The 144179-nt window shown below is 45.4% G+C and overlaps 1 protein-coding gene and 1 long non-coding RNA gene across 15 annotated transcripts; one reads left to right on the forward strand and one right to left on the reverse strand.

Annotated features, from left to right (window-relative positions):
* Positions 1-459: 459 nt before the first annotated feature.
* On the reverse strand, positions 460-96445 carry TNRC6C (trinucleotide repeat containing adaptor 6C). 14 transcript variants are annotated; one of them, XM_064395841.1, is made up of 24 exons: positions 95037-96445; positions 76104-76203; positions 75284-75305; positions 54702-55049; positions 36136-38721; positions 28951-29160; positions 27515-27681; positions 26767-26871; positions 26244-26324; positions 25555-25624; positions 25214-25359; positions 19847-20020; positions 18476-18622; positions 17948-18070; positions 16625-16708; positions 16089-16320; positions 13710-13877; positions 12500-12691; positions 11938-12081; positions 9103-9219; positions 6651-6845; positions 5311-5381; positions 3794-3933; positions 460-2442 (listed from the first exon to the last, which is right to left on the reverse strand). In XM_064395841.1, exons 2-24 carry the CDS (start codon positions 76164-76166, stop codon positions 2082-2084), a joined length of 5946 nt encoding a protein of 1981 aa, XP_064251911.1. In that variant the 5' UTR covers positions 76167-76203; positions 95037-96445; the 3' UTR covers positions 460-2081. The 14 variants fall into 14 exon arrangements, with proteins under 14 accessions (XP_064251911.1, XP_064251910.1, XP_064251904.1 ...); XM_064395840.1 differs by lacking the exons at positions 75284-75305; positions 76104-76203; positions 95037-96445 and adding an exon at positions 70270-70287 and having other exon boundaries at positions 19847-19996; XM_064395834.1 differs by lacking the exons at positions 75284-75305; positions 76104-76203; positions 95037-96445 and adding an exon at positions 70270-70286.
* A 395-nt stretch (positions 96446-96840) lies between these two features.
* On the forward strand, positions 96841-104798 carry LOC135284383 (uncharacterized). Its single transcript, XR_010349787.1, has 3 exons — positions 96841-97032; positions 97781-101955; positions 104069-104798. It is a non-coding gene; the product is annotated as an uncharacterized LOC135284383 (long non-coding RNA).
* The last annotated feature ends 39381 nt before the right edge of the window (positions 104799-144179 follow it).

Raw genomic sequence — 144179 nt, forward strand, 5'->3', positions numbered from 1 at the left:
TGATCTTTTTTTAAACATAAAGCGATTTTTTAATATATAAAGCACTCTTCAAACATCTATTTCTTTTGAGTCCATTATTTGGTAAATATGTAACTGCTACACATTAGATTAGGTATTTTTCTTCTTTCTTACTGTCTTTTTTTTTTATTTTATTTTGTTTTTTAATAATATCTTCAGTGCTAGGAGTTGGGTTTTAAAAATACATGAAATGGTGTGGAGTTGCTCCTCGGGAAACCCGGCTTTCCTGAGACATCTTCCACCATGTGCAAGATAGTGATCACAAAGTTTTCGCCACTTTGACGAAGAGGAGGAAAACAACAACAAAAATAGTACACAGCAATGGCCAAAGAAAAGGATAATACAACAACACTGTTCAATCCCAGAGCTCTGAAGTAGCATATCTTCATTCTGAAAATAGTTTTCTTTACGATGGAAGTCTTTTTTTTTTGTTTGTTTTGCTTTTTCTCTTTTTTTTTTTTTTTTAATTCCTTTTTTTATTTTAAAGTTTGAAGGAGAAAAAAAGGTCTGTAAACAGGTGGGAGCCAAAACTCCTGGCTCCTCCAAAAGCAGTCAAAACTTATGTCCAAGTGCTTGTTTCTGTTCCTGCTTGCAAGGGAACTATCAACTCTTTACAATTATCTATGGCCACAGTTCAACAAGAGTATTTTTTTTTTTAAACTTTATATTCCGAATGGAAAAATGGTGCAATACTCCGGTAATAATTTTCTTGCATTAGTCCACAATAAAAAGCCGCTAAAGGTAGATATACATATTATTCTCCAGAGATACACACTGTAATTTTAAAATGCAATAAGAGTCCTTGAGTAAACATTTACACGTGAATTGTCGCCGGCCCCTTCTATCAGTTTCTTTCCTTTTTTTTTCTCTTTTTCCTTTTTTTTTTTCTTTTTTTGTTTTTTTTTTTGTGTGTTTTTACCATTACAGGATTAGCTACAAGAAGGGCTGCGGACACTCAGTGCAAAGTTAGAAGCTAATAACAATTAAACATTTGACCAATGAGCAAATAAAAAGCATATACTGAACCAAAGGAAAAAACTTCACACGTTGAGTTAAACCACACGTGGGCACACGCACACACAGGCACACACACACACACACACTCACATCTGTCCCAACAAAAACATAGAGTCTGAACTTTTAAAAAACAAAATTCTTAGAGCCTGTTTTTTGTGTACTGATGCTGACCTGGAAGTGTAATAATTCAACTCAGAAAGTGTTCACATTTTGTTATTGGCCTGCTGGATTCAAGTATTTGCATGTTGATATGGTTTGTTGCTTTTTTTTTTAAGTATTTTTTTTCTTTCTTTGTTGATTTTTTTATTCTTTTTTTTTTTTTTTACTTTTTCTATTTTTTGGGATTAAAAAAATGACATGAAAAAGTAATGAAACAAGGGTAATGTGCATAGGCAGATCCATGGGAGTAGTGGACACAGAGATACCCCAACCCTGCCCTCCCTCCCCCCCTCTCAACCTGTACAGTCCAGAGTTGCCACTCGGAATCGTCACTTTTCTGTACCAATGGTAAAATATCACACTTCACCCTTTCTGATTATTGGGTCCGCCTCTGTAATGTGCATAATAGTCACAGGCTCATTTAAATAGGCTTTCATTTCCCCTTCCCACCCCCCCAGTTGATAAAATAACCCTTTCCAGCCCAAATTCTGAAAAGTGCCCTTCATGATAGACCTATTCTAAGCAGCTTTTATACTTGGTTTTGAAAAATCACCATACAAACATAAAAAGACGACATAAAACAAAAACAAAAACAAAAAAAAAAAGCCATGAAAAAAGTGAAACCTGTCATTAGCATGTGACACTGACCAAAGGAGCCCATACTGTTTCAGGAACAGTTCACAAGGACTTCTGCAGTTTCAGATTCAATATTGGACAGAGGTACTAAGGAGGGCTGCCAGTCTCATGGGTTAAAGCTGGATTCTTCATCACGCCCGGGACTGGAAAGGGTTACCATTTCTTTTTTTTTTTTTAATTTTTTTTTAATTTTTTTTTTTAAATTCTCCGTTATCCTTTAGTGCTGATGATTGTTCCTTCCACCGTGTCTCCTAGATGGACTCCCCGCTGAGCAGATCCCCTGGCAGGAGGGTGTTGAGGGGCGTGGGGCTCCCGATCACTCTGCCGTCGTCGGCGCTGGGGGGTCCCCAAAGGCTGCTGGAGTACTGGGGCACCCCTCCCCACAGCAGGTCGCTGCTGCCCTTGCCCCCCAGGCACGGGGGGTTCCAGTGGCCGGCGTCGGGGCGCACCAGCCCGTGGGAGCTGCCCGAGGAGCCCAGGCGGCCGGGCGTGGATCCAGTGTTGGACTGCCAGCTGGAGGTGGGCGGCAGCGCCTGCCCCTGCGCCAGGAACCGGTTCACCTCCTCCTCGCCTGCAAACTCCGCCAGGATGGTGGTGTTGCCCAGGACACACCTGAGATGGGGGTGCAAAGGGTGCTTTCTGTCAGGAATGGCTGAGGGAGCTGGGATCAACCAGCCTGAGCTAACTGACTGAAGGAGCTCCAGGGAACATGGACAAAGGGGAATGGCTTCAGCCTGGCAGAGAGCAGCGTTAGATGGGCTGTGAGGGTGGGGAGGCCCTGGCACAGGGTGCCCAGAGAAGCTGCCCTGGATCACTGGAGGGTCCAAGGCCAGGTTGGACAGGGCTTGGAGCAACCTCAGGAAAGGCTGAGGGAGCTGGGATCCACCAGCCTGACCTAACTGCCTGAAGGAGCTCCAGGGAAAACGGACAAAGGGGAATGGCTTCAGCCTGACAGAGAGCACGGTTAGATGGGCTATGAGGAAAATATTCTTCCCTGTGAGGGTGGGCAGGCCCTGGCATAGATGCCCAGAAAAGCTACCCCCAGAACCCTGGAAGGTCCAAGGCCAGGTTGGACAGGGCTTGGAGCAGCCTGGGACAGTGGAAGGTGTCCCTGCCATGGGGAGGTGGCACGGGGTGAGCTCTAGCATCCCTCCCAACCCAAGCAATTCTGTGACAGGGATCCACCTCCCCCCAAGCTGAAATTAAGGTGAAAATTTCCACCACATCCACTGTGAGCAACCCCTGTCTCTTCAACCCAGCCTGCTCTGTCCTGTTTTCTATCCACCTTTCTACATCCACAAACATCCAAATCCACACAGGTGGAGACCACATCCTCTTAACTCCACATCCTGGAGCCTCAGTCCTCTTCAGGAATAAGGACAGAAGCTCTCCAGCCAAATGATGCTCCCACTGCCTCAGTACTTTCTATAACCTGATGATAAAGGGAATTGCTTTCCAACTCTAAATACCCAAGTAATTCTCCTGAAACATCACTCTCTGTATTCTTCATCCTGCCCATTGGCCCTGATTTTACCCTTATGCCAATCAGTCCCACTGATTTTAAAACTCCTAAAAAGATTTTGTTGTCTTACACTTCTCTCATAACTCCTTTTAAAAAAGGTGACCGCCATGAACACATTGTTTATTTAGCATTGTTTTACCCTCTCTGTTTCTCTCTAAAGCTAAAATCTTGTCCTGTGCTTCCTTTCAGCTTCCTTTGGAATCCTCATCACACCTTACAACTTATTTGTGGCCTTACAGGTGCCAAGTCCTAACTGAGGATATTATTTAGGCTGAATAAAGTTTTCTAACACCCTCTTATTCAGTATCTACCCCCAGTTAACTTTTTTCCATCTCATTAGGTAATCTTAAAAATTAAATTGCAGTAACTAGTGATCGGTTACACCTAAGAAATCTTTGCTGAGCTAGAACTGGCTTTGTACAAAAGAAAGAGGGAACGTACATGTGCAGAGACTTCTGGGCCTTGGCTGCCTCCTCCTTGGAGCTGTATCGGACCACGGCGTTGCCTTGGGTCAGGTTCAGGTGGAATGTGATGAGAGGGCCGTGCTGCAGGCACAGCGTGCGCAGCGTGGAGCCATCGATCTGCGAGGGGAGGGAGGGGAGGGAGGGGAGGGGAGGGAAGGGAAGGGAAGGGAAGGGAAGGGAAGGGAAGGGAAGGGAAGGGAAGGGAAGGGAAGGGAAGGGAAGGGAAGGGAAGGGAAGGGAAGGGAAGAGCAGCCACGTTACTGCTGGTTCCTGGCCTCCTTTGCTTCTCTTAAGGTTGGGGTTGAAGGGTTTGAGGATGGTGTTTTGTGTTCAGACTTAGGTGTTTGATGGTTTTTATCCATATTGTAAGTTGTGAGTGCTATAGTGTTTTACTAGTAACTTGCAAAATGGTTAATTATTTTTCTAGATAAGGTTTTTTAAGGTTAAATTATCTCATTAAGAAATGATATTTAAATTATTTTTACTTTTAACTCAATAACTAATCCTTCAAAGTCCGCAATGCAGACTTTTCTGTCTAATTACCCAAACCTATGGAGAAGGTGAAGAAGAAGGATTAGTTATTATCCTAAAACTTGTATTTTGTTTTATATATATTGCTATATTTTAAAACTTTATGGTTTTTATCCTGTGATATTACACACTTCTAATTAAACTACACATCCATAATCCCAGTACAATTAATTAATTTTGGAGGCTTTTTTTATGGCCTCAGGTCAAATATAGTATTTTCTTGTGGGTTTGTGCCTTTTAGTACAGAAAGTTTAAAATTCTTAGCATCCAGGGTTCCAACAGGTGACCTGTGGTATTGTCATCTTACTTTAAATGCTTAATTAACAAGTGCTTAAAAGCTAAAGAGTGAGTACAAGTGAAAGGAAAGTATGTTATTACACACTTATTGCTCTCTTCATTGAGGGAGATATCCTGTCTTTTTAAGAATTTCCTACAGTCCAGAGCATGAATTTTCTCAATTTAGGTTCTACAAATTATATTTATCATTAGACGTCGACAGAAATCCAGAAATAAGTTAAAGGGAAAACACACTTCATAAATGTAATTAAATTTTCCCAAAGCTTAATTTGGATGTCTGCATCCAAGGCTTTGTGACTTATGTTCTGCCTTTGGAATGACACCGTGAAGGACAAGTAGAGGATGTGACAGACATGTGAGAGGAACCCAAAAAACCCATAGGAAAATCAGATTTTACATCTCTGTCTGTGCTTTACAACATCATTCACCTCCAAACTTGAAATGGTGCCCACTGAATGACTAATTACAGGCTTGAAAGTTCACTCTTGATTTGACAGCACTTTGAACACTTAACAAATTCCCTGCAGAAGACAGATAGTTGTAATAAATGCAGAATAATTATTCTTCTTTCAAATGAATCAAATGGCCAAGGCTGCTAAGTGTTGTTCTCATCATCTCTTAAGTTCAGGTGTTTTTTCCTGGGCAGTTTTGTACAGTTGCAGTTACCTGGGGGGTGAGGTTCCGAAGAACCAGCCAGCTGCTTGTTCTCCCTGAGCTGTCAGTACTCCATGCAGAACCTGCAACACAAATCCCACAACAAAACATTTGAGCACAGTCTCTGGAGAGCACCTTACAGGCAAATTTATCTGGAATCACAACACACTAACAAGCCTCAGTGCTGCTGAAAACAAATCCTGCAGCAGTTTCCTCACATCTTGATTTACTGCCTCTCTTGGAAGGAGAGGTTGCAGAATGAAAAGCTGCTCGTGTTACATTTCCCAGATCTGTGGCATTTTTCATACTCCCACAGTAACTATTAGGGAGCTAACAGATGCAGGTATGGCACTGCCACAAACTGCATCCTCAGGATGCATTAGAATTAATCTGGAAGACACATTTTAAAAGCAGTTCTGATGTCCAAGCTCAGATTGCTGCCTGCTAATAAAGATTTTTATAGCACTGCAGCACTCTGCTCTCTTGCCAATGACAGATTAATGTGTATGACTTATTCAAAACAGGTATTTCTGCACTGACAATGTTCTGATTGAAGATACAAGGACATAACAAAAAAAAAACAAACCTGCCCTAACAACCTCAGCCTGGTGCTTTACAGGAAGAAGCTGTACAAGCTTGATATTTAGGAGTGGCATTTGAGAATCACAGTGCATCCTGTGGGTGCTCCAGAGAGAATCCTGGGAGCAGCTTTATCTGCCCTTCCAGGTGGTGAAGGAACATTCAAAATAAATGGCAGGAAAAGGGAAGAACATTTAATTCTCAACTTAGTGTAAGCAGATTATTAAAACAGCTTTATAAAACAGAAGTAATATCTGCACATACATCTATGTTTATATCAATACAGATATCTAAATACAGATATATATATTTAGCCAGATCCATGGCTTCTCATATTTGTATTAAAGCAAATAAAGGCATATTAAAAAAGGGGCCAGCATGAAAAAATTCAGCCATTCCCTGAGGGCCCTGCAATGCCATCAGGTCCTACATGCTTCACATCCATGTGTTCCATATTAAATTCCACAGGCTCCTCTTGGAGTCTTAGATCACACCACAGAACAGGACACATGTTTGAAAGACATTTTTAGAAATTAAGGGAAAAAATCCTAGTTAGGAGTTAAAGAAATTGGGCAATTCCTATGTGAAATCACTACCATGACCAGCTGAAAGATGCTTCATTTACAACTTGTTCAAAGTGAAATAAAGAGCCAGGAGATGCACCCCCAGCACAGAACACTCCAGCTGTGTTAAAGCTCTGCTTTCTGGAGCCCCACAGGCAGAGGAGGAGCAAACAATGCTGAAAAGAAGGCAGAAAAGAGAGCTGTGAGTACCAGAGGAGTAAGAGCTGGTCCAGCCCAGGGGACTGGCACCCCACGTGGAGGATGGCTTGGTGTTGGTTAAGCCTGGAGGAGGTCTGGTTGGAGCTGTAGTGTTTCTGGGTACCTTCCAGAGTTCGTGGGACAGAGAGGCTTGGGTGTGAGAGATTGGGCCAGAGGACCACGTGGACTTGATGTCTGACAGTTTACCTGCAAGAGAAAAACAGTACAGTTGGGTTCTTCACTAATGGGCATCGTGGGCTACACCCTCCCAGCTTCTCAGGAGGAAAAGAACAACTTTCTGTACCATCCAGTGCTATAAATCCTGTATTAAATATACTGAAATAATCCTATATTTGAACCTGCTTAAACCACTGTCCACATTTTCAGTACTTTTGTGTTTAGTGAACCTCACACTACCTGCTACATGCAAGTTCCCTTTTGAAAATCTATTGTTTTGTTTTCTTGTAAAAGATGATACATGGAAAGAAGTCCAGAAAATGGACGTAGGTATTTGAAATTTGATTTCACCCAAATTATAATGAAACACTTCAAGACTGTCTCGCTCAAAGGTTTAACAGGACTTAAACACTTTTTCTTGCACAACTCATTTTACCTAATATAAAGAATTCAGTATATCCATATGTTCTTCTGATGCATTATTAAAATTCTAAAGATCAAAGACCCACAAAAACTTTATTTCTGAATATTTGAAGTAACCTCTACTATTTTCCCAAGTAGCTTTGAGAAAAACTAAGTCTTCAGAAGATCAGATCACACCACAACCCTTCAGTCTTTATAATGTCTGCTGTTGCTTGTTCTTTCCCTGATCAGTTTTCAAACTCTTACTGCCGTAACAGCCAACTCAAAGTTTTATAAAATAACACAAACCCAAGAACAGCAGACACATTGCAGCATTCAGAGGGGCAGACTGGATTGATTTAAATAATGGATAAGAAAACAAATCTTTATTCACCTTTAGCCTTTCCTCTGATACCAACATGTGCTGTGCAATCAGAGCCCAATTTCCCTGTCACAGCCCAGTCCTGCTGTTCCCAGCCCTGGCACATGGAGGGCTGGAATGGGCTGAAAGGGACACAATCCTGCATCTCCTGCCCCAGCAAATGTTGCTGTGACTGTGCTGCCCTAATGTTTTAATGCTGATTGCAGAGAATAAGAAAATATTTGGTCTGATAAAGTCCAAGATGCAAAGAGCTTGTGAATTTTTATAAAACTAGAACTGGCAGATTTAAGTTTCAGTGCTTTAAGACTTCAGGCAGGCAATGAGTAATTCTATGAGTCCCAAAGCCAAATTTACCAGTTGCAAAATCCCAGACTCAGTTACATGCACACACATTCCCCAAATTGCCTCCATTTATCTAAATCGTTTAATTAAATTATTTCATATTGAATCATAACAATTTAAGTGAAAGGGCAACCACTCTCCCATCTTCTGGCAAACTGTAGCAACAAAAACATTTTGACAATGACAATGAGGACATTAATGAGTGTAAAATGGTGAGAGGGGAGGAGGAAGTCTGAGTTTGAGAGCTCAGAGCAGCCCAGCTTGTGATGGGCACCCAAGACAGGCACAGCACCACAGGCCAGGTGTTGCCATGTCACTGCTTCTCATGGGGTAACACAAACATTAAATGACACTGCAAAAACAACAAAAAAAAGGCAGCAAATAAAGCAGAAATGCATGGCAGATAAAGAAAAGCAAGCCACTCCTTTCTTTTCCTTTCACTGGAGGAAAATATCCCAAATTATTCCTTTTTGTTTTGCATTCTGCAGCCTGACCCAGAGGCTGCACCCTCAAAGAAGTGGGGGGTTTCAGTGGATCAGCATTTTCTTATCTAATCCATCTATACAGCCCAACACAATTTTAGAATGGGACAACCTGCATATTTAGGTAGCTAGTTTGCATGCAAAGCTTCCATGTTTTGCAAAAAGAAGCTCCAGAATTTAGAGCTCAGTAAAGTAAATGGGGTCATGATTTAGCTCAGCCATATAGGGGAGCATCAGGCTTTGGCTTGATTATTAAAATACACTAAAGAGCCCCAACCCAAGCCCCCAGAGCCATGCAAAAAGCACCCCTTGGAGGCACTACTGAAGCCTTTTCTGAGCTGAAGGTGTTTCACTGTTTTAACAGTGAGTTCTTTTACACAAATTCACATCAGCTCTTCCTGGAAGGGTTTATTCCTGCTGAGGCCCTGGGCAGTGTTCCTCCCCCTCAAAGATCTCGATGCCAGAGTGACACCAAGTGGAATAAATCCATTTTTTCCTCAGCACAATCCCAGGCTCACCATCCACCACTCCCCACTGCAGAGCTGCCAGGAGAGCTGCCACCTAGCACAGGGCTCCAGGGACACTTCTGCCTGGGGCAGCACTCCTGCAAGCACGGGCAGAGCACTCCCTAGGGCCTTTTCCTGGGAATGCAGAAGCTGTGGAAGCAGAAAGGCCGTACCTGCAATGCTAGGTGCAGATGCAATGCTGCTGAAAGAGCTACTGTAGCCGGAGGCACTAAGCGGCCAGGCACTCGATGAAGGCAGCGTGGCATTCTGAGATGATGTTGGGGATGACCCTGCAGAACCAGCAGAGAAGCAACTAAGAAAGATGGGCATAATGATGTTTGGTGTGACATAAGCAAATCTGTTATGTGCAAATACAAACCATGCAAGGCATTCTCCTTAATTAGCCTGGTCTCTTAAGTCTAGAATGAAATGTTGCTGGAAGCGCGATAAAGTGAGGCAGAAGTCTTTAGGAGGAAAGAAAAGAAAGCTGGCACAGGAACAATTCTAGTGCAGAAGGTAAATTCTGCATTTCCTTTAAGATACATGACTCAGAAAGTCAGTGTTAAAGTGTTTAGTCTCAGAGGAACAGGCTTCATTTATAAATGTCCTCTGCCAGCTGACTTAGGCAATGGCAACTGTAGATGAGCAGAGATGTGTGTGATAAACTGACCTCTTACCACGGGTGATCTATCCTAAATTACTCAAAGTAAACACTTCCCCTACATCCTAATGCCCACAAGTATCTTTAAATTTTTGCAGACTTTCAGTAAAAGCAGAGATATATTTCAGCAATCTCCTCTCAAACTGATAATATAAATGAAATAGCACAAAACCACCTCAGTAAATCATTTACAATCTGAGCATCTATCTAAGCACACATACAATTTCCTTACTGGCAGCAAATGAAAGAAACTGAACATAAAATCAAAAATCTTCATTGCAAAGATCAGGGGAGCTGGAAGTATTCTCTCTAGCCACCAACAAAATCAAGTGTGTATCCTGGGTGACTTATCATTCCTGACACACAGAGATGGGCTGTGATACTGAACCATCTTTAACTGACTAATAAAAATAGGTGAGCTCTGTAGCAAAGAGCACTGTGTTCAGGTAGAAGGGAGAAAGCAAAAGGACAATCTCATCCCTCACAGCTCAATAAAAACACAGGCTTTGTTTTCAGTTGGAACAGCAACCAACCAAACTTCACCTTAACCAGACTCCCTGTGCTCCAAGGGACACTGACACAGACATCAGTTTAAGGCAACAGAACTCTCTATCAGGCCCTGTCTGGAAATAATCTATTCCCCAGGCAGGAACTATGGAATTACAGCAGATTCAAAGGCCCACAGAGCTGAAAATGGTCCTGATTCCTTGTGGCTACAACTCTCAGCTCATAGGAGCTGACTCTCCAAAGCTTCATTAGCAAACAGGGCAAAGCAAAAATGGACCCAAAAGCTTAAGTCTGACCTGCTTTTAAGTGCAGAGGGTAAGGACAGCACACCCCACAGCCTGACCCTTTACCTGGGGAGCAGCTCTGTCTGTCAGCACAAGCTCTGTGCTTCAGGCTGCACTTATACAAGCATAGAGAAACAGATTCTGCAACTACAGTTTTTTATTAAAATTCTATTATTACCAAGCTAAAAAGCTAATGAGGAAAAGAAGCACACACTGACCCCCACAGGCACTGCTTTTCAGAAGGTCTGACCTCTTGAGGGCCTGTTTACTTCTGTTAAGACCATCTCTGCTGACCTTTCTAAGGAGAGGAGTTATTTCTTTATTCCCCAGGCAGATTATGCACCAACAGAGCTCATGTTCTTTCTCTACAGCAGCAAGACCTGTAGTGGATATCATCTGATTTTACAGGTAGAGCTCTGTAGGTTCAGGCTTCTGGCCTGAGCAGTATTTCCTGGGTGCACTCTATTTGAAGTGTCACTGAATTAAACATTTTACAGCTTTTCTTTTTATAACTTCAAACCTGCCCATCCCCTTGGAAGCACTTTGGAGTCATTCAAGTTAATTCAACCTTACTCATTACCCAAATGCTTCATGTTTGAGCTGAAAGAAAGGCTGCTTCTTGCTAAGAGACAACCAAAATCACTGCAGGCAATCAACACTCTGCATTCCTCTCCCTCATGTTTCACATCCCTTACCTGAGGTAACAATCCCAGAGCTGCACCCCCACTTCAAGAGGGTCACAATCTGTGCTGGTATCACAGATGTAACTGTTAAAACAAACCCCATATTTTATTCCTGACAGGTCCTTCAGGACAGCCTGGTTATATTATTCCTGTGCCAATTGCAGTGCTCTGACAGAGTGCAGATAACTTTGCTATTTTGGCACTCAGATCACAATTAACCAAGCCACCTTTCCCTTGATCAACTTCCAGCACATGTAGCTAATAAGTAGCACAGTCCCAATGCTTTCTTGTTTTATAGAATTCCCTTTTTATTCTGAAGTAAGCACTGCCAAGACAAAAGGAATGGAAATAGCACTGGGAAATACTAGTTTACTAGTCAATTCTCAATTTTTTTTCTTTTATGGTTTTGGAGATAAACCAGTTCTAATTCATTTTGCTTATTGATCTTCTAACAAAGCTACAGTTAATTAGTGTAGCAGAAGCCTGCTGTCTCAGCAACAACTGTGGAACTTTGTATTGAGTCTTCTGAGAATTTCACAAAGTATGGAGGAGGGTGGGCAGTGTGGAGAGCAAAATATTGTTCAAAACCTTGTGATACAGGTCAGAAAAACTTCCAGTGACCACAGAAGTTTAAATTACATCTCACAGCCTTTTCCAATATAAAAGTATTTACGTTCCCATGGAAAACAAGAAATTTCTTAATCCCTTCTTTTTAAACAATTATTTCTGGATATTCAGTGACAGTACTGAGCAGAAGCATTATTACATTAGGATCACATGCAAAAAATATGTTATATCTGTAACAAAAGAGGCCAACCCTTTTTTGGAAGGGAAAAGAAATTACGCAGAGATGTGGAAGCAGTTTGTGTTTACCTCCACTCTTGAGCAGATAGCGATTCACATCCTGTATGGTGGTGTTTATGGTGGGCCCAGTTGGAACACTGCCAGGAGTAACATCGGGGTCATTTTCAGGATCAATGTTCTGCAGTCCTTTCCATGGCACTCCTGGGTGAAACTCTGTTTCCAACACAATAAAAGGGAAGTGTGGGAGGTTGGAATTCTCCACAGCTCCTGAGCATCAAGATTCAAGAATGTTTTTGAGGGACACCAGCCCAACAGCAAGCCTTTGTGTCACTACAGGACATAAAATAACACGATGTGGACATGCAGCTCTCCCAAGGCAAAAAGGCACTTTTCATTTCTGACTCCAACATTTACAGATTTCCAGAAGTGACACTGGATTGGAAGGTGACAGTGCCACCTCTCTGACACTGGACAAACCAACAGTCCATCCAATTTCTTTTCGTCCATAAAAGAATACAAAACAATAAGTTATTTACAGAAAGTGCATGAGAAAGTTCGTTACAAGAATGTAAACATCAGAAGGCTTAGAAAAACTTTAAAAATCAGGGTGACAGGCTTTGGATGGAGTTACCTGGTGGCCAGTTGATGCTGGAGCCATTGGAAATCTTATCACTATCGGATTTGGCACGTGACCAGCTGTGAGGAACAGCTACGGGTGGGCTGGCAGGAGACTCACTGTTCTGCATCAGATCATAGCGGCCGTAGGAGTCATCGAGGGAGGACTTTCCCGGAGGACCAATGCTCAAACCTCCAGGGATAGCACCTGCAAGGAGTCACAGGGGTTGTGGGCTTGGAATTTCAGCAGGATATATTTTGTTATTATTTGATTTTTTTTTTCTTTCTGTATTACAAAGGTAAAACGAAAACCAAAATGTACAGAAAGCCAAGCTTAATGGCATCTGAGGCCTTAGCAGGGACTACAGCTGAGAGACACATTGCTGGTACAATCTAGACACTCAAGTAAAAGAACTCTGCATTAAATTCCTTCCAAAAAGAGACTAAGTAATTCAAATCATCACACTGTTGGGAAATAGGAACTTGCTGAGGCAGCATACCAAGGAATATCCCTCAGCTCATCCTTCCCTAGGCATTCAGTGCTGACAGGGTGGATGATGTGAAATGGCTGTTCTCATGTTCCTACAAACTATCAAACAACAATTTGGCATCAGCAGTGCAGCTACTTGCAGAATAAAAAACTGATGTAAAAGAAGTAATTCATGCTGCTCAGAATAAAATCCAGGATATAATAAAGTTAACAGAACCCCACGTTCTAACAGAATAAATTTGAGACAGGAAATAAAGGGATAACTGGCTCAGGATACTGGAGGCATTAGATAAAGGTCACTTCTAGAAAAGGAAGAAGTTTTTGCCCCTAACTCTAGGCTGAGTAACTATGTAATCCATCATATACTTTTTATACAGGGAAAGGTTGACGATACTGGAGAAATTGTGGGAGAAAGCCAATGTAAAGTTTTTTTGGATTGAAAGTATGCAGGTCTGGAAGAAGGGGAAGATTGTGGGACTTGTTTTGCCAACACTAAAAGCTTGTTTTACTTGAACTCCATGTTCTCAGCAACAAAATTCAACACATGAAAAATACATTCCTACCCTGCATCAGGGAGTGACAGCTGCAAGCCCTTCATTGCAGAAATCTATAAAATCTCATGGGCTCAGAGGTGCTCAGTACCAACCATTTGTGAGCACTTACACAAAAAAAGGAACACAAGATAAATCTGGAATCACCAAAAGCCAGGCTGGCAGGGGGTGCCAGGGGACATTACCGTGCTTGCTGGAGTTCTGGTCAAGAGAAGAAGCAGCACTAGACAGATTATCCATTGAGTTGGGGTGTGTCCACTGAGGAAGGCGAGACTGGGACTGAGAAGTGTCCTTCACTGACAAACCACCAGTAATGTCCATGTTATTTACATTCATGTTCGGGTTCAGTCCAGCTGGAGAAGGAGAGAGATCCTTAGATATCCATCATACACCGAGGGATTCAAAAGCTGGGTTTGAAATCCAGCCACAGGAATTACTCAATATTGATTTTCAGGTATCTGTATGCATGTGTGGCATTTTAAATTCACATTTTCAAGAATTTTTGTTTTATGGAACACCAACAAAACTCCCATGAATTCAGAAAAAGTTAAAGCCTTGCTAAAAAGGGTGGGAAACAGGATGTAGGGATAATATTTTAAAGCTGTCAGTGTTTCTATGGCAGTCACTTCACTTGTCCTGGAAGAACGCACTGGAATGTTGCATTTAAATCAGTTTGCACCATTCCATGGCTAAGCCAAAATCTTCCTAATGTCTCCCCAGCACCCACCACGATGTCTGCCACTTTGTTTTGCTAAAAATCCCCCAAAAAGGAACCAATTAAAGATCAGACAAACAGCTGCTGTTTTTCATAGCAGGTTCTGCACTAACTGGTTTCTATTTTGTATACACAGAACAGAATTGCTCACTGTTATTAAGGGAATAATTTTGAAATGCTTCTGTGACATGAATCTGGGTATTTCTTGATATATAATCCTTAGCAGATCACAGAAAGCTGAGCTATCATAAGAACCTCTCAGACTTAGGCCTTTAATTCACAAATTTTTTTTGCCTTCTGATGCTGCCAGCCACAACAGCTCACCAGAGCAGTCAGAATTACCTTCTTAACTGCTGCATGGCAGATAAAGCTTGGCAATACTATTGTATTCAGCATAAAGAGAGTCACAAAGAGATTAAATTAATTCCTTTATGTCAGAAAGGAAGTCTGTAGCATACATCAAACAATCACACAGCAAACAGGTCTGAAAGGTTGCTCTGTTCCCTCTGTATCCAGGCCCAATCAATCATTTTGACTTCAATCATACTGACAGATCTCTGTCTAACCTACCACAAAATGCTGGTGAAGATTTCAGGAACTTCCTAGATAATTTTTTCCAGTACTCTACTCTGCTTAAGTGATCCTTAATGTCTAATTAGATCTTCTTTTATGCAACTAAAGTTTATTATCTCTTGCATTTGGAAATGCAAGAAAACGTCTTCCTAGATCTCCTTTACATTTTTGAAGATTCTTGCATGTCTCTTAAATCTTCTCTTTAGACTACTGAGCAGAGGATTCCACTTTTTCCTTACCACTTGTGTTTTTGGAATGTTTAATCACTTCCACTACAATCTTTCTGCATTCCTTCAAACTGATCCACGTATTTCTTGAAATACATTGACCAAAACTGATGCCTCACCAGTGCTGATTACAGCACAAAGATGACTTTGCACAACTTTCTCCCAGATGATATTCCTGTTTATCAATACCACATTTGTGTATTTTACAACACGACGCTGTTTATATTTAGTTCATAAACAGCAACATACATAAGCAGTTAATAATAATACTACTAATACTACTACTACTACTACTACTAATAATAATAATAAATAGAAGAAGAAGAAGGCAAATTTGTTCTGATATTTGTAGGCAGAATAAAGGTGAGTAGGTAGAGCTACCACATAGGCATGATTTTGTATATATATATATATATATATATTTATATATATATTTCTCTCCCTCTCTGGATATATCTATATCTAGTTATATTTATATCTATCTATCTATATCTCTAGCTCTATATATCAATATCTATGTATCTATATCTACATATCAATATATCTATATATACTATATGTATATCTACATATATATCTATCTATATCTATCTACCTAGATAGATAGATAATAGATATATATATATAGATATATATGTATCTATATCCATATCTATCTATCTATCTATCTATCTATATGTATTGGTTACAGTGTGGAGCAAAATATTGAGCTGTGAATTGAGGAGATCTATCTATCTATCTATCTATCTATCTATCATTATATCTATCTATCTATCTATCTATCTATCTATCTATCTATCTATCTATCATTATATCTATCTATCTATCTATCTATCCATCTATCTATCATTATATCTATCTATCTATCTATCTATCTATCTATCTATCTATCTATCTATCATTATATCTATCTATCTATCTATCTATCTATCTATCTATCTATCTATCATTATATCTATCTGTGTATTTGTTACAGTGTGGAGCAGAACACTGAGCTGTGAGTGGAGGAGATGGGCTCCTGTGTGGAGCTGCTGCAGGAGCCCACTCACCAAGAGGGTAAGGAGCAAAGGTGTTCGGTGAAGACTGTTGCTCTTTGGTCTGCAGGTCAGGAAGGCCGGGAGCCTGGGGATGGGGTGAAAAGCTATCCATGGCTGATTTGCCTGCAGAGGGGTGCAAAGATAGATGTGGAGGGGGAGGCTGCTGCTTCATGAGCAGGGCCTGGGCCAGCTGGCGCTGGTGCTGCTGGATCTGCTGCTGCATGTTATTGATTGTACGTGCAACCTGCAGGGAGAGAGCCAACAAACACCTGTCAGTGGGCAATGCACAGAAACACACTGCATTTCTCTGCAGAAAACAACACACTGCATCTCCTTACCAATACAAACTGCCTGTGTAAAGGGCTGAAGAGCTTTCCTCCAGCAAGGCTGTGCATCAGCTTTATTTTTTATTTTATTTTTACTCAGCACCTTCCCAGCCCAGCACTGATTTAAGGATGCTTTAGCTGCTTTGCTGTAATGCCACTGAGCCTCTCCAAGCTACTGAAACCAACCCCTAAAGCAGAGATTGGGCTGGCAGGGACACCTACTTGCTGCTCCTGTTGTCTCATGGGTCCGGAAACGTTACGCTGAGCCTGTAACATCTGCTGCTGGATTTGTAAACGTTGGTACGCCTGTGGGGACAGGGACAGTCAGACACAGCACACTCAGCAAGCTCAGCAGTGCTCTGAAAACACTCCATGCAGTAACGGTAATAATCCTGCATTTTATAATGCATTTATTTAAGTCCCGTGTTCATTTTTCTAAAAAAAACCAACTAATAAGTCCATATGGCAAAAAATGTTCATTAAAGATAGGAACCTACTTTGTTTCTGAAATAACTAACACAAAGCAAAAATTAAAATAGAAGTTTATGATATTATACATAGTATAAATACTGATTGTTGGTTTTGGTTTGGACATTTTGAGTTCTGCCAACACTTTCTAGTTAAATCACTTGTGCTGCTTTATTCCTGGAAAAAATCCACAATTTTCAAGTAGCTGGCTCGGCAGCAAATTCTTTTGTAAGGGAAATTTCTCTGAAACACTTTGATGAATTCATCAACATTTTGATGAATTCAAAATCCAAAGGAATTCTGTACAGGTATTTTTCAAGTAGCTGGGTACTGTTCAATTATTATGAGAATAATGCTATGGTCCTCAAAACTAGAGAAAAATAATCATAAATTAGTAATAGCATCAAACCTTGAATAAAAGAGTTGGACTAGCACACTGAGATCAGCAACTGAACTAATCTGTCATCTCTAATTTTATGTTTAACCCTGGCCAATACTGAGTTCACAATATCCAATTAAGTATTTTCATATGCATTAAAGCCAGAGATGTAACCTTTTCAAACACAGAAAAGCACAAAAGTACACAGAAGTAAGCAGTTCTTATCACATGACATGTTTAATATACACTCCTTTAATTAAAGGAAATTCACCCCACACTTTATTTTTCAGTGAGGCAAGTGAAGAAGTTCTGTAGCTAACTCAGGTGACCAGCACGGCCAAGATTTCTCTTGTTCTGTTGTGACACATGTCCAGTTTAATCTGTCCACTGCCATGTAACACCCAGGCCAGGGCTGTTTGAGAACACACTGTGTTATTCACACCAGTAGGAAGACAGCTGATTTTTAGTTCCACTGATCAGCTGTAAAGGATAATTATTCCACAAATGACTATTTATAAAGCCCGAGGCAAAAAAAAAAAATATTACTGTGTTTCTTTAAAAAGAAACTTTACCAAAGAAATCAGCAGCTGATTGTTTTGAAGATCTGTCATGTCATTTAAAAATTTAGTCATTCTCCTATTTTATCTTCATGCTTTCAATTCTGATTTAGAGCTTATCTGCCATGTCTTTTAACTTACCAGCTGCAGCTGATAGAGCTGGTTCAACATCGTCATATGCTGAGGATTATTAATTGGCGAGGTTAACTGTGCAGGGCTGAGACCAATGTTTTTTGCTGCAAACTGCAAAAGCTGTGCTTGAACCTAAAGGAGAGAAGAGTGTCAAACATTGTACATTTATTTCTAACAGTGGCAATTGTGTGAGCCATTAATAAGAGTCACATCAGCTGGAAAATGTTGTTATCACCATGAACTATCAAAAAATTAGCAAGAGGCTCTAATACAATCATAATAACCGTACTCAAGTGTTCATTTATAAAAAGTGAGATGAGCACAAACGCCTCAGGAACACCACTGTGCAAAAAGGAGCATGAGAACATGCTCATTACATGACATGCATGTGAGAACACCTCAGCCATGCCACATCCTCGTGCCTAGGAAACAAACAAATAACACAGACACAGCCAGGCAGAGAGCCTCAGGAGCATGACAGAGCACATGGGAAGAGTTCCAGGGAAAGGGAAAACACTGAGTGAGGTGTTGTCTGACCTGAGGGGATAGAAACTGAGGCACTTGAGCACGAAGACTAGGCTGGGATGAATTAAGAGGTTGCACTGGCGGTTGCTGCGGCTGTTGCATGGTCCTGGCTTGTGCTGCTCCGCTATTGCCAAACATACCCAGATTGCCACTCGGTATCTGCAGCAGGACAACAGTGACACAGGCACTTAGTGACACCACTCTGCACAGCACCTGGGTGCTACTTGTCTCTGCAGGCTTTGCTCTTGGTGATTGTGACAGGCAGGAATCAAGAGACCGGCACATCCAAAGTTTAGAATTGGGCAAGGCAAAGATTGCCGTGTACCCAACATCCCAAACCCCCAAAACTTTGTGCAGTTGCCTGAACAAAAGGCAGCTGAAGTTGAAGATGGCTTTTATAAGGATGCAGGACTCTAGAGGGTCACAAGATGAACAATCAGAAGTACTTGCCAAAAATGGTTGTATTTGTATAGGAAGGGACAGGAGAATGGAGGCATTAAACTCACAGTAACCCCATCCTCCAGCTGGCTAAGCAGTTTTTTTACTTAGTCATTTTACAAAGCTACTGATAATGGACATGCTATTAGTGGAGACTGCTTTGGAAAGATGTGCTTAATGGGCTGTAAGTGCTGGACAAGTATTGCCTTAAGAAAACTGACTTTAAAAGAATATACATAATAAAGAGCTACGACAGAATGATGAAGTTATTCTGTGTTGTTATTTCATATCTTTGCTGGGACTTCAGTGTGATGGCAAAAATAACCTTGTCATAATCAACAGTACTTAATGGCTTCTCACTCTCATGGTGGTTATCAGTTATCACCCCCTTCATCTCCTCTCCTTTTCTTTCCCTCTCACCTGTTCTACACAGGGGCCAAAACACCCCCTTAACTCAATGCCCTACCTGACCCAGGTGCTGGAAGCCCAGGTTCTTTCTTGCAACCTGTTAAAACTATGAGATGCCTGGATGCTTGCAGCAGGAATAAAAAAGCCCCCATCACATCACAGAATATTTATTCCAGCCAGGAAATATGAATTAGAGCTATCTCACTGCCTTACAGTCTGGGACAATTAGCAATGCCTCAAAAAAAGGCATTTTCCATCAATGAAGGCAGAGCCACACCAGGGTTCAGGGTGTAAATCCACAACACTACAGTCCCTTCTGGATGGATATGTGTCATCAGCAGGCTAATGACAACTACACAGTTTTTGATGTCCTGTAAGGTGAAACATTTACACAGCAGGCAGCTCCTCCTCTGATATTTCACAAAAGCTGTTGCACCTCCAGTTTAAACCCGTTTTTCCTGGGGAAGAGGCTGACAGGCACTAGCAGCTACTCCAAGAGAGCCGAATTCCCCTCAGGATCTCCCCCAACAGCCTTACCTGTCTAGAAGAATTCAAGTTTTGCATGCCCAGCCCTGAGGCAATCCCGCCCAGGGTCTGATTAGGGAGTGCACTGTTTGAAAGGGGGAGCTTCAGGCTTGGTGAAGGCAAAAATGGTGAAGTAGTGGGCTCTTCCACTAGGCCGCCATCCTGATTGGAGAAAGAAAGGGTGAGCTGTGTGCGGTGCCAGGAGCCCACAGCACAAAGCAGAGTCCCATGGAGACAGACAAGGGTGTGGATGAGTAAAAAGAGATATATAAAAAAAAGAGATGAATAACAGGGAATGGAAAGCATGGAGTGAAGGGAGAAGAAAAAGAGAAACAGGGTTAAGGTACTGGTTTTGGTAACTTTGTTGTACTTAATTCAAAAAATGCACAATCACCCTCACCCAGCTTTCCAGAGGAAAGGAAGGATTTTAGCAGCTGATTGCAGAGCTACTATGTGGCCATTGCCTCCTCCCCACTTAGGTTTTCTCCTTTCTTCTCCACCAGACTAAAGGTGGAAGCAGATTTCAGGGAAGCCCTCTGTCTGTCTGGAAAACTCCAAACATAACCCAGCACTTTAACAAACCCAAAACTTGGGAAAGGCCACATCAGCTTGTTTGACACCAGTCTGGATTTGGTTCCACATCATAGCTCTGCTCTTAAAAACGCATTTTTGCATGAATCCCCTTTCCTAAGTGAGACACACGAGCCTCTTTTAACATTCACATAGCACTGAGTTATTAATACCCCACTCTGAAACATTACACTGCAAGGCAGCCAATGAACACAAACCATCAAACCCAGTAATGACAATATCAGCTGGGCAGCCTTCCTGAACATCCCCAGGAGGAGGCAGGTTTCAGCAAGGCAGGAGGAGCCCTCTCTTCTAACTGGGCTGTGAGGAACCACGGCTGAGCGTGGATCTGATGCACAGGAGGCAGCCCCCACGGGGGGCAAACAGCAAGGCAGAAAATAAAATAAATTAGAGAACACCCAATCAAACAGGTAGATCTCTGCTCATGTTTCAGTGGGGCACTGAGTTCTATCTCAAACTGTGCTTTGATGTCTGGGAAGCCTGGGGTAAGCATGATCAAATAACACTGTGTACAAAGTAGGGCTCCAAAAAACCAGGCAGAGAGAAAAAGCTTTAATTTGCAATGTGCTGGGTTGCTGTTTTTCAGGCAGTATGATCATTTGTAAGGAAAGGCTTTTTAAAGAGGTGAGGAGCTTTATTTCAACAAATAAATTCAATGCCCCAGAAGACTGTGAGATACTGGTGAACCCTTTTTGTTGAAAAAGAAGCCCAGTCTGCTTACCACACACCCAAACAGATGAGCTAATGCAGCAAGCATGCTCAGTGAATTATATGTTTTAAGTTAATCCTGAAAAATGCATTTTCTACATCTCTCCTTTGATGCAAAGGAAAAGTTTCTTTACTATCAGGCAAAGCGACACTTGACATCCTATCTGACTATCCTGAGGGGGACACTGACATTTTCTAATGATATCCCCAAGGCCTTTCAGCTTGAGATATTTTACATTCTACTGGACATCAGTCACACTCCACAAACAACTGCAGCTTGCATGACAGTAACAGGTTCAAGGATTTCACTTCAGATCACAGACACATGTTTACAATTCTACCCTTCCCCCTTCAAAGTGAAAATAATTTCAAGCTTGGTGCTCGCTCTCCCCTTCAGATGCCATTGTTCCCTATGTGAACAGACCTACTGACCATGAAAAACCCTCCCCACCCCCCAGATTTATTCAAGTCTTGCCTTACTGACATTATTTTTTCTCAATTTGGAAATAGGCAGTGCCAAGGATGGTGAAGGACAAGCCACACTGGAGACTCAGGCATTGCATTTCCAGACTCCTTCACAAGTGTGTTCCTTGGCTGAATTGCAGCAAATGGCTTTGTGTGAGTTTATAACATTTTATTCAAATTCACCTGGTTCTCTTTTATTTAATTTGAACTTGTTGCACTGTGCTGCACAGATCTGTGCTCTATAACTGAACTAAAATCAATTAATTTAGCATGAAGTATTTTAGTTGGTCAAATTAAAGCAGCCTTTAGCATTTTCAAGCCAGACTAGAGGACAATTTTACTGCTCACAGTGGTTTCTGACCCATTATTTCTCAGGATCCTTTATGTAATAATTGTTTCCTGAAGAACAATCTTTTCTACCTAACCTGTCCTCTTCAGTGATTTTCTTACAAATTTATGTTACACTTCTTCCTCAGGCTACTCAATTAAAAATTGAATCATCACATTAATGCTCAATTCAGCACTGCTTTTAACTTTTTTGAAGGATTTTGGCACATCCATAAAATCCTACTGGTAGCAGTCTTTCCTACTACAGTTATCTAACACAAAGCACCACACTGGAATTTTTTAGGATTTTGGGAAGTCCCTCACAACAGTCTCACATATCAAATGTGACAGAATGCAAGTGGAATTACTCTAAGGTTTTTAGTCCTATGAGATATGGACAATTTAGCAGAGGATGCCTGGACACTTTGGCAGTCACCTGCCAACAACTGGCACTTCATGAATCAAAATGTCTCAACAGGCAGATGAGAGGCTGATCAATCTGCCAGAGGGCTTTGTGTAAAGTCAGTTACAGAAGTAGCTGGCAGAAAATACACACTGACTTCTTAAAAAAAAAAAGATTGAAAAGAAAACCCTTTCCTAAAAGAGGAAGTTAAAGTAATAAAATCTCATCTAAAATGAAGTTATCTTCAAATCAAACAGGAAGTAGGCAAATGAAACCTGGAGGAAATGCAATACTCAAAGAAGAGCTCATCATACAAGGGGTGATGAACATGGTTTCAGTCACTGGATCACAGGTGGCAGAGATAGAGCAAAGAAGAATTTAAAAGAAAACTTTAAAATCCTAGTGATCATTATCTAATTGTGACATCTAAAAAAGTTTCTCCATATTAACACAATATTCTCCTTATTGTCCCAAAGATGAAAACCAATCACAGTCCCCAGAGATTACTGGGCTCAGAATGTGAAGGATGAGGCTGAAAAAAACCCAACAAACACTATGTTCAAATCAGAAACAAGGAAGATTTTTGGATGAACAGGATTGCAGCTAAGAAGCATCAAGGCTTGTAGACCTGGATTTTGCAGCAGTAGAGAAAAGGAGCTCACTGACTATGAGGGTAGGGGAAAAGGACACTTCATTTGCAAGGTGAGAATTTCAGTCCCACGCCAAACTCTATGCTTGGAAAAAAAGATCCCTTTTCTAGGCTTATTTCTGGTATTTTAAGGATGTTTCCAGGAAAATCCGACATGTTTTTCTTACAAATCTGATGGCTCCAGAAGGCACCAGGCTGTATCTTCAGGCAAAGCTGACACCTAAGCACAGCATGCCTGCCACCAAGTGTGACATAATGTGGTTGAGATCACGTATCAGGGCTGCATCTTTATTCCCTCAAGGCCACTGGATATTCTCCCTTGTCCTTTTGTGGTGCTACAGGTCAAGATAACATCCTGAGAAATAATAAATTAACAAAGCACCGAGTGCTGAAGATTGACTTGGTGTGACATGGAATAAAGAGCACCTGCAGCAAGCAGAGAAAGCAAACACTCAAAGGTGATGTTGAATTGCACAGACCACTCCTGATACAGAGAGAGCAGGGAGTTCACTGGGTCCAGAAGAAAATGTCAGGATTGGAAATTTTCCCTCCTCAAATGTAAAAAGTTCAAAAAAAATATTAAGTGCTGGCTTTAGCTGTTTAGAGAAAAATGATGGTGTCTCAATTCAGGTGAGCTGAGAGTGGCAACAAGGAGCACACCACCCCAAACTACAACTTCAGGAAGAGGAACCTTGCAGAACTTATTGAAGACTCAGCAAAGCCAACAAAAGGATGACGAGTTGATAAAGCAGTAAGTAAAACAAGGAATGCTGGCTGGAGTGCTCTGTCCAGCTGTGTGGAGAGCTTGCTACTCACCAAGGATGACCTAAACAGAAACAAAGCTCCAGACTCAGGCCCTGAAACTGTACCTCAAAGGGCAAAAAGGTTTTGGAGGAATTGCTTAACTAGCATGAGCTGTAAATCTGGAAAGAATTTCTTTGGAGGAATAAAAACTCAGTGTTCTTAGAGTAGAAACTATATTTATTTAATTCACTTAGCAAGTTGCTCAACACTGTGATAGCTAACAAATACAGTGTGGGATTATTTCCTTTGTTAGAGCCAAGTCACTGTGACAGATTATGCCTAGACTGATAGATTTTACTTACTGTATGAATATTAATGATTTTAGTGCTCCCTTCTCAATAGTTGTGTTTAACATATGTTTCCAGAATTATGCATCATGCTCCACATAATGCACCTCTCTCTCTGGCAAGAATTTTACTGCTGAAGATATTATCCAAGAAAAGGAAAGGCTAACTGGCATGCATGCATCTTTTGTGGCCTTCAATTAACACATTCATTAAAGCCTGCCATGGCAAAGAATGAGCTTTATATGAGTGGATTTCATTACTGTCTCACACCCTGTACACAGCTCACGTGAAATGAATTGGTTTCAGCACAGTTTGTCAGAAGCACTGATTTCTGTGGTCAGAATCCTCCACCACCATCTGTATGAACCTGTCAATAACCTGTGAAATGCAGAATGATATCTGAGATTCTTCTTTACTTATCAGTAATTTTCAGGGGGATTCTTAGGTGATTTGGTAAGTTTCTACAGGATTTTCTGTCAAGCCTGTAAATCTCATTTCCTACTGAAGATTTGGCTGCACTTTTCCATATATTCTTTTCTTTAGTAACTTTGAATCTTGGACATCACAAACTTCTGACTTTTCCTCAGTTATCAAATAGTGCTGGAAAATTTGTCATATGTGATCACAGAAAGGGAAGCTCGTTGGAGAAGTTATTTATGACTGTGCATGTCTGCTCTGAGACTTAACAAAAATACCTGAACTCCTCCTTTGTATTTAGGTACTGAACTTTCACTGAAATTTCTAAAAAGCTCAAAACCAAAAGAAGATAAATTAAGAGCCTAATTCTTGGAAGATTTTGCCCTTGGTCCTGCCTGATTGTGAATTTGGGCAAGGGTCGCTGACTGCACCCTCACAGATTGCTGTGGTTAATTTTTTTGCTCTTTTTTTTTCCATTTCTAGTTCCTCTGTGTTACTGGTTCCTTATCAAGTTTCCAAGTGTAAAACCGGGGATGATCATTCTTTATTTCTATGTGAGAATCAAATCATTGCTCCTTTCCACAAGGACTGAATCCCCCACAAGACTGAAAAAAATACAAGAAAAGGAACAAAGCCACATTTCTTTCTACGCTTTCTAAGCAGACAGTGAAAATCATCAGCATTTCCACACTGTGCACACTGTGACTTGTTCCTGCTGCTGAACTCACCTTGTCAAGGAAGGTGGGGCGGTCCATGGAAGACTCTTTGGAGATTGGTGGTGGGCGGCAGCCAAGGGGTTTGGTGACCATTCCATTATAGTCGGTCACTCCCATTCCACGCTTGTCCATTTCCACCTTCTTTTCCAGCAGAGCACCTGCACAGAAAAGGAAATATATTGGAAAAGGTGAGGCAGAGGGAGTAAAGTTGCCAACAGCAGTTCAGAGAAATTCATCTTGCTTACAAAAGCAAGGCGAGAAAATAAATATTATCCAATTGGTCTGAGTATAATCAAATGCTTATAATCATGCAGGGTTTCCTGTGTTGCTTTAAAGACAAAAAAGTTACTTACACAGATACTTACTCATGGCCTGATCAAGATTCATACTGTTGCTCTTCAAGGCCTCTTCCGCTGGCTCTCTCTGTCAAAAACAGGAATTTATGTTAAGAGGAAAAGTAATCACATTCATGTGATTTCAAAGTAACCTGAGAAAGCAGACACATATCTTAAATATTGGGCTTAATGTTTACTCAGCAGCCTAAATAATGTCTGTGTGTGGTTTTTTTCTGCTTTCAGCAATTTCCACAATTCAGGTATTTCAGTTTGTCAAGGAAGTACTGGCTCTACAAGGTGAAACACATTGTTCTGTTTAAACATCTTCCTGTTTTCCATGAACAACTCAAATACACAATGATATGACTTTCTGTAAGAAACAACCCGGCTATACTCTCATTTTACCTGTTTAATGAAAAAAGAGGAATGGGAGGTGATTACTGCAGTTCAAAGTAATACCTGTTGTTATAAAAATAGAACTTCAAAATATATAAATACCCTAATGGAAAGAATATTCCAAATTCATCTCAGAGCATTGAATAGGTTTACAACAGATTTCTGAAATCACAGGATGTGTTTAAATGCACATCAGAGCTACTTGCTGGCCTGGAGACTGAAGACCTTGGTGTAGCTACAGTCTGAAACAGCCACAGTCAGAAGTACAAGCTAAAAGCTAAGGCACAGTGTGCTGCCTGAGCACTACTCACAGGGAAGCCCATGTCTGTGAGCTGTTTTATCAGACGGTTCATGATCCAGGCCTCATCCTGCTTGCTAGATGTCTTCATGCCCTTAGTAAATAAATGGGAGATTCCATTAATGGGCTGGTTGCCACGTTCATTGTAGTGAGATGTACATAAAAGAAATGGTAAGTGGTTTTTATTAATAGCACATGCTACTGAAAGATGTATTAGTACATTAATTCAGAAAGTATTGAAGAACCCTCCGAGCAACGCGACTACGATTCTCTTCCCCCAAAAGTGTAAAAATTTATCTCAGCTGAATAGGTGCTCAGTGTACTATTTAGTATTTGATTTGCTGGCCACTGAATTAAAGCCACCTTTGAATTTACGTATTTCATTTTAATCCTTGGCAGAAAAATATAACGAAATAAAGCTGAAATAGTACAACACTTCCTGAAAAACATTCCCAAAAACAAGTTTGCAACCTTGAAGTTAAGAATGTTACTCAGTGTATTTTCTTAAAAACAAACAAGAGCGTCTAGATAAACACCTTTAAAAGATCTTTGTGCAGCTTTTCTATCACAATATCCTTAAGAAGTCTCTTCTTTTCAGTTCTCCAGAAAGTACCAAGGGACAAGCGCGGATTTGTTTTGGGCTGCGGACAGTACAAGAAACAACCATACTTGATCAAATCACCGGCCTAACTCTTGGCTAATGGATTAACAAACAAAGTGGCTAAATGCATTCCCAATTCCTTTAAGTTACAGCCTGGCCTTGTCCTGAAATAAAGACTGTGCAATGGAAAATTTCCTCACACAATTGTCTACGTTCTCGGTTGAGTGCAGCATTAACACAAGTTTGCTTTGTTCTCACACACACACACACTGTCCTCACAAATAGAAAACAGCTTTTTGTGTTAAACAACTCCATCACAAACTACTGTTTGTTTTTCCACCACCATGGGAAGTGTCTGAAAGCCCCCTTAACACCTTCTCCTCTTTCTGTTAATGCATTATCATTTCTTTAGAATACATGGAAGCTTATAAAACTTAAGAGAAAATAAAGGCAACAACGACAAACCTCCCGAAGCATCTGCCATGCCTAATTCAAAGATCTCCCATTTTCCCCTGGAAACAAGGTAGGCTGTACTTGAACCACTGTAGTGGCAAGCTGTGCTTGTGTTCAGCTGTCAGAGGTTTCATTTCAGGTATAATGCACCAGCAAATTTGTGACAACTTATTCTACAAATGTTACATTAATTCCACTCTTGCTGGAGAGTGTCTTTATTTTTGTCTTACCTTTTGAAGTCCTTTCTTCGGGGCATTCCCCCAGGAATTACAGGAGGAGCTGCTCTCTTGTGAAGCAGTATTATTCCACATATCTCCTTCTTCATCTTCCCACTGACTAGTACTGAGATTCACATCATCCCCACCACTGCCCCAGCCTTCTTGCATAGATTTTGAAGCTGGAGGGAAAGTGGGAGAAAAAAAATCTTATTCAGTTTCCTGTAAATTTTTCAGAAATAGCCTTTTGTGCCATATCCAGGTGTGCTAATGTGAGTATTTTCAAGAGATAAAGATGTTCATCAAATAGCTTAATCAGCATTAAAACAGTAAGAATGTCTTCTTTGAAGTTAGTAAAAAAAAGGGGAGTTCTCTAAATACTCAAGAGAAGAAAACATCCAACAACTGCAAGTCCTTCTTTTCCAAGAATCAGTAAGATCTGTGGTCATGGCCACTCCACTCACTCTCCCAGGAACAGGGAATCAAAGTATGAGCACACATTTGTTAAGTGCTATTTTGCTTTCAATGAATCTCACCATTTTACCTACCACATTCTTCCACGAACAAACCAAATTTCAAAGTCATTAACGCTCAGACACTCATTGCCATCTTGAAGAATGGAATGTGAAAGGAGCTTGTGGGCTGCAGGGAACGCTTCATATTCAGTGACAAGGCTGTGTCACCTCAGTCCATTTCATTCTGTTTACTCTCTTTAAAGCTGGGATTACTCATCTTGAGAGCTCTCACCCTTTTACGTTTTCTGGGACTTCTAACTACATCTCACTATGGTATTTTGCAGGAGTGAATCTCTAGGCAACCTCCACAGCCAAGAGGAGAGTAGTCTAAAGCAATCACAGTGGCCCTCAGGACATTCAGAGATGGAGGATATTTATTAAACACCACGAGTGAGGAATCACGAAGCAGGAAATAGTTCAGGATGTTCCTGAACCTGGCAGCAGTTTTAATGTCTGAAGAAAACACCCACTCACTCAACCCCAACACGAGGTTGTTGTGATTAGTGGTTCTCAGGTGTTGCTTTTCCTACCAGGATCAATTCTATCTTGACTGTTCTCCACTGCTTCTCATCCCAATACAGGTTTCTTTTAGACACCAAGGGTTTAAGTCCTAGTCACGTTCTTCTGCAGTTTCACAGCTTCCTGCACCTCTGCTACGCTGCTTTGCAAACACACAAAACTACTCTCCTTTAAATTTCCAGATGGATGCCCTGTACTCATATTTTTGAATTAACCTGGTATTTGGATTAGCGTGGCCTTGTGACAGCTAACATAGTTTTGAGAATGAAATCACCAAGGCCGCCTGTGACCGAAACGCAGAGAAAACAGAAGTGGCAGAAGCAAATTCCCAAATTCCTGTGACTGAAATGCAGAGAAAATCAGAAGTGGCAGAAGCAAAGCTCCTCCCTGCCAGGAGAGTGGCAGCCCTGTGTGTACCTGGTTTGCACAGTGCTGGGGCAGCAGCTGGAGCGTTTGTTCTTCCATAGGTCCCTGCTGGCTCGGCAGGATTCTCTCCCCACCCGGTCCCGCTGCTGGGGGGCTTCCCCCACGCCGAAGTGCCATTGTCAACTGCAGCAGAAGGGGAGGAGGGCTCTCCCCAGGAAGCTTCGCTCTTGGTGTGGACAGCAGGCATCTCTCCCCAGCCTGCTGGAGCAAGGCAAGGAGAACAGCGATGAGAGGAAAGGTTTCTGCATCAAATAATTCCAAAAAACTTTAAATTTTGCTCATGGGTTTCTCTGGAAAGAGCACGAGCCAGTAAGTACAGTGATTGTAGTTAAGTGTGTTTAAAAAAATCCCTTAAATTTGGTTTTAAGAGGTTTTTTTTTAATTCAATGCTAACGTGAAGTTGTCAATACAGAAAGAGGGCTCTTCTCCACAGCCAGCAGCAACCAGGCTGCCAAGTGAGCACCAAGGAACAGCTGCCCAGGGCCAGCATTCCAAAGAGCCCAGTCTGAGTTGGGCCTTGCTTCACTGAAAGATCTTAACCTCTGTTAATTCCTTCTCACTGTTTACAAACTATAAAATCTCTTTTCTCATGTCCTGGCAGTAAGATGCAGTTTGATTGTTCCCACATTGAGTGAAGATTATCTGTGCTGAATGCATTCCTTAAAGCTTTTATTACAGCTCATAGTTACCTACCTATCCTTCATCACTGACCCTCTACATTATAATAAATATTATTTTAAGGGGAGTTAATCAAGACTGCAGTTAGGATCCATAATCAATCCACAGGGAATGGCAGGTGGAAGCCATTGTTTTCCTACAGAGTATTACATGAACTCACTGGAAGACGTAAGCTACTCAAAGAAACAGCCTTAGTCTGGCTGGGCTTGAATGTAATGCTCTTAAATCCATCTGACAGGATTTCAGCCCTGCAGCTGAACGTGGCAGCAACAGCCAAAGGGCTCCTGAGCCTACAGAGCAACCCGAGCAACACAGCAAAAGTGTTGCAAAACTGAATTTACAGCCATTGTTATCAGAGGTTTTCTGGATCACAGATGGAGTTCAAGGTAAAGAAGCACAAAGAGAGGCACAAAAAGCAAGAAAACAAAATTCTTACAGTCACCTGACACTAACCTATTTTTCTACAATTGTAAAAAAAAATTACATCCCATTATACGACTGCTGAAATCTTCACAAATATTGTAGAATTCAGGCTGCTTAAAACTTCCACTGGTAATTAGGCTGCTAAATCAGGAACTTGTTCTCTTTTCACTGGAGACGAATGTTATTAAGGTGAATATTTTGTAAGTGAATGATCAGATGCTGCTTTGCAACAACATTATTTCCCTTTTTTTGCTCCACAATGGTGGAGCAAAATACTGTAAAAATACTCTGGAAAGGTTTCAAAAAGCAGGTGCAACATTTTCTCCACAAATTGATACCCAGAATAGGTAGGCAATGGCAAGGGAGTGTCTAACAATACCTTGAAATACACTGGAATAACCAAACAACAGTGGTTCACTGAGCAACAAGTCCTTGCAGAACTCACTGAATTGCACAGAATTCCCCTATCCTGGACCTGCAGCAGCATCCATTGCCAATAACAACTCAAACACTGCCTGGCAGAGAAAACAATCAAACAGATGGGCCCAGAGCTGTGCACTGCTCCTGTGTTCCTGCATTAAATATTCATTTTAGGCTCCATTCCTCACAGCCACTGCAGCTCTCTCAGACACTGGTGCAAGTGCAGATGGCACAGTGAGTGTCAAACCCTCCACTGCTGTGTTGCAGCTCCAGAAAACTCCTTCTCCACCAGCAAAAGGCACTGAATTTAAAGCAAGCTCCTGAAACAACCCAAAATGTCACTCTTTTATTCAAGTTATTTCCATTTGAAATAAAAATGCCATGGTTTAGGCTCGATCAATGTACCTCACATTTCTGGTTATTTTAAGGTGTGTAAAGAAGATAAAGTGGCAGATCCACAGATGTACCTAAATGAACCTGTGCTTAACATGACAGCTTCCTTGGTGTGGCACCTCAAATGCTTCATTCAAGGTTCCTGCTTGTATTTCCTAGCCAGCTTTATTTAAGGGAGGCTTTATTTGAGTTTCTGCCTCACTACTCAAGAGGCAACTGGCAGACAACTGCGTGTATTAAATCACATTGGCAGCTGAAAAAGATTAACTGCAGGCAAATGAAACAGAAAACAAAACATCTCCACAACACCACCCAGACTGCAAACAGGGACCGTGCAGAGTATTCACATCTCCCTGGCTTCATGCAACCTCTACTGGAAACTCTACCTAATTCAATTTAGGAAATCATCCTTAAAACACAATTTAGACATGAAAAAGCTGAAGTGTGCTATGCTATAGAGTAAAAACCTCAAAAAAACCTCGTTCCTCTGCTGCTCTTAGAAATTCAACAACTTCAGCTAAAGGCCACAGATGTGTCATGTCCAAATTATTTTAAGTGCTTTTAAATGCACTGAGCAGGAAATAATATGGGATTACAAATAATGGGGGAACCAGCCTTTACTAATAGAAAATAGTACAAGTACATAAAAGCAAACAAAATAAATCTACAAAAAGTTTTCCAAACTATCTTAACAGATAACATTAAGTGCAGGAAATTAGTAAATAAAACCTGAAGGCTGCTGGAAAAATAACCTGTGCACTGCAAAAACTACCCTGTCTGTAAATTCTGGAGCATCTCTCAATTGTAAACCTGCTTCCCCTCTGTGTAAATATTCCTGTCCCAGTGCTGCTGTCTCTGTGCTATCGTTCTATGACTCCAAATGATTCTGTTTTAGGAAGTTTAAAGATGAATAAAGTTACATTTTTGAATGAACGATGCAAAACTCCCCATGGCTGTTGGGAAGGCAAACCAAGACCTTTGAGTAGCCTCAAAACCTGAACCTGCCAAACGTTTTCAGAAGCTCTGCTTGGAGAAAACTTAAACTTCCTATTTTCTGATGAAAATGACACAGATTTACGCTCTCCTGGTAAAAAGCTCCTTAAAACCCACCCAGAGCTGCACAAATGTTGTTTCACAACAGAACGTGCTCCATTTAAAGGCTTCTTTGGCATGAAAGTGAGGTTTTAGTACTGAAGTTTTTAAACATTGTTAGAATTGCAAGAAATGAAAAGATCACAGTAAGTAATAAACATGGACACATTGGCAGAGCTTTGTTTTATAGAAATAAAAACATAATTAACATTGGGCCACAGCCAACAGGAAATCCTCAAGGGAAAGTGAAATGTTAACTAAGCTGTGGCAGGATGCAGTTGTTTTCCCTCAAAATAACCCTATAGCTATTTGGAGGGCAGAAATTGTTTTCCTTCAAGTTGTTGGTCCGTGATAAATAGCAGAGCACAATACAGGCAAACCAAAATATTAGATCCTTATATAAATTTAAAAAAAGAAGATATTAGGCAGAAAAGAAGTTGTTTACTAATTACACACTAGTTATTCTGGTTAGTTATTATTTTATATATACATTTAAGAGCTACCTACAATCTTTAATCTTTCAAATTCTCATTTTCTGAAAGGGATTCCAGGTCATCACTGAGCATTCAGAAAGCTCTAATTTGGGTTTCAGCAGTGCCATCAGCCTTGTGTGAAAATCGAGGGCAGCTCTCTCAGCATCACTTGGCTGCCTCCCAAAACCTGGCTATTCATGGGCTGAGCACCCACCAGAGGCTTTTAGGTTTTCACATGAGCACCCTAAAGGAGCCCAAAGCTGAGCTGCTTTCAAATCCATTCTGATGGAAGTTCAAAGTAAGAACAACACTGCCATGTGAGCTGGCACAGGATTATAAAAGGAACAGAGACGTTTGGAGCTTTCAGAACTTAGACCCAGTTCAGGTTTTTAAAACTGAAGCTCCTCACTCTCCAGTAACCACAAAGACTTTAATTTGTGACCTACAATCCCCACAGGGAAGCCTGTGTTATCTTCTGCTGTTTCTTTCCTCAGCTGGAGGATGCTGGAACCCTGCCAGGCTCTCCTGATGTAATGAGCAGGAAAGCATCAAGCCCCCTCCTCAGCACTTGGAGGGAGGATCTGATGCTGTTTGGGATCCAAAAATCTCATTAAATCATTTCTGTTTGCAAAACCTTTTCTCACTTCTTATTCCCCTCATATCAAAGCTGCATGAGTTAGAAATGCTAGGAAGAATTATGCACAAGTAATTTAGATTAAACCCCAATCTAACTTAAATCCACCAGTTTTCTGATCCTTTTTCTAAGTAATTCACCAGTGCCTTGAGAACAAGCTCCTATAACCAGCAAGGACTGTATCTATCACATTATCTATCTCTTTCCCCCTCTTTTTTTCCTCTTCTTTTCCAATGGAAAATGAAACTCCTTAGAGCATTCTTCATTTTCACCAAGTGTTTACCAACATCTGCTTCCCATCAATGGCTTTTAAGTTCTGCCTTCAAAGGGTCTGGAGAACTTCTGGGGATGGGTGACAACTTGAATAACAAGACTGTAACTTGGCCTCTATTTCCAAACTAATAAAGCATACACTTCAATCCCAAAAGGAACTGTTAATCCTTTGTGAACTCCTAACTAGGGCTGTGCAGCAAAATTAAAATCCACTTCTTTGCCTGCAGGACATATGACTGTGACAACTTCCATCTGCACCACTCCTTACACAGGAATGGAATCCAGGATTCCTAATTCATTCTATTCCCTGAAAGTGACTGGCAGACCCACGCAGGTGACAAAATGCCCATGGTAACTACAGAGTTCAAGAGTTGCAGGATTTTAGACAAGCACTTAACTGTGCCCTGTGGCACAGGCTTTAATAACACAATCATGCTTTGCATGGAAAAGAACTGCTGCTGGATGAACTTTGGTTGAGGACTGCACAAGTCTCCTGGTGACAGGATTCTCTGCAGAGGCTGGAAATGCACAGCAAAGTGGAGAGGGAATTGGAGTAGGAAAGAGTTAAACAGCACAACTCCGAAGTGTCTGTGGGGGAGGCAAGACACTCACTACTCGCTTCCCTTGTTTTGGCTGTCCCAGATGGGAGATGATTTGTGGATGCTTCAGGTCTGTGTACATTCCCACCCAGAGCACGAGGATGCTGCTGTGCAGGGAGAAGGGGCCCTCCTGCCCTCCTGCATGAAGGGAAGCCACTGGGATGCATCCCCTGGAACTGCACTGCTGCTCTGTGTGAGACAAGCACAGCTTTGGTCCCTCTCTGGCACGGCCACAAGCAAACACAGCAGAGCTCAAGGCACAAGGGACTGCTCCTCGCTTCCATTTAGACAAAAACCCTTCCAAATATTTCCATGTTTGACCTTTATACTTGTACTATATCAAGAGTTGGTAATATATCTTTATACTTGTACTATACCCAGAATTGCTGTACTATACCAAGTATAAGGTTTAATTTATGCTACATTGCTACAACCTGATCTAAATTTTAATATGAGAACCATATTTTAAATTGTCTTCACTATTACTCATTTCATACTTTCTTGCATGCTGACTTAAATGTATTCTGAGAGCTGGCTTTGCTTATCTTGGAAAATTAAAAAGAAAAAAAGAGAAGATAAAAGATTTGCTTATCTTAAAAGATCTTAGAATCTTTCTAGCTCACATTTTTCAAGAAGCCCAGCACTCACTTGAACCTGGTCAGGGCTGGTTATGTGTTCATAGGCAGTTTCTGAATATGTAAACACACTGCTCCAAAGAAACCCTTCCTCTGCTGCTGTTCATGCTCCAAAGGAATCACTGCAGATTAATGCCAGCTTTTAAATTCCATTTTCAAAATCTGAAAGGCTCAGGACTGTTACGTTTTCCTCTATAAGGTGTTAATTATTTGAATAACATTAACAATGCATTGCTGTGTATGAACAGTTTCACAAGCACCAATGTAATCCTCCAAAAATCACCTTAATGAAAAACAAAATCTCACTCAAACCCAAGCAAAAATCCACCTTCATGATAGTTCCATTACAATTCAGGAATCTGAATTTTTGTTTCATGGGTAAAGTTTTAAATATGGATTAAATAAGCTAGTCACATATGTTGGCTGACCAAATACAAAGCCATTTAAAGATTTTTTCCTTCTGGAGCACGTTATTTCATTAAAATAGGCACCCTCTACTGTTAACATATTTGACTAGAGTGGGAAATGTAAGACTATTTTTATACAGACATTAAAGCAAATTTGAAACATTCCAAAACATCAAAGAGAAAAAGGATGGGAATGAGAGAACAAATCCCACTTGGAGAACAACGTGGTTAAAAAGTCAGTACTTAGCCATGACCACGATGAAACAAAAACTTGGAAACAAAACTCAGGTGTAGAATTTGAAAGAGTACTGCATGATTACATTTATTTTGGAGAGGTCTGTGGTCATGATATAGATATGGGCTGCTAGGGTAACTTTTATTTAAATAGCTCTCTTTTAAGCATTTTTCCCATTTTTTATGCATTTTTATTCCTTGCTGCTTGTCTACAACAGCACCGTGCCTTTGATTAGAAAAATTCCTAAATACCTAAACCTTGTGTTTGAAACACAGGAAACCCTGAATATTAACACCTTAACAGCTATATAAACCTGAACATTCCTGCTTTTTGAGAACCACACAAAATCCAGGATGCTGCCTGTGCCCGACCCCTGAGAAGGGAACCATTTCTTTATAAAAGACAACAAGCTGGACAGAGAAACAGCAGCAGCCTAAATGCATGCAAATTGTTAACAAACATCTGTTGCCAAGAGATGTTTTGCAGAAAAGAAACAGATGCAGACTGTCTAAACACACCGAGCCTGCGCAGTGGGGACAGCAGGCAAATAAATAACAGAAGAAAGGTTTGCCAGAATCCCCCAGCCTCTCAAATGGCTGAATGAAAAGGTGTTAAATAACTGCGGAAGAGATGTTAAAATGAACATGGATCCACAGTCTAAGAACCTACTACACTGTTGACCAAATATTGTTTCAAGGCTTTCTTACATTCATTTAGATTAAGGAAACTTGTGTCAGGTTCCATGGATTCTGTCCTCAAGACAAGACAGATTCAGAGTAAAGGAACAAACACATTCTGGATATAAACACAGGATTTGTACCCAACACAGAACAGACAGCATTCAGCAAGTAGTACTGGTATAAAGTATCTCTTAAACCTGTTTCATGAAGTATTTCACAAAACTGTTGCCATACCTGGGCCAAGCAGCGGGGACCGGTTCAGCTGGGCACTTGACTGGTGCGATGGCTGAGGTTCAACCATGTTGCTGTTGATAATGGTGCTAGTGGTGGTGGTGTTGGTTGTGGTACTGCTCTGAATTATAGGATTATTTCTATCCCACATGTTTACAGTCTTGTTGTTGTTGTAATTTGGGTCGCCCCAAGCTGAGGTACCATCATCGATTTCCATCTTGCGGCGAATGGACGGTGGAGATGGCTCTTCCCAGCCAGTTGCCTCACAGTTCTCTTTTTGTTTGGCTGGCACTGGCCCACCAACCCACCCTGACCCCGTCTGTTTTACAGAAGCAGCTCCTCCCCAGTTACTCACATTGTTGTCCTGGGGTTTATTAGCCCAATTTTGTTGGGGGCCTGGCTTTAAAGATTCCCCCCAACTTGTACCTGTATTAGCCTTGCTGTTTGTGCCATTCCCCCACCCACTGGTCCCAGACTTTGTGGAATCATTCCAGCCAGACCCCGATCTATTGTCAGAATCCCATCCAGATCCATTCTTCTTCCCATCACCCAAGTGTCCAGGAACAGATGATGAATCTGTCCAGTCTCCACCTCCTGAAGTCCAGCTTGGATTTGATTTCTGTCCATCTCCCCAGTTTTGAGATTTGGGTTTCTGAGGTTCACCCCAGGTAGGTGATTTGTCCTCCTGATTTGCGGTCCCACTCCAAGTGTGGCCGCTTTTGGCAGCAGCAGCATTATTAACAGTAGTAGAGCTTGCTGACTCTCCCCACCCCCCTGGGCCATTTGGTGCTTTGTTGTTATTGTCTCCCCAACCTGTATTTGTTGGAACAGCTGCCGGTGGAGAGTTGACCCACCCAGATACTGAAGAGGTATTTGTACTGTTCATGATGGACCCATCGTTCTTCCCCCCTGAGTTTGAAGATTGAGTAGCTGCACAACCCCAGGCCTCAGTTCCATTGTCATTCTTCCGTTCAGACCTTGGGGACTCTTCAAATTCCCAGGCAGTGTTTTGCTTCACAGGGGTCTGTCCCCACCCCGTATTGGACAGGACCCTGGGGTCAAGGTCATTTCTTGGCAACTGAACTTGCCCTTGGTCTATCATCCCTTTGTCTCTCCTCCTGCCCTCTCCAGCCCCCTCCCTCCCAGTACTGCCTTCATTTTGACTCCCACCGCTGTCGTTGCTTCCTTCACTAGCCGTGGTGCCAGATGCTGCAGCTTTGGCCCAAGAGTTCATTTGTTCATTGCCCTGCTGCATGGCAGGATTCGGACTGGTAACACTCGAGCTATCCCACCCTGTTGATCCTTTCCCATTGATGTCGCTATTGGAATGCTGGTTTGGGGGCTTGCCCCACTCCCCGTTGACACCGTTGCTGGCGCCACGGTTGGGGTGGCCCCAGGCTCCAGAATGCACACTGCCAACCCCGCCACCGCCCCTGCCCCAAGCCAGGACCCCGGGGCCAGAGGGAGGCCCCGAGTCCCACGCGTTCGCTCCGTTTCCTTCCTTCTGCACAGCGCTGCTGGATCCGTTTTGTTTAGCACTTAATGCTGAGTTCACAGTGTCTCCATTCCCCTGACTGAACCCAGAATTGCTGTTTCCTGTGGCAGGATTACCCGGGGACATGCCCCATACTGAACTGCCCATTCCTTCACCACTGCCCCCGCTGACTTGAGAAACCGCTGTTCCGTTAGCACCAGGAAGGCCTTGCAGGTGGGGCGGGATGATGGCCCCCATGCCCACGGCCATCCCCCAGTTCGGCAGTCCGTTTGTCTGCATTGCATTGATAGGGTTTGGTGAAGAGTTCATGGGGTTAGTGTTATTTGGTCCATCAGTGTTAAGGTTCTGAGGTTGTACGCTGAAAGACACATTCTGAGAAGTGGACGTTTGTGGTTCTGTGCTCTCTTGCGGCAGCAAGTTTCCCCAAGCACCCAAGGTGCCTGTTGGGTTCCCATTCTGGTTGCCCATGTTCTGACCTATGGCACTGACTGGACTGCAAATACTGGAAGGGTTGCCTGCTCCCACAGTTCCTTCATGTCCAAGTACAGGCCAGGCAGCTGGATTGGCATTAGGGTTAAGGTTAAGATTAATGCCAGCATTCGAGTTGGAAGCACCCCAGCAGTTCTGACTTCTACCGTCTCCCATCATGTTGTCCATCTTTCCATCCCCACCACTGGCAGAGCAGTGAGCTAGGCCAGAGCTGGAGCCTGCAGCCACCCCCCACACCCTGGCCGAGCTGCCGTTGCCGTTGGCTCCACCAGCTCCAAGGGCACTCTGGTTAGAAGTGCTTTGGACGAGTGCTCCGTTGGCGCCATTATTGCCATTAGTTTTCTTTGTATGTCCAGTGAAGTTGCCTTGGGCACTCCCTGTAGCCATGCTACTGTTCTCTGAGCCACAGTTGGAGGCAGAGTCAGTGTCTGTAGTACATTCTGAGGCAGACTCAGTCTCAGCTCCGGTAATGGAAGGCCACGCTTCCTTGTCAGTCCTGTCTATTATCACTTTATCCCAGCTGCAGTTGCCTTCACTCCTGAAAGCGGGCTGCTGTCCCCAGTGGGAATTCTCATAATGGTCTCCCAATCCACTGTGGCTGAGATCTGAAAGGATGCAAGGTTAAAAATGAGTCCACTGTTCAAGCACGGGAAAAGCCCTCTATTAAAAGCACTGTTTTACATCACTAGTTACAACACTACATTCTGCTAAAATTTAGAGTACATTCTCTAACATAATACAGCAATTTTACTCACCACAATGAAGCACGATGCTCATATTAACTTGTTTGGGTTTTTTTTTAATCTGACAAAACTCTCAATTAAAATAACAGAGCAAGTGTTTTGTAGCCCCCAGTGTACCAGTAAAAATAATAAGAAGGCAATAAATAAGAAGAGAGTAAATATACTAATCTCTGTGAAACGTCTAAAGAGCAAATTTGGAAAAAACACAGAAGAGTACCTAGCAGACTCTTACCATTTATTTTGACTCAATTCTCATTCTTCAGAGAAACACAATGAAAGTGCATCCAATAAAAAAATGTAAAATGTCAGCCTGCCTTGAGATATTACATACACACCCACATCACAACACACCAAATTGATACTGCATTTAGGTTTGCAACCCTTCCTGGAAACAAAGAAACAAATACAGACAGCAACCTTTACTGTGAGGTGCCAATTATAAACACCACCCATGTATATTTTAGCAGAGAACTTGGGCATCTCTAAATAACTGATGGTTTTGTCAGGAAACTTACCTCTCACAGGCTTTTCTCGTGCTTTATACATCATTTGGGATTTGTACACACAATCCCCTGTGTCCCCATGCCTATGAAAAGTGATGCTGTGCCTTTTCAGCACTGTCACATCCTCAAACACAGACACTAACCCAAAAAATTAACCAAAAGCTCTTGAGCAGCTGCTTGCTCACCAGGGTGTGACGATAAACTGGAAGGCACAACACGTCTCATGTTAAGAACTCAAGCTTTTGCATTTCTTTTCCATCCCAACTGCTCTGTACAAGATTATTTCTCTTAGTTTCTTTTGACAGGAATTTGATAACAAGTATTTCAGTCTGATCCAAGAGAGCTCTATGGCAGACAATCTGCAGAAGAGCTCCTCTAACTGCTTGCACATATCAAAGTAACCAATTTTGGATGTCAATTATTTTTACTTGCTTTGTATCTGCTGAAACATGGCTTCTACTCTTTTTGTGAATAGAATGAATATTTTTGTGGGGAAGATGGATGCAACAAATCTCCCAAGCAAGTTGTTAACAATGAATGCTTCATATGAATTAATTTAAATCACAAGTATGTTGGTGTGATTAGCTCCTCTAATTAGATGTGCTCTGATTCTGCAGAATTTACTCCCAAGATGAGAAAAGGCCACGCTCTCTCTCTCTCTGACAAAGTCATGTTCACATATTTCACCTGTAGCTTTGTAAGGTGGTTGCTTGGTTGCCTTATGAAGATTTTGCAAGATGAAGAAATAACATGCTAAGCCAACCCAGATTACTTTTTAAAAAAAAAATTAATTGAAGCAGAAGAAAGGATTTTAGAGAAAGGAAAGGAAGAACAGTCTTAGTTCATCACCCATCTTCTCATGATACCAGGAAAAGACCTAAATAATCAGAGAAAATAGAATTGTTTGGATTTGAAGGGATCTTAAAAGTAATCTCATTCCACTCCCATGGGCAGGGACACCTCCCACTGTCCCAGGTTGCTCCAAACCCTGTCCAGCCTGGCCTTGGATGTTCCAGGGATCCAGGGGCAGCCACAGCTTCTCTGTGCCTCACCACCCTCACAGGGAAGAACTTCTTCCGTAATAATTGACAAGCACATGACAAATCTGAAAGAATGTGAACAGAACCACTTGGATTTACCTGGATTCCTTCCTCTACATGCAATGGATAGAAAGGAAGGAAGCATCCTGTTATTCCTGGATACAGCCACTGTTACAGCACAGAGCTGAGGAAGCATGTTGAACATTTACCTGATGATCTAGATTTGCTACACAGGTGTTAAACAGAGAGCAGAATCCCAGATAAGACATGGAAGGGGAAGGCAGGCTGTGCAAAGACTTAAAAAGGGTCAGCAGGGTCAGAGAAATGAGCCGAGAAACATTCTTAGCAGAGCAAGAATGAACAAAGGGAAAAAAGCAGCAGCAGGCCAGGCCAGAAGATAAGAAGTTGAGGCAACCAAGGAATCAGATAAGAGGAGTTATAGGAGGTTTTTTTCAACCCTGTGGGTGGTGCGGCTCAGGGCTGCGTTTGAGCCTCGACAGGATTTCAAAGTGGCTGGGAATGCATTGTTCCAATGAAAGGTCTCCTCAAAGCTGAAAGCTCAGCTCTGTGTGCAGGTGCTGCCCGAGCAGAGCCCTGCAGGGCAGGCTGGGGAAGGATCAGGAGAGCGCCCAGGACGTCTCCACACTCACAGGAACAGCACCATGGCTGATGAGATGAAAGGGAGCTGCTTGTTTAATCAGTTCCTTTCTCCTCTCCCCCAAAGATGGTGGTTAAAGCAGTGCTCAAATTTGAGAGCACTTAGGAGACAAAATAAGGGGAATGGGTGGGATTGAAGATGAAAAAATAGCTTAGAATGACTGCTGAGAGTAGGGAGCAAAACACTGCGTTAAATACGAGACCAGATCTTCAGGAGCAGTAAGAAGAAAAGAATATTGTGATGAGAAGAACTATAAAATCCAACAGATGTCCACATTAAGAGCAGAAAGTGCTCTTGGGCTTGGCCAAGCACAGCTTAGCAGGATCCCACCAGGGACATACAGCTCCAAGCCCTGGGCTTCCCAAGGCTTTGCAAATCCAGGTGCTCCCTTTCCTGTCCCACAGTCACTCTTCCCGAGGTTCAGATGATTCCCTCACCAACACCACGGGCTAATGTGGCAGTGGTGACTCTGGCAGGGGTTACAGTGGTTCTGTGGAGGGGCTCCAGTGATACCTGCTCCAGGCGGTCGCTGTGCCGCGCCTTCCCCGCCCCGCGGGCAGAGGATCCCGCTGGCACCTTCCACAACCACGGTTCAAAAATCAGAGAAAAAACCATGCAATAACCTCGGAGTGTCCAACACCCACTGGAGCAATCGGGTGAAACACCAAGGCTGCTGCCACAAAGCTCGTAGGAAGAAGGGCAGGTGAAGAAAATGGAAAAAAAAATTCACAACACGAACAGAAACCTGCAAAAACTGGGGCTTAGCTGCAGGCAAACCAAGAGTTTGAATACAGATCTTGAATAAAGTTTGATATTCTTGTGTCTAGAAGCAAATAACAAAAAGCCATTTTTCCATTTTCTTTCAACTAGAAGGGGCTTGCTGCTATGAAATAAATAATGAGTAGGACAGTCTCACTTAATCTGTAACGTCCTCAAACATTTGGGAAAAATAATCAATGCAAAATATTTTATATTGTTAAATCCAGAGAACTTTTCTGTTTGTTTGGGGCTCTTTTTTTTTTGAAAATGCATTCAACTTTCTAGGAAACTAACTCTTCACAGAAATTCACAATATTTTCTTTCCTTTTCAGAGTTGTTCAGATTGAAATGTGAAACCCATTTAAAAAATTCTTAAGAATCGGTTCCTCTTTATTTATGCAAAGATGTGAAATAAAAGCACTGAGTCCACCAGAAGCATTTCTATCCCTCCTCTGTGAGCTGAGCAAAGACTGTAAACAAGGCACAAGGAACAGGAACCACAGGTATTCCGTGTTAGCAAATCCTACTGCTGGGACACCACAAAGTGAAAACTATTTTTAAATTAATACTTCGTGTTTCAGTATCTTAATTGTGCATCTTTTATAAAATATTACTCCCCTGATCAACAACATTTCTTCAGCCATCAGGAAGGAAATATTAATTTGAGGATAATGGCTTAAATTTGTTTTAAACAAGCACAGAACTTCTGTCCAACTGCAACCATACACATGACCTGGAAAATACACAGCTTCATCAGTATAACCAACAGCATGAGGGGGTTGTTTTGTTTTGGATTGCTGTTTTTTTTAAATAATATCCTTAATGGGGTGGGAGGAGATTGCTGGTGTTATTACGTACTGTAGCCAACATACTTGACCGGCTTCAATTCAGTACTTATTAAAAACAGAAAACATTTTTGGCTGTGTTGGGTAATGAATAATTAGTTGCAAAATCAGTTTAGTGTTTACATAGATTACAAATGCAAAATATGAGTAGAGTGAAATGGGAGAAGCTGTTGCATGCATTTCTTAGAAAAGTAAAATACTTCGCATGCACAAGCAACTGACCCCAAACATCCCCCCTCCTCGGAAAATTTCATTTACAAACATATTTATTTTTTTTTAATTCAGGTGAGTTAAAAGTAACTGTATCTTCATAGCTTCTGTTGCAATAATTAGTTCAAATGCTGTGCAGCAAAACCCTGTCTCCCCAACTACAACAGAACATTCAGCTGACTTTGGAACCAAAGTACGGACAGGGTACGAAATGGCAAATCCTGGGACAAACTTTTAATGGAACATTATTAATCAATTGTGCTCACCCCATTTTAAATCAGATCTAGCAGTGACTCCTCTCTTATTACTCGTTTTATTTTTCAGCCCACGTTCGTCACGTAACAACAGCCAGACCCCCTGGCTCGCCCTGTGCTGCCCAAAGGACAGATGACAGACGGTGCTCCCTGCTCTGACATGCAGAGCACAGAAAAATCCCAAGGGCCACTGACAGTCCCACTGGGGATTTTCCTTGGCACACACAAAGGTTAGTGATCCTGAGTCAGAATATGAGAAAAAAAGGGCAAAATACTTTCTATCCCCCCATCAAAATATAGTTTTCAATTCAACATGAGCAGATCTTTAAAATACTATAAATGAAGTTTTCCAAATCTGAATTAGATAGAAATTGCCAGAACATTTTAAGTGCTAAATCAAATGTAGCCTAATTTAATAAAGAAAACATGACATAAGCATCTGTTCTGAAGCACAAGATATAATAAAGCAGAGAATTTGGGCATTGTAGTGCTAACATTTCAGGTTACCTGCTGCATCCAGCTCTAGGCATAGAGACAGATTTGAAAACTGGCATCTATCTGAAGCCCCTAAAAAGCTCACTCACAAGTCTCAAGGATTGAGGAAGCTGAAATCTTGCACAGCACACATAACGTGGAAAGGCAGAAAAGAGATGGAAGCATTGAATAAAGCAGCTTTATTTATTTTAAAACTAAACCATAGCTAAGCCCACACGGGGGAAAGCCTGTTATCCCCTTTTCATTTTCTGCACTACGACATTCAAACGTAGTTCCTTCCCTCTGATGCTGAAAGCTTTCAAATGCATTAAGAAAACAAGCAAAAAATAAACAAGATTTTTCATTATTAGTAGAGATTCCACTAAATGCTACCTCTCCGACACAAAAGCAGCAGTAGAAAACACCAAATCATTGCATTTTTCTGCTCAGTGCAACATATCTTTACAGGCAGCTCGCTGCGAAGACGCCATTTTATCAAACCTGAAACGCAGCCAAAAGCTCAGGACGCTGTGCTGCTGCTCTCTCGCTGAAATGTTATGTAATAAATTGATTTAACAGAAGCAGATGCTATTTTCTCAGGGTTAGGGTTACTTTCTCTCTTTTTTTGGCTCTAAAAAGGGCTGATGGGTAATAAAATACCTGAAGAAAGGAGCCGCCCAACCATCCTAGGAGACGCTACATTGTGTGCAGAGCTGTTTCTACTCCTGCCTCTACGTTCTCCAGGGCTCCCGGCTTCAATATGTCGGCTGTGTACAGTGTAAGCCTCATCCTGTAGAGCTGCCAAGAAAATCTCTCTGTGCGAGCGCGCGCCCAGACAACCTGCGAGCTCGGCCGGGCCTCGGCTGCACTGGCTATGGAAATGCCCTTTCCACGCACAGCCCTCCTCCCCCTTCGCCGAGCTCCGCTCCCCGGCTCTAGGTGAAGGTATCAACAGAGCAGGATTTTTAAGCTTTGATTATCTAATTGCAGCTGACACTAAACCGATCTTCCTTCCTCTTTAAATTCTTTCAACTGTCACAAAACATTTTCACTTCGGGACCCGGCTACAATTAGCGCCCGTAGCTGATTTTCTGACGCTTTTGAAAGTCAGCCAAGAGAAGACGCGGGCGCTGCCGAACGCCTGCCCCTGCTCTGAGTCCTCCTCCTGCCTCCTGCCCCTCTCGGAGTCCTCCTCCTGCCTCCTGCCCAGTGCCTCTCTCCCTCTCCCAGCCCCATCTCCTGCCTCCTGCCCAGTGCCTCTCTCCCTCTCCCAGCCCCATCTCCTGCCTCCTTGCCCAGTGTCCTCCTCCTTTTCCCAGCCCCATCCGTGTCTCCTGCCCGGTGTCCTCCTCCTTTTCCCAGCCCCATCTGCACCTCCTGCCCAGTGTCCTCCTCCCTCTCCCAGCCCCATCTCCTGCCCATCGCCCTCCTCCCTGCTCCCAGTACCAGCTCCTGCCTCATCGCTCTCCTCCCTGCCCTGGCTCTTTCCTCTTCCAAGCGTCCTCTCCCCTGCCCCAGCTCCCGCCCGCCGCCCTCCTCCCTGCCCCAGCGGCAGCTCCCAAGTCCCAGATGTACCCTGGACTGCTGCCAAGCCCTTAATGACTTCCCTGCCTCTATCTAAACCAGCTCTAAGTGGCAAATGCGAGCGCATTAATCAGCAGCGCGGTTGTTTATGGAGGCAGGGAAGCGCTGCCCGAACAATGCGGCAGGAGCGGGCGCTGGCTGCGCCTGCACAGCGGGACCGACCATCTTGGAACACCCTGGGCTGGCAGCCTCGGCTCCCCCCAAGGCACAGGAACACTCACAATGGGGTCAGCTTTACATTTTTAGGGCCTAAAGATCATCATAAATGCCAAGATTGCATGTAAAGGGCTTTTATCGGTGCCCACACGCTAATCTCGAAGGCTAATTCACACAAACTTCCAGCATGCCCAATACACTCCTTCACGATTATTTCCCCTCCTACCTGCCCCAAATACATATTAATGGCGTGGTAAATGGGGCATGTTTCACTGTGCTGTTTCAGCTCCTGCCAGGGGCTCATCGGAGCGGTGTTGCCCCTCTGTCCTGGATCTCACCACCACCATGGCCCTTTAAAGCTCTGGCCACACTCCCGGGGTCGCTGCCACTCCAGCACCGAGGCACAATCGCTGCTGCTATTCCTGGCTCGAGAACTGCTCCTCTGAAGGACTCCTGAAAATAGTTGGTTTCCTCCTGAAGACATTTTTTCTCTGTTTTTCCGCAATAGTCTCTGAATACTGGTCGGGTTCAATCTCATTTCAGAAACAACAGATAAATGGAAATCAAATCTGTTTGGTTATTTTTCTATTCAGAAAATTATTTCGAATGCACCCAGGAACTAGGCTTGAGAGTCAATTTTGCAAGAACAGTTTTAAGTGGAACTATTGTTGTGGTACATTACATTCCTTTAAAATTAACTATACATGATGGAAATTTCCATTAGTTAAAATGATTCGTCAAAACTGGGCTCCTTGTATTTTTCCTATAAATAACACAAACTTCCTATAATCAATTTCAACTGATGAATGCAAGTACTTATATAGGGCACGTATTGAAGGGGACTGTTCTTGCCAGTCAGGGTACACAGGCAGGCAAAGAACCCCAAGAAATGAGTCACAGCCCAATAAAAAGCTTGGGAGCAAAATGAAGTGCAGCTTCCAACTAACTGTGCTGGCAGAACACATCTGTTCCCTTCCCATCTTGGACCAACTTTGATGGGGAATGTGTCTCATAAATTTGAAATTTGTAATTATTAATACCCGAAGACTAAAAATGGGGATTTGAAAGGTGATGCAGGATGCTCACCTGGTCAAAGGAGCTATTTCTGACACACACAAGGTGGCATTAGCCCAGCCCAGCAAGGAAGGTCTCCAGCAATGGAGCCTGCACATTCCCAAGTGTTTCATCTCACTTCTCAAGATAGCTTTCATACCAGCACGATTTTCCTAATATCCCCCCTCAATCTTCCTTGCTGAAATTTTAGCCCATAATTTCTTATCTGATCCATCACAGGCACATGGAAAGTATAATTTCCTTCCCTGCAGCAGCCATTCAGGTATCTCAGCATTTATAATTCCAATCTTCCTTTCACTCAGGAGCTCCGATTCCTTCCTTCTTTTCTCAAAGATCTCTACTCATTCCTGCTGCATTTCTGTGCTTCTTCCCAGAGGTTCCTTCTGAAGCACAGTGCCTCCAGCTGGAAAGTTCAGAGGCCTTACCCACATGTCCCTCAGGAACAGTGCTGCCTCTATCCCTCAGTGTCTGCTCTCTTTTTAACACATTAATCAAGTTTATTCTGTGATCAGACCCCATTTTGCACTGAGACCCACACATCTGTATTTGGGGACAGAGCTGCTCTGGCCAAAATAAAGAAACTTGCGTGTTTCTTTATTTCTTACCCAATTACACAGTTGTGTCACCAGTATTCCATACTGTAATTTTGCCTTTCTGTTGTCTAGCATAATTTTTACCATAATTTCTTACCATAATTTTTCATTCTTAATGCCCATACTTGGGCTACACAGAGATTGCCACTTCCTTGTACTCAAAGCATTATAAGGAGTTTTTGAAAAATTTGACAGGAGACAAAATTCTAATCTAGCTGAGATTCACTTCCCACAACTTTCCTGTCACTGCAGTTCAGAAAATGTTCCTCACCCAGCAGACAGAACCATGGGTTAGATCCCTTCTCTGTGTTATCTGCTACATTTATGGCTTTGTGATGTTTTAACTTCCTTTTGTCTGAACCTACACCTGGCCCCAGTGACCTTTGGGAACACTGCCTGATTTCAGGGCCACACATCACACATCAAGTGCCACCAAATGCTGAACAAAGCCCTGAAAACAACATGATTAATATATAAAGTGTGAAATTATATATATATATAGAAAGTGTGCAAACACAATGAATGAATGAGTTTCTACTTTAAAGCTTTTAGTGTTTTACATATTAAAAACTCTGCTCTGGGAGATCCAGAATAAATCCATTTTAAAAGTCTCTGGTTTTAATTGTGGAGCTTTCCAACTAAAAGCAAAAACACAGTAATGTTTTGCCAGCAAAGATATACTGCTAATGGAATTGCAGAATATGAGCCCAAAGAGGTGAAGTTCAGCAAATCATTTCCATAAAAGCACTTTTCACATGTGCTTTGTTTGTCAAGGCTCAGTCTGTTTGCAATGCCTCCAGGAGATCAAGCTAAATCTTATTTCAGACTTTTGAAATTAAACTTTATTAATATATTTCAGAATAGCTTTGGCACGTGCATGCCTTACCTACAGCCATCACAAATCACAATGAGCTGAACTGCTCAGGCTGAATTCTTCAAGCATGACTTCAGCAGAAAGGTCTCTATCACTTTGCTGGATCTGATAAAACAATGGTGTGCCAAAGCTTATCAGTGTTTTCCAACTATATTGTCTGAAGGCATGATAATGTCTCTAAAACTTTTCTCCAAATTTGACTCTACAACCATATAAAATTCTGAGGGAATTCTGAAGTAACTGCAGTTAAAGCATTGGATGTTTGGAATGAGTAGTGTCAGATATTATTTTAACAGTAACCAGCATATTTTAATCTTCCTTCCTAAAAAAACATCAAAGTGAAAGTTAATACAAAGAGATTATATGAAGAGTTAACCTGTCACAGAAGAGCACTCAGCAGCTTCCAGCTGCCACTTGAAGGTGCACACCACACCATGCCATGAGCATGAATCTCTCAACTGCAGCTAAAGAAATCTTCAAACACAAAATAAACCTTCCAGCTCCAGAGAAAAGAAGAACAAAGTTCAGCATAAAATCTGGCATCAGCCTACACACGGAAAATAAATCTCTGTTTCTAACTGCTGTCAAATTTTCAATTCACAACAAACAACAGATAGAACAAATTAAGAGTGTAACTCGAGTTCCCACAACACTGGTGTGTTTACTCATTCTGATTTACTGCAGGAGTTACTTGCTCTCATTTCCTTCTGGACTTTGGAAACAGATAATGTGGATCTGTTCTGCAAAATATTCTACTTGCCAACAGAAAGATGGGCACCAGTTCCACCCTGACTCCTGCAGGATGTGGTAGGTTGCTTTTGAGCTGACAGATGGTGATTTCACATTGCTGAACTTCAGGGAAGTCAAAGGCATCTTGGAGGAGAACTGATTATTTCTTTTGATCTCTGCTCTAATCATCATCAAAAACACTGGTTGCCTGGAAACTCCTATATAAAATTCATCATTTGTAAAGAAACCAAGAAATCTCTATTACTTGTTATTTTTAATCTCCCATGGTAGCTTCCAGAAATGATCCTAATTCTTTTAGACCACGTGGCAAAGGATCATTCCAATAATTCAATTAAGAGGAAAATGCCTCACACCTTAATGAGGGAAGTTAACTACTCACCTGTTTACTGAGTTAGATGACAAAGTGGGGAGGGAAGAGATGAAGAGTCCCATCTTTAAAAATAACAAACTAGACTAGATAATAGAATACTGCTCATAAATTAGAGATACAGCTTTCCTTCAGTGTAATCCTGGAAAGGATTACAGAGGGGGCAGGTCAAGAACAAGCTCTGTAGCTCAAGACAGACATTCCAGACAAATAACTATTCTACTCTAAAGTACTTCAGAAAACAGTTCCATAATTGTTAAGAATGAATAAAAGACTGTTTTCAAGGGGTAAGATTTCTAAAATATTCTATGCAATTCAAATACTTTTAATTTCATAACGGTTTGTCTGGTTAATGTTTAAGAGATTACCTTAAGAGAGAAACAAAAAATCCCTACTCTCATCCACTTCACTGATACTTCTGGGTGATAAACCTGACAAAGAATATATTAGTGGCCATTAATTCCCACTTGCCTTACATTGGCAGAACATCCTTTTTAATTCATGACATTGCAGTTAAGTTCTGATAAGTGTTTTGGATAGGCCGAGGCAGTAGATAACAGGGGCTGCTGATAAGAGAATAAAGAGATAAAATAGTGTGATTTTTAGAGAGGAGAGACTGGCAGTGACTCTCTAACAGTATTCCTTGTACCTGGTAGTTATCAATAAGGCTGAAAGGAGCATGGAGGCATAATTACAAATTAACTCTGAAGGGATATGATGCTGTGAGAAGAAATGCTGTAGACATGATGAACTCACATCAAGAATCTTCTGGGTACGAGGTGCTCATGTAGGGCAACCCTGACTCTTTGGTTACAGCAGATCATCCATACAAAGGTGCTGCTGTGGTTCATGATGAGCCTGAAGGAGCCAGCCCAGGTCTGAGGGGCTCAGGGCAGGGCAGGACAGGGAGGGATTGAGCACAGCTCCACCTCTGCCTTTACACCCTGGGGATGTCCAGCAATGCCCCTGCAGGGATCCCTCTCCCACACTACAGGTGCTGTTCAGGAAGACAAAATTCCTCTTCACACATGGCTCAGGTACCTACACTGACTCTTCTGGACAAGTTTGATTGTTTTGTTCCTTCCCATCATCTCCCCAGAGAACTTTTACCTGCAAAGATTCTTCAGTAAATGAAATACCCAGGGAGGCAGAGACAGATGTTTAAAGGAAAACAGTTCCTACTGATGCTAAGAGGAGGATGGTAAAAAAGCCCCCTTTCAATAAAGTATTTCTTAGTGAGAATTCTCCTGTTTAAAATTCTTCATTTTCATATTGACAAAAACACACCAGTTGAAGATTTCTGGGAAAATTCTCATGTTTACAGGATACAGAATTCCCTATTTTTTTCTAAATCTAACTGACTCAAATCCCAACAGCTGAGATGGAAAGGCTTTGGCCTTCCCTGGATACTCTCCCTACTTCTTTGCTCTTTATGCTTGACAAGATGAAAACAAAAGCCTGTATGAGAGACAGAGTGAGACTGTGGATATGTGCAATTCATGGCTACAAAGGTCTCTCAGGAGAGAGATACTCCTCCCTTGGCCTCCCAGGGCAGCCAGGCACAGAGCTGCTGTCATTATAAGGTGAGTTGGACATTTGTTTTTTTTACCTCCTGTGCCTGCAGTCAGTAAATGAGCTGATGCTCCACCTGCTGGAAAGAACTACGTGAGCTGCAGAATTCAGCAAGTTCTTTCTGTGTGCAAAAGGCCATCACTGAAATCTCCAAACACCACCTCGTGTCAGCAGACAAAAAGGTAGCCAAGATTTAAGTTGTTTAAGATCCTGTTCCAAGGGGTCTGTTCAGTGTGCACATCTTGTGGTGCCTTTGAAACCTTTTGTTTTGACTTTACAGAGTAAAGAGCAACAGGACAATTGTGACTCTATGGATAAACTGCTACTGAGCAATTCAAATTGCAGCTTTAGATTCGAAGTGAGGAAGAAATGATTTACTCAGAGAGCAGTAAGGCCAGAGGAGGCCATGGAAATGCTCCAAGGGCTGGAGCCCCTCTGCTCTGGAGCCAGGCTGGGAGTGCTGGGAATGCCCAGCCTGGAGAAGAACAGACTCCAGGGAGAGCTCAGAGCCCTTCCAGAGCCTGAAGGGGCTCCAGGAGAGCTGGAGAGGGACTGGGGAAGAGGGATTGAGGGACAGGACACAGGGAATGGCTGTAAGCTGAAGAAGGGTAGGTTTAGATCAAATATTAGGAAGAAATTCTCCACTCTAAAGGTGGTGAGACACTGGTGCCAGGTTGGGCAGGGCTTGGAGCAACCTGGTCTGATGGCAGGGGTGGAATGAGATGAGCTTTAAAGTTACTTCAGCCCAAACCATTCCATGCTTCTGATACCAAGTAACACTTTTACAGAGTTTGATCTTGGTTAACTTGTTTGGGGCAATAATATAAAATGAAGCTGAAAAGCTGCTGCACTGTTTCTTTTCCTCTCATTTCCACTAACCTTCCTGTGCTCTGAATTTTTCCAATGGTAACATAAAAGAAGCAAAAAAATAAAAATGCCCTGAATGAATTCAACAGTGTAAAACATCTGCTGGGGGCTGCCAATAGTACACATACACCAAGTTAAAATAGGAATTGGGAAAAAATAAAGCCTCAAGGTAGAAATGCATCTGGCAAGATCAAAGTCAGACAGCTCGTACTACACTCTTACAAGGAAAGTTCTTTTATGAGTTATGTTATGATTTACAGTGGCCTTTGTTTCATTAAACTCAAACACAGATGCTTCAGATCCATCTACAAGGATGCCTGCAAGAAACCTCCTGACCCTCAGGCAGCCTGAGCCACTGCAGTGGCTGCTCTGTGTGTGCCACATAAATAATGATGAGAGGGGCAGCTCCAATCTCTGCTCCCCAGGAGCTGAGGGAACGGCTGGAGCTGGGCCAGGGGAGGTCTGGGTTGGATACAGGGAAAGGTTCTTCCCCTGAGGGAGCTGGCACTGCCCAGGCTCCCCAGGGAATGCCAGGGATGCCATTGTTGGGGGGTCTGGGCAGGCACAGGGGCTGCACTGGGTGATCCTTGTGGGTCCCATCCAGCTCAGAATATGCTATGATTTCTATGGTTCCAGAACTCTGAAAATAAAATAATAATAAACATATCTCTGACACAGAACATTAGTCTGACAGTTAACAAACATTTCCCAATCCAGAAGAAGCCAAGAATGTCAGAACCATCCCTGATGAATTGGGATTTGCAAGGAAGATTGCTGTTAGAAAAGTTAGAGAACTGCTGGGAAATGATTACTTTCCATCTCACTAAAGCCAAATACTTGAGAATACAGAAGCAGAATCTCTTCCCTTCCCAAAAAAGAACCACTTTAATAAATAATAAATTGTTTCATTTTGTCTGTTCAGTTTTAAGTTTCTAGGGAGTAGCTGAGTGATATTTTCAAATGCATTTCGATAACCATAGAAGCTGTAATTTCAGAGACAGATTATTCTCTTATCTAACTAAAACTTCTAAGGACAACACCAAAGAATTTTCTCTGTTGTAGTTCTTCTCAGCAGCAAAAATAGTGAAAGATTCGCTAATGCCCAAAGGGAAGAACTGCAGACAGTTCAGATCCAAATTTTGTGATGTTTGACAGTGCTAATGAGTGATAATGAGCAACACTTGAGATCACACAGAAATGACTAATATTCAAGATATCAAACCCCTCCTTTATGATTTAGTCCAGATCACTTTTTCAAGCCATGGATAACTGTATGCCAGAAGACATACAGTCATGCTTTGCCTGACATCCACACAAAGCAGAGCTGGAAAAGGGGATGTGCACTGAGCCCATCTCCACTGCAGAGCTCACACCATTGAGGAGAGCTGCTTATTTCCCATCAGCAGCTTCAGGAAAATGAAGTTAGCTAAGAGACTTATTCCTCAACATCTTATTTCCAACAGCCAAAGAAAGGCCTGTGTGTGTGTCTGAGAGCCCACCTCCAGTGCTGTGTCCAGCTCTGGGGCTCCCAGCATCACAAGGATGGAGAGCAGGAGAGAGTCCAGCAGAAGAGAGTCCAGGAGACCATGGAAATGCTCCAGGGCTGGAGCCCCTCTGCTCTGAGCCAGGCTGGAGAGCTGGGGCTGCTCACCTGGAGAGGGAAAGGCTCCAGGGAGAGCTCAGAGCCCCTGCCAGGGCCTGAAGGGGCTCCAGGAGAGCTGCAGAGGGACTGGGGACAAGGGATGGAGGGACAGGACAAGGGGAATGGCTTCTCACTGGCACAGGGCAGCATTAAATGGGATATTGGGATTAAATTCTGCCCTGTGAGGGTGGGCAGGCCCTGGCTGTGGCTGCCCCAGGATCCCTGGCAGTGCCCTAGGCCAGGCTGGACAGGGCTTGGAGCACCCTGGGACAGTGGGAGGTGTCCTGCCCATGGCAGGGACTGGAAACAGCTGCTCCCTAAAGTCCCCTCCAACTCAAACCATTTGTGACCTGCAAAGGACAGAATGAAGTGGTAAAAAGGCCTAAGACACTCAACTACTTGTCCCAAACTATTCTTTTCCTAAGGTGAAAATAATAACTGAAAGCATAAGCAAGCAAAGGTATAAAAATGTCACAACAGAAAATAAGTAAAGTTACTATTTCTTATTTACAAACTTACAAAACATTGTTTAAGGAACATCAAAATTATCAGGATAGATATAACCTATAAATAGCCAAATTACCAACTCTTCTGTAAGAATCACCACTAAATATTTACACTTCCTGAAGATTCACTATAGCTACCAAAGAAACACAAAGTGGGAAAAAAAACAAACCAGAGGAAGACCCCACAGCTCTGAGCACGTGAACAAACAGTAAAATCGTTTACAAGTGCATGCCAGAAATGGCACATTGTGCCAGAATATGAGTAAATAGCCAGGGATTACAAGTGATCCTCAAATAGGAGGATATTACGAGTCAGAATACGAGCAATAGCAAGGATCAGAATTCTTAAATGGCATTTTAAAAACGAGAATTTTAAAATTGAATTTAAAATGGGAATCTAAAAATGGCATTTTGAAATGAAATTTCAATATGGCATTTTAAAATGAAATTTCAAAATGGCATTTTAAACCAAAGTTTTCAAAAGTAATTTTAAAACTAAATTCTAAAATGGCATTTGAAAAGGAAATCTGAAAATGGCATTTTTAAAGCAAAATTTTAAAATGGCATTTAAAACCAGAATTTTGAAATAGCATTTAAAACCAGAATTTTAAAATGGCATTCTAAATGAAATTTTAAAATGGGAATTTTTAAATGGCACTTTAAACCAAAATTTTCCAATGGCATTTTAAAGGAAAATTTTTAAATAGCATTTTAAACCAAAATTTTTAAATGGCATTTAAAACCAGAATTTTGAAATAGCATTTAAAACCAGAATTTTAAAATGGCATTCTAAATGAAATTTTAAAATGGCATTTTAAAATAGAATTTTTAAATGGCATTTTAAAACAGAATTTTAAAATGGGAATTTTTAAATGGCACTTTAAACCAAAATTTTCCAATGGCATTTTAAAGGAAAATTTTTAAATAGCATTTTAAACCAAAATTTTTAAATGGCATTTTAAAGCAAATTTTTTAAATGGCATTTTAAACCAGAATTTTAAAATGCCATTTAAACCAGAATTTTAAAACAGCATTTCAAGCTAGAATTTTAAAACTAGACCAGAATTTTCAAGTGGCATTACTTCCCCACCCCAGCAGCGGGTACCGCTCTCACCTGGCTGCGCCTTGCCGGGATGCTGCTGTGCTGCTGCTCCCTGCTGAGGAGGAGGAGGAGGAGGAGGAGGAGGGCTGGCTCCCGCTGCTGCTGCCGTGCCCGGCGCCGGGCCGGGGGCACCGAGAGCCCCGGCGGGCAGAGGCTGCCCCCGCTTTAGGAGCTGCTTCTGTTCCTGCTGGCGGAAGCGGGGAGGCACCTCGCGGGGCAGGTATCGGGACGCCGCAGGCTGCTGCCCGTTGGCAGACGCGCGCTTGCCATTGCTGCTGTTGGTGAGAGTGCTGGTGGAAGTACTGGTACCGGTACCGGCAGGTTGGGGCTGGCTTAAACTGGTCTTAATAGGTTCTGGCACTAGGGTAGAAGAAAATAATCGTCATTGGTTTGGGATCTGGAAAGTTATGGGTTTTTTTTTAACTGTAACGGGTAAACTGATGGTTTGCAGGCACTGAGGAGTTGGCGGTGTGTTACTTTTTGTGTAGGTTTACTTTCTGTGGCGGTACTGGAAGCTTTTATACCCTACTGAAACAAATCATCTGTATGGTTTAAAACAGGGAGGAGGACAAAAGAAAGCTTTGACAATTCAGTATTGAACAGAATGCTCATTTCTGCTGCACCCACCTTAAGTCCCCACTGCCTTTACAGTTCAGCAGTTTTGGGGGCGACCTTGCCAATATTAACATCAAATCCCAGGGCCTACAGCCATGAAAACAAACATTTTCAGGCTCCTAATAAGCTCCCAAAAAAACAAGCTAAAAGACCTGATCCACCAGCTTATTCAGCACTCACACAAACTTTGGGTTTCTTGTGGTCTTCATCCAAACCTTTGCATCAAACACTTAGGACGTGCCAGCCACCAACATCTGCACTCCAGGCACAGATGTGATACCTCCCACACTAAGCCAGCCTGCAGCCAGGCCACCCTGGAATGTGCCTGCACACCTGGCACCAGTGACCAGCAGTGCCAGGTCCTTTGGGACAGGCACGAGGGAGTGGGCATGGTGCTGGGCATGGCAGCCCTGGCTCAGCTCAGCTGCCAGAGCTCTTCGGTCACCCAGAGAAACTCTTGGAGCTTCTGGGATGAACAGAAGCAAGCACTGCTCCAGCTCATCACAAGCCACATCCAACCAGTGCAAAACTGCAGCTGACAGTCACAGAATATGCTGAGTGGGAAGGGACACACAGTGCTGGCTCACACAGGACCCTCCCCAGGAGTGCCACCTTGGACACTGTTAAAACGTAGCCTGAACTCTGTCACTGCCACTACAAACCCACAGTCAGCTTCTCCAGGCTCTGACACACCTAGAAAACAACAACTTCTACAGCTGCAGCAGTGAACAGCGCCAAGGGAATGCCGAGGGTGGCTTCAAAACAAGCAGGGACTTGACCAACCAAATATGTGCCAAAACGTCTGACAGAACCATCAGCACTTTGTTTTGGAAACCTAAATAATTTCACCTGTGATTCTGTCTGAACAAAAAAGGAAATAAAAAAAACTGAAGTACCACTATTACCTGAAGAGCAGAGAACAAACCTTCCTCAGCTCTTCAAAGTACACAATCACCTTTGGAAACAAACAGTTTATCCTTACTCTGAAATTTTAAAAGTAGATAGAAAGTATTGCGGAATGCAGAGTAATTATTTTCAAATACCAAATCTGCATATGCATGTGAAAACTATTCTGTTTCCACAATACAAATAGATCATTCACCTGATAGAAAATAAGTCTGACTTTCATTGTAATGTGTTTATTTTAGCTCCTATTGCTTCTGCTACTACTGGTACAGCAATGTAAGCATTTACCTCCACTACCATCACAGAGATGCAAACATTTACAAACAGTGAGATCTGAAGGACTCGGGATTTCTGCAAAGTCATTTACCACAAGGTTCACCCAGAGCACTGCAGACACCGGCTGATCACCAAAAATAACCCAGCATGGCAGCCAGGGAGCTCCTCCAGCTCGGCTGCCAGAGCAGGCACCCCCCGGTGCCAGCAGATCAGAGGGAATGCCAGGGAAGAGAGGAGAAGGACAAGAGAATGGAAACCACTCGCTGGCACGACGCCAGCAGAGCTGGGATTTGTCTGGCCCCAAGATTTTCATGAGGAATATTAATTAATTGGAAACATATTTTAGATAGCAAGACGGGCAGCTGTTTAAAAAGCATTATATTCTCAATATTGGGTATATATAAATCACATCTGATATTTCCAAAGAGGTGTGCATATAGATATATTTTTAAATCACTAATGCAAGTCACAGAATAGACAACACCTTTCACTTTATTGTAAACAAACATGTTTTATCACAAAGGTGAGGCCAGAGAAACCCATTTTCCCAGTGTTAGAGACAATGTTCCCTCTACATATCTGAATCACAAATGAGAGAAAAGAACAAAGAAAATCAAAATATCACTGTGCTTTAGAATTAAAATATTTCTGCATATTCATGCTACTGTTTTTTCTCTAATCAACACAGCAAAGTAATTTTTATTTTGTACATCAAAATCTCTTTAAAGAATATCTAAATGGAAGCTCTTGCAAGAATCCTGTGTCTGCAAATCGTGGTAGCTGGAAAAGAACTGTTTAATTCCAAAATGACAGGGATAAAGCAAGAAGAGTGAACGACATCACACAAATGGGCTTGAGCCCTAAATTCCAGCTTCACACCAGGCTGGAATTTAGACTTCAAACACAGCAACAATACTTAGAGAATACCTATTACAAAGACAATATGAGCGTGCTCTAAAAGCCATCCTCAGCAATGTTTAACCAGCAATTTTCACTTGATATGCACTGTGACAAATACCAAATGTTCCAAGTGTCTGCCCTGGATGTCCTAATTCTGCATTGCCGTGCGATATTGGCAATAACAGCATCTTTCTAAAGCCTTGAGCCTTTCCCCTCCCTGCAGGGCTGCACGCTGAGATGATGGGTGCCCCTTGCAGCACCCACCAAGGGCTCTCCCCTCTGTGGGCACCAGGGCAGAGCTGCAGGAGCCTCTGCTCTCATCAGCCCCAGGAGCAGCCTGCCCACCCTTCCACCTGCAAGGAATCCACTGGCACTGCTAATAGCATGTGGGCAGCTGCTGGAAAGCCAGGAATTAAAACACAGAATTTAGCAATTTTATGGCTAAATTTGCCCGGATGCGAAAAATGTTGTTTAAATAGTGTGGGGGAAAGGATTTAACAGCCAGTGGTTTTCATAACCAGCACGTGATTAAAGAGCTAAAGCAAAAACATTTAAGTGGAAAGGCTCTTGCAAAAATACAATTAAAGGCGTAAAATGAAAGCCTTGAGATTGCTTGCTCTTAAGATGTTTGTGATGGGTATCTGCTTACTCTCCATTCCGAGCTGTACACACACTAAACAATGAGCTTGCTTGTAATAATTATCAGTACTTAATGGTATCTAAACTTCTTAATCCAATTTTACCCAAACAAATCCAATAATTACTCCATATGCTTTTTGATGATTACAATCTCGGGAATCCCAACTGCATAAAAAAGTGTTACGAGCAATTGTAGGTGGATTTTATTAATATAATGAATAGGATCAGTCTAACAGATTTCAATTACAACAATAGCTTTTAAGTACATTTCTATGACATAAGGAAAGAACATGCATAAATGAAAGAAACTGGTTAAGCCACATAATACTGATTTATGGCAGCTTTTTCCTTTCATTCACCTCATTAACATTTCTCTGTATTTCAGAATCCCCCACTCCAGCTCTATAAAACTTGCATTTCTAAAGCCTTCGAGGACCAGACATTCCAGAAGAGAAACAGTTAAACCCAGAAATGCATTCTTGGCTGCTACTGTGACAGGATTTATTTACAGCTTCTATTAAACACAGCAGCTCCATTACAAAGTGCTGGATGTGAGGAGAATTTTTGATTATACAATGCCAATGCCTCACTGCGTTAAACATATCATGCCAGTGTATTATTTTTTTCCTTCAGCAATTCGTTCAGGTCATTGTTTGATGGGTTTATGAATTCATTACAGGAAACAGATGGATCCCATAATTCAGAGCTATTCTCCCAGCCAATCATTTGGGCAATTTTTTTCCTCATCTTGCTCCCCCCTCCAAATCAACCTTAATGAAGCCACTTCCTCCACGGCCAGTTCCCTGCACACACACACACACTGCAGCACATCCCTGCTGGTTTAACCTCCCTCCAAATGCTAAAAGGCTTTCCAAATAAAGCTGAGCAGAGCACAATCCCACAGACACCCCCTCCGAGGTCACACAGAGCACCAGGAACTTACCCAAGTCGGGGGAAGGCAGCCACCAAACACAGCATTGGAGTGGGCAAAACCACAAGTCCTCATTAGTGAGAAACCCATTTTTATTTGCTCACACAAGTCTGTTGCTGGGAAAATATTCTTGCCTCCCCCCCCAATCTACTTTCAAAGGCTGAATTTTCATTTAGCAAATTACCTCCTTTGTCTCCTAAGTGCTGGGATTTGCTATCCACAGTGACATCTGCTGGCAACAGCAAAGGTGCTCACAACTATTGCATAAAGCCCACTTCTAATGTTTTTACACATAAAATGCCAAATTTTCTGCCTGGATCATCCCTTTCCTCAAAATCATGAACTTCTGGGGAGAAAAAAAACTGCAGTCTAATGCCAAGATAATCCCAAAACTTATAATAGCTTTAATAATGTTAATAACCAGAAGCTGCTGTTTGACATCAACACCCACATTGGATAATAAAAGTAAAAACACATGAGTTATTGTGGCTTTAGAACTTTGTCACCATTTATTTAAAGAAGTGCCTTGACCTTGGGCCAATTCCTGATGATATCATTTATCTAATACCCAGAACAAATAAAGCCTTTTCTATGTTTAACTTCATTTCCCCCCTCACAGTTGACCATAGTGCAGCTTCTTCTGCTTCCTCTTCCAGACATTTCCTCTCCACTTTCTTCTCTTGTCCTTTACAACATTTCCTTCCTTAGTCTTTCACCACCCCAGTTTGAAAATCTCATCTAAAACCAACTTCTCCTGACAGAATTCTCACTTCTACCAACTTGGACCTTCTACACAGAACTTGATTTTTTTAAAAATTTTATTTTGCCAGGCAACTGGAATTCAGAGTAGGAATTAAAAGAAAGCTGCAAAGTTCATGGAAAACTTCTAAATCAGTTACTGGAATTTCTCAACAATAGAAGGTCTTATGTTCTAACATGGCTTCATGCAAAGGTATGAAATAGAGAAGCATGGAGGATGTCATTCCCCACCTCCACTTTGACTCTACAGCCATTATCCACAAATCCAGCCGGCCCCAGACACTCCTTTGTTCCTCCCTCCCCCCAGACCTGCCATTCACCTCAGCTCAAACAAGTTCTGTCTGTTTGCTCACATTTCCACCCATGTCCCACCAGCCAAAGCTTGCTCTACGTATCTTAACTATGTCATGGCTGCTGAAATGACATTCTCACTTGATATTGTCATAAGCAAAGTGGGGAAATGTGAGCAAAATGTGAAATTGGTTGAAATGTTCTCTGGGAGAATCAATGGCTTGCTGTCAAAACAGAAGATGTTTCAGAAGAGATTCCACGGGGACTTGATCCGAGCCTACGCTGTTCAATATTTCGTTAACAGCTGGATGATGGACTAGAGAATATCCTTATTAAATCTGCAAATGACACCAAGATGGGAGAAGGAAGATGGGGGTGGTCAGATCGCTGTGTGACAGGATCAGAGCTCAGCACTGAGGAACTGGAGCAGGGATGTGACAAAACTACTCCAATTCAGTAAGGAAAATCACATCATTAGCTGGAGGAATTAAATGCAGAACAGCAAACAACTCGCCCCACAGCAGTTCTGCAGAAATAGAAGCAATGTTTTAGCAGATCGTAAACCAAAGAGGAGGAAAAGATATTCAAGAAGACTGTAAAAAATCCAATTTGGAATTTTCCAGTTGGATTGTAAAGATTCCAATTGGTGGATTGGGATAAACACCCAGCAACCCATCCACCTGAGCCTGGCATCACAAAACCTTCCCTGGCTGTACCCACAGCTCTTCCAAATGGGGCTGGACCTCCTGAAAAGAGCACAAAGGAAATGGGAACCTGGAAAAGGGAACTACCACAGCAGGCAGAGGTAAGGGAGTAGTCAGTCTACAAGACACTGGGTATACAAATTAAAAAAATACAAAGAAAGAGGAGGAAATAATTTGCTGCACCCCACAGCGAATAAGACAAGACTTGCTGGGTTTAAATGGCAGTCAGGGAGATTTGGGCTTACATTTCCAACAATAAGGATGATGAAGGATTATCTGCAGACATGATACAGGTTTGGTGATCTTGTCTCAGGGCAAGAGGATGGAATAAATGACCTCTCAAGAACCTTTAGAGCACATTTTCTACCACTCTGTATGTAAAACAGAGCTCCAAATCCATCTTACTCAGTTCTCCCACTTCCCTCAGCCATGACAAAGAAATCCTTTTCCCCTCAGGTTGACAGTCACAGCACTCTCCCCAGCTTCTGCTGGTTTTTAAATAAGTTTCAGATGTGGCCTTTCTTCGCTAGCCCTGCTTGCAGATCCTCTCCATTTTGTTCTTGATGAATATAAATTTGAAATTGTATCAATCCTGAGTGACATTTTATCCCTTCACCACCACAGTGAATCCTCTGTGTGAGGCCAGCAGAGCCCACCCTGAGGCACAACTTGTGTGCAGCAAAGGGTCAGAGCCCAACTCTATTCACAAACTGAACTTTTTTCTTAAGAGCTGGACAAGTTCCTAACAAAAACATGGATTCTTGAGTACTTCAGAGCTCAGACACAGGATTTTGTTTCCCTTTCTGGAACTGCATCTACATTTTTTCTTTCAGATCTGTCAGCAGAGATGGTGACAAATACTTCTTTTGACAGAAAGATACAAAACCTGTTTTGGGTGACTCAACATGTATTTTTAAGGTTTTTTTCAATCCTATTCTGCATTATTCAGGTTGGTGTTACATGCAGCAATCTTGTGAAGAATACTTATACTTTTAACAGTTTTAATATTTTCCTCACTGCTCTCCTCCATGTTAGCACTGATTATAATTTTAATTTTAAATTCACAATTAATTAGCTGTGCCATTAAAAATGGTACAGCTAATTAGGCTGATAGGTTGTCATCAACAATAGATTGATAATCCAAAGTAAATATGATGCTCTGCCAGTGCAAGCCAAACTCTCTCATGTTTATTGAAAGCTCTGAGTGCACACACATGGGGTTTGCCATCAGCTAATTGATGAGCAGAAATTGGGCTGTACACACCAGGCCACAAGCTCAGCAGCCCAAGCTGGGAAGCAGAACTGTGGGCAATGGAACAGTTAAATTCTCAGAGCAGCATTCCTGCAGGACGTGAACTGATAACAGATGGTAACTTTCAGGAATTAACAATTCATCTGTTTCCTTTCAAGAGAGAGTGCTCCAATACCAGCATTAATCACGGACATCTCTGCACACAGACCTGCCCAAATGCCACCCCTGAAAAGCAACAGATAAATAAATACATGAATTCACCTCACTAGAAGCTGCTCTCTGTCCTGAAGCCCACAGGAGTATTTCCTTTAACACATCACCACACATTCAACTTGGAATTCAGACTCCTGCAAACCAAACTCCCACCTCCAGAGCAGGGCAATGTAAGAGAACTTGGCTATTCTAAAGGAAAATAATGAAGCTATTAGAAGTTTTTAATCACTCATATTAATAACATCAAGAACAACAGCATTAACAACTGTCTGAAAAGGACAGGAGGGAGATAAGAGTCATTGCTGAGACAAATTAACTGGTGCAGGAAATTACTACCGTAAAATTTAAGTGAGAGGGCAGCTCAGAATTAAGAGAGGGATTCTCAGCAAGTGGTTAGAAATGCTGGCAGAATATTTTCAGGTTTTGTAAGACTCCTACAGACTGTTCAGAACTCTTCACAGAGAATTCACATCTTCCATTCCTTCCCAGAGTATTTAGGAACATCTGAACTCCACCAACTAATTGTATAAAGACCCACTAGGGAAAAATGTACGTGCTATTCCACCAACAGGACATGAGAGCATCACAAACAACCCCAAACACAATCCCAACAATTCAGGAACACAGCAAAGGATGTCAGGAGCCAGCCACGGGCATGGGCTCCCCCCTTCACTCCAAACCCTCCTCAGAGATGCTCCAGGCAAGGTACCCCCAGCAGAAACTACACAATAAAAGAGTCAAAGACAGGAAACAGCTTAAAGTGAAATTACACAAAACCAACACTGTCATCACTGCAAGTGCCAGTGGGAAAATTCAAGCATATAATAACAAATTAAATAACTTCATACAGAGCCACATAAGAAGTCTGGGCACCCAGGAAGTGAATCCATCAATTTTAAACTGACTTTGCATTTCATCTCATCAGACAATGTTTTACACAGTTTTCATATGCAAAAGAAGTTTTTGAAAACAAATTCACAAATGGCACAGCCATCACACCAGACGTGTCCTTCCTCCTTTCCACAGAGCACTTCCAGGCACAGACTGAGGAGTAAATATTATTTACAGCAGAAACCAAATTGCTAAACTACGCACACAAACAGATAAATATGCAAATTCCCAGTAAGTACATTCCTAAGAAACTGAAAATGAGGACAGCCTCAGTATCCACTGATTTAGTGGATACAAGAGCCTGAAATTTCCTTCACCTTGAACAGTGATGGATGTACAGATACAGCCCACTCTTCAGCTGGGGCCTGAAGAGTGAATCCCAGTGAAAATGCTTTCAGCTTCATACAGATGTGGTTGGTACTGTAAAGATAGCCCATAGCCCACATCCCCATCATTTCTGCCTGGGGCTGCACTACAGAGACCACTCAGCACTGGCACACAGGGCACAGATTCTCAGATTCCCCCTGGAGTGTGTGCAGTACCCACGGTCTGCCCATGCAGGGGGGATGCTCCTGCAGTTCCCGGGTGTCCCAGGGCACAGCCAGGGCTGCCATCCCACCAGCACAGCAGGGAATACTAAACACTCGTGGTACAACACCTCTTTTTCCACTTTGACACTGGAGCTGGAAAGAAGGTAAGGACTCCCTGGGGGTTTTCTGGAATGCTCTAGAGATAAAATAAATGAGTGTTCAAGTCTGTATACAGATCGGCAGGGGAAGGAGGAAGAAAATACATTGAACTTTAAAATTATATTTCAGTTCTTTTAATACTTTGTTTTAAACCTAAACATGACATTTCATATGCCATATTTTTCTGAATGAGCTTCTCAATGCTGGCCACATTCCTGGACGGTTTTTGTTTGGAACTCTGAGCTCATCTACCTGACAGTCAAACCTGGAGAGTCAGAAACAAACTCTTCATTTCTGATTCAACACAAATCTGAAGCAAGCTCTTCATTAATTCAGTTATAGCTGAACAGATTTTTTATGTCTCCAGTGCCATCGTGCATTAATGCCACATATGAAAAACAGGATTTAAATTATTCAGAAATGTGAAGAAAGCCCTTCCAGCAGTTTACACACCTTCTCCTACTCAGGTTCCTCAGGAAAATTCCTTAAAGAAAAGCAGACTAAAAGCTGATGGGGGCTCAGCAATCGTTTCCCTGCAGATAAGATGGAAGCAAAGAAAACCCCAAGTGGGTTCATTTGCTGAGCACACCCTGCAGGGCACCCAGCCCTCCTGTGCCCAGGGAAGCTCCTCCTGAGATTCCAGCACCCACATGGAGCAGGGGGAACAAGGCCAGAGGATCCATCCCATGTTTCCAGCAGGGTTGTTGTCCCAGTGACAGCCCTGTGTCACCATAGCAACTTTCACCAAGAAGTCACAACGCACCCAAACGAACTCCGAGCTAAATTAACTTATTGCATGTCACCAGTGAGAAATGACTGTTCAGAGGTAATTTTCTGTACTAATATGTAATAGAGTTAACTCTCTAAATTGAATTAAATTAATTAAATGCCACTCCCAGTAAATCAGATTCTATTACATGAATGTTAAAAGAAATTAAAGATGTTTTAATAAAGATTACTAATAATAACTTAATATTATTACTTCATTTTAATTCAAAAATTCTGCTCAGTTTATTTTAGACACATGTCTTCCCCTCACTAGGAAGGAATACCTAATTACTCCACATGCATTACACAGTTATTCCATAGAAATGGGCTTTGACTTAGCTAAAAGAAGTAACACCACCACTTTAAGAAGAAATACAGCTTGGTTTAATGAGTGACATCCTAGGATTCTTCCTCCCCACTCACACTTTGGCAAACTCCACATTTTCAATGAGTGTGTCCAGTTTCCAAAGGGTTTCATTTCTTCTTTTTGCAGAAAAAAATGAAAATGTCTTGCAGTAAAGCCAGTTGCAAACAAAGAGGAAAATACCAGGTCTGCCTAGGCAGGGTACAAAAATAACAGCCCTTTAATGGCTTTGCAGATCTATCCAACAATGCATTATTAAGTTTGTTTTTTAAAGTAGATTCTTGCACTTTGGAGGACAGACAGCTGGGAGGCAAATCTATAACGCCCCCAATTTCTCATGTAAATAAAATTTAAAATTGCCAGCTGATGGTGTTTGTGCTGTCCCACCACCCTGACTTCAACTCATAACACACCAAAACGCTTCGGGCAAAACCAGGGGCTATTTAACAATAATAATTCTGAGAATGATGAACCACATGATTCAGTTTTCTCCATTCCTGAGGTTTCAGGAAGAAGCTGTGCTTGTGCTGAGAAGGCAGCTGGTGACAGCAGAGGGAGCACACGGAGCTGTCACATCTGCCACTGGCCACAGGGTGACAATGACGTCACCCCAGCCACCAGCTCAGCTCAACAGCCAGAGGAAAGGCAGCACTGCCACTAAAAGAATAAATATGGCAAAAAATAATTAAAACATTCCCTGAACCTCCAGCAAATGTGAGTTAAGGCTGTGACAACCCTGTGAGGTGGAACAAGATGAGCTTCAACATCCCACCTACACTGCAGGTATCAGTAAAATGGGATTATGGATTTAAGTGTTCACTGTTACTATGCATCTAAGACATTGGCCACTGATTTTAAGTCAGAATTATATATTTTTTTAAGTCTTAGTAGCCATAAGGCACCAAATCACAAAGTCTTCTACAGATCTTTTCTGGGAAGGAATAACTGAACAACTGAGGAGGCTGAAGACAACCTCTCACCTGATTTCCCAGAGTGATCACTGGACAAGACTGGAGATAACTATACAACAAAGAAAAAATATTAAATTATTGCTCTTGGAAACTGGCAGGAAGATATGGAAGCTGTAGCAAGATATGAATTACGATGGAGCCTGTGACAGAAAAGTGGCACTGAACACATTTTCTCCCTGTTTCACTCTGAAGACTTTCTCCTGTTTTGAAAGGAAAATAAAAGTGCTCCCATGTAGAGTAGGAAAGAACTGCCAGTGCAGGACAGGACAGCCTGACACCCCCAGCACCTGCAGGAAGGCTTCTCATGGTTTGCCAATCAGGCCTGAACAACTGCAGTGGAAACTTTGGGGAAATTAAAGCAAGGAATACATTTAAATGTATACTTCAGGGGGAAAATGGGGAGTGATTAAACAGGAGAAATAGGGAGTGCAAAAGAAACTGCACATTATCAAATCAAGGTCTTTATGGGATAAGGTATCTGAAACTTGTGAGTTTTCATAGCAAGCTGAGTTTAGGGACAGAAAAGTGAAAGAGAAGAATTAGCACTGCCCTGAACAGCCTGGATTACAGAGCTCTGCAATGGGGTGAGCCTGAAAGGCACAGACAAGAAATCAGCCTCAGGTTTGACTTGTGAACAGCAGCAGGGTAACTCAGATTAACTCAGGGGCTTCTTAACAACTCTCCAATGGCAGTGTGCTGCTTTGGGCTGGGACAGAGTTAATTTCTTACAGGAGCTGCTGTGGGCTGTGGTTTGGATCTGTGCTGATAAGCCAGGGTGTTTTTGGTACTGCTGAGCAGTGCTCACAGAGAGCCCAGGCTGCTCTGCTCCTCAGCCCAGCCAGGAGCCTGGGGGGACACCAGGGGCTGGGAGGGGACACAGCCAGGACAGCTGACCCCAGCTGAGCCCAGGGAACACTCCACAGCAGATGGTGCCACCATCACCACACACAGCTGGGGGACAAGGAGAAGATGGGGATGTTTGCAGTGGTGGTGTTTGTCCTCCCCAGGCACTGCTCCTGGGATGGAGCCCTGCTGCTGCCTGCCATGGGAGTGGGGAATCCACTCCCTGCTTTGCTCTCCCTGTGTGTGTGTGACTTTTGCTTTACTGATTAAACTGTTTTCATCTCAACCCACGAGTTTTCTCACTTTTACTCCTCTAATTCTCTCCACATCCTGCCAGGGGGGAGTGAGCCCCAGCTCCTGCCAGGGGTTAAACCACAATACACAGATATTGCATTTTAAAAAAATAATTCTCCACTAACTGGAAGGACTTCCAAAGAAGAAAAACATAATTTATTATAGTTTGAAAAACAGCCTGAAAATGGTAGCATCAGGGAAAACTGGATGGGCTGTTCAGTAAAAAACAGGAGACACAAAAAGGCCTCTGCAGTGGAGGGGAAGATCAGCTCTCCTGGGCCAAGCAGCCAAGAAGGAAGGGGCTTAAGTTATAACAAAGACAGACTGCATGTGAAGATGCCTTTCCAAGAATAATCAAAACATCATTCAAGAACATCTGTTGGGCCTGTTTGAGAGAGAGGAGAGGGTTAAGACCATCCCTTTTTGCTCACCTAGAGGGATGTATCTAGTGATGTGATAGTAAGACCTCAAAGTGGCATTCGAATTTTTAAGAGTTGAAGAATCATCAATTCTCTCAATTAGTAACTCATGTGCTTCAAAAGAGAAGTTCATGAGAGCCTGTCTGGCCTCCTAAAGGTGACAAAATTGTGGCTTATGAAAAAAGACAGTAGCCAAATCATAAATTATGCCTGAAATGTTGAGAGCATCCTGGTAACAGGAGGACAGGTCTTCAGGAGACTCTGCAAAAACAAAGAACAACTTCAGTTAACATGGGAAGAGGCCAGCAGGAGCCTGAGTCACACCGAGTTCAGCTGTTCCCACTGGGCAGGTGACAATGCCAGTGGCTGCCACGCCCAGGCAGGACTCGTGGTGCTGTTAAATTAAACACAGGTCCCACAAGAAGCTGAGCATGAGCCACTGCTGGCACCCCACAGGGGCAGGATGCCTGCAGGGAAAATCACCTCCTCTCTGGATGCTGGAGCACTCTGCACTGCCTGAACCAGTTCAGGAATAACCTGAAGGATCAGCTGCACATGCACACCTGAGCAGAACTTCAGAGCATTTACCACAGTGTGAGCTGGTTCAGCAGACATCTGAAGTAGTCCTGTAGGATTTGTAAAGTATGAGCTACCACCTTTAACAACTCAGGAAAAACATTAAAATAATCTAGCAAAACACAGGGAAGCCGAGGGTTCTCAGAGCAGAGGAATGTCAACACCAGACAGTCAACAAGAGAACACAAAGGTCCCTCAGGCCAAACGCTTCACACACAGTGTAAAAAAATCAAAACCACGTTTTCATTCCCTTCCTTTTCCCAAGATAACCCTCTGCAGCATTTGTACAGTAACTATTCCAGGAGCACCTACTAGTGTTACAGTTCAAAGTGGATTTCATCCTTCCCAAGGAAGGGATCAGGTAACCTTAGAAACCCAGCATGTATCTGAAAACAATCATTACAAAAGAGAGCTAATGCATTTCCTGATGAACCTCTCCTCCAGCTCACAGTTTGCAGATCTTATCAACATTATATTTATATGCCTTACAAGCCTCCTCCAGGTAGCAAGATGATAATCTAATAATGAAAGTGGTCAGCACGCTGCAGATAAATCAAAGCTGATAGGTCATTTTTTCATGGGAAACTGTTAGCTGCCCTCTCCATGAAAACCTGTGTGAGCCAGGCCTCAAGACAGAGCAGAAACTGCCTTCATGGACATGTTTCTCTAGAAGAACAATAAAAGTGAACAGCAGACTATAGTTCAGAAAGTAAAGGGAGAAAGAAGCACACTGATGAACAGTGTGCTTATATTTTTGCTCTGAAATCACTTCCAAGGAAACAAATCTGAGACTCTGCAGGGTGGGGAGGAGATGTGGGATGGGTGTTTGTTGCTATCAGTAGATACAAAACCTCTTACAAAGGAAATACTGGGGCATATATGCTCTGATGGAGGGCAAATATCAGACAACATTCTATTTATAATTGGAAAACAGTTACTTTACAAGCAGACTGACAGAAGAATAGAGCATTTGCCAATGCCTGAGCTGCTGCAATGCCAAAAGAGCAGCAGTTTGACTGTTTCACAGCCCACACACTGCTCTGGGGAACAGCAGCAGGCAGCAAAGCACCCACTGTGGGCAGATAAATACCCACAACCCAGGGTGCAGTCTGATCATAACCAACACCATTATCACTGTGCAGCTGGGTTAAAATTTATCTATTAAAATACCCCGTTGTCCACAACTGTATTGGCAGTTTTGTTGCTGGGAAAGCAAACTGGGATTTATCTGAGAGCCCTTCCCACCAAGGGACACCCTGACAATTAGTCTAGACTAGAAAAGCCCAGCTGGTGTCACCCAGTCTGTGCTTGCTCTCTCTTCAAAGAGTGTTCTTGGAGAGATAATGTCCCAGGCTAGAAATGCACCTGACAATGGGCTGTGTAAAGATGATTTGATGATGCACAGGTTGTCCTGCTGCCTTCAAGCAGGGTATCAACACTCACAACCTAGAGCATTTGAAAAGTGCTTTTAACCAACTGTGTCTAGTGTTGGAAAACTCCCATTTTTATCTAATTCTAGAACTAACTACTTAAAGGTCAGGCTCTTGCCATCTTCAACCTGATGAACCCATATCGTTCCTAACTGAGGAACCAGAAAAAGCAATATTCTGCTGTAATTTATATTATGAGCACATGCCTAAATTTGCAGAACAGCAAACTACACCAGACTTCTCTAAGGAGAATAAAAACTACCTGAGGAGCACTAGGAGTATCTACTTGAGCCCTTACCTGCTTTTCCATTTCCAGAAGAGGAATCTGCAAAGCTCACTCCTTGACTATACAAATTGCTCCTCCTGTCTGCTTCAATCTTTTTGCATTTTCTACTCCTCTTCACCCAGTACTGGACCCACAAATTACCTCCATCCTCTATTCTGTGCAGGCTGTAAAATGGTAATTACTCCTCTCTCTATCAGAGAAGTGATATCTCAGTGGGTTTTATGAACAAATTCATGTTTGTTTAAAGATACTTATAGTAGCAGAACACCCCCATGATAACGTTTATCAAAAAGAAAACATTTTTGTGTTACAAAGCCTTAACGTATGGCCACAGGTTATCATTAAGTTATCAAGTGACTGCATATTAAGATCTAATTGAAGAACTTATTGCAGGGCTCCCCCTCCTTCTGCAATGATGATTTATGGCACATTTTGTCACTACAATGTGCAGCAGTTCAGTACAAACACAGCACTTAACTAACAAGATGACAGAGGCAGATATTCAAGCACAAGCTATAAATACTCAAATGAGTCAGAGGTTGTAAATCTGTTGTAAATCATACCTGATTTGTAGGCTGGAACACATTTTCTAATCTTATGGAAAAAGCCTCTGCTGGTTCCTACAATAATATGACATAAACCAGAAAAACTCAAGACTTTTCTTTTTAAAAAGACTGATTGTGTTACATACTGTCAGAATTCTACTTAAAACCCTGATGAGATTCTCTAAAAAGTTTCATTTTCCCTTTTTTGCTATGGAACTGCCACTAAAGATCTACCACAGGCAGAAGGAGCACATTATCAATACACACAAACTTCATTTCTCTGTGAGCAGAATGGAGGTTACACACACAAAGGAGCACAGGCAGAGAACATTCTAACAGCCCATTTGGGCAGGGTGAGTAAAGAATCAATTTTAAAATATGCAATAATCTACAAGGCTGATTTGGAAATGAAAATAATCCAACTTTGGAAACAGGTATGCTGCAACTCCTGTCATCCCAACAGAAATGCCAGAGCAGAGGATGTGATCTCAGATATTTTCATCCATTCTTTTTTTCCTTTAAACTCCCTTTCCATGTTCCTCCAGGTAAAATGTGCAGCTCTGCCTGTGGGATAACCTGAAGGAAGTATGCCAACATTTGTGACACCACAATGCTTTACCCAGCAACCACACACTGTTAAATGTTTTCTGTTCAATCCCCCAAAATAAAATGTATGAAAGCATAAACGCTGGCAGAGTCATCTCCCAGGCTGCAGACAACCTCCCTGACTCTGCGAGCTGCATATTAAAATCATCACAGCCCGAGGAGTCCCAAGGCACACAGCCAGACAGCCTGGGGGAGGGGACAGCTCCTCACCAGACCACAGATGGAAGGGAATGATGCTCAGCTCGGGAGCCACTGCACCACTGGCACAGGGGACAGGCAGTGCTGAGTCCCAGGATCACTGCAGCCACTCCAGCTCCTGCAATCCTGCTGCATCATTCCCCAGCAGTGAGCTGAAATTCCCTTTTTCCCCTTGGAAAGCCCAGCTCTCCCTGCCTGGTCCCATGCCATGAACATGCCAGACAGACCTGCAGGGATCATGGAGGTCCAAGAGGCACAAATTGACCAGCTCTGCTTTAGAGTAAAGGGATAAAAATATTTTCCAGCTAACACTTTTAATCAAAATATTTACCAAAATACTTTTTATGTTAGACTAACTGCAGTATATAGACTTAACTGTTTTTACTTCTCTGTTTGCAGATTTAGCACTTACCTTTATTGCAAATAATGCTGGAGGGTTGGATGGACACTTTGCCTTTCAATTACCAGGGTGGATGTTTGAGTAACAATCCACTTAAGTTATTTTATATCAGCTTTGAACAAATGCATTCAGCTGAGGTGGGAGTGGAGCAGGCAAGGAGCTGATCACCTGTGCTGACTAAACCTGCAGGAGGATGGCTAGAAGAGAAGCAGCAGCAAAACCCACCCTGATAGCATTTATGAGAAGCACAGCTCCCTTAAAGCCCCTGCAGTTATTAAATAACAGCCATTCCCATACTAGTGACCCTTTACCATACACAACAGAGCTCACAATTACAGCTGAATGTTTTCATTAGAAAAGCCCTTACACACAAAGTTTTTTGATCAAATGCACATAAACTGGCAAGAGTTTATACATGTAAAATAAACACTAATAGCCTGTGCTCAATAGTCCTGTTCTGAAAAAAATTACCATAAAAGAACAACAACTTGAATGTGCAATAAAAACCTGCTCATTTCCCACCTCATCTAATTCTGCAGTGCTTCTCTCCAGCTGAACAGGAAGACTACTTTCATTTGTTTTCAAGTAATTGAGAAACATTTCAGGTCTTTATCAGCTCTCCAATCTTTCTTCTTTTCACATTCCCTAGAATTGTTGCCAACAGGGTATTTATAAAGGATCCAGCCTCACAAAAATACTCAAGCAAACAACGTTGCAAGGGGAAAAAATAGAAACTGAAGGAGCTGTTATGTAGAGATGATTTAAAGGGTTGGATCATTGTTAAAAAAGAGAAAATAATTTGTTTCAGTGGATGCAAGAGCTGTGTGAGGGAGCACTCCTAGCCCTGGGCTCCTGCAGCAGGCACATACCTTTCCCCTAAGGGTGGAAATTCATGTTTATTTTGGAAAGGTTTGTGCTCCACATCACAAATGGAAACATTCAGCTGGGGCTGAGGCCTCAGAGCAAGACTGAACTGACAACACACCACAAACACACCCCCACAGGAAACCTCCTTCCTCTTGCTTCCCTTCTCTTTCCTGAGGCCTCACCAGACACTGAACCTGCAGCAGCCAGATCAGCTCCGAGCTGCACGTACAAAACACGAGCTCATTATTGCCCAGGACAGCAACTCACACCTCTGTGACACACAAATCCATGAAAAACTAACTATTCATCAAAAAGAATCAGACCTTGGTCACAGGTTTCTAGCACAGAAGAAGCCAACCCAAAAGACAACCCTCCCTCCCTCCCTCTCAAGCCTCAGCACCTGGCCCTTCCACCCACCCAGCAAGGTGCCTTCTCCTCCACAAACACTGCTGAGAGCAAACAGGGGGCTGCACAAACACCCTGCCCCAGGCAGCTGAAAAACAAACTGAAAAACCCTTCCACATCCCACCTGCACTTGTCTGATTTCTTTTTCTCCACTAGGACCCAACCTCTCACTGCCATGGCAACCCAGTTGCAGAACTCAGTGACACACACATAAAATTAAGCAATTTTTTTTAAGTTACCACAAAGAGCTCCATTAAGTCATATTTATAAAGATCTCACCTACTAAAAACTACATTTTGCAAATGCCCAGCTCCAGTCCAGCTTTAATCTCTGATTTAATACATCCTGCCCACTGGCATGCATTACCTGCTGCAGTCCATTCACTCAGTTTTACTCTGCCATCCTGTCATCACAACTAATTTAATTGCTGTGTCCCAGATAGGAAATAAATTAACTAAATTCAATGATAATCCCTGTGTTGCCATTTAGTTCTAGTAGCATGTGTCACTCATCCTTGAAAAGGTATCCAAATAAAGCACTTGGTGCAGCACTGCAATAAAGTTTACAGTCAACTCTGAATATTGCAGAGAAAAAGTTCAGATTTTTCCTCTCATTAATTCTGTATTAATATTTTATCGATATTAAGAAATTCCTGCTATCTCTCATAAACTCATGAACATCCCTCCTAAAGATAAATGTAAGGAACTGCACCATAAAGTGGAAATAAAACATTTCCACAGAGCAACCTGAAAAGCAATGAGTATTTGCCAGACAAAGGAAATTCAAAGAAGGGTCACTTCCAGGACTGTAAATAACCCCTGGCCCTTGCCCTGAGCATGAACAGGAGCTTTGGGCTCTCTGTAGGACAGATCCCCCTTCCAAGTGCTGAACCACAAAAGCTGCATCACTGCTTCTGACAGATGAAATAATAAATGACAAAGCTGCTTCACCTCCAACAAAACTCTCCTTATCCACTGCTGTCTTCTTCCTGATCCATATTTTATAGCAATAGAAATTGCTTAAATACATGGATAATGAACAAAAAAATCCAACAGATGGAGAAATGCAGTCCCTAAATTTGAAAGAAACAAACTCACGAGCATACCTGAAAAACTGAAGTTATTAACTAGAAACTTAAACGTGGCAGTTTCAAGCAATTAAAAGCAAAGCTGTCACAACACAGACAGAAATAGTAACATCCCACAGAGGGAAAGCAGAAGGCTCTGTGTCTCACTCGTAACAGAAATGAAGAGCCACTGCATTACCACGTGAAAATGAATTTAGTTACCCTGACAGCAAAAACATCTGCTGCTGAATTGTGATATTAAAAAGTCATTATAATCCATTATAGAACAGTGAAATCTTTTCACACAGAAATGAGCTGATACAGAGAACAAAGCAAGCAATACTGTGAAAACAGAAATATTCCATTTAGATAGAAATTGCTCTTATGTATCTTAATTCCAAGGTTTTTCATGTACCTAAGTTTTGGTGGGACCCACATACCTCTGCTCCCTTCTCCTGAAAGTAAAATTCAGTGTTATAATAAATGACATGAGATCTCACAGTGCAGGTGCTACAGAATTCAAACTAAAACTTTCTGACCTCTCCCCTTCTACAAAGGAAAAACTTAGAAATAAAAGGACAGATTTTCAATAAATTACTGTTACAGTATGTTTATCATGCAGTTATTATTTAATTTTTCTGAATTCATATGGCTGAAGTAATATTTAATTTCTGCTGTATGTATAAATCATAACTGTTTCAAATTTAAGTTGTTTAGTCCAGCCCTTATGTTAGGCTTGGCTCTTTTCTAATTCTCATTCTGTGGGACTCTGGGAAGCTCCACTTGCCTGTCTGTCATCTAATTCTCCACCAAGAAATGCCAATGCATTCGAGCTGGCTCACAACTGAGGCACAAAAAGATCTGTAAGCCATCAGCTGCAGTGGACAGACATTCCCTTACCTCTTTTCCTCACCTTTCTGCAAGCCACAGCTTCATTACCTTTTCTCCCAGGGAACCTGGCAGCCCACTGCCCCAAAGGGGAAGGCATTCCTTACCTCTGCTGCTTCCTGACCCTGCTGCAAAGCAGCTCCACTCTCTTCCCAGGCAGAAAACCCACACAGAAAGAAAAACAGGCACTGGTGGCAGCAGGGGAAATAGTTTCTTCTAAGCTCCATGAATTGAGTTTACACATTAAATTGAGTTGAATTGTGCAAGGGGAAAGGGGCAATTACTTGTCTTTGAAACAGATAAATAACTACTAACAACTAAATGGAAAACTGCATCTGTCTTGACAAAAGAGATGACACATGCTGTGTTATGGTTCACAGAAAATTAATCCATATATTCTTGTCAAAAGGCTGCCATAGAATACCCAGCAAGATAAGCCAAAGCTTATGCTGAGAATCCCAACTAAACTTCAGGAACATAACAATCCTAGGAAGATATACTCCCCTCATTACACAGACACAATGAATGAAAAGTACAAACACATTTTTTAAACAAGCTTATAAAAATATCAAACATTTCACAGAGAATAAACAGGAATTTACCTTTGGTTTTTTGTTCAGCAGCCTGAAAGAAGAGAAGAACAAAACAAATCAACTAATTGTCAATACTGCAAATGATACCTAACAATTACAGGGCTGCAGGCCTAACTTTTTTGCAGAAACTGCTTACATAAATCAGGCATTTGTTTCATTTAAGGACCAGAGAATCTTACTTAAGTCCATGTGATAGAAATGTCTGCCTGAAGAAGAAGCAGATGCCAAAGAGAAGTGTAAAGAATGACAAGAGAGGGCAGCAGCCCCCTCCACCCCCCCAGCCTTCCCCCTCCTGAGGGGCAGGGGCTTTCTGGACCCCCACTCTGTGTGTGAACCCCTGAGCACCCAGCAGAATTAACTTCTGTGACTTTGCCCAGCATCCCTTTGGATCCACCCACACTATCAGCTTTCACAGAAGACTTGTTTATTTTTTAATCTGTTTGGAATTTTTTATGATGCCCAATTTTTATACCAGAAAAGACAGCGATCAACTCTTATTTCAAATTAAAACCAACTGTGCAATCCACAAAATGAGGGAGGAGAATGCCCAGCAGTGAAAATGAGCCTGGGATCCCAGAGTGCCTCCAGCACCTGCTGGGGCTGACCCAGGCACTCTGGGTGAGGAGTGGCCAGGTGTGGCATGGTGAGCACGGGCAGTGCCACAGCCCTGGCACGGCTGCGTGGGCAGCATTCTGTGACCACAGCCTGTCCCCAAGCCAGTGACAATGATCCAGTGCCAGGCTCACTCCCAGAGGTGAAGCTGCAGCATCAGTAGCCACAGGCACATTTAAAAGTGAAGGGATCAATCACAACAGGAACGTGAACAAACCTTTTTCTGAGCACCTTCCTTCTTTTTCTTTTCTTCCTGCTTTTTCTTTTTCTTTTCTTCCATCAAATGTTCCTCTTCTTGTGTTTCTTGTTCTTTCTCCCTGATAAAAACAAAGGTTAGGAAGAGCTTTTCAGTAAGATGAAGTTTCTCTAGGAAGGTGAATAATCCATATTTGCATTGCTAACTTTCTACATCTCGTGTCTAAAAAAGGCTGCTTCTAATCTGCAATAAAAGTACTAAAAAAGAGCTGCTCCAAAATTGAAACTCACAACAAATAAAATAGCAGGCAGTGAGAATTCAGAAAGGATAGATTTTATTTGGAACCTTTTTCCACAATCACTCATAAGCACTGTTTAACATTAGCATATTCTAGGGAAAGAAAGTTTGAAACTGGAAAAAAAAGGAACAAACTCAAGTAATTAATGCAAGTTCTGCTGGCTTTCAGCAGCTGTGATTCACAATATACCTTGAAGATCATGAGCAAGTACATTATTTTGCAACTATTTTTCTCTTTTTGATCAAACACATGCTGCATTCATTTTCCATACGCATCAATTTTGTTTTCAAGAGTTGTAAACTAAGGCTCAGATGAATTCCAATAATCATATTTTGTGTTCATCCTATAAATTCTAGCTGAAGAATTTGCATTAATGCAAAACCAGACTGTTCCAGTATCATCTTGATTAAAAATTAACCTGAATCCTTCCAAATCAAGAAGAAAACCCATCTGAAACCTTCTTTTCCCTGCTTCCTCTGTCCATCACTGAAATAAATGGTTATAGCCATGACCCTCCCAACATCCTTTTCAATAAATACCAATGCAAATAATTCATTTACTTCTCTATAACTGCTTTATCTTCCTTGACAGCTCTTCAGGTCCTGATCATTTATCAGCCTTACAGATCTTCTGAGAAGGCTGTTTCTGATGGGCTGAAGCCATTACCATCACTATTATTAGATTCAAAGCCTTCCAATTACTCCTCAAGACCACTTTTAGCCTAATTTTCTATTGCTTTACATTTAACTTGCCAAAGCCTGTAGCCCTCCCTCCCTTTTCTTTGTTTGGATCTTTGTTGTTGTTTAAAAAAATAGTTTTTTAGTTACGAAACTCTTTATTTTTGGTCACAATCCGTCAGACTGCTCTTTACCTAAAGAAGAAAACAACCACTCTTCAGATTTTGCACATTGTGTCTTCAGACGTTCCCCATGAAACATTTTGCCTCTTAACAAGTTTGCATTTTCCTACATAGTTTCCCTTTGTTATAAAAAAAGGAACATTGTAGCCTTCTGATATTTTGGCGCTGAAGGGAATTCTGGGATTTGGCTTTTTCCCTCGTCTGAAAATACTGATCCTGGCCACTGCAGATGCTTTAATGCTTACACAGATCCTGTATGGAGCTCCAGACTAAATTAAAAGCAGATTCCCTTTCCTTGTGTCACCCCAAACTATAAACACTCCAGAGAGCAACTCACAGCTCTAAACTTAGGTGTTAGTGCCTTTTTAAGGCACTTTACAGCACTCAGACTATTTACAGAGTGAGAGATATGGCAAGACCCAGGGTCTGGAACAGCAGCCAGAGCTTGGGCACATCTGGGAGCTCTTGGAGCACCCCTGGAGGTCCAGACAGCTGAAATGGCATTAAATATCTGGTTTTTAACTACTGATTCACCTTCTGTCATGGCCAAAAATTCACCACCTTATGCCAGTTCCAAAGGGCCACCTTTTAAATCCTGCACTGTAAACTGAGATTTGGGAAACATCTGCCCTTAGGAGCTGCAGGTGGGGATTTGCATGACACTAAAAAAATGTTAAATCACACTTAAGACAGAGGTGCATGAAACTGTACTTTTAAATGGCTTCTTCTAGGACTTTGCAAAAAGTGATGACTTAGGTTGCCAAAAGAAACGGAGTTGAAACTGTGCTGGATTTGCCTTTATCCCTGTTAGCTCAGTGGAGAACAGAAGTCCCCAGGACCTCGGAAACTACAAAGAAACAACATCCAGTCCCTTCATTTGCAGCACTCCCTGCCCAAGTCACAGCAGACTCCACAAAGGCCCTGTTCCAGTGAACTCCCCCAAGCTCTCAGACTCTTGCCAGAGAAGTTCAGCTTTCCCTGGTTTTTGAAAGCAGGTGAATGAAACAAGTCCATGTAAAATGAGAAACTTTTTGGTTTCCTCTCGCTGGTACTTAAGAAACCCCATGCCATTACAGCAATTCCAGAACACCACAGTTACATTTAAATCCCCTTCAATACTCAGGGCAGTATTTAAAAACAAAAACAAAAAACCACACACAAAAACAAACCACCACCACTACCACTTTGCCTAACATGCAGAGTTTTCTTTAACCTATAAAAGTACTTATTACAAACTTCCTTGTTAGGCCTCTTTTTCAATATCAAGTTCTTTTCCGAAAATACCAGGTTGAAAGGGATTTTAAGGATCATCTGGGACAACCTTTCTTGGTCCAAGCCTTTAAAGAGTCCAACCCTGGGGATCAACTTTCACCACTGCCAAAATCGTTCCTTACACTGGACTCCACTATCAATCTTTGTTTCCAGGCAATGCAGTGGAATTTCCAAATATTCCAAATTTCAACTCAGTGGATTTTTCAAATCCAGGAAGAGCAAACATTTTGCTCCACTAAGAATACATCATATTTTATCATCATATTAGCACAGCAATTACAACATCAGAGGTAGAAGTGCCGCTTCTCACAAAAACCTGAGGTTTGGTTGTGGGGTTATTTTTTTCATTTCTGAGATTAAAATAGCCTCGGATTAGCTCAGCAAATGATACTGCAATTTTTAATGGAGCTCAATTTTCAAAACTGATTTACATAATGACACTTCTGAATACATGTGCTTTAAATATGCTTAAAATAGAAATAAAGCTCCAAGCGGCCTCTCAGCAACTCTTGCTGTCACTTTTAGGCAGAAATTAGTCATCTACGAGCAAAACAAAAGGAAAACAATAAAAACATGGCTATATAAAGTTTGATTACGTTGTCAAAGGCACATGTTGCAGCTTTACTTCCTGAGCGACAATTTAATCTTTATTGCAGGAAATAGGCTAAAACATTTATGAATACAAAGCTCATGTTCTAAAGCAGGAGTGTCTCAGAATATCCCTGTAGGAGTTTGCCTTGTTCTTACATATGGATCTGAATGGGGAGGGATTTTTATGAGCAAGGAGTTTTACTACAGAATGAAGTGGTGTTTTCACAGATTGCAAATCGCTTATGAAATCCAAGCCTAACCCAAGGTTATCTTGAAAGTGCATGTGCTTGAGAGCTCTCAGAGCAGGAAAGCAAGAGGAGCTCAGGTCACGGCCACAACAACTCCAGCACTGTGCCTCTGGCCTGCCACTGCCTGCTGCTGAAAGGTTTATTAATCCCTTTCAAAAATTAACAAATCTAGGCTGATTTATTTATTAAGCTAAGCAAGAACTTGAGTTTTCTAGCTGGATTGTTTCCGCAGCTTAAGGCACAGCTGGTATTGTGGATCAGCACTGAGGGGACATTCTGGATGCATTTTGCAATATTCCTTTTGGGAAGTGTTCTTCAACAACCTCCAGGTAGAGACTATTTGTATTATTGCCCATAATTTTAGAGTTTTAGTGTTTTAGAGTTCAGAAGTTCCTGCAGTAATTGAGGCCTAAACACAGACCTGTCTCTCTTCTCATTCTATGTCACACTGCTCCTAACCTCAACAACCTCATTAATTTTGTTGTATAAGCAAGATACTGAAGGTTTATTTAATAACACAGGAAAACTGCCTTTTCAGCACAGCATTCCTAATCTTTGCCTACAGATGCCTTTGTTTGGTTTAGCCACCACACTTTAATTCCAAGATACCTCTTGTACCTTAAATCCTACTTTATGCTGGAATAAACCCCCCTGACACTGGTGGAATTCCTACAGAATTCCTACAACTTGCACACAGCTGCTCAAGCACTGCTCTGGTTTTCACTTCCCTCACCATACAAGAGGCCATTGTGCTTTCCTGCACAGGCATTTTTCCTAACAGTGATGATGAGAGGGGAAAAAAAGAAAATCTTATAACTAGAATTGTGAGGAACTGGCAAATATTCATCCAAATGCAGGCTGTGGAGAATTTATGGAGGGAATTAATAGATTCATGCACTGTTACAGGTGATAACAGAGGGTTTGGACAGCACAGACACGAGCTCTCAAAGACAAGTTCTCCAAATCTGGTATCATACAGTTTCTAACAGAAAGGAAGAAAATGACTACTTAGGAAATTCTTCAAGACCTGACTGTAAGAAAGAAGTGGCTGAAATCTTGAAGGCAGAAAAGAGCTTGAAGGGTGGTGATAAAATGGGATTAAAAATTAACATCAAAGCAAGAACATCAAACTCTGGAAAGGCAGGCTTTGATTCCTTCAGGACACCTGAAATACTGTCCCATTTGAAGGGGCAGGTGCTGTTTGCTGGAAGTCACCAGGAACCTAAACAACAATGCAGACAGACACATGGACAGCAGGAATCCTACACAAAGCAAGAGGTCACCAGAGCATCTGCAATCCTTGTTTTCACAAGTGCTGGAACAGATAAACTAAAATTCTGTATTTGCCTATTGCTAATTTTGTTTCCTGCTTCATCTTTACATGGTCCAGCTCTGTGACCTTTGCAGAGTAAATATGGGTGAAGGGAAGGAGCTGGTGTGACTGTTAAAGTGCCAGCTTTGTTCCCTTGATATCCAGGCTCAGTCATTAATCAAAAAGAGTCAAGCTGCTCCCTAATTACAAGCTCCCCAATCACCTCAAAAAAGAAAGCGGCATGCAAAACTAGGTCAAATAAATAAGAAGGAAATATGAAAAAAACCCAGCACAAACACATGGGGAACAAACTGAGAAAACCCAGAAAAATACGAGCACTGTGCCTACAAAAAGCAACAACAAACCAACCTTGAAGTGCTTCATTAATATGCAGGAGGAAATATTAGTTTTGCTTCTTGGTGGGGAAGGGGGAGCAGTGACAGATGACCCTGTGAGGGCTGAAGTGACAGTACTTTTCTTTCTGTTCCAGCCCTCCCTAAAGAGGTCAGCGGGGAACAGATGGCCGACAACGGCCGGCGCTGGTGCGCAGCCCGCGGTGACGAACCCGATTTCTCCAGGGATTTCTCCAGGGATTTCATGGAGCAAAGCACCCACAGCAGGCTGCTCCTGCCCCACATCCACCCCTGCAATGGTCCATTCTGGCTTCCTCTCCAGGGCTGATGAATACAGCTCCAGAATGTGGGATTTAGGGTACAGGGAATATTTTTTTTTGTCTGCTCTGAGGGGTTCTAACCCACTGTGGCACATTACAACAGAAATTCAGCAGGTCCCTGCCTTGTGGGAGGGGTTTTGGGGGTTTTTATTGGAATTTTGCTAGCAGTCCAAAGAGGAAATCAGGCCAGCAAAGGCAAGAACAGCTTAAAAATTCCTTCGAGAAATGGGATGTTCCCCCTGGCTGGGCCTGCTGTCATTTCACCACGTCTCAGTCATTGCAGGTTACCTTAAAGCACGAGCAGGTGGAGGGATGGCACTCTGCAAGAGCAGCAGATGGCAAAGAATGTGCACAGAACTTAAAAGGGAAGAGAGAAAAACATCAGCAAGAGCTAACAAGGATTTGTGGAGGAGAAAAAAAACTGATTTTTTTTTTCCTACAGCACAGTTCCAGGTATTTTTAGAAAAGATGAAAGAAAAGCAACTAAAGTACATAACTGACTTATCCACATGGAGATTTTTGTTAGCAAGAATATGGTTGCTTTATTATTTAATAGTTTTAAGAACTACTATTTAATAATTTTAAGGTACATAACAAAATTCCAATAAAAACCCCCAAAACCCCTCCCACACGACAGGGACCTGATGAATTTCTGTTGCAGTGTGCCACACATCCAGCAGCAAAGTTTTTATTAACCATTTTGCTGCTGGAAAAATGTGTCCACTTACTTCATTTCCAGAATATATCAAGTCATGGGGCTGGAAAACAATTAAGGAGGGACAATATTCAGAACACTGTGATGAACTCAAAATGCAGGGAAAAGGCAGAGAATCAGTGAGAAAAGCACAGGGCACCATGTTTGGCAGGAAAAATCTTATATAAATGCAGCATAGGGAACACATGGCAGACCACCAGTTTTGGGGAGACAAAAAAGCAGGTGCTACACTGGATTTCACTCCAAAGGCAAAGAAACAACATCACAGATGGTCAAAAGGTCTTTAGTTGATGTTCTGTGTCCAGCTTGGGACTTCTACAGCAAGAGAGACACAGGTCAGCTGGAGAGATTCCAGAAAACAGCACCAAGGAAATCAAAAAAGCACAGCCCCTTGGAAAAAACTTCACTTTATCTGAAGAGATGGCAACCCTGTTATTCAAAAAGGTGTTGAAGACAGAGGTAGAGAACCACAGAGTAAAATCCTTCTCCTTTAGCTGTGGTAAGTAGCACTGAATTTAAATTGCAACAAAGAAGATTTGGATTAGGTAAAGAAAAATCCTCCACACTGAAGCATTTAAAAAAAAAAACAACATTAAAATGTATACCAAGTCTTTATAAATATACATTTGGAGAAGAGGAAAAAACATAAAAAGAAAAGAAGATTTGTTTTTTATGAAGCAATGCTGATACAAGGCCACACCAACTCCTAGACACAAAAACCATTAGACAGAGAACTGGAGAACTCTACCCATTGACAAAGTGAAATCCTACAATCTCCTTTCCAGGGAATTAGTGGGGGAAAAGCCCCCAGTGACACCACTGTGCACAAGGTAAGTCTATGGAGGAGGTACATGTTCACTTGTGAGCTTGAAACTACACCCTGGAATTTGAAATCTGGGTGCAAAATTTGTTCTGTGGGGAGGTTCAATGAGAGTTTTTGTTTGACTTCAATTTATGATTTCTTGATCTCATGTTTTGGGGTTTCTCACTGTCCAATTATGTCCCTGTCCTGCAATCAACCCTGCAATTAATAATTATTTGCCTTGACAGGAGATTCCTTCCTCTGAAACATCAAGATATCATCCATTCTAACAGATGTGGGCTGGGACTTTGATACCTCCAGTTTCTGGTGAACTTATCTTGAAATGTGTAACAGAAAACTGATGTGAACAGGGGCAGCAGCCAGATTCCTGCAGCCACTTAGAAATTCCCCCAAATCTGGAGTCTCTGCAGGAGCAGAATGTAGCTGCCACTCAAAACCAACCAAGAACATCACAGCATTAGCTGAGAACATGGTGTGAAAAGCAACACATTCAATTAAAATTGCTGAAACTAGAGGCAGATTTTAGGTTGCCCAAGAGATTAAATTAAAATCCTGCTCCTACAAACTGTAGAACAGAAATTGCAGGATCAGAAAGAGTTCTCTGTCTCAAGGCTGTGTTTCTAGCAGCAGCACACAGTGTTTCTCTAAGATGTCACTTTGGAATATTGGTTGAAGAGCAATAAAATCCTGGCAGGACCCCAAGGAGGGAAAAGGAGAATTCCAGCTGGTGTGTGCTGCAGGACCTGGGCTCCCACTGGAAGTTTCCAGCTCACCCAGTGTTAACTTACTGTGACCCTACTTTGTGTACACATAAGGTAAATAACCACTCAAGCAGATTAGATTAGAACAAAAATAAAACAGAACAGGTAGTTACTATCATTCAATTCAAGATATTTTTCAAAAGCACACCAACCTGGCCTTTTTTTAGCTTCTGCTGGTTATTACCAATGACTGGAAGAGGGGGAATTCCAGAGAAGATAAAGTTTTATACACTAAAGATGCAGATGAACTATGACTGATAAACCAAAAGTTTGAAGAGCCAATATTTGAGCACTGCCAAGTCCTGGTAAATGTTTGCAGGGCTTGGAGCAGGTTTTTTTTTTGTGTGTGGTTTTTTTGGTGTTGTTTTTTTTTAATCTAGAGATTTCTTTTTGGTTTTGTTAAACACTCCAGTTTCTCTGGTGTGTTAGCTGAGAGGGATGGGTACTGCAGTAAAACCAGGAATGCTGCAGGTGTGTGGTTACCCCTTCATTACTGAGCACTGCACACTAGAGTGGATCTGCAGAGCAAAACTGTCACTGGAGAGGATTTCTTAACTCCCACCATCCCTGCTTCAGGTGGAGCCTGGCTCCAGCCTGCTCCCATGCAGCAGGAAAGCATTAACTGCACCCTTGGAACTCATCACCCAGTGACATTTTATTTAAAAGGAATCTGATAACTGCGCTCCAAGACACATGACGCCAATCAAAGCACAGCAAGTGGGGACAACCACATGATCAGTCATGGAAGCTCCAATCCAAATGAAGAGATTCATGTAGACAATCCCACAGGGATGCCAGCACACAGGTTCATCCCCTCTCCACAGTGCAGGGATATCAGTGTACACACAAACTCCAACACGGGGCAGCTCAAGCAGTTAGCAGGTAAATGTGGCCGTGGGCTTGAACTGTACACCAAACCTCAGCCATTTATGCATTTCAGGCATGAACCATACCCAAAGTTACTCCCTCAGTCTGCTGACAACACCCCAGCAGATCTTGGGTACTCCACCAGGCTATGCAAGGATCAGAAGAAAAAAAGGCCCACACCTAAAAAAAAAGCTTGCCTTAAATTAATCACCCAAAGCAGGCTACAAACAGCAAGAAACATGCTATGAAAAACAACTCTCCTCCCCCAGCAAACACAGAGCTGATGGAAAAATTAAGCTACACACTGTGAAGGGTGCAGATAACCAGATTTACATTCCCAGCACCCTCCCTCCAGGCCTGATGATAGTTACCAGCAGTTGATCTGGCATCTGCTCCACAGCTCGTCCCCAATCTTCCTGGGACATAATGCACAAAGGAAAACAGCTTTGGAATCCAGCAGCTCAGCGAGAGCACAGCATGTTTGTCTCTCCAGATACTGCTGGCTATTTTGGTTTCTGGAAATACTTCAGAAGATGAGAGCCCTGTGCCAGTCCCCCTCACTGACCAAGTGTCACCCTTCAGCTGACCCAGGAGCAGAAGCAACCCACAGACAAGCTGTAACTGAACTCCAAGAACACTTTAGAGGAGCACTGCTTCCTGGGGCAGCTGCACAGGGAGACTGCAACGTAGGAGGCCAGGAAATTGGAACAGGAGCTCCACAGGATGTTTTGCCACGCAGGCTCAGAGCTGACCACTCCCAGGGACGGAGGCTGGTGGAGCCAGTCAGTCACCTGCCATCCTGAAGGGACAACGGGGTCAGGAGGGACAGGCCAGAGCTGGGAGCACTGAGCAGCAAACCCTCAGAGCCCTCCAGCAAGCAAAGCTAAGCCTTTATGCTCCTCTGCTGAAAAAAAACTGAAAAGCAAGTCTGTGTAACTACAATGATGCACCATTTTGCCTGTAAGCATTTCCAACAGGCCTAATCCTCCTTTCCCCTTCCATCACAGTTAGGTGCCAGTACTCAATTACTTCTGAGCCTAATCACTTTGTGAGCAGCAGGTGAAAGCACAGTGAACTTATTTATTGCCAGAGCTGAAGACCAGGTTGGTGTTGTCACACAAGTGGGGCTGGACAACACAACCTACAGCACGAAAAAAAGGGAACAGAATTTCCCCTGAAGACAGGGTTTATGGTGCTGCTCTGATGCTTACTCTGGGAATACGGTGGTGCTAACACCTTCAGCAAAAGACCCCCAGTGTACAGCAGCCACAGGCACACAGGTCCCTTGGGTGTCCATGCTCATGAGTGGTTCCAGTGTGATTACACAGGCCCAGGAAGGTGAGCAGCACCTCCCCTCAGGCAGAGTGCAAAACGCACACACACTGCCCTCATTCCCAGCCACAGGCAGGGAAACTGCACCAGGCATGTCCAGGAATAACACCAGCACACCAGCAGGACAGTGAGGAGCAGCAGGGACCTGACACACGCATGTGTCACCCGACCTGAACACTCATCTGCCCCTCTGAGATGACCTAAGGTCCCCTCCAGCCTGGGCTGTCCTGTGGTATTAAAATCATTTCCTGCACGTGTGGCAGAAGCTGTAGAAGCCATCTCTGCTACCCCAGCACTGAGATCTGCAGGTGTCACTCGGAGGCACAGTGGGTGAGATGCAGGACACTGCTGCAGCCCCCAGGGAGCTCATGGAGAGCTGGGTGGGAGAATCACAGGGCAGCAGCCCCACAGGGAAGGGGTGTCAGGGGTGTCCCCACATCCACCATCAGGAGGAATAAGGACACTGCTCCTCATGCTGTAGAGCCCAGGGTGGGCAGCATGAGGTGCTCCCTCCCCACACTGCCCTGGGAAGCTGAAGTCCCTCTGTGCTGTGTCACCTCATCATACCTGCTCCCACATGGACAGGGAAGCTGAATGCACAGCGGCTGACACAACAAGGCAAAATGAGATGAGAAAGGGAAAAGAGGTGTCAAAAGAACTCCTTGGCTTAAAAACCAAAAGGGAAATACACTCACAGCAAATATGATGATGGAGATCTAAGTTCTTGTAAGATGTTTATTCTTTTACAAGATTTCAGAATACACAAACCCATAATTTCCTTCTCCTGCATTTTTAAATTTGCTGAGTGAGCTCATTGAACATTCAAGCTGTTGTCTTCAAGTTTTCCAAATACCATTCTATTTAAAGGCACTGTGAATAGGGAATTCAATTTATCAAATGAATGAAAGAAGAATTCTTAGCAGGAACCCTGGTGAGCTAATCAAGAGTCACAATAAAATGTCAGGGGTCCTGGAATTCTCGGCAGGAGGTTAACACCAAATTTGATCTGAGTCAAGGAAGACAAAACACACTATAGACTAATAAACTGTACTAAAAGTTGTGCACTGCAAATCTCTGGAAGTTTTAACACAAATGAAGAAAATCTGCTTGGTTTGTGCACTTTATATACTCCGAGTATTTCACTACAAAAATCAAAACACATTGATCACCATAATCATGTAATTTAACTTAAAGAAAATACTTTTTGAAGCTTTTAAGTTTTTGTTCCACTGCATCTTCAGCTGCAAGCTGAAAATTAAGATGGCAGCATAATTTGAGTAAGATAAGAAACAATTACTCTGTGCTTATCTTTAGGCTGGAAACTGGATTCAGTTCAAGATTTATCCTATCATCCAAAATTAAGGTAACAGCATAATCCATCCACCTTTCCTTCCACAAACCTACCAGAGTTTAAAATATTAGCTCTGCAGTGCTGAAAGGGTAATCCTTAAAACTTGAGCTTAATGGAAATAAACTTCTCTGCTCCTCTCCTCACTTTCCATAGTAAAAGCATAAATTAGAATATCAGACCCAGCATCAGAATGGGCCATCATCCACTTTTCAACTTAGCAAATGAATAGCAGCTCCATGGGGGAGGAGAGACAGGGTGGGGGAGAGATGGGGAAAGGAAATAGCAATAAATGATCTTCCAGGACAGGAAAACTAGTTGCAGTAAATACCGCTTTGGAAATCAATTTATGGTCAATTATGATCTTAGTAATAACTATTTTATGCCTTCATTTAGTGCATGAAATGCCCAGGGGAGCAAATATTCTCAGAAATATATCCAATATGTCTCCAAGTGCGTTATCTGATCAGTAGATGCAGACAGAATTCCAGAAAGGGCAGCTCTTGCTTGTCTGGATGCTGACTGAGGGATGGGATGGGACAGGAGGGAAGCACAGCTTCAGTGCAGGTGGACTATCAGTGTTGCAGCATCACCCAGATGAAAAAAGATTGTATCTATCAGTCTGGGTTGTTGGCTTCAAAAGCAATGAGTTTTGTCATCACTGCAGTATTTCACACCTAGAAATTTGTGAAGTGCATTTCATTCTCACAAATGTAAGAAAAAATTAAAGAGTCTTTTTTTTTAGGCAAATCATTATGTAAACATCCATCCATCCACTAAGCCAACCATTGCTTTATTCAATTATTACATGTAAATGTGGTAGCAGGGTATAAAGACTGACATCTCTAATGCACTGTTGTGTAATGAGACTTACTCGGACCATTCTTTCCTCAAGTGAAGGAGTTTAGTTCTGTGAGGTTGATTAGAAGAATAGAAATAATAAAAAATATATATTCACCAAGCTCCACTAAGTCTCAGAGAATAAATCTGAAACACTGCTATTTATACAGAGACTCTGCTCCTTAACAGCAGCAGTTCTATTACTGTGAGACACCAAATTAAGCTCCACACCTGGATCAGACATATATTTTATTATAATCATATTAGAAAACATTAAATAGCATTTAGTTTGCTACCATTAGGCTCTCCTCCTTCCTCATCAGAAGATGTTGCATCCCCCTTATTGATTTATTTTTGTTTTTATTTTTATTCAAGATAAACATATACTTCATTATAGTTTACATCAGCAAAGAGAAAACAAATAATTTTATAGGCAGGAAGATGTGAACAGCACACAGTATGCCAACAGGTTATTTTTAACTAAAAGCAATTTCTTCTGCATCACAAAACAGGAATGAGTACTGGACACTTAACAGCATTCCACCAGAAGGAGATAAGGATGATTAGATTTGCAGAGATGGAGCATCTTTTGTAAGAGAAAGAATTTCAAGGCAGCACCCATTTCAAAGCCGACGATGTGGTAAAAATTCAAACACAAACACTGGAAGCAATTCTCCCCTGTTAAGTAAGTTTGTGCACTTGGTAAGTGCAACTAAAACCACTGAGGGAAGTTGAGACCTGCAGATGGACAGAACGATGTCAGCAGAGGGATAATGAGGAATCCTGCTCCTGCCTTTGGCAACACTGCAATGAGTGATTCACTTGATTTACACACACCCCCCATTAGGTTATACCTGCAGTGCTGCTGAAGTTTTTAGCTTCATATTTCATGTGCAGGATCACCCTCAAGGCTACTGTGAACATACACTGAATTCAAGCAAAAACATTACAAACACCACCAAGACCACCTTCCATTCATGACCTTGTAGGAACACAGGAAAATGGCACTCGGCACATTATGTATGCATCTGTACAGCTGATTTATTTTTTTTCCTTGGCATTCTCCCTGAACTGCTCCTTTTTTCTAGAATGGTTTGTGTTAAAGCACTGGGCTGATGCTCTTTTGTTTACCAGTAACCAGCTACTGTTTAAAAACAAGGATCTCCATTGTCAGCACCAATGAATGACTGAGCATCAGCCATGAAAACACTTTGGAATTCTGAAGAACTGAAAGACCTGAGAGTCGGAGGCTTGAGCAGCACTGAAATCAAACTGACACAACACAGATATCTGGCTGAGCTTAAAATAGACTTGGCAGAAGTCAGCGTGGACTAACAATCGATCTGTGGACACACTGACCACCCAGAATGTGCTCAAGCCATGGATAAGCACTCCCTATCCCCCCACCAAAACAAACAGCTCTCCCACTTCCCATCAGGAAGCTTTGGAAATGCAGGATGAGAGAGAAAACTGCAAACTTTGTGCATGCAGAACACAGGAAGGGAAGAAAGGAATAGGAAGGAAAACTGCACATCTAAAAAAATTAGGTGATGCCACTCTAAGAGACAACACCTTATCAAAGGCAGCAGCACCATCCCTTCAGAAAATCAGCATGGGAAAACATGCACAGACCCCAGGAAGAAGAAGCTGGGGGAGAAAAGTAGAGGGAAGAATGGATCTCCCTCTGAAAACACCCATGGGCAGCAACTAAACATAGCCCAGGGTGGTTGTTTTCCTTGCGGTGGAAGGGGGGTGGCTGTTGTCTTTTCCTAAATGACCCTATAGCTGGTAGCTGCATGGTAACTATTTTGAGATATACAAACATATTTTTCTCTGGGGCTTAATTACCACAAAGGATGCCAACCGATTTGACAAGTCAATTTTTCTCTCAAATAAAAAAAAACCACCTGAAAAATCTCATTGTCTAGCAATGCAGAGCTTAAAAAAAAAGAGCCCAAACATCCAAGGGATAAATATTAGGTATTTTCCATACAAAGCAATAAGCAATTGTTATCATTTCTCATAACAAAGTTCCTAAAACATACAAGTTCTGGGCTGAAATCTAAGTAAATGTACATCTGGTTTGCAATTTTTTAAATGGCTGTACATTTCAAACCCCAGAAAAAGCAGGCTGCAGATAGCTGTTTATTACAAATGACTTCCACCTCCTCCACAGCCCTCAAAGGCAAACTATAAAGCTGTGTGCAAAGCCAGACAATCTGGGCACCCAGCCATAAACCATCACTGCTGCAGCACAGATAACTGCTCTCGCTCTCAGCCATCCCTGGCTGCAAACCCACGGGGAAGAGCTCCAGAAACCAGACCTCAGCACCGTCAGGCTTCTAATGTTTTATGAACTTGAATTACAACTACGTTCAGGACCTCAGTGCTGAAAAATTACAGTGCTGGTTCACACCCAGGGTTGAGACCAACACTCACTCGGATTTGTTTGGTACCCTGAACCTTGAGATGCAAGAACAGCCAGTTATTTTACAGCTGCCTCCAGTGACAGAAGCCTTTTTATTGGGAGGAAGAGACAGACATGCTACTCTCGTCAAAAAAAAAAGAAGAATCAGATGCATATTTGAGAGTAGTGCTGCATTTTCCAGCATCTTTGACACGACCTCAAAGAGCAGAGTGAGTGTTCTGTGCCAGAACAGGCAGTTTGCTCATGATCAAACCCACACATTTGTATCTTGGGCGGGAGATTTTAAAACATGTTAGTGACAAGGTGGGAAGGAGCACAAATGAAGTTTTGGAAAACACAGCTGTAACTGTATTGGGGAATCCGCAGTGAAGTTAACCATAATTAAGTAATGATAAAATAAGCCTAAGTACGTCTCCTTCTGGCATTTAAGATGCACAACTCAGCCATGCTTTTGGTTCACAATTTTTCTAACTAGCACAGATTCCTAAAGGGAGATCAAGTAATGCTTTGATTCCTCTGCTTTCATACATTAGGAATAACCATCTTTCATTTTACCAACCACATTTGTGGAGAGTGAAGTGACGGCACAGAGCACATAGATCATTTAGTAATGCAATTTACTGTCACTTCTAAATCATCTCCCCATTCAATAAAGTATACTTCTCTTCTAAACACTATTTGCCCTGGCTGATATCTTCATAATACAGCTGAAAACCTCAAGCCATTATCACTAGAAGGCATCAGCTGATCCTAAATTGGCTAGACTGCAGCGTCACAGGCATTTAAGAGGTTTCCTTATCATTCATCTTTAATACTGAGGGATCGACACACTCCTACCTGCAGCTTCTAGGCCAAGGGGAAACCTTCTAATGGTATTACCATTATCTTGTAATCTGAATTTTAAACAATTAAAACAATAGCACTTTTGTGTTGTAGGTCTCTACTGTTACCAAAGATGATACATATTTTATCAGTTGTCATATTCAAAGTCTTACATAAAACACTGTTTGTTTGTTTTTTTAAAAAAAGCAGAAATATGCACTCTGCATTGAAGCTTCTGAACCTCTAAAGAGAAGCAGCATCATAACAATGCACTTAAATTTAAACCATCAAGAGAGACCATTTGGTTTACTCAGAAAAGGTTTGGTCATTTTATTTTAAATCTGCAGTCCTTTTTAGTCAATACGATCTGGCAATTCTTTCCAAATGAAAGCCTCTTTTTACTGAAGCAGGGGATGGCTCCACCCCTGACCTCCTCCTTCAGCTTGTTTTGGAAAGGGGCCAGATGACAGCATTTGGAAAAGCGCATGTTTATCTCGGCGAGGCCAGCTGCTAAGTTAACATATTACCCGTTCCCACATCCCCCGCTCTTGGTTAAGTCTTCACAGCTAAAACTGAAAGTAAACGCTGCCATTGGGCTTTTAATAAATGTAACATGAAAGAGAAAAGGAGTCTCCATGGCACGGAGCACTGAAGGGGCTGCAGAGGTCTAGGTCATTTCGAGTGAACAGCAGGCAGTGACTCTGTCAATAAAATTCCTGGCCTTTCTCAATGAAGGGAATGAAAAACTGAAAATAAGCGGGTTTGCTTCTAGAATAATTTAAAGCTACGCTCTCTTATGAGACTGCCACTCAGCAACAGTTTGCTTGACTACACAAGGAGATTATAAACCCCTGCTTGACAAAACCTTTCACTTTATCTTGTTTTATTGTTAGTCTATACTTGGCAAGGTATGGACATGGGAGCTTTGAGAACTTCAACAAAGAATCTTCAGATTAAAGGTAGTCTTACGCCCAATTATGTTTTTCTCATTTTAAGGAAATTGCATCTCATTATTTTCAAGGTCTTAAAAACCTCTTTCAAGCAAAAAGAGTACAGAATTACCTTACTTGCCACAAACATCAGTGAAAGATCTCAACTTATCAAAAGCTGAATGTGTAATCTTATTAGAAAATATAAATCCTGGAGAAGAAACCAGAAATTAAGGCGGAGGTGGGGTTTTCATTGATCCCAGCAAGGTCCAGCAATGGGCAAACCCATCCACCCAGAGGTGATCAGAGACAGATTTTGGAGGAAGCCAAGGTGCCAGGGCTGATGGTGAACCTCCAAGTCCCCAAATGGTTTTTAGCCCAAGGGCAGTGCCCCAGAGCCAACTCCACTTTGCTGGGGCCAGGGGGAAATGGCACAGCCAAGGCTGCCCACAAGGGCATTCCCAGGCACTGGGACTGACAGCTCCAAAATGATCCATGTGCTGCAAAGCTGATGGACAGCACACACAAACCACCCGTGTGTAACACAACAGCTCTTAGTCTGATGGACACCAGACTCAAACCTGTCAATATGGGAATCCACACACAGAGCACGAGCATTCATATATTATTTTATTGAGAGCTCCTCTGCAATCCAGAGGAGCTCTCAACAAAAAAGGTTTGTCAGTCTTGTTTCTTTCATTGCTACGAACAAAACCTTTAGACAAAAGTACAAAATATTGCCTAAAATTAGCCCCTAGTGACACCCAACCCTCCCGGCCTGGAGCAGTTTTCCCCAGGGCAGCACCTGTTCTCGGGGGCCGGACTGCAGTGAACCTTCCTCATCTCGGGAAGCCAGGCAGATCACTTCCAGACAGAAATGATCCGTTCCCCTTTGAAGATAAGGACAAAGCCACACAAGGCATTACTGCACTACTGCTGATGCCCTTAAGCATTCATTTTCCCTAAAAGAAAAGTTGAAAATAATCTGATTTACTACAGTTTGTTTGGGGTTGTTTTTGTTTTTGTTTTTTTTCACAGGCTTGGAAGCAGCCAGGTTAGGTTATCCACCAGCAATCCCAGCCAAAAAGCACCACTGGGCTCCCCAGAGCTTCCAGAGGCTGGAGCAGCTTCCTCACTGGGTATCCAGGGCTGCCACTGATGCTTTCACGTTCTGGAAAGAATTCCAGAAGCCACAGCAGGGACGCCAGCGCATCCGGGGGCTGTTGCTCTGCACACCATTTTGAGCTCACAAATAACACAGAGGAGCAGCCAGGCATCCCAGGGATTCCTGAACCCCAGAAACTCTGTGATGCGCTAAGCAAGTCACCTCCTATTTCCTTGGAAAACACCAGGGGAAGCAGTGAGAACCCGTGTGTAAATTTCCACTATCTTCTCGAAGTTGGTTTTTTTTTTTTTAATGAAATATCCGAGAGGAAACTCCATTTAAATTCTCAGTCGTCGGGGGATCCAAAAAAAAACCCCAAAAAACCCACCCACCGCAGGGAAGGAGGGCAGGATTTGAAGCCATGCCCGGCTCCCCCAGTGCATCCAGCAGCAGTGCAGATGTTCTCCTGCTCCTCCGCTCTGGCATTGTCCTCAGGTCCACAGCACCACCGACACCCACCTGATTTAAAGCTCTGCACCACCGGCCAGCCCACTAACAGCGGGATTTATTGGAATTTTAATTACCTTAACCGGCCTAATGTCCACAGCAAATTTCTGTACATAAATTAGCATAATTCGCCAGATACATACATATGCAAACGAGAGGGAAAAAATATGCAACAGACACGGGTATGACGTCCCAAAGATTATTTCTAAATTTAAACTGGCTGTTAGAATAATTGAATAAATCTCTTCTCGCAGATACACTCGAGTTGTAGCAGAAAATAAACTAGTCACAAAGACCTGCAGTATTATTTTTAATGGGAAAAGAGAGGGGGAAAACCCAATTGAGTTCAATAAATCCCATAATTGAACCTTCAACTAATTACATATTAAGAAGATTAACCTTTGACACAAACTTGTGATACAAACAAAGAAGCCTCGAACAATTAATAAACTTCCAGTGTTTCAAGATTTCTCAGGTTAACAACTGAGCCCTCCCCATTTTCCTCCCCTTCTGCGTCGCAGTTAAAGGAATAAACTCTGTTTAATATTCTCTCTCCCCCTGGACATTCCAGGTTTAGACGAAGATCTCTCTGTGAATACTCAGGAGAAAATTACTGCGGATCCTCACAATCTCATTACGCGGGGGAGGAAAAGAGGAAAAATAACCCAAAGCCAGATATTTGAACTTTTAAGAGAAAGCAGCCATGAAGGACAAAGCTGGAGCTCGTGTGCTCGCCCACAGGGCAGCACTGCTGGCCATGCCCACAATTTTCCAGCCCTGGGATCATTTCCAAGCCGCTGTGCGATAATTTTCACACGTGTAAGTTCTAAAGCCAGAGCACACGGCAGTGCCTTGCAGCAGAAGCCGCCTTCGTGCCATGTCTGAATGGCACAACATGCTCGCAAATGGCACTTTCTGCTGGCTGTGCGGGGAGAAACAGCGATTCCGGACACAGAAAAAACACCGAATTTATTCTGCTGTTAAAAAAAAATCCGGAGGTTGCTCGTATTTTTTTTTTTTAATCGTATAAAAATAAAAGGGATTTTGAAATGTTTTGGGGTGTTTCTTGCTTCGCTGACTAATGAGCGGTTTAAAAATAATAATAATAATAATAATAATCTAGTTTAGACTTGTGAAAAAGGAGGAATGCAAGGCTTTTGCAGGTCTGTTCCTCTGCTAACTTCTACCATGCCCGGATTAAGAGAGGCTCTTACCCCTTCTTACCTTTTAGTCTTTTCTTTATGGGGCTCTTTGGCAGCTTTCGATTCAGTCTTGCTGTAAGGAAACAAGTGAGTATTTTGTCTACCGTGTAGGGGTCTTTCTGACGTGTTCCTTTCTTATTTTTAATGCTTCTGGCTTGTTTTTTTTTAAGATCTTTTGTAAGTGTACCCGTAATTTCACGAATATGAATACGAAAAAAATCTCACACGGCCAAAAAAATTAAGTTTTTTTGTTGTTGTTGTCGTCGTTTGTTTACCCCCCTCAGGGAAAAAAAAAGTCTGCCACACAGGAGATGAAAAAAAACCCAACAGATCAACAGGAAAACACTATCCAAGTAGAAAAGCAAAGAGCTTCAGTGTTATCCAGCCCAGAGGAGAAGTGCAGCAAAAGCAGGTCCAATTCCAAAACAAGCTTTTGATTTCCAGTGAAGCAAAATAATAAAAAAAAAAGAAAAAAAAATACAAAAAATAACCAAGACCAAGAAACCAAGACAAAATACACGTTCAAGTCCCCAGCTAAATTTCTGCACGAGTGTGTCTTAAATACAAGTTTGCTTTCATGTGTTGCAGCAAAACCCACGGAAAGCCAGGATTTGGAGTTGATCGGGATGAGTTCTCGTGTGTGTGCCTTGATGGGTTCTCAGTCCACATGGAGGAGCATCTGAGGGTTTTTCAAAAAGTGCAAATCAAAAACGAGAAACTGGGATCCAGAGAAGAGTTTTAAGATGGATCCCCCCTTCAAAATAAAAGGAGGAGGGGGTGGAAAAAATTTAAAAAAAAAAAATAAAAATAAGAACTGAACCACCAGCGCGGAGGCACGGGGGGATGCGGAGTCTCACATGGGGCTGCGGGCAGGAGGAGGATCCCGCCGGGAGCTCCGGGGGGCGGAGGATCCAGCGGTGTCTCTGCCAGGGGAGGAGGGTCCGCGGCTCCGCAGGGACCCCGCGGGCGATCCGGGGCGGGAGGAGGATCCGGCAGCCGCTCCCGCAGGAAGGAGCGAGCGCGGGGAGGGGATCCGGGGAGGAGGATCCAGCAGAGTCTCTCACGGAGGGAGGAGGGAGCGGGGAAGCCCGACAGTCTGTGTGCCCGGCTCGCAGCGGGGCGATCCCGCCGCTCTCTCCGCAGGGGTCCGGCGGGCAGCGGCGCAGCCGAGGCGGCGGCGTGTCCCCGCGGAGCCGCAGCAGCGCCTCGGGCAGGGTCGGTCGGTCCGCCGGGGTGCCGAGGGGGAGCGGCGGGGTTGGGGTGGGGGGTGCGCAGCGCCGCTCGCCGTCTCTCCCGCTCGCTCTTTCGCCTCGTCCGACTCGCAGGGCAGGCGGTGCCGGGCTCAGTGCTGCCGCGCCGGTCCCCCGCTCCTCCGCGCCGCCGCCGGTGCCGCCCTGGGGAGCAGAGGAGCCGCTGCCGCCGCTGCCGCCGCCGCCGCGGCCATTTTGTCGCTGACTGACAGAGCCCCGCCAGGCAGCGCGAGACCGCGGGGCGGCTCCGCGCGCGCGCCCCCTCCCGCGCTGGCCGCCGACAGGAAGTGCCGCGCGCGCCCCCCCCCCCCCCCCCGACCCAACACCGCCGGCCACGTGACGCGGCCGGGCACAGAGAGGGAGAGGGGGAAGAAGGAGGGGGGGGGATATGCAAATGAGCGCGGCGGCCGCGGCCAAGCGGCGGCGAGGCCGCGCGCGCGCGCGCTCGCGCCGCTGGCCACGCCCCCCGCGCCCGCGCCCGGGCGCGCGCGCCCTCACGCCGCCGCCGCGCGCGCTCCCGCCCGCGCCCCGCTGTGGGGACGGGGGCTGTGGGGCTGTGCACCCCCCAAACCCAGCCCAGAGCGGCGCATTGGGGTCACCCCCAGCCCGGCTTTCACACACACACACACACACACACACACGCACACACGGCCCTCCTTGTGCCAACGGCGGTTCACCCCTCCCTCGCACAACGCCCCCCCACCGTGTCGCCCCAAAAGAGGTGTAGAGGGGCTGTGTGCCCCCGGAAGGGGCGCGGAAGGGTTTCAGGTGTGTGCGCGCACACGCACAGCCGTGCATGTGGGTGTGGGAGCGCTCAGCCCTCCGTCGCACAGCCCCGCGGAGAGCTGAGGGGGGACGGGAGAGCTGTGCCCCCCCAAAAGGAGCGGAGGGGCTTCACCGCCACCCCCGTGCAAATGGCAGTCACACACACACACACCGGCAAACGGCGATTCACCCCTTACAACCCCCGGCAACGGGGGATCAGTAGAGCTGAACGCCCCCAAGGTGATAGAGGGGTGCAGAGGGGCTCCCCCAACCCCCTGCCAATGGGGGTCGGTGCTTTCCCCCCTCCTCGCACACCCCGTGGGCTGGGGCTCTGCAGGGTGGAAAGGGTGGGTTACACACATTCCTGCTGCACTCCGAGCTGCCGAGACCCCCCCTTTGTGAGGGGTGGGAGCACACACAGGGACACAGCGGGGTCACACCCTCGGGTACCCCTGACATGGCCCAGGACCCCTCCCCGCACTGCCCTGGCCATCGCAGGGGATCCCCCCAAAAACAATCCCGGTGTTTGAGATGCACCCGTGGCTCAGCAAGCCCGGGGAGCTGGGGAAGGGAGATGGAAATGTCACGTTTCGGAGCGGCAGCGCTTGACTTGTCCCCCACAATAACCACATTAACTGCTCCTGTCAGGGGAAAGCCAGGATCTGGTCTCAAAATACCGCGGGAAGAGTGGAATGCGAAAAATGAGTCATTTTTTTCTGCTAAAAATTGTTGTGTCTGGGTCTTTCAGCAGATCTTCTCCGGTTCTCTCTCCTCTCCTGTTTCCTCTCCCGCTTCTGCAGCGAACGTTTGGGGAACTGCAGGGAAATCCAGAGCCTGAATCTTGATTTGTTCCACCGAAACCTGAATGGAGCAGGGGTCACAGAGCAGGGCTGTTGCTGCTGCCGGGGGATTTGGGGGCAAAGAAGCACATCCCCCCAGGATTCCCGTTGGCATTTGTGGTGCCAGCCCCAAAGCCAGCCTGTGCCAGCCCCTGGGCAAGGGACACCAGGAGCCCGGAGCCCCTTGACCACTGGAGGGAGCCCATATTGTGCCAGAATGCAACAGAAACACGACGGGGAAGACAAAAAAAAATACTAAAATATGAAATATCAGATCATTGTAGTCAGAACAAAGTGTCTTCTCCAGGTCAGACCGTGATCTATAGCAATGCAAAATGTTATAAAAATCAGATTTAAATGTCCCATTGTACTTCATCAGCACAAAGAAGAGAAAGAATTATTAAGAACAAGGCTCTTTTTTTTTTTTTTCCCCTGCTCTTATTTTGAATGTCAGTCTGGCACCTTTCACCGGGAGTGAATTCATACGCCAGGATGGTGACAGACCTGGTTTGGAGGGAAAATGCCCTTGTGTCATCCCAGGGGCCAGCTGAGCTTCCCCTCACTCTCCTTCCTTAAATGTAGGTCAGCACCTATAGACCCCTTCCCAACCCACCCCAGAGCTGCAGCAGCTCACCACTGCTGCTTTCCAAGGACATTGGGAAAGGAGATTCCTTTTGGAAAGGAGATTTCTTTCCTTTTGGAAAGGAGATTTCTTCTGTTCTGCCTCTCTCACCCCAGAGAGGCCACGTGCCATGTTTAAGGCACAACACGCACCTACAGGAGGCTGCCCTGCACCAAAAACTCTGCTTGGCAATCGTGCCCAGGAATGTTCCTGGTCCTCTAAATTCCATCTTGTGAACGTTGAAATATTTGTAATTCAATACACACTTTTAGCACACAAATATTTCTGGCTTCGCAGAGTGATGCCAAGTTGCTGGAGACCCTGAAATGTCAAAATGGAATAAAACTGAAAGTGATTTGTGTACTAATCTGTTTTCTTGGCCCTGGAGAAATTACCATCAAAAGCATGATATAACCACAGCCCCACAGACACAGAGAGCCCATTGTGTTTGACACCCCTGTTCTAAAATACTGTCCTTAATGCATAAAAACACATTCTAGTAAACTTTTGCTGTCTTATCTGAGCTCTTTACCATTGAATACAGGGTTTTATCTGATGTAATTTTGATTTTTTCCCTCCCTACTTTGGTCTCCCACTGGGATTTTGCTCTCCCGCTCCCCGGTTGTTCTCCTTGGGGGCTCACACAGATCCAGGTGGGTTTTCCACCCCAGCACCAGCACCTGAGGCTCTGTAGCAGCTGGTGGCTGCTGTCACCACATGGCACATCTGTCCCCTGATTGCCCTGAGCTGACAGGACCCTGGCAGGGCACAGGCTTCTCCTTGAGCTGCGTTTTTCCAGAGCCATCACTGCTCCCCCAGAGTGGCTTTTGTGACCAGAGGTGAGCTGGGGTGAAGGGGACACCAAGGGACAGCTGATCCAGAGGCTCAGTGCTCAAAGCTCCACTGCTGCCTGTGAAGCTCCTGCCCAGTCTGCTGTGTGTCAGGGGAGGGCTGTGACCAGAGTGTCCCCAGGAGGGTTGGGGGGGTGGCTGTGAGCACAGGCACTCGCACAGATACTGCTTTTTTCCTCTGCTGAGAGTGACAAAGCCGAGCTAGCAAAGGTCTTCACACACTCAGGGCTGTGTTGGGGGGGATCAACCACACCCAGGGCAAATATTCCTCCAGCATAGACTTTACATCTCTTGCTTGGTTTTGTATCACCCAACCGAGCACAAAATCATCACCAAGCACTTCTTACCCAGCAATAAGGAGCACACACAACATTAAAGTCAAAGCCCAAGCACTAGCTGTGCTCCAGTGACACAAACAACCCCATTCCTTAGGGACAATCCAGTCTCTGGTGCTGAACAGGATTTCCCAGAGCCCACACAAAGTGAAGCTACAGCTCCAAGGCTTTCCCTTGTCTGATGCTCAGAGGTTGGATGGGCAGGATCACTCAGGGAAGCCAGGATCCAGCACACCACAGGCTCTTCCCAAGTTTTCCAAGGAAAATATGAACGTGCAAGATGGGGTCCTTCTGAAGGAGGAAGAAACATCCCTCCCTGGCCACCCTGCCACAAATGGTGTCTTTTAGGGTGAGCACTTAAATAGAATCACAGAATTCTTAAACTGGAAAATACCTCAAAGGTCTTTGATTCAACTGTATGGAACTTATACATATTTTTTAATTGGAAAAACTCACTTTCATAACTTATGTTTCTCCACGTTTTCCTCCCACTTGCTGGGACCATGCCCTGTGTGACACCTCCACATCAGGGTGGGTGTACCCAGCTATGAATTTTTCTCTCCATGGCACTGGCCCAAAGCAGAAAGGGCTCCTGAAAACCTGGTGCCCCACGTTCCTGCTGATGTCTGGCACAGACATTTCACATCAGCAAACCCACTGTGGTGAGCATCATCACAGGAGTGTGACAGTTCACCTTTTACCCTGCGCTGGATGAGCTGCTTCCCCTTTTTTTTGTGTAACAACCAAACACTTGAAACATTTGCCCAGAAAGCACAACATCTGGATTCAATTCCCTCCCCAACCCGAGAGTCTCCAACCTGTATTTCCCACGAGACAGATGTAGCACGATGCTAAACAGCAATCTGGCAGGGGGGAAAACATGGTATTTTTTATTCTTGCTCTCCAAGCAGAGCTATTGTACAAACAGGAACACAAGTGTCCTGAGGCCAAAAAGCGAGCAAGAAGCACATGACTCCCTACCCTGCCTGCCACAGCAGCAGTGATAACGTGTTCTGCTTATTATCAATAGCTGTTTTACAATAAATGCATAATCTGCCCTGAACAGAGGGCTTAGAGCCCAGGGTTTGCTCACCCCATAGCTCACCCCATAGCTTATTCTGGGGGAGAGGAAGCAATGGTTTAGAGGTTGGAACCTTTGAATGTGGCACCTTGGGTTAAGTCTCTAGGCTGGAGGAACGTGCAAAGATGTAAATTTCCCATTGTGCTTTGAGAATAAAAGTATTGCCATTAATCAGCTGCCCCTCCTCTGTTTTTTAGGTCATCACTTGTTGGTACAAGGGGGCTGGAACAAGAGTGTTCTAGTGGCACAAACAGTGCTCATCATCCAGGCACGGCTGCAAATGTTACAGAAAGCTCTGGTTTTGCACAGAAAACCCTTGCTGAGCATGTGAACCCCCAGTGAAATACTGGAGTTGTCACCTCTGGCACTGACAGGGGCACCAAGCCAAGTGTTTGTAATAAAAATCCTGCAGCAGAAAGGGAAAAAAAACCCCTGATTACCCAACATTTCAATGAACTGGGAGGAAGCTGCCAGTGCTTCTTTGCTGAAAAGAAGCCTTTCCAAAAAGGTTTTTCCAAGTCTCCTTCAGCTCGTAGATTTTTATCTTTACCCCACACAGAGCCTCCTGCACATATGGGAAGCACTGGAGCTGTTTTCATGATGTACTCAAAAATCAAGGTGCTTTTGGTTTTCCTACCTGTTTGCAAGTCTCTCACCCCAATGGAATAAAAGCAGAGTTGGGGGCAAGCCATAAAAAGGTTAATTTGCTGTATACACCAGTCTGACCTTTTTTTGGCAGCTCAAACAGCTGCACCCAGGCACCTAAGGGATGAAAATTCTTCAGAAACCAGGGCTAGGGAGAACACCTTCTAGCACCCCACCAGCCATTAAAGCAGTGGTGAAAGAACTTGCAAATACTAAAGTTAAAAAATAAACCTTGGGCCAGGCACTGGTTTGGGCTGTGGCAGCCCAGCACCATTTCCTCAGGACAAACCAGCCTTTGGTGGGGTTTTACAGCAGGACTTTATAATAAATGTCAGTCATCCAATGCTGGCAGTGGAACAACAGGACAGATTTCAGCCTCCACCATTTCTGCCAGAGGATTTCTTTATATCACGTGGCTGAGTGTGGACATCAGCCTCCCTCCATCACCTCCTGATCCTGGGAGCTCGTCGGGGTAAAGCATGGCAGAATGGCAATTCCTACAGCTGCAGCTCCTTCCTGAGCAGTTGCTGGGCCAGCAGCTTCAGCCTTCAAGGTAAAAATGACTTATGATAGCCCCCGTGGATGAGACAAAAATGAGATTTTTGGGCAGTTTTTATGGACCAGGTGAGGGACCCAGTGGTAAAAGAGTTTTTCCCAATATGCTGGCTAATACACGTGGGAATAATTTGACCTTTGTAAAACCTTCAGAGGGCCATAACATCCACTCCCTTCCTTCTTTGATTAAGGTGGGCATCCTGGCTGCTGCCTTCCTTCTCTGTCCGTGGCAGAGGACATTTTGAAGGGGATTGATGCCAATATGATGTACCTTTATTGCCTGCCTTGGGAACTTTGGGTGAAAACGCTGAGATGTGATGACTGGTGCTCTGCACAGACTCACCAGGTATCAACACTTCAGGCTGGATTGTACCTAGGGCAGCTTCTGTATTCCTGACAGAGCTGATATGACTTATCCCTGGGGTGAGGAGGTGGGAGAGAAAGAATTGCTTCTGACAGATACGAGTCATGTTGCTTAATGAAGTTTTGCAAGGTGTTCAGAAACAGCAGGATGGGGTCAAATCAGGGAAGGTCACGCTGCTGGAAGCTGCAATCCTGAGTCAAGACCTGGCTTGTCCCCAGAGCCTGTCACTCTGCTCCCTACCCCGGCTGGCGGAGCTGCTCGGATTGCAAAGAATTTATTGACACCCACCCACCATCCCTAAAGTTTTATGGCAATATAGATCCATTAGAAATCCATTTTACAGAGGTATTAAAATAATGAAGGTGAGAATTAAGAGAGCAGCACACTCCTTGGAAAACCCACTGATCATAATATACTGCTTTAAAGAAAGTTATCGTGCAGTCCCCTTAAAGAAAGTTATCAATTAGTCACTGCATCAGACATGGGACAATTGTTCCCTGAAGAGGATTTTAGGAGGAAAGCCAGTGACTAAGTGATGAATTTCTCACTGGGGGTTGCTTGGCTCCATAGATTAAGATGACATGGCACAGAGGGCTCGGAGAGCAGACCGAGCTCCTGCTGGCCCTGGGGGGGTTCAGGCAGGAGCAGCATGGGCTGGGAGGTGGCACAGCTCCCAGGCAGGGTGATGGCAGGTCAGGGAGGAGGCATGGCACCAGGGGGGTGGGTCAGAGCTCCCACACATGCTCAGGGCACTGGGCAGACGCTCCCACAGCTGCCTGTACCTGCTGCAGTGCTGGCTTGGGGATGGTGCCCCCTGCTCTCCTTCCCCAGAGCACCACAGTGTGCTGTGCAGAATCCAAACATGATGGATTTTCTGGTACAGATGCCCCACTGAAACAGGGGCATCAGGGCTGATATCAAACTGGCCCTGGTCAGGGGCTGGTAGGGGAGGTTTGTCTGTCCCTGCAGCTGAGCTGAGAAATGCCCTGGGGTGAGCCAGGACAGCAAAAGTCAAAGTACAAAGTACAAAACCTACTTGGCTCCTGCAGCTCAGATAACTGAGAGAAAGGAGCCACTAGGACATGGCTTTTCACCTGGTAACATCTAGACAAGATGAGCACACGTGAGCCTGTTCCATCCCAGCAGTCTGAGGGAGACAGCACAAAAGAGAGAGGGTTGTCGAATAAAAAGGTTGTGAACGTTGCCTAAAATTGGGAGAAATCACAGGATTTCCATGGAATTGGAATAAACTTGCAAAATACTTCGTTTTGATCCAAACCATCCCTGGAAGTATTTAAAAGATATGTAGCTGTGGTGCCGAGGGACATGGTCTAGTGGTGGTTTTGGCAATGCTGGCTTAATGCTTGGACTTGATCTTAAAGGTTCTTTCCAACCTAAACAATCCAGTGATTCCACAAATCTACATTTCTCAATGCAGAGGCATTTTGGGAGCCCAAAGCTGCCCTTCTCTATTGCTGCATGGCTGAAAGGGCTCCCGGGGTGACCACAGCAGTCACCCTCTGCCCACACCTCACTGGGCTCAGCTGAGAAGCTCAGCAGAGCCCTGACAAATTGCCAAGCTCTCCTGAGATAAATAATCACAAACAAAAATATTTGTGTTTACTGTGGGGATTTGTCTGTGCATAATTATGCATTAGTCATTACGAGGACTACAGGAGAGTTTTACACATGTAAATATGTTCAGTTAATTAGACAGGACTGCTTTTGGTTTGTTTCTTCTCTGCAGTGTGATCCTGAAGTCATCAAACACTCCTGGATCACGAGGCAGTTGAAGGATGTGCGTGAGGAAAACAGCTCCCTCCCTGCTTGTAATGCAGCTCTGGGTATCGATATATATTCCTTTAAAATACTTCTTGTAGCTTTTCTGTTACAGCCTCAAGGTACTACACATGCTGCAGCACAACCTTCACACTGTTCTCTCATGTTCATGTTTCAAGGGGAGATCAGATGGATTTCTCAGGTAATACAATATAAGACATTATTTTCTTCTGAAACATTTTTAAGTGCAGCAGCTTTTAGTAATCTTCTAGCATCTTCTCCTATGTATGACAGAGTCTATTAATGTCATTTGCATGAGAAGTTCACAATAAATCATTCATGCACAGTTTAGTACAGGTTAAGTGTAACAGCCTAACTGTGATTTTCTGTAAGAAAATCAGAGCAGCTCATCAACTGGTGTAAATCAGCAGTGCTCCATCAAAGCCACTGAGTCACACCAACTAATTGCTTGGCCCATGGGAAAGATTTAGGCAAAAAAGCAGCAGGGAAGAGCACGATTCCTGCCTGTTGGAAGGACCTTCTCCTGAGAGCTCTCTGTAAAAAACCTTTCCAAAGAAAATCCGTAGTGGATTTTTGGTTAATCCTGTGGAGCCAGCACAGCCTGGCTGGTCCAAGGTCATCGCTGTCCTGCTGACATCCCTGGACTCTGCTGTGGCCACACTCCTGGAGGGTGAGGAGTGCTCAGGGGAGCCAGCCTGGAGCAGGGCCAGCAGCCCAGCAGGAAACCTTGGGCTTGTCCCGGCCCTGAGAGGGGGAGGAAGATCAAATTCCCCAAGAACCTGCAGCTGTCATTTAGGCCAGATCCTGAACAACAGCAAAAGCAGCTCCAACCCCCCTGTGGTGGGGGAGTTGAACTCGATGACCTTTAAATCCCGTCCAACCCAAACTTTCTGTGACTGTGATTTAGGACAGTGTGGTGCCCACGTATCCATCTCCATTTCAGTGCTTGGTTATCCTCTGTGTTTGGACCACTGACCCCATTTGGTCATGGCAGGAGGAGGAGGAGGAAGAAGAGGAGGAGGAAAGGGAGGAGGAGGAAGCATTCCCTGCCCCATGGGCAGCACAGCACAGCTCCTCAGGAGATGCCAACAGGGAAGGGCCACCCTGCTGCACCCAGGCTGGCCCAGCACCTCGGGATGTGAAAGCAAATTCCTTTGCAGTGATGTGGAATTTGTCACCCGCGCTGGAAAGGGGCCATGTGGGCACGCGAGGAGCAAGGGTCCCTGAAGGGGGGTGGCTGATGGAGGACCCCACTCTGTCCCCGAGCAGAGCTGGCAAGGGATGCTGTGGCTGGGCACTGAGCGGCTCAGCTCTGCCCAGGCAGGAGGCGAACACGGGCACAGCTCTGCTCAGAAATGAGGATCTTTCTCCTCCCCTCCTCCTGTTTTTGCTCTCTGTTTCTCGGCCTGGTTCTTGTTCTCGCTGAGGCGGCGAGTGGGACAGAGGCTCATTGTTCCCCAGCTCCGGGAACGCGCCGCAGCACGGATCTTGTCAGAGCTGGGGCCTGCCCGGGAGGAGCCGCCAGCACTGCCTGGGGGACAGCCTGGGGACATTGGGGGGGACAGCCTGGGGACATTGGGGGGGACAGCCTGGGGACAGCAGGGGGACAGCCTGGGGACAGCCTGGGGACAGCAGGGGGGACAGCCTGGGGGCATCATAGGGGACATCATGGGGGGGGACATCGTGGGGGCACGTCCTGTAGGACATCATTGGGGGACATCATGGGGGCATCAAGGGGGGATATCCTGGGGGAACATCATGGGGAATATAATGGAGGGACATCATGGGGGAGAGATCATGGGGGGGACATCCTGGGGACATCATGGGAGATATCAGGGGGGACATTATGGGGGGATTTCATGGGACACATCATGGGGGACATCATGGGAGGACATAATGGGGGGACATCCTGAGGGGACATCATGGGGGAACATCCTCAGGGGCATATCCTGGGTGTACATCCTTGGGGGGACATTCTGGGAGTAGGTCCTGGGGGTACATCCAGGGGACACGTCCTTGGGGACACATCCTTGCAGGCACATCTACAGAGAAGCCAGGAAAATGTTTAGATCCTACAAATGTGGGGGAGAAGAACTAGAGGAAGGTCTCCACAAAGTGCACAGCAACTCGCTGGCTGTGCTCCTGGTTCAACTGAGAGGCAGCCAGGCTGATGGAGATCCATCCTCTAAAGGCTCAGATACCAGATGGAAATTGCACAATCTCGGGCTATTTATTTGTTACTTATAAAGAATATAATTTTAAATGTACTGGCTGAACAAGAATTAATTGTGTTTAAAATTCAGGTTAACAAATGCTGTAAGGAGTTGTCTTAAGGGAAATAAAGAGGAACAAACAAAAAAAAATCTCGGGCACTAATGATTAGAGCAAAACCCTGATGTTAAGAGGACTTTGTCTCAGTGGAAGCAAGTTACTCATCTTTTCCAGAAGATACATGCATGCATCGCAAAATGTTTATTTTGTACTCTCTGAAGTGGTTAATCTACATGCAAAGCAATGAAAAGGTGCCTTATTAGGCTAATTGCTAATAAAAAAAAAAAAAGAGAGAGAAAAAAAAGCCCAGAATTACTGTGAGCAAATATTTAAAAACAGATGCAGAAGGCTGTGAAAACAAACAGAATCTCGTTTTTCCGTGAAGTTTTCCCACCAGAAATCAGCCAGTTCAAAGAGACGTCCGGTTAATGCGGTACCTCCAGGCTCCCGGTGCTGGAGCTGTTCATTAGCCGCTGCCTAATTCTGTGATGCAGAACTGGATTAATGGAAAGGTGACTGGGAAGCCACCCAGGGACCTGCTAATGATACTGCCGCGTCCTTAGAGAAGTCCTCTCTAGCCTTGCCCACGTGCAGCAAAACACACACGCTGCCATCAGGATACAATGCCACATTATCACAAGAAAACACTTTGGAGAGGGGAAGAAGATGTCATCACCGAGCGGTGCTGGGAACTGGTGAAACCCAAGATGGAAAAATAATTGCATGCATGTTTTTTAATACAACAGGATTCCCCCAAGCTCATTAAAGCAGATGGAAGTTTTAAAACCTGTATTACTTTAAAAATTAATTTACAGCTGTGGGGCTTGGTGGCCCAGAGAACATTAAAATGATAAATCCAGAAAGGTGATGTGAGCAGAAAGGAGGATTGCTTTGGTCACAACATGGCCTCGTGCAGCTGGGAAGGCGAGATGGCACCGTTTTGTTGCTGTTTGACATTTACCTCTGCTGAGCCATTTCTGGGCTTAACCCAGATTTTAAAACACTGTAACATCCCATTAAAATTTCCTCCCAAGTGATGTGTCAGCCAGAAAGGATCTTGGTGCCTCTCTGCTTCATTAGATATTGGCTGGCGTGGTGAGGGAGCTGGTGTGGACATCTGCACTTTGGACCACAGGAGAGCCCTGTCAAAGCTGGATGTCTGCACTGGGGTGTGGCACGGGGTCACAGCCTGGACATCCATGGCACGGGGTCACAAATGGGACATCCATGGCACAGGGTCACAGCTGGGACATCCATGGCACAGGGTCATAAATGGGACATCCATGGCACAGGGTCACAAATGGGACATCCATGGCACAGGGTCATAAATGGGACGTCCATGGCACGGGGTCACAAATGGGACATCCATGGCACAGGGTCATAAATGGGACGTCCATGGCACAGGATCACAACAGGGAGTTCCGTGGCACAGGGTCACAGCCTGGACATCTACCCCAGCCCATGGCACTGGCTCATGGCACCAGCTTTCCACCCCCGAGGGCTGAGCAGTGCTGCTGCTGCGCTGCCCCTGCTGCAGCCCCAGCCTCCAGCCCCAGCAATGCCCTCATTCCCTGCTCAGCAGCCTCCTCCCAAGACAAGCTGTGCCTGTCTGAAAGCAGGGCAGCGTGGCAGCGTGCCCAGGGCCAGGATGGGGTGGGGGACAGGAGCTTGGGGCAGGTGCTTGCACGGCTGCTGGCACACCAAGCCAGTGCCAGGGGTGGAGTCCTTCTCTGCACAGCCACCACCCTCAGCTGGGACATCCCTGGCTCTGGGAAAGGCCAGGGATGGATGAAGTGGTGGGACAAAGCCAGGCAGCTCCTCGGAGCCCTGTGGGGGCTGGACTGCCTCTCTCCTGCTGTATTTTTGTCCAATGCCGAGCACCAAGTGCTGGGACGGGCGAGGTAGCACGGAACAAAGGCTGGAGGCAGGTTGTATTCAGCTCACACCAGCTACCTCTGCTTGCTGGGAAGAAAGGAGCCCTTTGTTTGGAAAGAGCAGCTACCCCCACCCAACCAGGCACAGGGCCTTGCGCTGCAGAACCGTGTTAGATACAGCAGTGGCTTGGCACAAAATGGTCCCTGTTCCCCCTCCCCGTGCTTCCTCACCTTCACAGGGAGCATATCCTGGCTCTCCAAAGGCTGGAGTGTGTGGCCAGGGATGGGGATGAAATCACAGCCTGGGAATGTGCCCACCCACCCCCGTGGGCAAACCACAGCTGCTGTGGCCGAGGTGCTGCCCCTGCCTGGGCTGCAGCCCCAAAACAACACAGGGCTCGGGGTCAGCTGGGGCTGACACGGATCTGGGGCTCGGGTGCCAGGCTCGGGGCTGTCCCAGTGCCAGGCTCGGGGCTGTCCCCAATGCCAGGCTCAGGGCTGTCCCCAGTGCCAGGGTCGGGGCTGTCCCCAGTGCCAGGCTCAGGGCTGTCCCCAATGCCAGGCTCAGGGCTGTCCCCAGTGCCAGGCTCAGGGCTGTCCCCACTGCCAGGCTCAGGGCTGTCCCCAATGCCAGGCTCAGGGCTGTCCCAGTGCCAGGCTCAGGGCTGTCCCAGTGCCAGGCTCAGGGCTGTCCCCAATGCCAGGCTCAGGGCTGTCCCCAGTGCCAGGCTCAGGGCTGTCCCAGTGCCAGGCTCAGGGCTGTCCCAGTGCCAGGCTCAGGGCTGTCCCCAATGCCAGGCTCAGGGCTGTCCCAGTGCCAGGCTCAGGGCTGTCCCCAGTGCCAGGCTCAGGGCTGTCCCAGTGCCAGGCTCAGGGCTGTCCCCAATGCCAGGCTCAGGGCTGTCCCAGTGCCAGGCTCAGGGCTGTCCCCAATGCCAGGCTCAGGGCTGTCCCAGTGCCAGGCTCGGGGCTGTCCCCAGGCAGTGCAGCCAGGGATGTGCCCAGGCTCATGCCCATCCCTTCGTTGGCATCACGCTGCTGCTGCTGCTCCAGGGCGTTCCAGGGTGAAGGTGGTTTCTCCCTGCAGATGTTACCAGGATCCCTGGGCTGTGCCCTTGTAATGCCATGGCTGACTCTCACAATTAAAAGGCAAATATCATTAATATATGTTAGGAGAAGTTTTATGGGTTTATAGTTGTGAACACCCCCTTGTGTCGTTATCAGGGGGTGACCTGATTTGGGACATTTGGGAGGGTTGGCTTGTCACTATGGCAACAGCTGGCCTCCAATCGAGATTTAGGAAGTGAACTCCAACACTGGACAGCAGAGAAGGAGTCGATGGACAGAACTTTGGGAGGGGCTGAAGGGTTAAAAGGGAACATCCATTGTGTGGGTGAGCACATGGTGGGGAAAATCCTTTGCTCCTGGTGCCGTAATATTTTCTCTATTCAGTTTTCTGTTGTATTTTTGATAAGGTTTAATAAACCTTTCTAAACTTTTGAAGCGAGTAGCATCTCTCACACCCTGAAGCACCGTGAGACCCAAAGCCACAACAGTCCTGTTATCCGGGCATGGGGGACATCCCTCGCTCAGACACTTCCCTCAGCCTCTCTGCTGCTGCCTTTATTATAACATACTTCTTGTATCCCTTCTCTCACCCAGCAAATTAACTTTAACAGCAAATTAACTTTATTCTGTGGCTGGTCAGCAGTGGATGGGGGCGGTTGCCCCGGCCGTTGCGGGAGGCCCCGCAGCCGTGCCGTGCTCAGCGGCTTTCAGGCTGCCTATTGAAGGGACCCCAGCCCGAACAAAGCCCCCATTCACTCCCAGGGCTCGCCTGGCTTTTCTTTGAGCCCTCACTGCTTCATTTTTATTCTTTCCCAAACATTGTTGGCTAATTTCATTGACAAAATTCATAACTTGGGGCTGGAGAGCTCGCTGCTATTCAGCTGCGAGCGCTGGGGGGTTTTGTTTTTCTTTTCCATGCTCCCCGTCTTGCCTCACTCTCCACATCCTCCTGAAGCCAGTTTCAGGGATGGAGCTGAGGGACACAGCCCAGCACACAGAGTTTAGGCACTCAGTTTTTGTTTCCAGCCTGTGCCATGCCGAGGGATGCAGCTGAGGGATGCAACCCTGCACACAGAGTTTAGGTGCTCCTCAGTTTTTGGGTGGAGAAGAAAAAGCACCAGGGCCAGGTCTGAACCTGAAGCACAAGGGTGACTCTGAGGGCAGCACGGACAGGACAGAAATCGTGCCTTACAGAGCTGAGTGACCCCTGGAAGTACACAGCAAATATTTAGAATCAAAAGCCTGTTAAACTTTTATATTTGCAATACTCTGCATCCAATCCAGTTAATTGTAGCCCTTTAAAAACATCTGCATTTCATAAAGGACTAAGTTTCCTTCCCCTCAGGCTGCCCCTCCTGAGACATCCCTCTCCAGGCTGCTGGGTTACACAGTAATTACAATCCACAAGTACCTGACATCACCACCAAGTGCAGTGCATTATGGTTTCGAAAACAAGAGAAACAATATTGCTCAAGATGTGTCTGAGCCAAAACCCCAGCTCCAAACACCATCATTTTTTCTGGCAGAGCTGAGAGCCAGAGCCCTGCGTGGCAGCCGGGGCCCCCTGGAAATGTCACAGGCAGGGAATGGAGGAGTCACTTTGAGCTTTGGGAGGGAAAGGATCTTTTTCCTGCCTGCTGACTGGAGGGGTTTAAATACATGCAGGGTTTAAATACATGCAGGGCATCACTGGGAGACATGCAACCCCTCTGCCACCTCTGCCCTGGAGCCAGAGCTCCCTGGGGTTTGCCAGACCATCATTTTGGGAGGAATTTGGGCTGGGCCCAAAGCAGCTCTGGGATGGGAGCAGGCAGCACCACCTTCCTGAGCTGGCAGCACCAGCCCCACAGCAGCACAGCCCAGGGAGCCTGCTGTGGGGAAAGAGGATTTGGGTTTGTTCCCTCCCTTCCAGCTGGGAGGAGGCAGAGCCTGCCCTGAGAGAACCTGCCACAAGCTTTTCTCTGTTCCATACATACACAACATAATAGAGGCACATCATTTGGCTTATGGCCACCAAAGTGCACTCAGCTGGCACCTAAAGCAAAGCCTTAAGGGTGTTTTATGTGGTAAATCTCTCTTCTCCTCCCCTCCAGGGACAGAGGGTGGTTCTGGGGTGAGAGCAGGGCAGGAGCATCAGCCTCACCAACCTGCAGGAACAGCCCCATGACCCAGCACCTTCTTGCTTTGCTAAGCTCTTGAGGCAAGGTCTCTTTCCTTGTTCATTTATCAGCTTGTTTCCCTGCAGAGAGGAGCTGGTTAGAGGAGAGAGAGTGTGATTTTCAGTCCACAGAGCAAGCAATTTGCTTTTTAAGGTTGTTTGCCAAAACCACATTCCTGCTTCAGCTCCCAGTCCAAGCTGAGGGGAGGCTGAGATCAGAAACAGGAGTTGGGGACTGATTTTGCTCAGTCGCTTGTGCTCTCTCTGCCTCTTGTGAGAGCTGAGCTCACTCAAGGGTTGAGGCATCCTCTGTACCTTCACATCTCAACAACAAGCAGGGAAAGCAAAAACCACAGGATTTCCTCTGCTGTCAGCAATACCCAATAAATTCACAGCAAGAGCGAGCCTTTAAAAGAAAAAATAGAAATAAAAATCCCCCAAACCAAATACTTTATCCTTTCCTGCTCTAATTGGGGAATAAACTTAATATCTAATTTTAAGGGTGAGGTGAAAAGGAAAGGGATGAAAGGGAGTGGAGGCAGGCTCTGCACCCAGCCGTGATCACAGGCAGCAGGCTGGGGCTGCAGCTCCAGAGGAAGCAGCAGCTCTGCCTTGATGTGCTCCGAGCCAGTGGGGCTGGGGCACGAGTCAGGCCCTTCTCTGCCCCACACAGCTGCTGGGAGCCCCTGCCTGCCACCACCAGAGCCTGGGAAACCATGGGAAACAATGAGCAGCCTCAGCTGGGAGCTGCTGTGTGCTAGGAGGAGCGGGGGCACCCTGGGTGCTGGGTGTGAGGGACTGGGCTGTGTCCCTTGTCCTGGGTGGCTCCTGGGTGATAATCCACACATGGATTATCCCTCTGCCTCAAAGTAGCCTTAAAAGTGCCTTGGAACCCAATTAAAGGATGCTCTGGTGATGCAGGGACATCAAAAGTGCTGCTGCCTTGCACCTGTAGGGAGCCAGGCTGGGCACATAGGGCCTGACCCCTCTTTTCTCACTCCCCACTCTGCTGCTCACCAGGCTCCCTCTGCTCCCCTGCTGCCTCAGGACCATCTCTCCAGCTGGATGTGACACACGAGTGTCCCTCACCTGCTTAGCACAGCCATGAGGCCTGGGAGCAGCACACTCAGCTCTCCCTCAGCACTTCCCCCCAAAGCCCCCCCAGGCTTCTGAGCATCACAAAGCTCTCCCTGGTCCCCACAACAGTGGGGACAAAGGGGTGATCCTGGGAAGCCCTGGACAGGTCGCCTGGGGCACTCCTGGGGCTGTGCAGTGCCCTGCTGTGTACCCCAGTCCCCAGGGAGAAGTGGCACAGCCCCAGAGCGTGGGGACCTTGCTGACAGCCAGCCACCCCTTGCAGCTCTTCCTCAGCTTTGCAGTCTGCCAAAGACACCCTGAAATTCCCCAAATGGGGGCGATTCCCTAAGGAAAGAGGAAAAGTTGGTGTTTGCTTCTCTTTAAAGAGCAGTTCACCAAAATAATACCTACTTTTGAGACCCGATTCTTTTCTTGCTTTCTCTTCCACAGTGAACTGCAATCTGCACATGGAGCAGAGCTGATCCCAGGGAGAGACCCTGTGAGCACTCGTGCATTTTGGGACCATTTTGGTTCATCTTGGGTGCAGCCCTGGCTGGGCTCTTGTGCTGCCCAAGGTGGATCCATGGAGGCCTTTTCATAAATCCCTGCTTTATTCTTTAACTCAGTCTAGTCTCTGCTCTAGCTCAGCCTTCACAAGGCATCACCCCACTTGACAATTTCTTAATACTCAAACAGAGGTTCCCCCTCCATTTCCACAGTGACACGGGGACAGAGGGCACGGCTCAGCTTGGCAGGCTGGCGTGTCTTTAGGGCAAATACATCCTTCAGTGGGAAGAAAAAGGATTTGTCTGTGAGGGATTTGTCTTTCTACATGCAGAGAAGAGATATTTATATTAAAAAAAAAAGGCTTGTAATGTACCAGAATACCTTCCTCCCTCACCAAAGGTCAAACTTAGATCCAATTTCAGTCAGGAGGGAGACGTCTGTCAGACAAGCACTAATCACTATTTAGTATTCATATTCACCTATTAGAAGCTCCATGCTGTAAACATGTCTATGAATTAACAAGGCATCTGGCCTCTCTTATACAATATGAGCAGCTTGGATCATAAAGTGTCTGCAGAAAATAAAAAGTGCCTTCCATCTGTCTCTCCCAAATATCACTGCTATCACCAAAGCAAACAGAGCGGCTCTTCCAAGGCAGCGCCGGCCCCCTCCCCCAGAACGTGTTAGTCAAACAAAAACAAGCGCTTCACCCAGAGCACTTGACAGATCTGAAACGGCTCCGAGGAGGAGCCAGGCGCAAATTAAGAACTGGGGAAAAATTAGCTGAAAGATAACTGGGGGGAAAAGAAAAAAAAAGCTTCCTAATAACAAGGTCTTTTCTTAGCTCTGTGAGTAATTACCCGCAGTGCTGGCGCTGCTGGAGCCGTGGGAAGGTCAGTGGTGCCCGGCAGAAGATGCATGGGCATGCCAGGACCTGTGCCAGGCCAGTGCCACCGTGGGAATTGCTGTCCCCAGCTGTGACACCTTTGCAGCTGGCAGCAGAGAAGGATGCTGTGGGATCATGGTGACCCTTGGAAGGGCCAGAGGCTTCACTCAGCCCTGCAGCGTGGAAAGCCAGACAGAACCAGAGGACAGAAACTCTGTCAGAACCAGAGGACACAGCCTCAAGCTGTGCCAAGGGAAATATAGGTTGGATATCAGGAAAAAGTGTTTTACAGCAAGGGTGATAAAGTTCTGGAGTGGCTGCCCGGGGAGGTGGTGCAGTCACCATCCCTGGGTGTGTTTAACAAAGCCTGGATGTGGCACTGGGGGCCAGGGCTGAGTTGAGGTGTTGGGGCTGGGTTGGACTCCATGATCTTGAAGGTCTCTTCCAGCCCAGTGATTCTGTGAATGTTGTGAAAAGGCAAAGCCCAAGTGGACCTGAGCCATCAGGGAAAGGCCTCGTGCGTGGCTGCCCAGGGGACAGCTCAGCTCCAGCAATGCCACCAAGGCCCATCCCAGCTCCATGGGCAGTGTTTTCCCTCTAATCCAGAGCCCTTCAGCTCCTCACTCTGTTCCCTGGATGTCTGTGTGGAATTCATGAGCTGAACGTGGGTAATTTGTGCCTGTTCCCAGTCCATGGGGCAGTTCCAGAGGAGCTGTGCCAGTGCAGGATGCCAAAGTGAGCTGCAGGCAGTGAGGGATGGGAGCTGCCCTGCTGGCTGGGGGAGGGAAGGGCTGGGGCAGCCCCTGTGATGATCCCCACTGGGTTTTTGAGGGTCAGTGGGGACAGCCAGAGCAGGAACAGTGGCACAGGTGGGGCAGGAGACCTCCCATCCCCTCAACATCCAGCCACCCCCCTTGTGTCCCTGCTCCCTGTCTCACTGCCTTTCCTTGCCTGCTTTCCCAGCCCACTCCAGATTCCAGCTCTGGTCCCAGGCAAACCTGGCTGCTGGCTAACGGGGTGGCTTTCTGCTGGCTTCGCTCCTGCCAAGGACTGGGGGGGCCTCAGGGTGAAGGCAGGACCTGGAGCAGAGAGAACATCACTTTTGGGAGCAGCTGCTCACCCGAGAGGCTCCAGGTCCCCAGGACATCACTCGTGCCCTGGCCAAAGCTGGTGGCCCTAAACCAACTCAGGCTTCTCGTCTCAAGGGAAGGGAAGGGTCTGCTCTAAACCCCGGCTTTGTTTTCCAAAGATAAATTTAAACCAAGGGGAAGGAAGAATGAGGTTCATAAATCAGGCAGGCCTGAAAATGAGGCATGAAGAATGAATGAACAGAGTGCGTGTGCCAGTGCTGCCGCCCAGACCCCACTGGCACAGCCCAGCCTGGCTGGCAGCCCCAGCCCAGCCCTCCACAGCCCCCAGCCACACCCGTGCCCCAGGCAGACCTGCCCCTGCCCCTGCTGCCCCTTCCCCAGCTCACACCCACACAGAAACACCTTGCTGGCCTTTAAACTTGAGCTGCCCGGGCTGTGATGGGCTGGGTGGGATCCCAGCCGTGTGCTCAGGCTCTGCCTCGCTCCACTTCCCTTTCCAGGTTTAAACGATGGTTTTTAAGCTGATTGGACTGTGTGAGATGTTTAAACTCAAAACCAGGGGAGCAGAGGGAAGACATGGCTTTCTGGAAGTGGTTCTCACATCCCCCACACGCGTGGATGACAGGAAGAAGAAAACCAGGAGGCTTCCAGACCTCCCAGCTGCAGACATCTGAGGAGCTGGCTGTGTCTGATGAGCCTCTCTCAGCTCCCTGCCTGGCCAGCAAGCTGTTCCTAGAACAGCAATGCAGTCTGTCTCCTCCAAACCATCCCCTGGGACAGCATCTCCCTCGGGATGGGGCTGGGGCAGCCTGGCTTGGTGAGGGACTCCGTGGGAGGGGGATCTGCACCTTGCCCTGAGGCTTTGCTCTGCGGGCTCCTCAATGTGCAGACCTGCCTTGGATGGCTCCAAACCCTCACAGTCTGCAGCTCCAAGTGCATCAGGGGTCATGGCCACAAATATTTGCATTTTGCAAAGGAAAAAGGCCCCAGCCAAACAAACCCAGCGTGGCTGCAGCTGCTGTGCTGGGATGTGACAAAGCAAGTTCTGAAAATACCCACCTGTGTCGTTTGCCATGCAAATAATTCAAAGAAATTATTCAAGCTGGGGGTTGGGGAGAAATGGTGGGAGAGTGGCCAGTGGCTGAGACAGCCCAGAGCAGCTGGTATGGAGCTGGAAAAGGTGGGAAGGAGGGAGAAGGAGGAATAATGATGGGGAAATTTGGTTTTGGCTGCCTGTGGGGTGAGCTTAAGTGTCCCCATCTGAGGGACCTGTGGCTGGGAAAAGGTTTTATTGAGCATCACCATTCAGAACATCATCAGAATCCTTCTTTACATCCTTCTGCTGGGGAAAAGCCTCTGAAAGATGAGTGTTTTCCTTCCCATAAGGATTTACCTGCCTCTGTTATGCCGTGTTAACCACTTGCACTGCTGCAAAAATCTGCCACACAAGATTCCCAGCCACTTCCAGGGTCAGGCACCACCTCCACAGTCCCCCAGGACAGGAGCAGCTGCTTTTCCCAGCTCTGGGATGGCACCAAGACCCAGGGCTGCCCTCGGCCACGCTGCTGCCTGACCCCAGTCCTGGGCCAAAAAATCAATAGGGAATTTGTCACCAGCCCCAGAGGGGCCAGGATCAGGCTCTGCATGCACAAGGAAACCCCTGGAGCATGAAAGCTAATTTAAGAGGAGCTCATCTCCTGGTGTTCAGAGACATGGAGCAAGGAAAAAGCATGACAGATTTTGGTATATTTTAACTGAATTATTGTCCACTGGGGATTGAGCCAAGACCACAAACATTATTTCACTTTCTGGCGAGGCTGCAGTGATGAATATGGGTTTCAAAGGAGAAAAGCTGGGTGGTTCTTGTTTCTAATCTTGAGTCATTCCTCCTCCTTTGGAGGCTGAACACCACAGCACAGGGATGCTGAAACAAAGACTTCCATTCCTTAGCAAGGCATCAGGGTCTGCAGGTGAATGCAGCAAGGCTTAAAACACACATGTCGAAATGCAACAGAATTTTGCACTAGGCTCTGTTAAAAATATTCTGTTTAATTGATTTTTTAAAAAAATCTATTATGCTGCTCTAGGCATGGCTATTGATCTGCAGTGCTGGAGAAGTAATGAAGAAGCCTTCAAATCAATAAGGCCAAAGTATATCTCAAACTATATCTGCTCCACCAGCACAACAGGGATGTGGCCAGTGAAATTCCCCAGTCAGGACCGGGAGTATGAACAAACCTGTTCTGATGACTGCAGAGATTTATTTCTATTGGCATAAACATAACTAATGAAACCTCGGCGACTCTTCACTTCCCTGAAAGCTGATAATATATTGTGGTGCTCACAATGAAATGAGCAAGAACACATTTGCAAAGGAAGAAAAAAACCCAACTCCCTCAACCGTGAGCTGTATTTTCTTCTTGGTGCCCTTGATTCTCCTCCACCCCCTTCCCCCAGACAGGGTAATATTTCTTCAGAGCTCTCGTACGGGCTTTAACAAGGCTTTTGTAAGTCTCCAAGGCTGCAGTTTTAGGTTTTCTTTTATCCCTCACTGTCAGGATGGAGTAGGTAGGCAGCTAAAATCACAGGCTGATAATATTGTTTGGGGCTAACAGCCTTATCTTATCTTGTTCCTATTATTCATATTACCTTAGATAAGCCACCTGGGGCCGCACACAAGCAAGATCCAGGGAAGTGACCTCATTACAGTTCAGGTGCCTATTTACTGTAATAAGAACAGCTGGACTAACACAGCCACACTTTGAACTTGGCTGGCACTTTCCATCTGAGCCTTTGACTGGATCCCTTTCACACTTCAGAGCACAGAGGAATGGAGGAGCTGGAGTTAATCAGCAGCACCACTTTTCCTCCAAAAGGGATTGCAGGAGGGTTCTGGCCACTGGACACAAGGGCTGTGGAAGGGTGAGTGCTCAGCACCCCCAGAGCTGGGGGAGCTTTTGCTGAGAATGCCCATTGATGGAAAAAAGATGCTTAAAACACCATCAGCTCTTTATTCCCCATCTCAAGCTGATGTGGGAGAGATCAGTTGGTTCTGCATTTCTACCCAAAGAGATCCAGCACAGGTTTGCCCCTGCACAAGGATTTGCTGTGCCCAGCTCGGGTGCTGAGGCTGGCAGGAATTCAGACAGGATTCCATGGGCAGAGCCGTGCCCAGGGTTTCATCCTGCTGCCTGAATGGCCCAGGAGGGACAGCAGGGTGGCATTGCTGGGGGCAGCCCCAGCAGGCACACGCTGCTCAGTGCCACGCTGCTTCCCTGACAGCCACTGAACACTTCAGGCGCTTTCAGCCAGCAAATTAATCTAATTTTTTTTTTTTTTAAGGAATCTCCTAAGTTTAAAAATATGGTAATGCAATTAGTGGCTTTGGCAGGCTAATGAAGCCACTTTAAACCCTTGCAAAAATACCATTAAAAGAGAATGCTTAAGAGCCTCTTCAAACTTTCCAAAATGAGAAGTACGTTCGTATTCAGAAGATGCCAATCTAGTCTCCTTTCTCCAAGGTTCAAGATTAATTAGGGACTTGTTTAGTGCATGAATGAGGAAACAAATGAACTCTTGGATCACAGAGCACTGGAACCAATTTTTTAATCATTTTTTTTCTTTACAATTACATTCCTATCAAGAAAGTCTTCATTAGACTTTCTGTCACGGGGCCACATCATGCCAGGTAACTGTTACAAGTGCTTGGCTTCCACCCAAAGCCTGAACAATATGAGTTTTCTGAGAAATAAATGCATGTGAAATGTATTTAATGCTGCATTTTCTCATTAAAATGTTATTGCATTTTCGTAATAAATACATATAACCTTTCCTATCTCAAAACAAATGATTTAGAAAAGACCAACAACATCTTCCCCTTTACAAAATCTGCCTGGGTATTTAAAGATTACCTTTGAGAAATACATTAATGTCTGATCTAAGAAGCACCATGCAATAGGTGGAGATTACTCAGGTAAGGAATAATAGATGGGAAGAGAAAAAATATGTTTGAGACTAATTGTAAAAATTATGGGGTTTGCATGTTTAGTAAAGGAGAAAGGGGAAAAGTAACTGCTCATTTTTTTCTTTTTTCAATGAGTTACAACCTGCCCTGGAGATTGGAGGGATTGGTTTGGCTAATCCCATCCAAAATGAGATGCAGATTTGAATCAAAGTGTACCAAACAAAGACAAATCTGTTCTAAAATTCAGGCATTTTCTGCTCACGGTGAGGATCAGCTGAGAGAACTCACTCCTCATCACTCCCTTACCCACACACCAGGTTTGTTTTGATGCTGAGAATTTCTCCAGAAAAAAAAAAAACCCCAACACTAAAATAGATTAATTTGCAGAAAGATACTGCTGTAGTCATGCAGAGAAAGGGAACCAAAACTCCAGCGAGGCTGAGCTGCCAAGCACAGACACACAAAGCACGTCGCGAGCAAATGCCAAGGCTGTGTTCCTTCACTGCTGCTTACGAGCTTTTACTAATTAAAAAGTTTAATTGCGCTTAGGTGAGCTGCATCCAAAACACAGGTCGCAAAATCCGTGCTGTCAGGAACTCCCTGGCAGCGAGAGGGGCCCTTGTGTGCCCAGGTGTGCCTCTCATCTTCCTCACCCAGGTGATGAAGGTTCCCCGCACAGCTGGGGAAGGATGGGGAACACCAACCATGACTGGCACAGCTACTCCCTGCTTCCCATGAGCACCCATTTCTCATCAGCCAGACCTCCACCAGAGTGCACAGGTAATGCTCTCCTGGGTGGAAAGGCAAGGGTGGAATTTTCACAGCTGATTTGTTCCTCTACCTCGCTGCTGTCCTTGGAGAAGTTGCGGGGCAGAGCGGCGCTGCCCTGGTCTCCCTTCCTTGGGGGTTTTTAAATGAAGGAATTTCACCTCCTGCCCAGCCTCCCTGAGCCCCCTGCTGCCCCACAGCTGATCCAGTCCCTGCAATGGATACTCCCTTTGCTGGAGCAGGGATCACACTCACTGCCTCCTCAGCACGAGCAAAATTTGAAGATTTGTGGGGAGGGGAGGATTTTGTGCAAAGACCACGAGGACCTGCAGGCTCTTTGCAGAGTCACCATGGACCAGCACTGAAATCTGGACTTGTTTTGCTTTCAGACTTCACAGCACACCTCTAAGAAAGCAACAGCAGGCACCTGAGCAGTGGGGAAGGTGCCCCTTTGCACAGTTCCTACCAACACCAAACCTCCAGCTGGCACCCTTTGCTGAGAGGCCAGAAATCTTTGTTTCAAAACCTCTCCTTCCAGGATTATTACATTAATCCAGGTGATTAGATGGGTCCAGCTGCTGGTGTTTTATGTTGGATGAACAGGTCCTGGGTGCTGCAGTAGCTGGCTGGGGTGTGCTGTCTCCAGCTGGGCACTTCAGTCTGTGACAGTTAATGGTGGTAATTTATAGCTCCATAATCCACAGTCCCAGGATGCCAATAACCTGAGGATACAAACCTCTGAATGTTCTGCTAGGAATGCAGAATAACATCCTGCTTGCCTGGATCTTGTCTTTGCCAAGTACTCTGCATCTCAGGCAGGCCTGAAGTAGTTGTGGGATTCCAGAGACCTCACAGAGCTCTGCATGTTTGGGTTGCTCTCATTTCATTTCTCCCATGCTTCTTAGTGCCAGTGACACTCATGTCATGCAGTGACACTCAGTTCATGGAGCAGGGAGGTGTTTTTGTCAGATTCCCATCTTTCCTGTCCCTTTCCAGGGCAAGGCCATCCCTAGAGGTATTTAAAGAACATATAGACGTGGCACTTGGGGACATGGGGTAGTGGTGGCCTTGACCTTGGGTTAATGGTCTGACTTGATGATCTTAAAGGTTCTTTCTGACCTAAATTATTTCATTATCATCTCCGGAGTGCCATACCCCAATGGCTCTTAGGTCACTTGGTGATCTTGTTTGCTGGATTTAAACCAATTCCTGGTGCTTGGACTGTCTCTGTGGTAAAATCTGGCAGGCTGCAGCCTCTGCCCAGGAAATCCCAGGCATCAGGATCTATTCCTTTCCAGAACTGACTCACAGAGCTGTGTGAGGAATAGCCTCTCTGCCACCCTTAGCCAATATTATCAGCCTGTGATGAAGACCACAGATTCAGATTTGCATGTCTGACCTGCTGGGTGGTTGCTCTGTCTCTGAAAGGAGAGATTCTGCATTTCTACTTGTGTTCCAACCTGTCTGAAAATAGCACAGGGCAGAGAGGGGGGAATTTATCAGCAAATTGGTCAGAGATCACTTATTTGAATCCAAATGACAAAATACTTGACTGAAGGAAAAGATGGGTTGTAGGAATCTGACATTCTTCCATCCCCACTACAACCCCAGGAGCCTTAAATCCAGTTCAGTGCAACTCTAGGGACGTTTTGCTTTCTGGTGAGTCTAAACTTTGTATCTCAGATCCCTCCTTGCCATAAAATATCTGCTTGCATTAAGTAACTGTTTACCCTGTCCCAACAATAACACCGTAAATTGGACAAGGATGTAAGAAAAGCTGATATTCCCAGTGAGGATGGGACTGTGTGAATGCAGCAGTTTGAAGATCAGGCTCACTAAAAAGGCCAGGAAAGGTGGTTTTATTGCCAGTGCAGATGCACTTTCCTCAGTGCTTTGTTCTGAGCTGCCTGGATGGGCAAATCTGTGCTCACCTCAGAGTAAAGGGGCTGCTTTGTCAAAACCCAGACCCAGTGAAGAGGAATTTTGCATTGAAAGTGTCAGACATCAACCACCTGAGGGCCTGTGCCCAGAACAGCCCTGAAGGAGACACCTCTGCTCTGTGCACAGCACCTATTGTCAGCTCCTGGCATCTCCCAGTGGGGCTTTTTCTGGGGCACAACCTGGGCTGCCTGGCTTTGTCTTTAAAATGTTGGCCCCTGCCTGCTTCAGTGGGAGTCTTGCATGTGTGCTGTGATGTTGTGCTGGGTCTGGCAGTGTTTGATCACACCAGGCACTGGCAGACCTGCCCTGAGTGTCAGGAGCAGGTCCCTGAGAACAGCAAGTCCTGGGAGTGGAGTGTGGAAGGAGAATTTGCAAACTGCTGTGGCTTTTTACTCTTTGCAGATCAGGAATATGGAGGAACACCTATAGCTGGACTCTAAATAACCAGGTTAACTACCCTCTGCAAATAGACCAAACCTGCTGCCCTGATCCCTGCTGCTCTCATAGTGTTTTAATAGCTCGTGCAATAAAAAACAGTGAGTCCCAAAGGAGAGCTCTCTATTTATTCAGAAAGATGCTGCTAAATTCCCATACACAACAGATTCCACTGCTGGAATAAGTGCCTCTTCCCTGGCAGCTCTTCTTCCTGCCAGCCAGGCAAAGGCAAGGCACAGAATTATCTGTGTAATCTGATTTGGAAGGTTAACTTCCCTGGATCATAAATAAGCAGGGATTTATGACCATAAACGTGCACTACCTACAGCTTCAAGGGAAAAGCTCCACGCTCACACCTCCCTCCTCTCCCACTTCTAAAAAAGGAAGAAAAGGATGCCAAGACCCAGAAATTACCATGGTGTAATGGAAGATCCTCAGATAGGCTTGGTTTAATTACACACTTCTATCATTTCCTGCGTGCTCCCTGTCCCATTAGGAAATTACAGCAGTAACTCAGCTAATGGAATCTCACTGTGCAAACAGCCACTGGTCTGCAGGCTCCTGCTCCCAGCTCCTGGATCCCAATTCCTGCTCCCAACCCTGCTCCCAGCTCCTGCTCCCAGCTCCTGGATCCCAGCTCCTGCTCCCAGTTCCCAGCTCCAGATCTCTCTTGGATCCCAGATTCTGGATCCCAGCTCCTACTCCCAGCTTCTGCTCCCAGTTCCCAGCTCCTGGATGAATCCCAGCTCCTCTTGAATCCCAGATTCTGGACCCCAGCTCTTGCTCCCAGCCCTGCTCCCAGCTTCTGCTCCCAACTTCTGGATCCCAGCTCCTGCTCCCAGCTCCTGCTCCCAGTTCCCAGCTCCTGCTCCCAGCTCTTGGGTCCCAGATTCTGGATCCCAGCTGATGCTCCCAGCTCCTGGCACAGCATGCACACAGCACTGCAGCACACAGCTGGTGGGGACTGGGGGTCCTTCCTGCCACAGAGAGGGGGTTTTCTTGCTCAGAGGAACATCCAGTCTCCCTGGAGGGGGAGGCAAGGCCCTTTTCCACAGACAAAGCTGTGGTCTGGGGTCTGTGCTGGGAAACACCCGGAGGCTGCAGAGTTCCAGGGCAGGCCTGAGCTGGGCACGAGAAGATTTGTTGCACAAGGACAGGAGATAAAGGCTATTAAAGGAAAATATCATTCACCCCCCAAAAAAAGAAAGAGAAATCCTTTTTTGCATATTTCTTTGCTGCTGAAGGTACAAATGTGCCGGCTGGAGCACAGCCTCTGCTCCAGGGCCCATCGTGTGCGACACAATAGCACAGGAACTACAGAGGGAAGGACGGCCTTAAATCAGGCACCAAATCTCTTCAAACACCACGTTTTCTGTTCAGCCTTTCAGCACTTCACTCATCCTTGGCAGTGGAGCTGACCTGGTCATTTTTCCCTTTGTACTTCTCCCCGCCACATTCCATGGCATTTTCATGAATTAACGCAGCAGTGTGGTTTTGTGCTCTACAGATGGAAAAAAAAAGAACCCTTTCCCTATTTAAATAAAGACATGTGGCAGCTGACATTTCTTGAAAACACTTTGACTCATATTAAGCTTTGTAAGTCCTTTCATTATCTTTAAAGACTGGTAAAAGGCAGGTCTGTGGCAGCAGGAAGAATGGAGGCAGGCAGCCTACCTGGGGGAGGTGGAGGGGCATGGAGATGTTTTGGGCTCCAGCCTCCATCCCCAGCCAGCCCCAGAGCTTCCCATCACCTCCTCTTGCCCCCAGCAAAGAGCACTGGTGAGCACAGCAGCTGAAGAAGGTGACAAGTGTCACCAAAGTGTCACCATCCCCTTTGTGTGGAGCCACAGAGGGAAGCACAGCCAGGGGAGCGAGGGTGGGACTGGAGGCATTTGCTGTGCAGAGGATTTCTGTTTTCCTGCTGGGTTTTAGAATGCTCTTCCCTCTGCTCCGGGCTGCCAGCTGCCATCCAGAGCAGCACAGTCAGCCCCTCTGTCTCAGCTGGGGTGATGCCTGTGGGGTCAGCCCCTTCCCTCGCTGGGTTCCTGCTTCCCAGCCCTGCTGAGAGGTGCTGGCCCTGCTCTGCTCCCTGGTGCTGCCCCTCCAGACCTGTCCCTGGGCACAGCAGCCCCTGGGTTTGAGCCCAGTTGAATTCCTGAGCTCTGAGCAGACCCCTGGACACACTCATAAACCTGGCACTGCTGTGACCCACCAAAACTTCCCCTGCCCTGTGCTGGAAAACATCTACAACTTCCTAAATGCACTCCAAAAAGCCACAAACCAAATTATTTTGAGGAATGAATGAGGAGTATGAAACTGATTTCAAAGGTGGTGACAAGAGCGGTGCCCAGGCAGAGGTCAGGGTGAAGCTCTGTGTCCCCAGCCCATGCCATGGCACTGCTGAGCTGGCATGAGGAGGGGAACCCTGCCCTGCACAGCCTCACACCAACCTCCTCCTGGAGCTGAGCAGGGTGTGGGACAGCAGCTCTGCCCCTGTCATGGGCAGCCCTGCCCAGTTCCCTCCACTGGCCCACTCCTGACTGCCAGCAACATTTTATTGCATTTATTAAGGCACAGTCATTCCAGGTGGGGTTTGGTCCCAGAGAATCATTCCAGGTGGGGTTTGGTCCCACAGAATCATTCCAGCTGGGGTTTGGTCCCTCACAGTCATTCCAGGTGGGGTTTGGTCCCAGAGAATCATTCCAGGTGGGGTTTGGTCCCTCACAGTCATTCCAGGTGGAGTTTGGTCCCACAGAATCATTCCAGGTGGGGTTTGGTCCCACAGAATCATTCCAGGTGGGGTTTGGTCCCTCACAGTCATTCCAGGTGGAGTTTGGTCCCACAGAATCATTCCAGGTGGGGTTTGGTCCCTCACAGTCACTCCAGGTGGGGTTTGGTCCCAGGGAATGGCTGCAGACCCCCAGGACCCCACACCCCCTGCCCCAGAGGTGAAGGACCTTGCTCAGGGCAAGGAAAACCTTTCCATGGGGCTCTTCCAATCAAACCTCCCCATAAGCACCCCCATGGCTTTGCACTGGGATGGCAGCACCTGCTCAGATCCCTTTGTTAGCACTGACCTAGTTTGTGGGCAGGATGTCTGAGGGACCCCAGCCCCTCGTGTGCCCTGTGCACACTGCTGGCATCCGTGGCAGCACAGAAGGATGAAAGGACACAGATTCCAGCACGAGTTTTCCAAGGGGAACCAATTAAAAATAAAAGAATCAGCAAAAACTGTTCAAAGCCTTGTGAAAACATCACTGGGCAATATGCTTTTGAGGAAGGATCAGCTCACCTTCCTCATGTGCTGCATCCTGGGGCAGCCAACCAGCCTCTTGAAGTGGCATCAGAGGGATGGGGACAATTAAAATTTATCATATTAATGATAAACTGGGTGGCACTGGGGCTGCCACTGGGGGAGGCAGCATGGCAGGGCAGGCTGGTGATGTCCTGATGTCCATCCCTGCCCTGGGCACCCTGGAGCTCCTTTCTCCCTGGTTTTTGAGGAACAAGGTCTGAGCCCCAGCAGCTCATCCTGCATTGTGTGCACGGGGCTTAGTGCAGATGCAGGGCCAGAAAAAGGGTTTGACCCTGCCTGGGCATGGTTTGGGAATCCTTGTTCCAGCTCTGGTCATGGCTGTTAAACACACACAGAGCATCGTGTAACTCTACAGAGAGCCACAGAGAGCTCACCATCCCCTGATGTGAACCCAGACCCACACACTAAACCAGCACAGAATACGAAAAATAGAAAAGCCAAAACCTGAGGCATCATCATGAGCCAAGATTCACCCCCTCCCTGTAATTACCAATCCCTGTGATCACTAAATTCACCACCAGGACATGCCCTGGGATTTTTTTTTTTTTTTTTTTTTTTTTTTTTTTTTTTTTTTTTTTGTGGCAAAGCCTTCTAATCCCCATCTGCCTGGGTCATGGGGTGTGAGGAATGGTTTTTAAATTGCTGCAGATGCACGTGTGCCCCCTCAGAGCTGCTGCAGGGCCGTGCCCAGCCCCTGGTGTGTGCCCTGGGCAGTGGCTTCACAGCCCAGCAGAGCCTGGCCTGAGGAGAGCAGAGCAAATATCTGCAGGGGAATGGCAATTAGAGCCTCTGCCAGCAGCAGCCCTTTCCTGAGAGCTCCTGGCTGCCAGCAGCTCCCTGCCTTTGGCTTTGCAGGGGGTGTAGGCACATCCTGCCTGCCCTCCAGGCAAAGGCCAGCCTCCAAAGCTGCCAGAACCTGTGCCCCAGGAGCTGTGCCAGGCCACAGCCATAAAAAAGGCCAGGGAGGAAAATTAGAGCTTGTCTTTTATGCCCTTCTAAGGCATTTGCCATGGGCAAATGGCTTAAGAAGTTATTTTATGTGGCCACTTTGGTTAAAAATTAAAGGCATGATGATGATTATTGTTATTTTTGAAGCTGGAAGAAGGCCACTCAACAATCAATTATTATTATTATTGTAATTATGTGGAGCTGGAAGAGGGGCAGCCAGGCTGTGGTGACCCTGGGGCTGTCTGCACCATCCTCAGGCACCACCCTTCACCTTTCAGGGCCTGGGAGGTCCTGGTGGGCAGCACAAGGTTGGCACCTGCACCGGGCAGGGCTGGCAGCAGGATCTGGAGCTGAGCTGGCTCTGCCAGCCCTTGGGGCTCCGACTGCAGTGCCCAGGGGCTGTGCCTTGTCCTCACAGCCACCCGTGTGTCCTGTCCCCCCTAGAGTGTCACAGCAGGCAAAAACCAGCGAGGGTGAGCCCAGGAAGCACAGGGAACAAGAGGAGATTCACTGCCCTGCAGGGAGCTCATCACATCCCCCTCTCTCTGCAAAAGCTGTGTCCAGCAGCTTCCAGGGCACAGATTTGTGCCTCGGCCCCCAGACCCCACCAGCAGCTGATGCAGGAGCCTGCTGGGCTGTGGGGTGAAGCCAGGCTCTGCCTGAGGCTCCAGCAGAACACAAATCCCCCAAACCTTGCCCGTGCTCCACCACAAACACTCTGCAGCAGGGGGAAGGTGTGGGGCTTGCAGCCTGTTGCCTCGAGGTGAACACCAGAAGTCAAAGGCTTTTGCTGGGAATCTCAGTTTTTGGTTAGTTCAGCAAAGCTGACAGTTCCCGATGGTTCCTGCTCTTGGTTTCTGCCTTAGGGGGTGGGATTTGTTTTGAAATTTGGAGCAAAAATAGCACAACAGCTCTCAAGAAGGCACATGGTGAAGAAGAGGTCATTTTAACAACGTGAAAATACTTCCAGGCATTTAAAAACCAAATGTTTCTTGCATGCTTGTGGCTTGGAGGAGCAACAGGCAGCTGTGCAGGCACCTCTGCTCAGCACGTGAGGGGCAGAGCAGTCCCCCCCTCGTCCTCTGCAAAATCAGATCTGACAAACCTAAAGCAAGAGAAAATCAAGACATGACTATGAAGGACAATATCAGGCCAAGCCTGTTAAATTATCTCCCCCTTTTCTGTCATGTCTCATTTGCTGCTGAGCTGTCAGGGCCCACCCCCATCAGGCAGCTTCCATCACCCTCCCATTTCATTTTCCATCCTCTCCAAGCCCAGCCAGAAGGATTCTCCTCAAATACATGGGGAGTCACACTGTCTCTTCTCTTTAAATGCCTTGAATTTCCCTTGCCACACCTCCAGAGATGTGATCCAGGTTGTTTTTCATGCTTCCCAAGCTGCTGATCTGGCAGAGGGGATGGAGCACCCCCTTTGTGCTGCCCCAGCCCAAATTGCCCTGGCCATGCCCAGGCTGTCCTCACATGCCAACTGCAGCAAATCCATCTCTGCCACCCCCTCCTGGGCTGAGAACACCAGCAATGCACAAGAAACTTTTGATGTGTGGCCTGTCCCAGCCTCCAGCAGAGAAAGGAGCTGGGGCAGAGCCTGGGGAGGAGGCAGCGAGGGGATGCTGCTGTGCCAGCCCCCTCTTCCTCACCTTCCTCACATCCAGACCCCACACTGCTTCCTTCACTCCCTCTTCTCTCACCAGAGGAGGCTTGGTGGCAGCTGCAGAGCAGCAGGGAAGAAATGACACCAGGGAAAAGATCCCAAAGCACCCTCTGCTCACCCAGGACAGCGATGGCTCTTCCACCAGGGACCTGCACGAAACAAAACCTTGCACAGCTCCACTTCAGTTTGCCCTGAGCAGGATCACGAGCACACAACATCTGCACGTCCCCTGCACCCTCCTGTCCCCGTGTCCCGCTGGAGCTCAAGGTTTCAAGGTCGGCATCGCAGAGGATTTCAGTCCTGAGCCAAGCACAGCCCCGCGGGGCTCTCACACCCCAGGAGCTGCAGCTGGCTGGAAATGGAAATGTGCTGCAAAACAAGCTTCAGGTGGGGTTCAGCAGCGAAACCTCTGCACGCGATAGCGATCACGTTCCTTAATGTTAATTTCTTATCTCGCCTCTCCAAAGTCCTTTGCAAGGACTTTATCCTGTTAGAGGAAATCCATCCCCCTGATTTTCCCAGGCTTATAGAAAAGCAAAGAAAAGTATTGATCCTAATGAGATAACACTGAGAAGAAAACGGCACGAGCCAGTTCTATCTGTTTAAAACCAACTCTGTTTTTGACTGGTGAAAAAAAAAAATTATTATCAATTATCCATGCAGATGGGAGATGTCCAGCCTAGATATCCACTCTGCTTTTCATGATAGCCTCCAAATTCCAGCCGCCTCTGAAATGTTTAAATGTTTTTCTCAGTGTGTTTTGTTCTTTTAAAAAAATTAAATTAAAACAAAATAAAATAAAATAAAATAAAATAAAATAGAATAAAATAAATTCCAAACTGACAATGGTCCCTCATACCAACCAAACCCCAGCACCACCAGCGGTTTCATATTAAAAGACCATTTGGTAGCATTTTAATCTCTGAAGGTAATGTAGATATTTGTCATTTCTGATCTCCCCTTTCTGCAACTGTCCACAGATGACGAGATCCGTGAAATTGCTCCTGCCAGGGAGTGAAATGAGAATTAACCCCGTGCCCATCAGCTGCCTCGGCACCACCCTTTCCACGCCAGCCTTGACCATGGCCAGCAGAGAGGTGGCTCTTGGGGCCACGCTGCCACTCACCCTGCACACCCCGGCCCCATCCTTGCAGATAACAAACACCCCCGTGCTCACACATTGCTTCAAATCCAGCACTTTCTTCCCCATTCTCATTTGCTTTGCCTTTCATGCTGCTTTCTCATCTATAAAAGGGGAACTGGGGGAAAAAAAAAAGAAAGAAAAGACACATGAACACCTGAAAATCCTTTTCATATACCTGCTGCTGCTACCACTCGGTGCTGAATCTGAATAGAAACGGATGGGAGGGAGATGGGGAAGGATGAATAACATTTCATGCCCTGTAGTCAAACATAATTTCAGGCAGGAGACGAGCAGGGACTGGTAGGATGGCTCATCCTGGCAGAGAGCTAATGTGCACTTCAGAGCCTGCTCTTTGAAGGCTGGGGTCTAATTTCCAGCCTGCAATTACTGCACTGGAAATAATTTCCCAGAAAATGGGGTCACTTTTTGGGGGTGGGGTAGGGTTGGATGAAGGGGGGTAAGAGTGCCAGTGTGGAGGGGTGGTCAGGGCTTGGGCTCGGTGGATGTGGCAGTGTGGGCATGCCCTGGGGTGCTGGGCACTGCTGCTGATCTCCTGAGCTTCCAAGGAGCCAGCACACAGGACCTGAGTCCTTCTTCTCATGCTGTCAGCTCCCTCTGCTCCCACAGATCGGGGTTGTCCTTGCTGTCCTACAGCCAAGATTTTCATACAGGTGTGTTTCACACTCAAAACCTGTGGCCTGATTTTCCAAAGTTCCAAAAAAAAAAAAAAAATCCGTGTTTCTCCTTCCAGCCAGGAGCTCAGGCTTTGCACAGTCAGTTTCTGATTTTCAGCAGCACAGAAGCTGCTCCTCCAAGAGCTGCTCTGCTCCAGCTCCAGCCAGGCAATGCTCCTGCTTGGAGGCTTTGCCTTTGTTCCTGCTGGCCTGGAGCTGCAGTCACACACAGCAATGGTCATCATGGGCCAGATCTGCCCAAAAACCCCACAGCAGAGTCTCTTTCTGTGCACCTGACAGAGCTGAGGCTCTCTGGGCAGGGCCCACAGGGAAGGCTCTGCCTTCCTGCCTTACCCATGATAAATCTGCCAAAAGTAGCATGAAGCAAAATGACCAAGGACATATGGTGTCCCTCAGCAGGGCTGGGGACCCTGCTGGTTGCCCAGCTCAGATTTATCCCAAATAACTGTCTCCAGATGGGATTTGCTGCGATTCTGCCCTGACCCAAACTGACCACACTCCACAGCTCAGACTCACAAAGGTCTTAGGGCACCTAAACATGCAAACAGGCACCTGGCAAAGATTTTCAAAAGCAGCTAAGAAGATTAGATGTCCAAGTCCCATTGGGCTCTGAGAATTAGGCATGTAACCTGCTTAGGCGCTTTTGGAAATTCTTTCAGGGATTTAATTGTTTGGGTTGAAACTTTCTGCAGCAAGTGTGTGCTGCCCCAGCTGTCCCAGCACCATCTCCAGCTGGTTCTGTGGGGAGGACGGGGACAATTGTGTTGGCAGGAGATTTTTGGACAATTTTGCACTCTTTGGAGGAGGAACTTGAAATTCAGAGTGTGGTGGCCGAGGCCTTACTGTCAAGTCTTAACTTCTTTTTTGCCAGGGTTGGGATTAAATGCACGAGAGGGCATTTGTTGTTTGGACTCAGATGTTTATTAGTTCTTATCTATGTTACAGTCTCACAAGCTGTGAATTCTACAGCACTTCACTCAAACAAACTAAAAATGGAGCCCCATCTCTCTCTCTACAAGGCCTTTTAAGGATAAACTGTCCAATTAAGAAATGACACCTCAATTATTTTTACTTTTAACCCAATGACCAACCCCCATGCCCCACAATGAGGACATTTTTACCCAATTACACAAAACCACCCAAGCCCATGGAGAAGAAGGTGGAGAAGAAGGAAAAGAAGAAAGTGGAGAAGAAGGACCAGCCTCTGCCCTAAAACCTCCATCTTGCCTTATATATATCACTATATTCTAAACCCTTAAGCTCTGAGTTTTCCACCCTGTGATATCACACACTTCTATTCAAACTCCACACCCACAATCCCAGTTCTGTCATTCCATTTTGGAAGCCTTCTCCACAGCCCCAGCTCAATGCAGTGTTCTCTTGGGGGTCAGTGCCTGGCAGCACAGAAAGTCTGAAATTCTCAGCATCCAGGGTTCCAACCCCTTCCCTTTGCCTCGTGCTCTTCACGGTGCTGAGAGGAGCTGCACACAGGTGAGGAGGGAGGCAGGGCTGTGCCCTGGGTGCTGGAGACTGCCCTGGTACAGGGAAGGGGATGGGAAAGAGCCAGGGAGGGAGGACTGAGCCTGGCAGGTGGGTGGGGAAGGGGAGAAGGGGACAGAGGTCAGGGAAGGGAGGATCCAGGCTGAGGTGCCCCCAAGAGCTGGGATAGGAAATGCAGTGACTGGGACAAACTGGGGAGGTGACAGGTTTGTAGCAGGCTGACAGGGTCAATATGGAAAGGGTCAAGAGAGCAGGGAAGTGGCACTGTAGCTGATGCCTGCTAAATCCTGTAAGCTCTCCTGGGCCTGGAAGGGAGCCCAGGGCTCCTGCCTGGAGCCGGCACTCCGTGCCAGCAGGGCTGGGCAGCAGAGCCCCCAGCCCTGCCCCTCACAGCCTGTGCCACTCTTCATCCCAGCTTCCCCCTCTGCCCCCCAGCAGCCCTGAGGACAGGGGGACATGGCAGCCCAGAAAATATTACATTATAAAGAGCTGCAAAACCCAAAAAGGGCCTGTCCTTATAAATAAGCAACCTGCAAAACAAATTGCTCTGCTGTCCCCTCACGCTTCAGCAGCTGCCAGCAGGCAGGGTGTGTGTGCCAGGAGCTGGGGCACCAGCTCAGGTCTGAGTCCTGTTAATTCACAGGCTGGCTCCATGCTTTGGACAAGGCACTTGGCCCCTCTCTGCCTGTCACAAGGATAAATTCCTCTCCCCACCTGAGAGATGTGCTGCAAATGAGATCTGCCCATAGGTGTGCAGGCAGCACGGCTGGTACAAAGGAAGAACAATGCCTCCAGTGCCTTGTCACAGTCAGAGGAGGCTGGGGGCAGCAGGAGAGGGCAGCTCCAGGGCTCTGGGGCACAGCTCCTGGCTGCTGGTGCCAGAACACAAGTGCTGGAGTTTGGCCAGCAGGAAGCTGCAGCAGGGGCTCCCCTGGGAGGCACTGCCCAGCCTAGCAGTGGTTGGAGGGGGTGGGTTTTACAGCTGCCACCTTGGAGCACTGTGGGCAGTGAGGAATTCAGCTCAGCCTGGGATAACAGCTTGGCTTCACCTCCCTCTTCTGCTCTGGCACTGGGAACAGCAAACAGGGCTGGGCTCAGCTGAGCCTGCCTGCTCTGAGCCACGGGCAGGTGAGCTGTGCCCCTGTCAGAGGTGCCAGCAGGGGATGGTGTGCCCCTCTCAGGGGTACAAACAGGGGATGGTGTGTCCCTGTCAGGGGTACAAACAGGGAATGGTGTGCCCCTCTCAGGGGTACAAACAGGGGATGGTGTGCCCCTCTCAGGGGTACAAACAGGGGATGGTGTTCCTGTCTCAAACAGGGGATGGTGTGCCCCTCTCTGAGCTGCAAACAGGTGAGGGTGTGCCCCTCTCCTCAGAGGTACAAACAGGGAATAGTGTTCCTCTCTCAAAGGTGCAAACAGGGGGACGTGTGCCTGTCTCAAAGGTACAAACAGGTGAGGATGTTCCTCTCTCAGGGGTGCCAACAGGTGAGGATGTGCCCCTCTCAAAGGTGCAAACAGCCAAACCAGGGCATGGTGACACCCCTGTCACCTTCATGGTGACAATCCCTCTGCCAGCCCTGCAGTAGTGCAGACCCAGGGCAGCACGGGTGGGAGCCACTTGCACATCTGTGCTTGCCCACAGAGGGTCCTGAGAAGGAGCCACACTCTCCTTTTTCATCTCCCTTCTTCTCTTGGCCATTTGGACAGGGCTTGCCCTCAGCTCTCCTTGCCCTCCAGCCCAAATAAACCCAGCACTCTCCTCCTGCCTTTCTGCAGAGCCTCCCTTCGCTCTCACCCGCAGAGAATTTATCCTTCTCCACTCCGAGGGCTGCTTGCAGTTCATTAAATATATTAGAGGTGTTAATGACTTTTTAAAAAAAGACCCAAACTGTCTGATGTTTTTCCAGCTCATTTCCTGCTGCTATCTCCCCAAATCCGGTGGGCAGTAATGACACGTCTGAGGCAGAAAATGGGATTATGATGAACAGAGGGAACTCTGCTGATATGTGGGCAACATTAAACATTTCCAGATCCTTTTCTTTACCTCTGCCTTCTGCAGGTATCTGTGTAAGCACATCCTCCTGGCACTGAGCTGAGCCGTGGCCTTCTGAAGGAAGCCAGAGGAGAGATGAGGCAAAGCCTTATGCAAACAGGAATTTTGCCTGTTTATCTCACCAGAAGCAATGTGCTGGATAAAGGCACATTTTTCCCCTCTGTAAAATGCTGCTGGGGTGCCCATGGCTTGTCCTTCCACAGACAGATGCTGCAAATACAATATAAGGGAGAGAGATCATCCTTTAGGACTGCACCTAAAAGGTTTTGTATTTTAATAGGCAAAAGCAGGGAGTTGTGGAAATAAAAAAAGCAAAGTGCTGGCTCTGTTTGGCCAGAGAAAGGCCAAGAGGTTAAATGACTCACCCAAAGTTCCCCAGAAGAACAGGAGATCCAACTTGGATCTTCCAAACTGCCGGGATTAAATTTCAAGCTCTGTAACTTTTTGCTCTGAAGATCCTTCAGGAAGAAGATCAGTACTTTCCAGAGGGGAAAACAGGCAAACCCCCCTCATTTAGTGAGCCTGTGTTGGTGTGTGAGACAAATACAAAAGAGCCTGCAAGGGAGCACCTTCCTGCCGACTGTGGCACTGAGGGAAGAGGAGGATTTTTCTGGAACTGTGTTTTTCCCTGTGAAATGTGTGTCTGGATGAGGGAGAAAATTATAGAAAACAGCTGGGAGTTTAGAAGAAAAATGTATTGGCTATGGTAAGCTTATGATTATCAAAGGTTCATAACTCAGACGAATCAAATCCAATTTCTTGCAGAACAAGGAGAAGCACTTCTCAACAGCAGCTCTTCCCAGGCCAAATTTCATCTCTGGAAATGACACCCTGCAAGCACTTCTCATATAACAATAGGGGGGGAAAAAAAGAGTTTCTTACACTGCCTTGCCTGCTGCAGCCAACCAAGCTGCCCTTGCCCAAATATTCCAACTATTCAGCTTTGTACAGACACCCAAACCTGCAAAACTTCTGCTTGCCCAGGAGATAAATGCGTGGAAAATTCTGTGGAAATTCAGAGCAGGGCTTGGGGGGAGCTGCTGCCCTGTCCAGGCACTCCCAGATCTCTGCAGGCTCCTGCACTCATTCCAAACTCATGGTCGTGACTTCCAATTCCTTAGAGAGGCAACCATTAAACCCCAAATATCAACCAGTTTGGCACTGGGAGCGTTTGAATTGTGATCCATTTGCCTTCCAGGTACAGCACAACAAATAGGAGCAAAGGGGGGAAAAATGGGTAATAAATAGAGAAAATTATCAGTAATAAATGGAGAAAAAATGGGTAATAAATAGAGAAAATTATCAATAATAAATAGAGAAATATGGGTAATAAATAGAAAAAATTATGGGTAATAAATAGAAAAAAAAAGGGTAATAAATAGAGAAGTGGTGGTGCTGCACTGCGGGGATCCAGCTTCTCCAGGGCAAGGAAAAGGGCTTGGAAAACTGGCACAGCAACCCTGGGGCCAGCCTGCCCCAGCACACAGCCCCACGCTGCCCATCTGGGTCCTTTTCCCTGCCCACCCCTTTACTGTCACTGGGTTCAGAGGGACACTGAGCACACTGGGCCAGCCCTGGCCAGGAGCAGGGCAGCTTCTCCCCGTTTTTAGTGGTGATTTCAAAGCTCAGGGATCACAGGCGAGGACCTAAACCTGCCTCAAACTCCACCTTGATTCCCAGCAAGGGATTTGCTGCTCCAGCAGCTCTTTTCCATGCACTGGCAGCATGTAAAAGTGCCAACATCATCCCTGAACATCACCCCTGTGCTCCCAGAGGGGGAAAGAAAGGCTGGGAGAGCTCAGCTGGACCACCCAAAGGTGGGAGCTCAGGTGATGCTGCTGCTCCCCAGGCTGGCACCTGAGACCCCCATCCTGTGCTCAGAGCCTCAGCCTCACCCCATTCCTCCAGCCAAGCCATTCCTGGGAGAAAAATTAAGCAAATACTCCAAGGCTTGCCACATCAGGCAAATAAATGACTTGCTGAAGTTAAACAAAAATAAGAGATGTTTCTCCCCGCTTTCTTCATCTTGCCTTCTCCCCCTCCCCGTGAATCCAACCAAGATTACAGTTTTAAAAAGCACTTTCTCTTAAATGTGGGAGGAAGATTGCCTGAGCTCTCATGCGTTCACTGCTATATTGTATTGTTGCTGCTTTTAACATGTTTCGCTCAGTTAAATAGTAACTGATGACAGCTACACACTTAAATCCTTTGGTGTTTTTATCGTGGATTTTATATATATATATCTCTCTCTTATAAAGAACAGCACACTGCAAGGCCTCTTACCATATCAAAAACAACAAAAAAGCACCCTATTTTTGTGTAAGGTATCAAAGCAATAACGCGTGCCCGTGCACAGAGCCAGCCTATCAGAGGTTTATCGGGTTTTATTGGCCTTGGGCAACTCTGCACATGACGGTCTTTAGAGTGACATGGAATTTATTAAACTTTTCCACAGCCTGACAGTCTTCTCCCAGCTTGTCCCCACCCCCAAGCTCTTTTCTTTTGAAAAATGATTTCTGCCAATCTTGTGCTTTTAACATCCCCTCGTTTTGTTTTTTTTTTTTTTTTTCTTTCTCTTCTTTTTCTTCCCTCTATTCTTTTTTGATTTTTTTTAATCACTGCTCGCTGGAGTAGGACTTCTCAAGCATCTGTTTAAAGAGCACCATTAAGGTCCTGCTGCAACAACAACAACAAAAACACAGAGAGAGAGAGAGGGAGGCAGAGCAGCAGGCACACAGCCCATTACTGCCTGGTTCAGCCTTATTGCACTACATTACTCGATATGACAAGCTCTGCATACATATCACACACACCAAGGCTTTTTTGTCTTGTTTTGTTTTTTTTTTTCCTTCCCTTTTCCTGGGTAGCCTAATTTAGGCTTTGTGTGGTGCCCTGTAATAAATTTCCCCTCTCAGACAATAGCCTTCAGCTGCCTGCCCCTTCCATAACCCAGCCCAATAAAGCTTCTCCTGCTCGTGCCACTTCCCATCAGCGTGGTGGGTGATGCCAGGCGCTGCTGACGGGGCCAAGGTGCTGCTGGGGTTCCCAGCAGGCTGCACTGCCCTCCCCCTGCTCCCTGTCTCCCCAAATTCCCATCTGCTGGGCTCTTTGCAGACGTTTCTATCGGATTTACAGGGCGACCCCAACGTCTGGGAAGAATGATGTGCAGAACTCCTGATATCAGAAGGCTAATTAATTACTTTATTATACTATATTACACTATATTATACTATATTTTACTATATTACACTGTATTATACTATATTACAAAGAATCCTAAAGAATACTAAAAGATACTAAAGAAAACTTGTGAGTATCTCCTGACACCCACAACTGGTCAATGAATCAAGACACCATCACCAGAATCCAATCACCTTGGGTAAACAATCTTCCAGCACACTCCACATGCTCACAGGAGCAGCAAGTGAGATAAGAATTGCTTGGATCATCCTTTTCTCTGCCTCTCTCCATTCGGAGGGCATGTGAATACCACGTTTCCAGCAGCCTGAGGCTGTGCTGATGCTGGGCTGCAGCACACACACTCACCCTTGATTTGTGAGATTCTCCCCTCCCATCCCAGGGTGGCCAGAGAGGGAAGGAGCCCATCCAGAGCCCTGGCTGCAGGCTCTGCTCAGCTGCTGCCTTGGTGCTCCTGCTCTCCTGTGCCCAGGAGTGAGGATTTCTGCTTCTGGCCTCCCACCTGGAGCACTGCCAGCTCTGGGGCTGCCCACATCAGGAGGACCTGGAGCTGCTGGACAGAGCCCAGAGGAGGTCACGGGGATGCTCCAAAGGTTGGAGCTCCTCTAGAGCCAGGCTAGGAGAGCTGGGGGTGCTCACCTGGAGAAGAAAAGGCTCCAGGGAGAGCTCAGAGTCCCTTCCAGAGCCTGAAGGGGCTCCAGGAGAGCTGGAGAGGGACTGGGGACAAGGGCCTGGAGTGACAGGGCACAGAGAACGGCTCTAAACTGAAGACCCTGCTTACCTCCTCTCAAATCTTACACCCAGTCTCTGCATTTTCATCTCCCTGCGTTGGTTATCCCCCTCCTGAGCAGCAATACTGACGTGCTGCACAGCTCTCGGTGCTCCCTGCCCCAGTCAGATGGCAGTCTGATTTCCAAACATGAAACCTGGGTGCATTCCCCAGGCAGAGTGCGCTGCACAAGCTGCCCTTGCACCTCACACCTCCAGCTGCTGGGAAGGGACCCTCAGCCTGGGTCTGGCTGCTGACATCTCCCCTAAAGAGGCTTCCCCACCCCTCCTCTCCCACAGGAGCTCCTCAGCAGTGCCCCTGCAACCAGCCCAATCGTTGGCAGGGGTGAGCAGGGCACCAGGGGCTGCTTTCTCTGAAAAACATTCATAAAGGAGTTTGCTGCTCCAGGAGTGAAGAGGGGCAGCAGGGGACTCAGTGCTCAGGCACCAGGCTCAGGCTTCTCCCAGCCCTCCCCTGGGCAGGAATCACTGTGAACAGCTTCTGTGCAGTTTGCCATCAGTCCCCAAGCTCAGGGGTCCCTGGGGACACAGGTCAGCACGGCAGGAGCTGCACCCTGGCAGCTCAGTGTGCCCAGGACCCCTGACACTGCTCTGGGGCTTGTTCCTGGCACTGAACCCCGAGGCAGCTGTGGGGTGGGAGGCTGATGCTACCTGGGGAAAACAGGGATGCTGTCAGCATCCTTTCCCACAGAACAATGGCCCTGGCTCCCCAGGGTGGGAGCTCCCCCCACTCCAGACGTGCAGAAGTATCTGCATCTGTGCTCGTCAGCACAGCCGCCTGTAGGAAAATGAGCACATTTAAAGCACAACCCATCTGACCTATTTTCTGACATGCACCTTAGCAGGAGCTGAGTTGTGCACTAGCACTGCCTAGCAGCTGCACAGGGAATCTGGAGGGACAGCTCAGCTGAACCTCCAAGTGTTGTAACCCGGGGATCCATCTCAGCTTGCACACAGAAGCCACTGCCAAAATTTTGTTTGCTGCATTTGTGTGATTCTGCTAAAATCCAGCTGTCTCACCTTGCAGCCCTTCACTCGCCTGCTCCTCGTGTGAGATGAAGGAGATGCTTAAAGACAAAGCACACCTCGAGGGTGGCTGGCCAGGATGAAAGAGAGAGCTGGGAGGGGGGATGGCTGCTGGAGCCCCAGCCTGGAGCCACATCACCTCATATGATGTCATCCCTGTGCTGGTGCTGCCAGCCCAGGACGTGAATGCAAAGAGCAGTGCAGCCCTTCAGCAGTTCTCCTGACCTAGAGCAGTTATTTCCAAATAAATGCTCCAGGCATGAGGCCCACAGCCCCCTCTGATTCAAAAAGCAAATGCATAAGTGACAGTAAGTGACAGCCCAGAGCTGCAGAATCTGCATGAAGCCATAAAGCAGAAGACACTCCTGAGAGCTCGTCTTCCTGCAGAAGAAAACATACGATGCTCGGCTGGGTAGCTAAGCAAAAAAAAGAAAAATAAATAAAGCAGCATCATTAGGATGTAAAAAAGTCCAAGCAGCCAGCACATCGCTGTCTGGCAGCAGCTTCAAATGAAGATCTCACATTTTTCACCAAGCTTCAAAACAAAATTGATAAGATAGAAAATAACCCCCCGTATTTGTGCCATTTCCATGGATTCATGAGCCTGACAGCTGCAAGCAGGGAAACAACCCTTCCTGGCAGGAAAATGAGTGCTGCTCCCCAGCAGGCCATAATGACACTTTGCTGTGACCATGTCACAGGGACGCCTGCCTGCCCGGGCCAGCCCCTGTCTGTGCAGAGCTGTGGCTCTTCTCACAGCGTCACATTTCTGTGATTAAAATAGGCACTAATGGAACAGCCACACATTTGGTACAGCAGGTTTGTGTCTGAAATGCTTTTATTGAACAGAAAGGAGCCCAGGCTGCTTGCTGCTTGCTGCTTTGGGTGTGCTGAGGTCCTTGAGACTGAGAGCACAGCCCTGATGTGCCCCTCAAGCACTGCAAAAATTATTTCTGCTCGTGTCCAGAGCATCCTGAGCACCACCATGCAAGGCAGCTGGTGACCCCCAGACCAATGTTTGCTGGATGTTGGGGTCTTCCCCACAAGCCCTGAGCCCACTCTCTGTCCCCACTGGGGTGTGGCAGCAACATCAGGGGTGACACTGGCCAGCCAGGACAGGGAGCAGCTGGGGAGGGTGCAGAGCCTGCAGGCAAGAACAGAATTACCTGGGGAGGGGATGTTTGAGGTCTCTTCCTCTGCTGAAGGGTTTCAAACGACCCTTGCAAATGGCACATGGAGAGGCATCAGGAGGGCTGGTCCCACCTGCACCAGGGGGTTCTGGTTTGGAGCCTTTTGCCCAAAGGTGCTGAAAATGCTGGGACATTGCAGAGATCACACCTTTGTCATGTTTTTGGGAGAGACAGGATGTTTCCTGAAATCTGGACACACAAAAAGGAGTTTGGGTGGATTAAGGAGGGGGAAAATACCTGAAATCAGTTTGGGTGGATGAAGGAGGAGGGAAATAACAGCTACAGTGAAATCACCCAGAGCAGGCAATGAGCAGGAGAGGGGCTGGACCTGACTCATCTGTGGGTCCTAAGGAAATGTGGGATCCCCACAAAATCCTCAAAGAAGTCTCAGCCCAAACCACAAATGGGATGTCCTAGCCCAGCTTTCTCTCCCTCCTGCCCTCAGCCATGCCTCTGGAGGGGGGAGTTCCTTGCTCCTGCCAATGTCCCCTCTGCAATGTCCCCTCCCAGAGCAGGAGTATCAGAGAGTGATATTTAATAGATCTGCTTTGATATTTAATAGATCTCTCTCCACTATGCATTTCCTTTATTAAATAAAGAAATAAACCAGCATCTCTTTGCCCTGGAGAAGCTTTCAATAAGATGGATAAATATATATAATTAGCCAAGGAGAGAGCAAACTCCAGTGAATACAATACACCCTGTGAGACAACCCTCCATTAAAAGCCTCCTTGTTTAAACTTCAATATTTTAGCAATAGTGACAAAGATATATGGAGAAAAGCATTTATTTTTCACTTTTTATTTAATCCCATCAAAGGGGTTGATCAGATAATTCCCTGTCAATTTCTCATGCCTTGGATATGCCATCCCCTCTCCAAAAATCCAGGTTTTCTCAGTTTTTCTCTCTAAGCTGCAGACCAAAAACCTCTAACAGAGATTCCCTGCTCCAGCAATCTGCAAAATCTCTTCTTGACCTCCTCATTTTTACTGGGCTGCCCTGGAGGATGCAGAGTAGAGGAGACCATGGGGCTGTATCCTACCAAGAGCCATGAGGGATGGTGGCTTTAACACAAGGGTGGCAGAAGAGATCTGGCCAACACCTACACAGGCTGACCAAGTCCATATCTATTTATTTGTTTGTTTCTTTGTTTGTTTATGTGCCCCTTTTACAGATGTCTTCCCTCAAGAAGAGGGAAGCACATCGTGGTGCTGTGCCTGGCTCGTGCGCGCAGGAGCGCATCAGGCGAGGAGCTGGGGCACTGCTGCTCCTCACGCTCCTCTGTTTGCCGACCTAGAAAATGGGAAGAGCCCACTGTGAGACAGAAACCAAGGGGTGAGAGCTGGAGAGAGCTTTGGCTTTTGCATTGTTTCCTTGGGAGACAAGGTCTGGGGTGACTGCAAACATCCGTGCTTCTCTCCCGGGGGAGCGCACGGAGCTCGTTCCCCCTGCCCTGGCAAACACCTCCAGCTCCCTGTGCTGCAGAGGCATCAGCCAAGGCTGTGTCATTACCAGCAGCAGCCCCCTTTTCAGGGCTCTTGTACTGAGCAGATCCAGAATATTTCCCCAGGGAAGAGCCAGTCATTCATTTGCACTGTCTGCTAATTTAAAAATGTGAATCTCCGCTCGATTCTGCACGCCAGAGCTCAGCCCCCGACATTTAGACCAGTGTGAAATTGAAATGCAGGCAATGGCAGTGTTCTCAGGGCACAGCAAGGGGAGCAGTTGGTGGAAATGATGCTGCAAAAGCCAAGCTAAAAGAAAGGGATTAGCAAAGTATTCACTCAGTCCAAATAAAACGTGATGATATCTGTGGCCCAAACGAGATCCAAATCAGATAGAACCTGGATTATTCCAGAGAAAAAAAGGGCTGAAAACCAGGGATTCAAAGCACCAAGGACTCTGGATTAAAAAAAAAAAAGAAAAAAAAAAGTGTGTTTTTTTGAGTCTAAAATGGCAGTAGTGCCACTTTTTTAGAGAGCAGACTGCAGGTAGGGCTCATGTCTGTGAGGCCACAATGCACACAGCCCTCATCAACCCTTTCTTGCCCTGTTCTGCTTCTGCTGTACACAGGAAAAGGCAATTCCTGACATTTTCAGATCTCTCTATAATCTCTAAGTGGATTATAATCACCCTAATGAAACAGAAGGTTAAGACCAAATACTCAGTTTTTGTCCAAGTTCAAATACTGCATCAGCCACGACGCAGAATCAGCGTTCTTCCTCTTTTATCTCAGCCTTTATTGAGTAAAAAGTGAACAAAACGTGGCATAAAACACTAAGTCCATTATTAGCTGGATTTCTGGTTTAATTTAGTTTACATTCTGAAGGATTTTCACGAAGTTGCACTGAAAATACTGCCATTTCCACAACGGTTTATCATTGTTATACTATTGCTACAATTACCTGTCATTACAATCAAATTTATATCAGGACAAGAAAATTATTCCTCAGAAATTAAACAGCACTCCCTGGTGGGATAATTCCTTCTCCTGAACTTTCCAATAATGAAAACTGTAAGTAAATTTGCTGTAATTCAGACCACAAAAGACCCTCTACTGTTAAACCAAATGCTAACGTTTTCACCAGGACAATAACTTGACGTTCAGCAGAAAATTCCCAAAGGCACCTAGAGCTGTAAGAGGGTTCCTCCACAAGGTTACAACATCCCTTAGGAAGTCAGGCTCCAAAACCAAACAGCTGAGGTATTTCTCTGAATTCCTCCAAAGCTTGTACAATGAGTGTTATTTATTTGCCTAAAGTGGCCTTTTGCAACTTTAGGCAAATAAAATCTGCCTGTGCAGGGAACTGGAATGCCAGGTGTGGGGTTTTCCTGGACACACCTCCAGGGCTAACTCAGGTGGAGATGGACACGTGGACAGCCTGGCCTGAGGCTGGTCATGGTCACTGTGGGTGCTCAGCATTTTCAGGTCATGCTTGGCCAAGTAAGACTCAGCCACTGAGACCCAGGACATTGCAGTGAGGAACATTCCTGTTAGCCTTGCTAGCAGCTTATGGCCTCAGAATTTCCCTCCAAAGAAGTGGAGCCTGATCCTCTGAAGGCCATTTCCCCCCAGAGATTGTGGATAAACACATAAATGGTTTCCACCTTCACAGGGAGATTCGTGCTATGAGTTTCAAATTTAGATGCTTAATTTAAATCTGGACTGGAGAGCTCCACCTAAAATCAAGAGAAAAAAGGATCCCTCCAGAGTATCCACTTGATTTATCACAAATTGGGATGAATGACCCTGTTTTTCCCAATGATTAAAGGCAGTCTACACAACCAGCTCACCTTGATGGCCATGTTGCTAAATCAAGGCAGGTGGATTCAGACAAAGGAGTGAAAAAGGGACATTGTCCCAGCCTGGAGTGAATCTGTGGAGAGTGGTTTTAGTGCAGACAGTCCCCAGACCAGGAGCCTGTGGAAGCCTCCACTCAGGAGCCTGTATTTTTTATGCTTTGAGTGCATCAAAGATGCTCTACTGTGCTATTCTGCCTCAAAAACCCGAGTCCCAGAGGTCTGGCAGGTTTTCCCTGCCTTCCCGTGGTGCTTTATGAAATGTCACTGATCAGATGCCCGAGCTGCAGCACCTCTGGGTGGGCAGAGCCCTGCTTGGCACCTGTGCCCTCCCCTGGCACTGGGGTCAGGCAGAAATGCACAGACAGGGACCACAAATGTGTCTGCATGGGCTGGGCATGGAGAATGGGTGAAGTGACCTCCAGCAGGACAGGGGAATGTTCTCAGCTCTCAGCTTCGGGGGATTTCCAAGGATGGGAGGTCCTGCCCTGCTCAGGGCACTGCAGTGACCTGGGCACTTTGCTGACTCTCATTTCCAGGGAGATTTCCCTCTGGCAGCCTCTCCTGTCAGCCCCAGGGCTGGCTCTTCTGCCCTTGGGCTCAGAGCCTGGTTGTGGTTGCCAAGGCTTTGCCAAACCTTCACCCACAGCGCTGGGTGTGCACTCACACCTGCCTGGCCCCACTCCACCAGCCCTGCTGCCTCACTGTCAGGGGCAAAGCTGTGACACCAGCCCAGCTGTGCTCCCAGGGGAAGAAAACTCACACTACTCAGCATTTCACGATGTTTTTTCCTCTGAAACAGAAATTCTCACGCTGAAAACGGAGATTCTCTGGAGGGGAAACAATTTGGGGGAGTCCAAACCTAGAGCAAACCAGAAAGTGAGACTCACTGCAAAACCCACTTCTGCTTCAGAGGCTCAGCACAGCCCTGCCCTGGCTTTCTCTGACACAAACACACAACAAGCAGGGTATTTCAAGCATTAAAAAAAAATCCCAGCCAAAACCCTGACTTGTACCCAAACAAGACACTCCATCTCACGCACTTCTCCCCCTGGGAGGTGGTAAAAAAACAAAATAAAGCTGTGGGAGTGCTGCTGGTCACCCTGCTCAGGGTGGGGCTGTGCTGAGCCATCCCACAGCTCCCACGTGGAGCCAACACACCAGGATTTGTACACCTGTGGGGCACAC

This window comes from Passer domesticus, chromosome 20 (assembly GCF_036417665.1).
Source record: "Passer domesticus isolate bPasDom1 chromosome 20, bPasDom1.hap1, whole genome shotgun sequence".
Lineage (NCBI taxonomy): Eukaryota > Metazoa > Chordata > Aves > Passeriformes > Passeridae > Passer > Passer domesticus.

What these genes read in the sequence shown, in the direction of transcription:
- TNRC6C (XM_064395841.1), bottom strand. Translation starts at nt 76,166, where the DNA reads ATGGAAGAAAAGAAAAAGAAAAAGCAGGAAGAAAAGAAAAAGAAGGAA. An exon ending in TGCACAAAGATCTTTTAAAG is followed by an intron (nt 26,325 to 26,766) that starts GTGTTTATCTAG and finishes TTATTTACTAAG; the next exon opens with GGCATGAAGACATCTAGCAA. An exon ending in GCCCCACCTTCCTTGACAAG is followed by an intron (nt 20,021 to 25,213) that starts GTGAGTTCAGCA and finishes CACCGCACACAG; the next exon opens with CTCACCCTTTCTTTCTCCAA.